The sequence below is a fragment of the Echeneis naucrates genome, chromosome 1, assembly GCF_900963305.1.
Source record: "Echeneis naucrates chromosome 1, fEcheNa1.1, whole genome shotgun sequence".
Lineage (NCBI taxonomy): Eukaryota > Metazoa > Chordata > Actinopteri > Carangiformes > Echeneidae > Echeneis > Echeneis naucrates.
Window position 1 is genome coordinate 18,492,613 of NC_042511.1, and position 144,179 is coordinate 18,636,791.

General features: G+C 39.9%; 6 protein-coding genes and 1 long non-coding RNA gene across 13 annotated transcripts; 4 read left to right on the forward strand and 3 right to left on the reverse strand.

Annotated features, from left to right (window-relative positions):
* The first annotated feature begins 13,023 nt into the window (after window positions 1–13,023).
* Window positions 13,024–54,944, forward strand: lef1 (lymphoid enhancer-binding factor 1). 4 transcript variants are annotated; one of them, XM_029505463.1, is made up of 11 exons: window positions 13,024–14,045; window positions 15,999–16,065; window positions 17,219–17,346; window positions 35,197–35,329; window positions 38,420–38,510; window positions 40,229–40,348; window positions 41,172–41,334; window positions 42,116–42,223; window positions 43,977–44,025; window positions 44,677–44,718; window positions 53,289–54,944. In XM_029505463.1, exons 1-10 carry the CDS (start codon window positions 13,845–13,847, stop codon window positions 44,709–44,711), a joined length of 1,095 nt encoding a protein of 364 aa, XP_029361323.1. In that variant the 5' UTR covers window positions 13,024–13,844; the 3' UTR covers window positions 44,712–44,718; window positions 53,289–54,944. The 4 variants fall into 4 exon arrangements, 3 of the variants coding, with proteins under 3 accessions (XP_029361323.1, XP_029361331.1, XP_029361312.1); XM_029505471.1 differs by having other exon boundaries at window positions 43,986–44,025; XR_003840898.1 differs by having other exon boundaries at window positions 42,116–44,025; window positions 53,289–53,344.
* Window positions 54,945–55,061: 117 nt separating this feature from the next.
* Window positions 55,062–58,973, reverse strand: hadh (hydroxyacyl-CoA dehydrogenase). 2 transcript variants are annotated; one of them, XM_029505509.1, is made up of 8 exons: window positions 58,753–58,973; window positions 57,637–57,765; window positions 57,396–57,553; window positions 57,042–57,168; window positions 56,801–56,890; window positions 56,633–56,707; window positions 56,359–56,500; window positions 55,062–56,202 (listed from the first exon to the last, which is right to left on the reverse strand). In XM_029505509.1, exons 1-8 carry the CDS (start codon window positions 58,879–58,881, stop codon window positions 56,084–56,086), a joined length of 969 nt encoding a protein of 322 aa, XP_029361369.1. In that variant the 5' UTR covers window positions 58,882–58,973; the 3' UTR covers window positions 55,062–56,083. The 2 variants fall into 2 exon arrangements, with proteins under 2 accessions (XP_029361369.1, XP_029361378.1); XM_029505518.1 differs by having other exon boundaries at window positions 56,359–56,475; window positions 56,635–56,707; window positions 58,753–58,971.
* Window positions 58,816–63,958, forward strand: LOC115045720 (uncharacterized). The gene is made up of 3 exons (XR_003840900.1): window positions 58,816–58,964; window positions 61,903–61,955; window positions 63,498–63,958. It is a non-coding gene; the product is annotated as an uncharacterized LOC115045720 (long non-coding RNA).
* On the reverse strand, window positions 59,467–63,974 carry cyp2u1 (cytochrome P450, family 2, subfamily U, polypeptide 1). The gene is made up of 5 exons (XM_029505440.1): window positions 63,482–63,974; window positions 61,665–62,315; window positions 60,965–61,126; window positions 60,622–60,789; window positions 59,467–60,535 (listed from the first exon to the last, which is right to left on the reverse strand). The coding sequence occupies exons 1-5, from the start codon at window positions 63,870–63,872 to the stop codon at window positions 60,354–60,356; spliced, it is 1,554 nt and encodes a 517-aa protein (XP_029361300.1). The 5' UTR covers window positions 63,873–63,974; the 3' UTR covers window positions 59,467–60,353.
* A 1,262-nt stretch (window positions 63,975–65,236) lies between these two features.
* On the reverse strand, window positions 65,237–76,283 carry sgms2a (sphingomyelin synthase 2a). 3 transcript variants are annotated; one of them, XM_029505484.1, is made up of 6 exons: window positions 76,182–76,283; window positions 71,824–72,327; window positions 71,261–71,378; window positions 70,493–70,646; window positions 69,477–69,643; window positions 65,237–66,105 (listed from the first exon to the last, which is right to left on the reverse strand). In XM_029505484.1, the coding sequence occupies exons 2-6, from the start codon at window positions 72,270–72,272 to the stop codon at window positions 65,920–65,922; spliced, it is 1,074 nt and encodes a 357-aa protein (XP_029361344.1). In that variant the 5' UTR covers window positions 72,273–72,327; window positions 76,182–76,283; the 3' UTR covers window positions 65,237–65,919. The 3 variants fall into 3 exon arrangements, with proteins under 3 accessions (XP_029361344.1, XP_029361351.1, XP_029361359.1); XM_029505491.1 differs by having other exon boundaries at window positions 71,824–72,324; window positions 76,182–76,271; XM_029505499.1 differs by having other exon boundaries at window positions 71,824–72,324; window positions 76,186–76,270.
* A 660-nt stretch (window positions 76,284–76,943) lies between these two features.
* Window positions 76,944–91,658, forward strand: papss1 (3'-phosphoadenosine 5'-phosphosulfate synthase 1). Its single transcript, XM_029505428.1, has 12 exons — window positions 76,944–77,167; window positions 77,891–78,005; window positions 78,097–78,332; window positions 78,961–79,099; window positions 79,551–79,669; window positions 79,989–80,102; window positions 80,314–80,425; window positions 83,502–83,707; window positions 86,901–87,036; window positions 87,190–87,458; window positions 88,707–88,936; window positions 90,365–91,658. Exons 1-12 carry the CDS (start codon window positions 77,108–77,110, stop codon window positions 90,501–90,503), a joined length of 1,875 nt encoding a protein of 624 aa, XP_029361288.1. The 5' UTR covers window positions 76,944–77,107; the 3' UTR covers window positions 90,504–91,658.
* A 22,580-nt stretch (window positions 91,659–114,238) lies between these two features.
* Window positions 114,239–126,888, forward strand: dkk2 (dickkopf WNT signaling pathway inhibitor 2). Its single transcript, XM_029506273.1, has 4 exons — window positions 114,239–114,818; window positions 123,104–123,254; window positions 123,647–123,778; window positions 124,925–126,888. The coding sequence occupies exons 1-4, from the start codon at window positions 114,588–114,590 to the stop codon at window positions 125,173–125,175; spliced, it is 765 nt and encodes a 254-aa protein (XP_029362133.1). The 5' UTR covers window positions 114,239–114,587; the 3' UTR covers window positions 125,176–126,888.
* The last annotated feature ends 17,291 nt before the right edge of the window (window positions 126,889–144,179 follow it).

Consider the following 144,179-nt stretch of genomic DNA (forward strand, 5'->3'; position numbering starts at 1 on the left):
ACTTTGCTGCTTGCCACTTTCTGACCGACATCTTTGTACCACTTATTGGGGTCTTTTATCTAAATTAGACATTATACATTATACATTATATACATATTCCCTCCTAAAATGATGATGAAATTTCATATTTAGAAAATCAGAAAAACATGAAATCATAGACTGCTCATTCTTGCTTTCCCTGACTAGCTTTTCCAACTACAACTACAAAGAAAGTGAGTCATCTCAGACGGTTTTGTAGAGCTTTTGATATTCTTAAATAAATTCTTTTTATTGTTAGAATTATTTCATCTGTTATGAGGCACTCAGCTGAATGACTCAATAAGCCTTTCTGAAGAGAAAATTCAAAGTTGTCAACTAAAATCTGGTGTTACTCATACTGATGTAACACAGAGAAACTGTCAAGTTTATATTGGCTCCAATGACTTACCTCCCCAAATCATCAATATTGCAATAGCATTATTTATGAAACAGTTTTTTTGTTTTTTGTTTTTTTTTACAATCCTATGTTAATAGAGACTAGGAGACAATGTGCATTACAATAAAAATAAAAATTTGTTTCTTAAGGTAAAACTGCCCAGTTTTTCAATGTCTACTGACAATTTGGAAAATCAATCAAATAATCAATCAATAAATCAAGTAAAGGATATGCAGATAAATCAATAATGAAAATAAATATAAGTTGCATTTGTTGGGATTATCCAAATATTGAATTTAACAAGGTTTCTAAGATGTAGTTTAATTCAACTTCTATTTAATTTTATTATCATATATTAATTAAATTTATTTGCAACAATGTTTCTGTCACAAAATGAGTTGGATCCCAATTTAATGTTGGATTTTATGTTTTCTTTGGTTTAAAAAAAAATCACCTCTGACACTTTTCTTATACAGTATATATGTTGCAGATATAGTTTTTATGTTAGCATGGCCATATATATGGACCAAGATATCATCCCAAACTGTCCATGAAAACCTTCATGCTGGTACTTGCTGGAGTCTGATGAAATTACACCTCTTGAGCATGATTCACAGAAGACAATGCTATGAACAGACTTACAGGAAATCACACAAAATTGTAATGTTTGTATGCTACATGTTTCCCTGTGACAGTAGAGACCCCTGATTCTTCGAGTGATTTCTTGTGACGTGTAGCAGGATGTGGTCGTGGCATCAGTCAAAAGTGTTACAGGAGCTTATTGTGCAAGCCTTTACTTATAACTTACGCATGTAAAGCCATGGAGAAAACCCACACGCCACACAGCCGACAGTAATGAGATGAGACAAACTCAAACCACAAACAGCGTCAGAAGAACTTTCAGTCATGTCAGATGCCACGAGATGGCCACTCAGTGTAAATAAACACAGAAAAAATGTGTGACAAAAAGGAGAAAGAGACACATGGTGTGTGTATTACTGTAATCATACATGACCAGATTTTAATCGTGCTGCACCCAGAGTGCCTCACAGAAGTCTGACTCCAGGACACTTCAGCTTGACCACAAAGGAACAAAAAAACAAATGCTGAGCAAACAAACTAGCCCTAAGCTGACGATATTGAGGACATGCATTCTACAGGACTGTCATGAGGTTTTCGTTAACAGACATAAATTGCTCTTTTCCCCATGTAATTTCCTCAACCTTTCCTTTCTCCCCTTCATTTTTGATCGAATCCTTTCCTTTCATTCCCTTTGACTTCCTTACTCCTTCTCTATCTGGATGGTTTCTGTCCCCCTCCCCTCCTTCTCTCCCTCCGTGTAATTCAGCCCATCTGGGCTGCCTGGTGGAGTTTGGAACATCGGTCCCTGTCAGGGGAGCTCAGTGGGGCCCCGTTGAAGACACAAAGGGCGGATTACTGCAGCTGCCAGTCACACTAAGACCCACACAGCAGCTCTTCGGAGTCTGTACCAGTGTCCTCAACCCTCACACCCAGCCCTATCACAAAGGGACATCATTAGCTCTGGCACAAAGGAGGCCCCTGCTCACCCCGTCTTAAGCAACACTGCAATTGGGCCCCAAAATAGCGTGATTAGTGAAGATAATATGCATGTGTAATGTATGCTAAAGCAGTGTCATCTGCTCAAAATAGCAAGGGTAGGTTGAGGGGCTTTGTTTTTACAGAGCATCTTTTACACAGTTTCAGTGCCATGTGTGCTCATAATTGGATGTATTCTTAGCAGTCGTCTCTCTTTTCTAAGATGGGCTTTGTCATTGTACCGGTAGACATCAAATCAAAAAACCCCAATTGATGAGTTTGAAATCAATTGCTTATTGGCCAGATGAATAATATAGCAGCTCATAAACAGGAAATACAAAAGCTATTACTTCACGTTTTTGTGATTCTCATCCTTTGAATAATCTAAAATAATCGTGAGTGTCAGAAGATTAAACATTGGCCTCATAAAACTGTAATGCTCAAGTGAAAGGTTATATGCTAACCAATTTTAATTATACATCAAAAAAGGTATGTTTTTAATTGGACCCTATTGGAGAATTTTATTCCTTGTCTTGATTACAACACTTGGCTCCTTTGGTTGGGGAAAGCATTACATTAATCTTGATTGAAAGAACAAACATTCATCACTCCATGATAATCAACAGTCATATCATATATAGGTTTTCCCTTTTTCTTCTAATTCATTCATTCTTCTACCATTGAAAATAAACAGTTGAGCCATGTCATTTCAGGCCAAAATCAATTTCGTTTTCACCCATGATCCATCCCCTTCCAGGTCTGACAAAGCATGCTGAGCATCTGGCCAGACTTGCTAATGCACTGGAGCTTGGCAGCACTTGGTGTGTAAAACACATATTCACCGCTTCGGCTCACATGCTGGGTCCCTTACACATAATTATAGTGCTGCCACTATACTAATTCAATTCAGGCAGTTTGACCAGTCAAAAACACACGCAACAGTAACTTGGTTAGATATTTCTCTTCCTCAAAGGAGCTTGAAAATATTTTGCTTTTCTTCTTGTCACCTCCCTGACTGGCTGTTTCACTTCCTCTAGCTGCAGATCAGTCCAATTTCTCTCTATAAAGACTGGAAACAGGAAAAACAGACACCTTGGGTCAGCCTAAAGGTATTAACAAATACTGATCAACACCAGTAATGTTTCCTATTTTCGACTTTATACCCACAGCAAGCCTGCTCTGTGACTTGCATGACTGATTTGCCACAGTTTTTACACGAGATTCCCTTCCTGTTGCAGCTCTCCCCACTGGTTTGCGTTGTGGCTGGGGTTTAAACCCAGGGCCTCTGCATACAGAGCATGTGCTCTGCCACTGAATGATATTACAAATTACAAACCTGAAGTGTAAAAATGCAGGTTCAGTTGTAGAGGAATACGTGTCATGCTAATGTTTCTCCTTTTTTTTTTAGATGTGTGACATGACAAATGTGCATACACAGACCATAACACAGAGTCTGTTATTCATGGTAGAGTTGACAAAAGGTGTTGTGGAAAAAGGGATGAGCTATTGTGAATAGCTTTGGGTTTAGTAAGGGTGACTTTGTGTATGCAGCCTTTTATTTAACAGACAAACATATGAGTTGGGCATTTTTGGACTGATCTGACTACAAAATCTATTTCTTTAAATACCAGAATAAATGCTATTTTGTGTTTAAGCATATGTGGTAGAAGTAGAATTATGTCTGCAGTGACTTTCATTTATTGTATGAAATTATGACAACTCTTCTGCATTTGCAGGTTTATTGATGAACCAGACATCAAATTTTTTATCATTGAACTCGGAAATTCTCATAACATGCGAGCGATCTTTATATTTATTTGATTAAGGAAAAGAATAACAAAAAAATTTTCCTCAAAGTCTCGGAAATAGAGGTTGGGACCCGGACCAATTGCATGCCACAAAGAGAGGAAACATTTGCATGTTTCATGTGTGGTGGGAGGGATTTCTGTCAATAGAAATGTGTGAACATTTTAAATGTAATCTCCGGAGGACTGGCCTCTCCCAAGTTATTATAAGACTTTTCCCTCTTGTTACCATCTGCCCCTTTGTTTTTGGGACTGACATTGCCTAAGATGGTGACCCCAACCACACTGACTCTCAGACATATCAAACACTTAGGCAGCAACAGAATTCGATGGTGATAAAAACAGAAATGATCAAGAGAAGCATGTTTTACAATGAGCATCATGTCAAAGCCAGGGCTGGGATTGACATTAACAGCAGTAGGAAGTTACAAACACTGAAAAAATCAGCCAGGCCAGTATGTCAACCACGGCCTTAATGAAATTCCCTCTGCACATCTATTTTAATTACACGAAAGGAAACTTGGGAAAATATTATAGATGTTTACAGAACATGGCCCTTTGGTCATGCTGTACTTAGTCAAATTTCTTAGAGGTGTGGTGGCACTAAATCTCCCTACTCTTTACAAAACAGATGGCAGGGCAAGGCAGGGCAACGAAGATTTTGGCACAGCTACTTTACTATGTGTCCTCAGGGATTTTACTGTTTCATATTTGGCTTAAATTGGGCTGTGACTTGGGTGAAACTGGGAACAAGTGATCAAACACTCTCCTGACTACATGTATTTATTTATTTGATAAATACATGCTATACATTTCACTTCAGAAATATTACCTGCAAGCATATGGCACGTGCTCCATGCAGGAGCAGGGAGGGGAAAATATGACAATATCAGTTTAGATTCAGCAGAGAAATAAAGGCCAGTTACTGAGAAACAAGGTCTGCATTTAATGTCCACATCCATACTGACAGGTATAATAAGACACTAATTTACAACCACATAGAGTCATGCATGCACACAAGCATAAACTTCACCACACATTTTACAAAAGCTTTTTCTGCAGACAAAATTACACAATGCCACGCAGAACTTTTAAACTGTTGTCTGATCACGTTTTGCCACAAACTATACAGGGTTCAAAAATACAATTGATGATATTGAAGAAAATAAATATCAGTATCAGTAATAACCACTTTTTATCAGAATTTATTCAAGCAGAGACAGGATAAGTAAATCGCTTTTGGCCACAAAGGAACATGGCCATTCTTTTTCTTTCTTTCGCCTGAGGCCTGCCAAGAAGAAATTACTCATTTGCAACAATTTCTTCATGTTAGGAGATGAGGGGGGGCTTAGACAATGGAAAGAAATGAGTTGTATACTCGCTCTGAAACAGATGAAGCATAACTTGCCTGAGAAAAAAATCACTTGTCTGATGCTTTATAAATACAACAGAAGAGAGGAGCCAAGGTGCCTAACTAAACCTGTCAAATTGGCAGCATGTGCCGCTGTCTGGAAAAGCTTTCCTCTCTGGTAACAACCTGGGAATTGGAGACATCTCCGCTCTGAGACTAAAAGAAATCAATCAGTACGAAAAGCTATCACACTCCAGTGGCTTTAACTGTTAATATCCTGATGGTGGAGGCTTGCGCACACAGGAAATCAGCCACCAAGCTGGTCAAGCATTGCTTGCTTGAGGTCTTTAAACGGTTCCTCTTCAACCTTCTTTTGTTTTCTCAAGTTGAACATAAAAAAACTAAGATTTTGCCAAGTAATCCCCTTTTAGCAAAAAAAAAAAAAAAAGACAACAGTTGATGACAACAATAGTGTTTATATTAACAATATGTCAAATGAGTGTCCATGCATATGTGTTCATAGTGACTGATCCATTCAAGATTCCTTCGTTTCAAGCTCAATGTGTAAAAACAAACTCTTCTCAGAACCAAAGATGAGTCAGTTATTAGTTATTAACAATCTGCTGAACATAGACACAGGCTTCGCATCCACAGTGTCTTCTTCAGTTAACAAAAACAAAACCACTTGATTGGTCATGATTGGGATTTTTCCTCAACGCTTTTTCCACATCCAGGTCATTGGGCAGCCAATCCCAGCCAACGTTCCAGATGAGGGGCAGGGTACACCTTGCCAACCCGTTGCCAACCCATCACAGGGCCAACACACACTTGCATCCACTTAACCTAAAGGTGAGGTCTTTGGATGGTGGGAGGAAACCAGAGTAAACCCACATAGGCACGGGGAGGAAACTCCGTACAGAAAGGAACCAGGCCGGGAACCGAACCCACAACCTTCTTATTGTGGGGCGACAGTGCTAACTACTACGTTGCCATGCTGCCCCAGTTGCAGTCATGTTGCCTAAAATGTGTATGGTCTTGCAGTCAAGCGGTACAACGTGACCACAACAAAATCTATTCAACTGTGATTAAACCAGAAGGCAGAGGACTCAACAGCATGACACAAAATATCAGAATCCTAGCTGGGAAACTAGCTGATACACAGGAAGGCAAATCCAGAGGTACGAGGCACAGGTGAGCTCAAAATACATTAAACCAGGAAGACTAAACATTTGAAGGGAGCACGGAGACTAAATGTACAAGGAGTGGTAGATTAGAGACAGGTACAACACACTAGGGTGGGACAGACAATTACAGCAGTTGGAAAGACATGAAGGCAGGATCAGAAACGGGAAGGAAAATCAGATACTGTGTCTCAAATTGGACTCATTCATGTACACACAGTGTACACACTGGGTGGTATTGCCATTTTGCATCATCCTGGTTCCAGCCTGGGCCTGTGATTGTAGCCCACCAGAATATCTGACGTCCATTTTGCTCACTTGACTTGAAAATAAATATTTCACTTTCCTGAATTTGCTCCATGTGTCATGCACTAGAAATTCAGCTGGCATTACACTCGACTTTTTGGCCACTTCATCACTGCATCATCTGGGTGCTCTGCATATTGCTATTCTTCTTAGTATAAATACATGCTGACATTAATAATTGTAGATACAGCAAGTGACACCAGAATAAAGCTTTTGAGATTAGGAAACATTGCATGTTCAATTTTCAATAATTTTGAACTTGGTTCTTTTAGTTTTATTCCTAAATGAAATTAACGTCCATAAATAGAATGATAATAACATTTATAATAAGAACACAAAAATTTTAACTTGGTGAGGTTATGAACAGACTTGAATGTTTTGTATAGAGTATTATATTTATATAAGGTAGCACATACACACACATGCACAAAGTGAGCAAAACCAGGCACCCAGACACCCAGGCTGATAACACAAGGCCAGAGGTACCGCCGCTTTGTGTTTGATCTCAGGCAGATGAGGTGAGCTGAGCATGGGCAATGGGCACTGGTGGAGGAGTGGAGTCAGCGAGGTGTGCTGTGTGCTTGATTACAGACTGGATGGGGGCCCAGCGACCTCTATGCAGGTCAGCTCTGACCCCTGACCCTGACACAGTAGGGTCTGACACAGCGCTCAATGTTTTCTCCAGTATCACAGTAGGATGAAAGAAGTAGCTCTGTTCACAGAGAGGACAGGACCACTTCCCCTTTGGACTTGGAGAATGTGGCACACAACTCAGCAGCACACAGTGCAGAACGGCTGGCCTCTCGACATATGTAGCTCTTGTGCAATCAAAAAGAGCCTTGTCATGCATCTCTAATCTGATCAATTACACCAACAGGGACCTTTCCCTTTCCTACAGAGAAACTGAAGGATATTCCTATAAACCTTTGCTCAGAAGACAATGAAAATGGCAGAACAGTTAAATATTTCAGTAGCCCTCATGCTCCATTGTGTGGGAATTAGTCACATAGCACACACAGTTAAATGTCCATATCAACAACAGAAACTCATGGTGCCAATAGGCTAGCTCAGCAGATTTCCATAAATTCCTGTCCACTCCAGAGAAGGCAGCCATTCCAGCTGGATGAAGTTTGTATGTAAACACCCTCACTATTTGTTTCCCTCGAGGCCCCTAAGTCAGCCAAGTGTTAATCTGCCCATTAGTCTTCGGGAGTGACAGGGACAGAGCTGCATGTACATACACAGAGAAGGACTGCCTCTCATGATATTATATGCTCCAGAGGATTGCTCTCTTGGCTGCCGTGAGACAACACCTGAGTATCACTGCATGATGTGGACTTTCTGCCCATGGCAATAGCGAGGGAAGTCTGCAATGAGATGGGAGACTGTGTCTGCGCATGTGGCTCCAACATTGTGCAGCAATGATGCTTGGAGAATGTCAGTTAATACTGCCTCGCCTGTGAATGCAAGCCAGGTCTCAGAGGAAAAGTGTCCAGTATTTTTGTCTATTTGTGTTTATATCTGCAAAGCCTATGCCATTCGTATCAGCTTCAAGTTTAGAGCTAATGTCAAATGTTAGTGTGCTAATAGTGAACATGGGAAACACGACAGCTTATACATGAGTGTGTTAGTATTTAACTCAAAAGTCCTTATTATGCTTTTTATTAAGATATTTGGTACCTTGCCGGAATTCTTGTATGTAATGCTGTCCTTTTCTATAACCAAGCCCCACTTGCCAAACTGAATACATCCACAACATATACATAGCACGACAAATTCCCCTCCTTTTCCATCGTGGAGATAATTTAATTTTAATGACAGTTTGTGTGAGACAGCCTCCTGACAGGGTTGTCATAAATCAACAGATCACATGTCTACCCCTCTCTTCCTTAACCTTAGCCTGAAGACATACACCCCCCTCTTCAAGAAGGTGACTCACCTTCTACCAATCAAAGAGCAGCACAAATAATCACTCACATTGGACCTCCCCTGTTTTTGATTTGCACGTTTGATAGATGGTGTCTTTTCTTGGCTTTAATTGCAAGCTCTTTTCATCATAATTTGATGTCTGTTTCCTGTCGTTTTCATAGAGATGGTTACAGGTGCCAAGGGCTATAATTTCTACACCAAGGAAGTTGTTATGAATGACTAGCAGGTGGAATAGACGGCGGGGGAGCAGGGATTTCACTACTGATCTCACCTGGTGAGTAAATTTAGGAACTGATATTGACAAATCATTACGCACTGTAGCAACTAATTTCACAAGACAGTGAAATGCACACATACGCAACACAATGAACGAACTGGAGATAATTAGGGTAATTTCTGTTTGAAGTATTATGCATTGCAATGAAAATAGAACAGATAAAAGATGAGACAATAATAGATCTAAAAAGGACCTTGACTGAATGTTGTTCCAACAAAAAAACATTTTGTTTGACTCATTTCATGTTGTCTGTTGACTGATATTGTCTCCCAACTTTATAAGAGGGGGAACAACATGTGGAACAAAATATGCTAAATATGCATTATTTTCATCAACACTCACATCAACACCCCACCACAATGTGTGGAGCATTCATATATTTATTTCCTACTTCAGATTGACTGCTGGTCTTTAAACAGCGAGATAAGGAACTGAAATGTGCCAGCGATAAATTATGCCCTGTGTATAGTTATAATCCTTCCTTATACGACATGCAAAATGTAGTATCTAAAGTGAGAGACAACTGAATTCAGGTCACAGCGCAGCAGGAAATCATCTTTTTCATGTGAGATCCAGTGGGGTCACTCTTATGAACTCATTAGGAGAGAAATGCTAATGTAGCTCTGTTTTTTTTTTTTTTTTGCTCCCCTCCTTCCTTCTTTTTTTTTGCCTCCACACCAACTTTCCTGGTTATTTTAATAACCAGAGCTGGGATACAGAGTCTCACTCAAGAATATAATGTATCTTGATGTCAAGGGAAATGCACAAGGTGGTTCTGAGAGTGGCTTCATTAGAAAGGCAGTCATTTGTTGCCTTGTCAAGTCGCTAAACTACAATCATTACACAGCAAACATAAGCTTCATCTTTATCTCTGCTGGCTTGTTAGTGATGCGCTTATTCTGCTGTAGAAAATCTTATTCATTAAATAACAGAAAATTTTGGAAAAATAAATAAAAATAAATAAAAATATCCATATTGCCCAGTCAAATGTTTATATCTTTGTTACATCCTGGTGAATAAATGACCTCTCTCACAGACCTTCAAATCAGGAAGATAGACTCCTCTGCAGTGGTTTCTCACTATGCAGGAAATAGCATTAAATAATGAATCCCTCACTTCCACAAACTGTGCTTCCACTTTAAAGACCAGAATATGAAATTTTAGTAAAATTCTTGGGAAATTTCCATGGGTAAAATAAAATAACACTGTTTGCTTGAGTGTTTTTTTACCACCACATGGCCTGTAAAACAACATTTTAACGTGTGCGTCAACAGAATTTATATGCTGCATTCTTTTGCCTTGCTTGATAACTCTTTGATATTTGCATCTTAAATGGTATCAGTTTTACAAATTTCTGGGATGTCTTTGGATGCTGTTTCACTTGTCTGCTTCTTAACAACGCATTTTCAAATTTTTCTTATTTAATTTTCCAGTTGTTTAGTTATTAGTTTCAATATTTCGTTGATCAGACATGAAACGTCAGCTTTGTTGTGCTAAGCTTAATATAGTTTTTAAGTGGGAAAACATGGATCCTGCTTTTGTATGTTTAAAATGAACAAAAGTCTTGATTCCCCCCTTAAATGCTGGAGGATTTTTCAATGACTGTTATTTTTGTATTAACTCAACCCATGACTTTGACGCAAACTGAGATTGCATCTCTCATGGAAATTACAAAACAGGCTAACTGGATTATTACACTAAAATAAGGAAACATTTCATGTTTTAGTGTTATAAGGGCTAAATACATTCTTAGGGGGCATTTATGGTTTTAACCTTGTGTCAGACCCTAAATAAAGAAATTTTTATAGAACTTCAACAACCGATATTGCATTGGACTTATTTATATACATGGGAAGTCAAAACTGTCAACAGCAAACACAAGCAGAAAACGATAAATGCATTGTATTTATGTTTAACGACTGTGTTTTCTGGGACCCCCTACCTGAGCTAATGCCATAATATTTGAAAGTGAATCTGTTCAAAATCAGGTTTATAATTAATCTTCATGGAAATAGAAATTATTGCAGTTAAGTAAAGAATATTTTACTTGGTAAAGATGGCCTGGTGTGTTCAAAAAGAACATTGGGACTAACGCAGATATTCCTATCACAAAATAATTTATATATATAAATAACGTCCAACATGTAGTTCTTAAAGTAATAGATACATGATGATATATTATGGTGCCAGTAAACCAAAACCAACCACTAATCATTTAGTCCTTTTTTATTTATTTGATCTGTGTTTTCATTGGATATCTTTAGCTCCCACCTCAGGCCCTGCAGGCCTCCACTGTCTCTTTTTAGTATTCTATTTAACAGGCTTTAAAGCCCCCCCCCCCTCCCCCTTTCATACTTTTATGATTTAAAAACATATTTAAGGTGAATGCTGAAAAATCCAAGAAAAACATGTTTACAGAGAAAGAGGTTCTTCCTATTAGCGTGGTTTAGGGTGGTGGCGGGTGTAGAAAATATCATTTCAAATTGTGCCAGAAAAAAAAGTGGCGGCTAATTAAATTAAAGAAACACTGTAATGAAGCTGAACCGACACTTCCCAGAATGGTAAGGAAAACAGCCAGAGTTCAGCCCTTGTGTGACATCACGTTTTTTTAGTTGCAAACATGAAATATAATGTTAAAAGCTTTTGTAAATGAAAAGGTTTTGGGTTGTTTGGGTCTGCCTGTGTGAAATCTTTTTAATTAACTCTCTCTATTGGAGCTGTGACTTATCGCGCGTGTTGCTGCCTGTGTCTGGCGTGCGTGCGTGCTCGTGCGCACACGGGTCTGAGGGCGCGTGAGGGTGCGCGCGCTTTCCGCTTTATACTCCGGAATGCAGCCAGTCTCGGCTCTTTTGAATCCACACTCCGCGTCCAAAACCTCAGAGCGTTTGATCTTTTCTCTTTTTTTTTCTCCGTCTCCTTACCCGGAAGAGAACCCCCTCTCTCTCTCTCATTCTCCCTGTCTATCTCTCTCTCGCTCTCTTTCAGCTGGGACGAACGCACACGTGGAAATGTTGGCCCGGCTCCACACTCGGACCAAATTTAGTCATACAAAGGCGGGGGGGGGGGGCAGGCTGAGGGAGTCGGGGATGAAAGAGCCAGCCGCCTCGAGATCAAAGGGAGCCGCTGCTCCGCCCCGTTTACCCCCCGCTTTATAAAGATCTGCCTCCCTATCCTGGTTTTGATTCTCACGCAATCTCTCACTGCTCAGACAGACGGAAAAAGCACGCTGCTTGCACTTTTTTTTTTAATTCATTTTTGTTTACTTGCCATTTTTCTTTTTCTTGCATTTCCCCTGAAATATTCCAGCCCTGTGTTCTTTTCTTTTAAATTGACTATTTCATTTTTAATTAATGACCTAATTTATTTATTCTATGTCTGTGGCCCCCCCACACCCAATATCCGTCGAAAACGTTTTTAATAATGTGAATCCTATGTGCTAATAATAAATGAATGTGATCTTTATTTATCCTCCATTTTAAATATGAAGAATAATGGATCACATGAGTGTAAAAATATTTTACATGCAAAGGTTTACTGACTGATTATTATTTCGTTAATCAACGCATTTGGATGAATCGTCATGGTGGTAAGTTTAGACTCAAATATTTAATTTTGTTGAATAGCATAATAGTTCTAAATTTAACATTCGCCCTAAATGAAAAGGAACTAGAAAAAGCTGAAGCATACATTCGATAGGCCTATATATCATATATATCAATTCCATGAGTAAAAAAACAGACACGCCCATATTGCCCCGAATTTTACTAAATAAATACACAAATAAGAGAATGAATTAAAGAGAAGGCCGGGCCCGTAGTGACCCTCTTTTGGGTAAAAATGTAAAATGTGAACTCTGGGTGTTTCGGAAAAAGCGGTACAGCCTTTTTCTCTCGTTTTGATTTACTTCTTCCAACTCGATCGTGGCTCAGTTTTTCAGATAACTTTTATTTATTGAGATAGTTTTCACCCATCACAAGCAGCGCGTGTGCCTGCCTCCCCTCTTCTTCTCCTGTCTACCCGTTCGCTGTGAGCTGTGTATAAATCTCTCTCAGGAGGAGTGTCAATCGGTGCGGTGTCAATCAGAGCTCGGCTTCCCTTTCATCTCTCCTTCCTCCCAGTGACTAAGAGGGAGAGAGAGAGAGAGAGGGAGGAGGGAGCACAGCTACATTACCAACACACACTGGTTAGTTTACACTGTGGAAGCGGTGCGGCAGCAGTGGGAAGTCGGTCCACGGCGTCTTTCCGCTCTACCTTCTCCTTTTTTTGGGTGATTGTTTTATGACTTTTTGTTTTAATCCGACCTGCAGAGAGGATGTATCTGTTCGCATGAAAGCGCCTCACCGCCCAGCCTGTTGTCTCTAAGAGTTCAAACTGTTTTCTTCCACTTGCACATCCATCAGTTGTTGTTTTTTACCTTTTCATCCCGGTGTGTGTGTGTGTGTGTATTTTTTATTTTATTTTTTTGTGAAGTTGTTTTCCTTCACATTCAAGGACGAGTCAAACCCTCTTCACTTGGATCCACCGAGGAAATATTTTCTCCCACGTTTTTAGGCTAAATGCACTTAAGTCATTTTGGGGTTTTTTTGCTGGACCGTATCCGCCGTCACTTGACTGAAAAACTAGTGATGAGATTTTAACTCGTGGTTTTAACTTCTCTCTTTTTTATTTTATTAATACATATTCATTTTTTTGCCCTCATGACACTGACGCGACCCTCAAGTTTTCCGGGTCTGAGTTTGACTCTGTTTTAGATAGAGGACGCCGACGAACAGACACATTCCATCTGCTGCTCCACCGGCAGCTCACCGGCAGCCCACCGGCAGCGTGTTCTGCTCCGCCGCTCCTTCCTTCCCGTCACTGTCGGTGAGACCGAGGGGGACGCTTTATCTGTTTCGAGGGATTTCGGTGGGAGTTTTCCCCCTTCCGTTCCGGACAGTTGTGGCGTGTATGCTAGAAACACAGTAAAGAATTTGACCAAACACAAACTTCAAAACAAACAAACAGCGTATATATATAAATCAAAATGCCACAGTTATCAGGCGGCGGCGGGGACCCGGAGCTGTGCGCTACGGACGAAATGATCCCGTTCAAAGACGAGGGGGACCCGCAGAAGGAGCAGATCTTCGCCGAGCTCAGCCACTCGGAGGAGGAGGGAGACCTGGCGGATATCAAGTCATCTCTGGTCAACGAGTCAGAGAGCAGCCCCAACAGCAACAGCCACGATGTGAGTAATCCGTGTTTTCACTCAGGTGCTGGCTGAGGAGGAAGGTGGGTATCTGCTGTGAACTCCATCAGAGGAAAAGAACCTGAGAACAGACTCGTTTTTATCCCCTTTCAGCTGTGGACAGACCTGGTTTTCATTTTGCTTGCACTTTGATATTGAATGTGTTTGCCATTCAAAAAGATGAATAGGCTACACTGAAGGGAAATTAACAACAGTGGCCAAATTTCCTTTTTGTCTTTGGAGGGCCTGCAGTTTTCTTAATTTTATATCGTTTATTTATGTTATTGCCAAACTGAGATCAGACAGATTTTTCATCCTCTGCCACAATGTTTTTTGTTTTTTTTAATTGAAAATCAGTATCTTCTAGTGATGCAATTAAAAGTCTACAGACCTTGGTCTGTCTTGCAGATGTTCCTTCAAAATCCCCCCATCCTAAAGACTCGGTGATCTGCCTGGAGATGTTAAAAAAACAAAATGTACTGACCCACTGTCACTTAAATTTCATGAATTCAAAGTGAAATTTGCATGTAAAAAATATGTATATATATTTAGTGGCAAGAATTGAGGCCTTGTGTGGTGCCTGTGAGAAGTAGGCTAGCAGCTGTGTTTGCTTTGGTGCACTGTCACCTTCAGCAGCTGTAAACACCAGCACACGAATCTGTTGAGCAAAAGCTATTGACAAACAAGATTATTAATTTATTTCAGGGATCAAAGCTTGCAAAATACAAGCTAAACAAAAGGACACCAACCAATTATTTTGCAATCGGGATTTGATCTTTGCATATTTTTTGTTGTCCGCATACTATATTATCAACATCACATTCATTCACTGGTGGCCATAAATTATTCTTGCAGGTTTTTCAAATAAAAAAATATATTAAAGGTATTTCGACTTGGAATTGTTTTTTGCTCATTCTCACAGATCCGATATTAATGAAGAATATTAAGATAAAAGAAAGTAATTCTTAAATGTATAAATGTGTTGAATTCATTGTCTATGTAAATGCATGTGAAATCTCAATAGAGGTATTTATAATGATGAATTTTTAATGTTTCTAAAATTATTACTCTCCTACTTTACATTTGGTATGTGCATTTTATTAACATACAAAAAGACACAGAGCATATATGCAACATCACATTTAAATATTCCTCATCATTATCATCCTGTCTACCCAGTGCACGAACCCTGTGATGCAGGCTGCAGCTTCTCTACTACAAAGTTAGTTGGCTGTTTTTGTCATTAACCGCAGTGTTAATGAAATTTTGGGTACATCTTCAACGAGACTGTACGCATTCACCACCAAATGTCCTAGAGACGCTTGAGACAGAGGCTGAATGTTAATTAGGAATCCAGTGAAGGTCCCTCGCTCAGCTTGAATCCATCCTGAGGGGTCTGAACTCACCAAAAAAATGTCCTCTTCGCCATTCAGATTCAAGAAGAGAGCGGAAATGGATGTGTGAAGTGCTGGAAATTTTTCTGTTTTGTTCTTTTCTTTGAAGTAAAAACTGTACGAGCCATTTTCTGTTTTTATGGATGGTTTTATTTAACTTTCCACAGAGGCATTTAGTTTATAACACAAATGTATTCTATTTATTTTAATTTAGAAGGTGACTTAAACTGGGAGATGAAAATGAAAGTGGACCTATAGAATTGAAAACAAGTTAATTTGTAAGCTCCTTAAGGACATGAAGCTTAATTAAGTGGTTCTTGTGAAGCTTTGATGTAGGCTGCTCCATCACCCCTCCTTAGATAGTAGTGTGTGTGAGCTTGTTCTGCTTTGGTGACAAGCAAAGGGACAGCATTTGTCCCAGTACTGTTTGTGAATGTCTGACTGTATCACCATGCCTGCCTGTGTAACTGCATTAGAAGGCCCCGCTAATTGATTTTAGCATCATTCTTCCTTTTTCAAATGTTTTTTTTTTTTTTTTCTTTTTTTTTTTTTATTCCAGGCAACTAGACAGTCCCAAATACCACAAGATTCGTATCATGAAAAACACAGAGACCATCCGGAAGATGGTAAGTGAAACAGCTTTCTGCAAGTGCTTGTTAAATCAATTTGTACACTATGTTAGGATCCTTGTGCCATTTGCTGTAATAAAACCCCAGATATTCAGAATAATGCGATGCAGCCTGTGAAGTTGAAGTAAGTGTTAAAGCGTACCTCCTTGCTTTCCCCGAAACAGAAGTGATCACACTGTTGCACTGCCGGTCCTTTTCTTATCAGAGCCTGTTTCTACTGCCCTCAGACAGATAATCTCTGATCCAAGTCTAGTCAGGTCTTGTCATGCTATACCCTCATGGACATAGTTACCTGCTACCTCCCTCCTAGATGAGGGTGTCTGCAGAAATGGCAAAACAAAGAATACCTAGTGAAAGGAAGATGGTTATACCTCCTTAATTTCCTCATGCTTTAATTCAGGAATGATCACTATGGTAAATGTGGCACAGGCTCACAATTACAAACGAAGATAAAAATTGGATCCTGTGCTTCTTATTATGCGTTTACTCCCACTAAGTTATTTCCCCACATGCAACATGCTGCTGTCGCTCTGGGCTTATTGCTCTCTGGCTATTGTAGTCTGACCCCACTGCTGCAGGTCATCATTAAAGTGCTTTGTGGAAGAGTGTGTCTCCTCTTTGTTCCCCTTTCACTCCAGAAAAGGATACCCTCAAACCAAACACTGGCTTTCTTCACAGTAAGATCCATGTTGCCATCAGTCTTTATACCCCAACCTCCCCCACCCCCGGCCTTATTACGCAGCTTGCAAGTTGAGTGGCGTTGTATTTAGGCCTCTTGTATAAAGCTCCCACTCACAGGTCAAAGGCATAGACAAGCAGTTGGGGCGTCTCCTGTTTTGACACAGTCTGTATGTTCTTCTAATTGGTGCTAATTGGCACAGAGGGGCTCCATTGTTCCTCTGTATAATGCAACCCTCCTCTCCAAGACAGGAAGAAAGGGCACATAGAAAAGGCTGAGGCGAAATAGGGCACGGGTTAAAGTGAATGACAGCGATACCATTACGGCATCAAAACAAGCAGAAGCAGAACTGTCTTTAAGATTTGCCTGAGTTTGAAGCCACACTGGGGGGGTGATAAATGCTGGTTGTGAATGTTCTCTATGCAAATGCACAACAAACTGACCCATATTTTTCCCCGCTGTTGTAACCAGGAAAGCATCAAGACATGTACAGCAAAGGCCATCCATACGCTGGCTACCCAGGTTACATCATGATGAGTAACATGAACAATGATTCCTACATGAACAATGGCTCCCTCTCACCACCAATGCCCAGAACGGTCAGTACCTGTCTTTCATAATTTTCCATGGCAATTATATAATATTTAGTGGAACCAAATTTTGACCAGTCATTGGTCTGAGAATAAATCACAGGCAATTTTATTTTGAGGTGACAAAAAAAGTCTCTGAAAGAGCATTCATTGATTCATGATATAAAGATAAGATGCTTTCTATTTAACTGTGGTCAAGGTAGAGAAGTGATGCTGCAACTCCTGGACTGAAACAACATGCATGCTTTGTTATCAACATGTGCTGGAGAGTTGGAAATCAGAAATCAGATCAAGTTAAATCCAATTTTTGGCAAACATCAGATAATAGAGTTTTACAAGATGGGTGTTGTTTGGAAACACTCTTACTAATCCCACGTACTGTAATCTCCCATATTGTAACATAGAGGATGTAAACTGAAGAGACAACCTGTTGCTTTACCAGCTCACTGGCTTGGACTGAGAACATGACTGTAGAATTGCACTGTCAAACTTTGAAAACATTACTTTAATAATAATTGTTATTGATGGTACTAGATTTTTTTCACAGTAAACAAAAATCAGAAAAGCAGATTAAATTTTTATCAAAGATTCATTCAATCTAGAAAGGTTTTATAAACCTAGCACCTGTACTGAGCTTCAATCTTCATTGTTCACAGTTTTACCAATTCAGTATAAATTGCAAAACAATTTGTTTTCTTCTCTCAATTACTATTATAAGATGAATAGTAAGTGCTGGTTAGGTCATTGAGCTTTAGAAACATTTTGGGCAGCAATTATTAAATAGTTGCGTTGATTTCACAAACATACCAACAATGTTTAAGATTCTATGAGCAAACTGTCCCTGTTAATAATTTGTTTAATTTTGATAGAGTCACAGCTAAATTTGTAAATTGGGTATTAAAATGAATTAAGGCATAGATGAACAAAGGAATCATGCATGCTGACATTTCTTGACTTTCTCACATCAAAGTTACATTTTATATAAACTAAACAACACAATCATTAAATGCTGTAGTTGTGTACATTTGTAATCATTATTTTTTTTACTTTGCATAGTATCTCTATACAGTTTTTGCACTTTGTTAGCGAGTCAACAGTGCTGACAACTATATGTGACAACTGTATGTGAATCAAATGCTGCAGATTAGCATGTGATATAAAGCATTTCTCATTGTGTTAAATTCTTGGCTGATGCATGTCTACACGATCCAAGTAAGCCCTCTAATTAGGCCAGCATGACTGAGGGAGGCCTGAAGGTAGTGTCATATCACTGAGGCTGCCTTACAGAGGAGTTTTTAGCTCTGGCCAGGGTTGGTGTGCATTGTTGGTGAAAACGTCCCTGTGACGGTATTAATTTCAGGCCAGCTGCAGGTCTCTCACTGGCGGCTTCCTGTGTCTGTCCCGTTTGTAAATTTCTCCTCTCAAGACAGACATAAAACCCAGGGCACACCAGCAGCTGTCTACTCTAATCCTGTTTTGTCCACATCTCTCTATCACACTAGGAAAAGACAACCAGTCTCAGTCTGGCTATGGTTTGGTGCCTCCATACAGGAAACTTTCACACATGTTACAGAGGAAGCAGAAGTCCTGGGTTGTTTGTACTTTTGCAGAGCCTATGAGTTAGTTTCATCAGGGTAAGGTTTTGAAATTTGAGTCCTGTGTTGCTATATGAATCAGCTTTGGGAGTCAGATGTGATTGTCGGGGGCAGATGCCACATGCTGTGTCTAAAGGAGGTTCATTCATACGCAACTCTATCATGAAATGATGTTGAAATTGCATCGCTTCTTGTCTGCCAACATTGTAGAGGGTGAAAGTAAATTTTGGAAAAAAACTTGATCACGATTACCTCATGATTCAGCCTCTTCTGTTCAATAGCTGTCTTGAGGATGTGATGCGTTCCAGAGTCTTTTTATGGCTTGTATTCTGGTCGATTTTATCATTTATTCCCATCGAAGTCACTCAAAAACCTGTAGAGACCAGCTGAGTGTATGAGTGGAAATTACCCCTCGCTGCAGATGAATTAGGCCAGGCAGTTAGGCCACCTACTCCGTGCCAAAAACTTTTAATGCCCGACTTTCATTTCATTTAACATGGCTGCTTTTTTTTTCACTCAATTTTGCCCCTCACCCTGTCTTCAATAAAACGGTAGTCATTTCATATACATTTCTCTCACTTATCCAATAAAAAGAGCCAAGTCTTGGTGGAAGGGTCACAGAACACAATTCCTCTGGCTTTTTCACTGATGTCAGATTGCTGCCTCTGCTGCTGGCCCTTGCAGCTACAGTATCTGCAGGCCTGGGATCGGTTTTCACTGAGATCAAAGGCACATTCTCTCTTTCATTCTCTTCCATCCCTAGCCCCACTGCCACCCCCAATCCCAGTAGTTTAGATTGATTTCCATTGACCATGACATTCCTGCAGATGCCGTCCAGTCATGATGGAGCTGTTGGGGAGTTGCTGATTGTCAGCAGATTTCAGTGCTTCCAGCCTGATGGGTTGCCTCTGCCACAAGAGCTGAGATTCTGATGTGAAGATTCCCTAATTGCGTTCAGTTTCGTTTACTGTATGGTTAAGGTGGATTTTAAACAATGCTGACCACTTCAAGACATCACCGATGTTTTTATAAATGTGCTGATATTTATGTAATGCTGTAGCTGTTTTTGGGGTGTATAGTCTGTCGGCGAAAAGTTCAGTCAAGACATTTCATTATTATGTGCCATTGGGCATCGTGTTAGTTGGAACTGGCACCTTATTGCGTGCCATTAAAAGAGACGATCATTTTGACTCAGTTCATTCAACCACATGCAGATTTACTAAAGGCCATGTTTAACATATATGGTTGAAAATAGACTCAGAAGAAATCATGTTGTGTTATTATTCTGTTAATTTATTTGGATTAAGGAAATACATATTCATAGGAAAACTGAGGAAAATGCAGACAATAACCTGGTCAATTGACTGCAATTGTGCTAGCTCCTCTGTCTCTCTCCATCATTGCCAGCCCTTAGGGTTTTAAGATGAATTAGATATTGTGAAGAGAAGTAGCAATTTTTACCTCCTTCTTTTATAAACATGGTTTTCTGATCTTGGTGAGAATCATCATAATATGTCCTGTAGTGGTTGTGAAGTATGATCTTCAAAGCATCTGGGATGTCATCACTCAAGGTTTGATGTGCAGAAGGATAAAAGTTCAGTACTTTGATGGGCTGTGTTGTATCTATCATTAAGTGGCCCTCCAGCCTCCCAAATTCAAGTCAGGATTTGGAGATGACAGTTTCTATATTAAGATCAACATGCATGTGATGAGCAGGACATATTTTTAAATGACCTGGAATCCATTCTTGGAGCACGTCACTGTTGTCTCATAAACACCCCTCCACCCCCCCTTGTTAAAACCACAAAACTCCTGTCTTACATGATCCTCCATGGGTTTAAAAATATCCTACAAGCCCTGAGCTAAAGACATCTGACCCAACCCCCCCCTGAATAAACTCTTGAAGCCATCGCTGACAAGATAAAAACGCGCTATTGTGTATTCCTGGCTCTAAAATGTTGATATTGCAGAGATAAATTTCAAGATTTCCACCTAAGTGTAATGATGTGTTAGTGATGTTCAGCTGTTTAAGAACAGTCTTACAATTGTGATCTTGAAGAGAGAAATGAATAGAATGTTTTTTTTTTTTTCACCCCCCAATTTTTTATTGATTTATTTTTTTTTTATTGATTTATTTATTTTTTTTCCTTTAAAGCTAATTTTTGCTACTGTGGTAGGAGGGAGTTTAGAGCGATAGCGCCGTCTCCTTTGCTTTGTGCTCTTTTTTCCCCTTTGGACCCTCAATTGCAGATCCTCATGGTGAAGAAGAGGGTGTCTGTCTCTGTTTTGTGTGTGTGTGTGTGTCTGTGTGTCTGTGTGTCTGTGTGTGTGTGTGTGTGTGGAGGAGGGGTGTAGTGCTGCATTTTCCTTTGATGTAGTGGGAACGTGACGGATCTGCTAGCCAGTGTCTCGCAGCGTGGAATCACTAACCCAGGCTTACCTAACGGGATTTGGTAGGACTGCTCTGGTGTCCCTCAGTGCCATGTTTGTCCTGAGCTCATGCCCCCAGCACTACCATGGAATATCCCTGTTAAAGAGAACACTCCATTTACCACAAGCCTTCCATGTACACACATAATTTACTAGATTGAAGCTTATGGCACCTTGTGTAGTTTTTATTTATTTTTTTTTTTATTTTTTTTTTTACTTGAGGTGTCACTACAGGGTGGATATGCTGTTTTAAGTTTATTAGACTTGAATTTAACATTTTCCTTGAAGCAGCTGAACTCTATATGATCATCTCACTGTCAGCTTATTTTCTTTAAGTTGTCTTTAGCAGAGTACAGGGTACGTGTACAATTGAATCAAAGAATACTTTAATTTAATACGGTAATACAGTAACTGTAAAAAAAAAAAAAAAAAAAAAAAAAAGGAGTAGTTGCATTGTTTTATGCCCTATGTATACACTAAATTCATAATTTCATCAGGCAGGCAATGTATGTATCAAAGAGCCATGCGGACATTGGTGACTGCTGCATCTGCTGTGCAGCTCTATCAAACAGTGAAGTGTCTGTGTACGTGTACACATGAAGGACAGCCCCATAGACCTCACAAAGAAGAAACACTTGACATCTCTGGCTCTTTGTAGTATTGCTGCGCCTCGTTATTTTATAAACAGAGCCATTAACGCCAAGGTTTCTTCTTGTCCTCCACTGTATGCTGATGCTGGTTGACACATTTGCTCCATATGCATGCCACTAATGACACCATGTGGTTGCAATCACCTTATCAGTGTGTTTCATCTTGTTTAATGGTGCTCAGCAGAGTGATTCTCCAACAGGACGAAAAGATATGCATTGTGGTGTAAGTTGAGAACCAATTATAACACAATCACAGTTAAGGTTTTGGGACAGCTTGCCAGAGGAAATGAATGTTGAGTGATTTGTGATTTGATTTGAGTGTAAAAAGGGGTTTCTTTGTTAAGATGACAAAATTGTTTTTTATTTGGATTTGAATTTCAAGCTATGCTTAATTCTGTCCTACAAATTAAAAGTACCAATTTTTAGCTGTGCCATATTATTGAAAAATAATCCAGAAGTCAGAAGTCCTCTTAACCAGTGTAGAAATGAATGACTTGGATGAAAAATTAAGAGATATAAAATTTTGAGATGTTTCTATAAGCCCAAGGAGAGCAATTGGGATGGTCATGTTTGAGCATGACATCCAGGCACATACTTCACCCATGTTGCTGTTTATTTTGGGCATGTTACTGCTTCAAGTTCAATACTCGTAGATGATGACAGTTTCTCTGCTCCCCATCCACCCACTGAATTGGATAAAGCTTAACGAATCAAGCAGTGCTGCCTGGAGCCAGTGAGTCAGGCTTCCATGGACTGGCTGCTGCTCAAGCCAAAAACACCTGCTCAGTGGGCTTCACTCTTCACCATCAGCCCGCCACTGATCTCCAGGCCTCAGTGAGAAGGCCTTACGAATGTTGTCCCTTATTTCCAGATCTGTTTGAATGGCCTGGGTGTGGACTTCCTGTAAGGGTGGATCAGAAATGGAGACGAGAGGGTGGTGTGTGCATGAGTCAAGTGGGTTTTTGTCATTTAGTTGTGTAACTGCCGTCACCCTTGGCATTGTTATGACGAAGTTGTTGTGGCAAAGATTGTATTAGCTGGCTTTTAGGACCCAGACCTGCACCTCATACAAAATATATTTTAAAAAGAGAAAGTCAAACCTAGTTTTATCATTGTTGTCATTGCGTGGTTGCCAGCTAAAAATCAACTCCAATTAATTCACCCGTTTCAGTCTTAAGACATGTTTGAAACGGGATGCAGTAGCCTTTAAAATCATGATCACAGTACTTTTCTGTTCCCCGATACAGCTGTAACATGAGTAAAATTATGAATAGCTTTATTGACCACATACTGATAGTTTGTAGGCCTATATAGCAGTGGTCTGCGGCAAGTGAACAATAGGACCACAGGAGTGAAACATGGGTGCAAATCCTGCCGGCTGTGTCCAGACTTCAGAGAAGCTCAAACAGGCCTCACTTTGTCCAACCCAAAATCTGAGCTATGATCAATAGTTGCTCTGTAGTATGAAGTTGGTCAGTCTGTGGTGCGCTCTCGCCCTCCCTCCTCCTCTTTTGCTTTTTCAGAAGCTCATTATTTCTTTCTGCTGTGGGTGTGAGTGCTAAAGTGGCTCACATGCAATGTGTATCTGACAGCGTTGAAATATTAATGGTCCCCAGTGTAGGAGGTTGGTATAGGGCCTACATAGTTACAGTACAAAGGGTGCCTTCTTGCTACCAGGCTTTATTAGCCAAGCTGTTAAATTAATAGATGGATATAGCTTGCACTCCTTCTTCATGCCTGTTTTTGTATTTTCACATGAAACATCAAACTACTTTCTATTCGTCAAACCGTTTCCAACACATACGCTGGGCCGATATTAGATGCAGACTCTCACATTTCTGCATACACGCATGCATGGCTGTACACAAGAACTATGCTGCCCTGGTGAATTTTCTGTGGGAGGACAAAGAGGAGGGCTTTGCTATCATTTCGTTTTGTGTGGTCTTGGCTATAAAAAACACCCTGTTCTTTGACTGTGAAAAAAGCTGCCTGTCTTTAATTTTTGGGAAACCCATAAAAGTTTGTCGCTCCTTTCATATCTGCTGCAGAATTGAAAACAAATGCTACATTCTCCCCTCCTCTCCTTTGAACTGGCCAATTATGGAGTTGTGAAAATAAAAATCAGTCTGTAGATCTCTTTACCCTCGCTCCTTTCTTTCCTTCCTCCCCCCTTCTCTCTTTCTCTCTCTCACGCCTTTCCTTTCTTCGTCGTTCACTTTCAGTTTTTTCTCCTCCCCCCTTGTTTTTGAAGAAACCGAAGGGGATCACTGATGTCAAAGTCAAAACCAAGAGCATTAAGAAAACTGGCGAAATGCAATACAGCTGCAATCCGACATGACGCTAGAAAATAGGGCTGAGGAGCAGAAAGCCTCTCTCCCGTATTCCCAGGGCACGCAACTGCTCCCGGCCTTGGCTTTGATCTCTTCAAAGCCTCCTGCCTCCTACTAGATGGAGAGTCTTGGCTGCCGCTCATGAGTGTTGGAGAGAGGCAGGGAGGGAGGCAGTGGTGGTGGTGGGGTGTTTTTGAGGGGAGCCGTCGTCTTTTCCTTTCCAGGGCTGAAATCAATCACGGTACTGAGGCAATTATGCGTAATTCAACCCCAGCCAGATTAGTGACTCTTGTTACCTGAGCGACCAGAGCTCTGTAATCTGTGGGACACACCAGCTTCACCAGCAAAGGAGTAGCCAGGAACAGGCGAGGGAAAGGAGGGGATTGGGGTGAGGGGGGGTGGGAGGTGCTGAAAAGCAGGCTGCCATGCTGCTGTCCAGCAGAGCAAAAAATCTGAGTACAATGGAGTGATTACACTTGCAGATGTAGCCATATTTATGACGGGGTGGATAGAGAGAACAGAAAGATTGAACAGTGCTGATTGCCATGGAGCTTGCTAGTTAGTGTGCTAACGAGCAAAGTCTCTATTGTGTTAAAACATATGCGTAACGTCACCTCCACTGTGCTTCCAGTCAGCCCTCCTCTCCCCGTCCACCTCCCTGTCCCCCCTCCAGTGCCATATCTCTATCCCTCATGCCCTCCACAGTCGGCTCCGAAATGCAAGCTTGGCCAATGCTCCTGCCCCAGGCGCCCAATTTACTATGGCTGGAGAAAAACTCAGTAGCCCCAAGTCACAGAGGGAAACGGCAGAGCTGAATGCTCCTCTTTCCCTGCTGCTGCAGTTCGTCTGATCTGTGTAAATGCTTCAGTGTCTTAACACACAGCAGTGTAACAATTTACACCCTTCTGCTTTTTTTCTGTGGTTTACTGAGGAGTTTTATTCCAATTATACCTACTCTGAGTTTAGTTTGAGTCTGATACTCATGACTAATACTGGATAGCATGTGTTATGATGTTATTTATTTCTGTGCCTTTTTTTGTGTGGGATTTAAAAAAAATTTACATTGAGGTTAGGTGGAGTGCTGTAGAAAAAAAAAAAAAAAAGAAAAAAAAAATTATAATAAAAAAATCAAATTATTGTATCAGTTAATTGGAAATATATGGTTGCCCCAGATTTGGTTCTTCCCCTGTGTCGTGTCTGTAAACGCTGATGTCACAGGGATGTGAACAAGCCTTTGTTTTTGTTTTGTTTTTTTCTCCTCAGCAGTCACTTGATGCAGGATGATGAAACCCACAAAGATATGTAGCAAGAATGTGTTTGTTCATTTGATGAGCTTGACTTGTGCTTCTTGTTTCTTTTGATCAGATGGCTTGGTTAGTAAAGGGAGGCACTTATTTTCCTCATAGAGTGTACACATTAAATAAATTTAATATACCATTCTGTTAGGATAGAATGTAGCTCATCAGCACCTTAATTTTTGTGATTGTTTAACTAGGCAGGCTAACAGAGTCAGCTCCACTTCCCTAACAGAAAATAAAGGTCACGCTGAATGGATTATGTTTCAACAATGGAGCCACCGTCCAGCTCAGCAGGCACCCTTAAATCCACTAGCAGCCATAACCCTCAGCTCAGGGACCAGGTGACGCTTTTCATTTCCTCCAATGGAGAGACATCACATAGGCATCCTCGACGTTGAGCTGCCCTTCATCAAACAATGCATCAAAACATCAAATCAGTCCACCCCAACTATACCCCCTTCTTTTGATATGATGGATAGGGAAGTCTGTCCACAATGGCCGCTTACCCTCATATCTACATTGTCTTTTGTTCTCTCATTGCAATCAATGACAAACCTTTCACACTGATGCAATGATGGAGTGGGAAAAAAGTTTGACTTTTACTTCTTTACTGGTTTGACCAGATACCTGACTGATTCTGCTGCTTATGACTGCAGAGATTCATGAACAAGATTGTCCACAACACAATTTAATATTAACCTAGGGGTAAAGGGAAAATATTTACTCTGTCCTACACGCACGTAAATGTAGAAACCTCTAGCAGTTATTTAAATAGTGAAATAAAACAAAATTTGAGTAAAGTTTAATTTGGTGAGGTAAGATTTCAAGCTAAAATGAATGGCATTTAAGATGTAAATTTATGGTCACTGGATACTGAAACCTACTTTTATTTTATCACAAATAATTTTTTATAAATTTCACTTTAGAAACAGTATATGTGTTTGGCTGTACATGTGAAATGAAAAGAAAGCATTACAACACAATATTTGAATATGACTGAAATTAATGGTTCAAGCAGTTGCCAGTTAATTTTCTGTCCAAATTGAAACCCTACAAACAAACTCAATTCAAATGAGAAAAGTTATTGCATATGTTGCAGTTTATTCAACTCTTATTCTCCTATTTGTGCTTGACAGATGAGATTCTATTCAAACATCGCAGCAGTTCACCATGAATAAATCCGGCTAAGAATTGAATTACAGCCATGGTGTGTTCATTATGTGGTTTATCATTGAAATTTGTGGCATCAGGTGCCTGAGTGTTCCCTATAATGTTGTTGTAACCATATGTCCTGAACCTAAGAAGGTCCTTTTGTGCTGCAGAAATTCATTATTACCATTTCTTTAGAGGTATCAAGGAATAAGCAGGCGTTGTCCGTTGCCATGTTGTACACAGTCATTGTTTTGTTTGTATTAAAGCCCATAAAACCCTGCCACAAAGCTAATTGATGGGGTGGAGTTTTCATGTGACCATTCAGATCATTGGAGAGGTTCTTGGAGTGTTCCCTTTTTCTCTGGAGATGGAGAAAAGCCATTTGTTCGGAGGGGATCAGATTTGAATAGCTTTGTGTTTTTCATTCAGATCTTAGCAGGGGCGTGTGCGTCCAGCTAGAAAGAAACCCTAAAATGTGTGGTTTGATTAATGACTAATTCCAGGCTGAAAGGCAGTTGTTGGTAATCTTTACCAGTTAATCCTTTAAAACGTGGAATCACACCCAAACAGTGGGCTACTGGTATTGTTGCACAGTCCATAATGTGAATGAGTCGAAAGGTTTGCAGGGTGATCCACAAACATGAATGCTTCTCAGCACTGAAACTTGAACCTAGTATGATTGAAACCACAGCACAAATGATGCTGTAATTTGTAACATAATGAAACAACTATTCTCTCTTTTTACACACACACACATATACATATGTATGTATGTATGTATGTATGTATGTATGTATGTATATATATATATATATATATATATATATATACATATACATACATATATATATATATATATATATATATATATATATATATATATATATATATATATATATATATATATATATATATATATATATATATATATGTGTGTGTGTGTGTGTGTGTGTGTGTGTGTGTAAGAGAACAGGTGTACTGAGTAGAAACAAGACAAGTGCTGATCATTTGTCTGGGGTCAAAAGTTCAGATCAAAGCAAAGACGCAGGTGATACAGCACCTGAGGCAAAAGCGCTTTTCATGAGCCGCAGTTCTCAAAATGTTACATAACCTACACAGATAACCAAATCACAAGAAAATTTATATAATTCATACATTTTCCTTTTTTTCCCCATGAAGTCATCAATGGTACAGACGTTCTAACCCATCAATGTTTTTAAGCTTTCCATTCTTACACATTATGTGGGTGTAAGTGTTGAGAAAAATACAGACAGAAAACTAGGTCAATACCGTACGGCTCACGCAGAAGCTTTCATTCAAATCACCTCCCTATCCACATTCTCCCAGTGTGTGTCATTGAAACCCTGCGCTGCAAACAAGGCTGCACCTCCATAGCCTGCTTCTGCTGCCTGCCTTCGTTAAGCTCTCACCGGCTAGCTCACAGTGCTAGTGTTTACCCCTTCTTTTCTGCAGATGTAATGTGCATTGTTGCATCAGAGCTAGCTTGATCTTAGTGAGAAGACTGCCATCTCTGGTTCTCGTCTCCACAGGTAGAGACACACAAAGACCCCCACCAGACTCAAACCCCCCCCCCCCCAACACTGAGCTCCCAAATCCAAACTGACAGCCATTCATACCCAGAATACCTGAGCAAAAGCTAGGGGATTGGGGGGGGGGCACTATCTAGGTATAGCAGGCAAATCCGCTCTAGTTCGACGGATATAAGGAGCTCCTGCATAAGGAAACTCATCAACACTTTTCCGATCATTCTGCAGTGCATTTTCCACCTTCTCTCTCTCTCTGTCTATGGTATTATATAGAGTACTCAGGTTTTCCTGCACTAGCCGCACAGAGTTAGCTTGTTCTGGCTTCTTATTTGTGTTTGTCTCTTGGGGACTTCATGTGTTGTTGTTGGTGAATGTGGATGTTGGCACCCCTGTGCTGCCTGGCATGAATGCAACTACTCAGCAGACCAGAGCTGGCTTCTAATGATAAATCATGCAGTGTGTTATTGCAGCAGAGGGGAGGCTATAAATAGCTGCTGGGGAGGGATGCCAATTGATTCAGGAAGAAGAATAAATGTGTCCACAAACATTTTCTGTTTGTGGACATTGGTAATGGTTGATTTTCAACATAAGGTATCAAGGTAATCAATTCCCCTCATGGCTCACAGCTCACAGCTGATCAGTCAGATGAAGCAATGATGCAACTCAATGCTCTTAACCCCCATATTAAGTCAATTAGACACACTGACATTGTCCACATATTCCAGGTGGCTGTCTCTGTATCTCTTTTGTGATACTGGTACTGATAAGTGATGACTGTGATAGTGTGGCAGAGAGCAGCCATTTCTTTGTGGGGGGATAGATGCCTAGTGGGTACTGAAGTGTGTGTGCGCGATCTGCCTTTTGTGAACGTGTGTGCGCTCGCAGGCCTGCTGACAGTGGCACTAAGGCAGAATGTTTGCCCTTTCCTCAGTCCTTTGATGTGACCAGGTCCCACTGTGATAATGAGCCTTGTGCCCTGCTGCAAGGTGAACATCCTGCGGTTTTGCCCAGGGCGCTGCCAGAGCAGAAGCCCCACCCCCCAGCACACCTCCACCACACAGACACTGTGCGTAAACTCAACAGTGGAGGAAGTGACCTCCACTCAGAGATGATCGCGTCCTACACAGTGGTCAGATCACAATGAAAGTGGAAATATTTCAATTTCCTCAAGCGCCATGCGTGCAGATACAGCATAGACAATGGTAACAGTGATGACTGGTGCTTTAAGTGTATTCCATTCCACCAACAACTACTCCTTTCACCAAGCTTCATTGTTGTTCACAACAAACTGTTGCACCAAGTGGCAAGTTCCTTCACTATCATGAACATATACATTCACACACAGTTTATTACACACACACACACACACACACACACTGTATGTTGTATAGCTGACTTAAATACTCAGCAACATACCCAATGCTTATTTTTACACAAATAACAGTTGCCAGCAAATGCTTTGTGCCTTTCAAGTAACACTTGTGGGAAAGACTACAGTGCTCAGCAGTTTTAGGAAATAAAAAGACCTTTTCTTCTTGGCAGACTTCAATATCAGAAAGTATTGAGAGAAGCAATAACACATTGCTGCTTTTTTGCCTTTTCATGGGATTTATTGACAGCAAAGCAGAAGAAATAAAAAAAAAAATTGATTTTATTAGACAAAACTTTTTACATTTGTGATACGAAAGCCTTCATAATGAATATCTTTTTACCTATAATTTCCATACAAACAAATGATTTGAGCAACAGTTACTTAAAAAAAGTGTGATACCACAATATAATTCCACCACTGATGTGCATTGATATTAAAGTCTTGCCAAATTTGTACTATAGGCTCTAAATCAAATCTTTTATTACCTCCTTCATGACGCGGTGATTGTAGCCATGCTTTTTCACTCCTCCTTTTTAACCATCAGTGTCTTAGCAGGAAAGAAAAATAGCAACAGATACATTTCTGGCGTTCTTTTCCTTTTCCCTCAGTTTTTAATAGCTCCGCGACATATAGAAATTAAGAGTTGAACACTTTAAAAAGCGGATAAAGTCTTTTCAGCTGGGGCAGGCATATTTCACAGAAATTATCTTCTTTGCACGTTCAGAATGTCAAGTGTTGGAGCTAGCATGATTGGTTTGCTCCGAGCACACACTTCATGCCAACTGAAGGGTGATGGGTAATCCACGTCGTCCTATTCACTGGTGCTCGGTGGTGCTGGGAAAGAGGAAACTTGGCTGTTAATAGCTCCTTTGTGTTCATACGTAGCATGTATGTGTTAAATTCATTAAATGCGTGGTTATTGCAGCCTGATCCCTTCACCGTGTACCATAACCACATTTTACAGCATACTGTGTGCCTTTTGAGTTTCTTGTTTGTGGATTCCATTTTTACACAGTGGTATGTGTTTGGTGATGTGTGTTGATGTCAAATGTTAATGTATGGATTGTGTCCAGGTGGGTGTAACTGTTGTATTGGGATGGTGTCACGAGTTTCCTTCCTGATAAATTAATGTTGCAATTAAGCCACTAAAACTATAATATTACACACTTGGCACATCATTATTTTTGATGCATGAGTAATTCAAATCATTCAGCCTTTTAACCAGCAGGCCTCAGCCTTCTGTGTCATTGCTTCTCTTCAGTGTTGGGATGCTGAGAAGTGAGCAGGATTTATGATTGAAATGTAAAGAATAGTGAAAAAGAGAGATTTTGGAAAAAGGGAGGCTTTGCTGATGTTAATTTCTCTCCAGGGCAGGCTTTTCCTGTTATTCGTAGCCTCCTCCACTTCTGTCCCTGTGGTTAGCTTCACTTGTTTGTCTCATTACCCCGGGCTCGTGGTGCTCCATTGCTTGCTTGCGGCCTGGCTTTCTTCTCCATTAATTGGGTTTCGTTACATGAAGCCCCCTGGCTAAGGGGCCATCCTGCCAATAAAACATTACATTTTTAGCACTTCACTTGGAGCTGGTGGGGTTCAATCGGCACTACGAATGGTAATTGGTTATTTACTTAAGCTTCCTCAGGTTGGTCTCCACTGGTTTTGGGAAAGAGGAGGGGAGCAGTATGGCACAGTCTCCTTTCTTTCCTGGGCTGTAAATGGGAGACTATGAGAGAATGTTTGCTCACTTTTTGTTGGGAAAAGGTTGGACAACTTGTGCACAAACACACCTGAGAGGGAACACCTGGTCTGAGGGTGACTCTGCATGATTTCAGCTTCGGGCACACCCTTGTCTCATACTTAAACTTTCTGCATTTACAGAGGCCCACAGTCTGTAATCTTGTTGTCTTTAAGAGCCATTGTCATTGGACACAGTAGCGAAAGACCGTATGAAACAATCACAAGAGGGTGTGTGCTCTCGGCCATTGAGTCACTTCTATTTTAAAAAAAATGTTTGGGTGGGACTCGTAAATTTTTTTGGGAAATTTACAGCAAACTACTGATGTTACTCTTTGCTGTGTAATCTTTTTTCCTTGTTAATATCTCAAGTCCTTCAATTACTTTTTTTTTTTTTCAGTGTATCATCTTCCCCCAGACTGCAGAAAATCCCCTGTGTAGGTGAGGTTGGGTTTTGGGGTGAGAAGGGCAACTAAGTGAAAAGATTTAGCTGCATTGGAATCCATAGACACCAACACTTGAGCTGCCATCTCCCCAGCTGTTTGTGAAACACCTCACATGGTTTCTACACACTTGATTGATGCTGCAGGCGCGAGGAGTCCTCATTGCATATAAATTACAGAAGTGGGAAGTGATTATTACAAAATTCCCGCTTTCCCTTTTTTCCACTCCACTCTGCAGAAGTGGTATAATTGAGTGGAGCACAAAAGCCGTGCTGTGCGGGAAGAGAGGGAGAGAAATGCTAAAAAGCCAATATTGCAGAGATAGTTATTCCGTATGCCACATAGACTCACATTTAAACACATTCAAACTCATACTCATGTTTCGGAGCTGTGGAAGGATGTTGGTGGAATTTGACAGAATACAAGCTCAGAGACACCGGTGTGCCATCGTAAAAATCCTTTCTCAGAAAAAAAAACAAAAAAGAAACAAAAGCCAAATGTCCCATTTCTCTTCCCCACCCCCAATGTTCGACAGCACGCCAAGTCACTGGCTCCCTGTGCTGAGGCACACTGGAGTGTCTCCTCCACAGAGGGCTCTGTGCCAGCTCCAGTTCCGCACAATGAATTTCTCTTAAAACCACATCTGAGGGGATCTTTAAAAGGGCCGGCCAAGCCTGAAGATGAAATTCCGAATTGGAACGTTTTCTTTTCAATCCTTGCCGCCTCTCCTCTTTTGCTCTCCCTGAAAAATATGAATAGAAAGATCCTAAGCCTATTATTTCTCCTATAAAATAAAAGGGACCTCCAATATGGCCAACCTCAATCGCATGGCCACTGCTGCTTCTGCTGTGGGCTTGTAGTGACACGGTAGTGATGAGAGGCGATCAAATTTCTGTGTTGTGATGTGACCCTCACTCTTGTGGTCATTTGAGTGTCTCCAATGACTTCCTCCAGGAAATTGGTCAAAGGGTGTTGTGCCTTTTTGTCTGTGATCTTGTGAAGAGCTGTGAAGTAAGTGCAGCAAGCCAACAAGTCCCTGCCTGAAAGTATTAAAATGGTGGCTTCATGACAGCAGTTGGCTCATGACATTGTAACACTTAAATGACAGTTGAAACATGTTCCCTAACCATTGTCACAATTACATTGTTTGTATCTATCCTGAAACATGAGGCCTAAATTACTATTTGCTTTTCTTCTTCAGGTAAACCATGGTTAGTTGGGGCATGCAGTTTGTGTAAATGTGCAGCCAAATAGCCATAGATTCTGAATCAGTCACACAGGCCCTCTGGTTTTTCCCTGGCAGATTTTACCACAATAGCTGCAGTTTATTAAGAAGTTGAGAAAAATAAGATATGACAGCTGCAACTAGGGGAAGCACAAAGGGTGACTTTTCTTTTTTATTATTATTATTTCATAGTTTATGTGTATGAAAAAGTAGGAGACTAACTTTTGATTCAACTTGCTTTTTCTTCCCATTCCATTTGCTACAAGTTCGAGAAGACTTCCACCTAAAGTGATACTCCCCAGGTTCTTATCTCATTTCAAAAGAAGAACAAATGGGATTGGAGAGCAGTAAAATAATATGGGTGAGAATGCTATCATTTAGCCTCTGGTGAAGGCAGGTCCCAGCTGCCCTGGTCCTGGTGAGCACCCCTTTAGGGTTAGCAGCCTTATTAATAAGCCCTCTCCTCTGTTAGATGAGGCCTCACACACCCGCACCTGCAGATTAGTTCATCACCTTTGACTCTTTCCAACCGGGGTCAAGGAACCAGACTCATCTGGACTAGCATGAAAAACTTGCATCATAGCTTCATTCGTTTTCAGACAGGATTTGTCTTGTCTTCTGAAATTGGGTATAGTCGTGAAAAGCTCAAAGGCAAAATGTGGTATTGATGATGGAGTTTCAGGCTCATTACAAACAAAAAAAGTTTTAAATCTGGGAGAGGAGATTTTCAGCCATCTTTAAGAGCTCCACATTCACGATGTTAACATGATTGGGGACACTGAGGTCTTTTTGAACACACATCACACATACTGCCGTTTGTGTTCCAGGTTAGGACATTCCCAAAAGGGTGGGGTGGGCTCTTAAATTGAGAGGTGTGCCAGTCTGTGATAGGTTCAGGGAAACTCGGACAATCCACCCAACCGAGTCGGTGTGTGTGTGTGTGTGGGGGGGGGGGTGGGGGCAATCACCAGCTAACACCACAGGAATGTCACCTTGGCATACATCTCACCAGGACAATGATGTGAGAGCCAAAAGAAAAGCCACTTGAATATATATGTACTGGATTTGGAGACTTGGACTATGCCCATGCTAAGCTTAGATGATTACCTTCAGCATTATTTATACAGTGACATTTTCATTTCATGAAGTTTTTCTCTTTGATTCAAAAGACTTAAGACACGTCTGAGCCAACAGTGAACTGATGTCTGTCCGATTAGCCATATTTCCTGTGGAGGTGATATTTTGACTTCGGTTCAGCTCTGGGCTCAGATTGTAAATAGTAGATTTAGCATGGCTAAGCATTACCATGTGTTCAGTGCTGCTGAAGCATGTAAGCGCTGTTGGTTGGGGGTTGGGTCTGGGGTTTTTTGGGTCTGGCTAGGTCTATTTTAGTTGTCAGGAGGCAGGTCTCTCTGAGTCAGCAGGGGATGGGGAGGCCTTATGTCCAGGCCACTGTTGACGTGATTACCCCTGCATTAAGTACCGCTACAGACATCTGTCTCACTCACTCTCTCTGTGTCTCTCCACAGCCAACCCCCCTTTCTCCTCTTCTTCCATCCCTCATCTCTCTTTCCCCTGGCTCTTGCTCTGTAATGAACTCTCCTTATTCACCAGCTAATGACTGCCTTTGATCTCCCGCCTAAGACCTCTGCTCTAACTCTACCCTCCGAGTCTCTTTTCTCTCCCTTCTCTTTGCTCTATTGCTTTCGTGCTCTTACTTGCTCGAGCTCCGCTTGCATCTTTCTCTCTTTTGCTGTCTCAAACATACTCCCGCACCTCTTTGACTTGTTTTTCCCTCCTTCCTTCAGGGAATAGGGTTTTTCGATCCTGCTGACCTAGGCTAAACAAAGTTTTTAGGTGCCTGTCTCAGGCTACTAAAAGAAAAGACATTTTAAGACTTTTTTTTTTTTTTAACTAACATTCTTGAACATACTAATAAGGTTCATCTACATCTATAAGCAGCCTCCAGCAGGGAGCAGGATTGTATTGGCACAGAATAATGCAATTTAATGTCGATGTATACTGTCAGCACTGTTTAACTGTTAAAATCTTTTTTCTTTTTTTTCTTTTTTTTTTTTATCAACAGTCCAACAAAGTCCCTGTGGTGCAGCCGTCCCATGCTGTCCACCCACTCACCCCACTGATCACGTACAGTGATGAACACTTTGCTCCAGGGTCTCATTCTGGCCATCATCCCCAGGATGCCAGCAACAAACAAGGTAGTGACCAGAACGTGACAGAAGACTAACAAGCCTGGACATCAACTGTGCGACAGATGGTTGAAATACAAAAAAACACGTCATAGCTTATTAGAATTTTACATTTTTTGCTTCAACAGAACTTGACAAATGATCTGTGTTCCCAAATATTGTCATTGTAATTGTCATACTTTTGCTTAAAAAGTTTGGTATTCAGACGCACTATGTTTCACAGTTTCACACGTGAGATGCTTTAGTAAGCTAGAACAGCGGAACATTTATTAGGTTCAATCAAATATTCTCTCAATGCGAGTTTTTTCAACTCTGTTTATTCAAAGTTACAAGAGGCAAGTTTTTCTGTTCGCTAAAACTTCAGCCTGCCTGTTACCTGTTCTGCTGAATATAGTCACTACACATGCTGATATTGAGCCGTAGTCTTCAACTGGCAATTCTTATATTTGGAACCAGTGGGAATATCAACTTTATAAGATTGGCAACTTTTAACTGCTGAAAGTCAATAAAGGAAGGTACTTACTCTGCTGGTGACTATCAACAGTGAGGTAAAATCAGCCTTAGATAAATAGGTCTAAACAGATTTGCAGCCTCTGAAACAAATGGTATTTTGTACAAATTATTTCAATAATGCTGATTTGTGTCTGTCTGCATTAAATTAAACCACTACCTATTTTTTCTAATCCCACTTCCCTATTTTCCAACACTGTCAGAAATCAATGGAAACACAGAAACCAAAATATGTCACAGCAAAGTCATCTCTTCTATCAGCTCCAAGCATGAACTCATTTGAAGCTGCCTGTGGGATGGTGCACTGAGCTCCACTGCCCTCTCCCTCTCCATTCTTTGCCTTTCAGTAACAACATCAAGTCATAGCTCTGACAGCTACAGAGGAGCTTCTCAGCAATTTGGACTAGCTCCTCAGCCCTTCACATCTGGAGAATTTGGCAGCTTCTCACAAATGTGAACAGATGTGATTGCTCTATAGTTTTGTCCCGCATCTTCGTCTCCCCTCCTGACTTTCTATTCCTGCCGCTGCGGGTTGAAAAGGAGGAGAGCAATCAGACAGGATGTAGGCAATGATGAAGACAATGACGATGCTGGGAGGTTCGAAGGGATCAGCTATAAATAACAAAATAGAACTGAGCGCAACTGAGTGCACAGCTGAGTGAGATGAAGGCAGTGAGGCATATAAAGAAATTGTGCTCCACATATGTCAAGGAATTGTGCACAAGAGACATTTTATAATTTTTTTTTTAAATTGAAGCAGTGAAGAATTGTGCTAACATGGAACTGAGCAGAGGATGTGCCAAGTGCACCCTTGACGCTTTACAAACTTGTTGTGTAATAGTTTATGAGGTATTACTCTCAGTTTTACTCCTCATGTTTACCCATAGAGATTCACAAAGTTTCTGAGGAACACTGAAGAGCAGATAGACACCCTGGAGATCTTCTTCCTACTATATTTGATCCCTGCACTTGACACCGAAAAGAAATCCATGTCCAAGCGATCCAGTTGCAGAATTAACTGCAAATGATTTCCCCAGGCGTATCCGTGTGTGTGTATACCAGCAGAGCTAAGCTGAAAATGCTCAAAATGAATCCTCTCTTATTCTCTTTCTTGCTGTCCCTCCCTCTTGCTTTCTTTCTCTATCGTATCGACCAGTTGATGCTCTTGCCTTCCTTTGAGGGCTCAGACTTTGATCTGCTCGTTAATTATGAAAAACAATCATGGATTTTTTCATTATGAGCTTTGATATGCGCAGGGCACTAATGCAGGATGGATGGTTGAGGGCGGGGGGGGGGGGCTACGAAGATGCATGAGAAATACAAATTTTTTCCAGGTTTTACAATGAGAGTCATGTTGGTGTTGCTTGTTTTGGGAGGAAATGCGAGTGCAGAGAGTTGCTGGGTGTCGACAAGAATGTGTGATATGGGAAAGGGGGGGTATTGGGGTGAGTAATTAGGCACCTTAGGGATGTGAGTGACAAGGTTAACACGCTGGGGCTCTTTCTCCTCCCCTGCTGCCTCACCCCTTGCCCTCCTTCCCTTCTGCCCCCAGGAGGGCCCTAAGGACTGTGCGGTGGTGGATTAGTGGGCAGGGGGTAATGCAATGCGGGCTGTGAATCCAGCACTGCAACATTGGCTTTGGAGATATAAGCCCCCCATTCGCCCTGTCTCTCAGGAGGGAGGCCCCTTCAGACCACAGCCTGGAGAGAGAAAGAGGAAGAGAACAGATAGAGGCAGGGAGAAAAAGGCTGGCTCCAGCAGGGATTAGAAGATGGTGCTAATCTGAAGGCATTTGCCCTCTTTTTGTGTGTGTGTGTGTGTGTGTGTGTGTATGTTTTTTTAGCACATGTCGGCACATTCCATTCGTCTGGATGAACAGTATTGCGTGATGCCAAAAGACTTCAAGTCATAATATTGTCACTTCCTTTGTGCCAATATGAAAAACAAATATGTATTAGACGAGAACAAATGAGCTGCTTCTCCTAGATTTTAGTCATCCTGCAGTCCCGTTCTCATTAAGTTGTCTTACAAAAGGAGACCCCTTGACTTTGAAACCCAGTAGGAGCAGGCGAGCTGGTGATGGAGCAGCTTAGTCCTGAAGATCCACAGACAGTACGTCCAAGTCAATCCCATGTCTACAGGGAAAACTGCAGCGTCCCCCACAAAGACAAGGCTTAAATTAACCAGCTTAAAGACGCTGTAATACACTGGAAAGAGTCTAGTTAAGCAGAGAAAATATGATCCTTTTCTCTTGGTTGATAATCTGAGGTCAAGAACCAAGTTCACACCCCTTCTTTCGATGAGATAGGAAAGGTGGGAGTAAGCAGTCGGGTTTGAACAATAGTTGTTTTGGTTTTTTTTTTGTTTTTTTTATTAAGCTTCAACTTAGGGTCCACTTACTAGTTTGTTGGTGAATTTGTTTTTGTCAAACTGTTGTTCCCAGGTAAGGAATGAACATTCAAAAACTGTTCATTATCGAAGTGGTGCACCTTTACAACTTTTTCCCTCTAAAAAAGAATCCATTTATTACTGCTTTCCTGTCCTTTTTAATATCTAATAGTATCTAATGTATCATTACTGTGTTTTTAGGAATGCCAAGACATCACCCCGGGCCAGACATGACCAATTTCTATTCCCTATCTCCTGGAGGAGTGGGACAGATCACACCACCCCTGGGATGGTGAGTCACAGACAAAAATAAAAGCAAGAACATGCACAACTGATTAATGTAAACAGGAAGCAATTACTATCCCGTCACTTCACATCAGGTGCACAGTGATACTGTAGTAGCTTTGTGTGCTGAATGAAGGGAAGCTGGCTTGCAGCAGCAACAGCCTTGACAGAGAGGTCTGCTGCTGGCTGTTTCCTGCTGCGTTGCTGTGGCTTCAGCCACACTGCTCCTCTGTGTGCCCAGCACATGTCAAACACATCACAGCATACGTGCCCCTGCATAACCATGTGGCTGCTTAACCTCCATCAAAGGTTTCTGGAAGCACTTCTTTGGCTGTGCCTCACTTCATGTTTGTGTTTAATTTTTTTAGGCTCTTTTACCACTTTCCTCTGTCTTCTTACACTGCATCTATGACACTTCCATTTCTTGTGTCTGTTCCCAACATGTCTTTCCTTCTTTCTCTGCTCCTCCTCAGAATCTCTTTCTGTCCGATCTCATAAAGGCAGAGCTTTCAGACATACACTGAGTGAAGACAGATGTAAAGCCCAAGACCAGGCAATGGTTGAAGACAGTCTCTCAATAGACCTCCTTAAAATCTGAATTATGCAGCAATATATTTTAGTCAATTTTGATTAGGAAGTTTTCCAAGACTTATTTTTTCCTTGAAGGACTTCACCACTTTTCTATGTGCAAACTCTTGTTCTGCTTTGTTCATGGTTTTATTTATATATGCATATATATTAAATTGAAACTAATACAATGCTGGGAGAAGTAGAGAAGTGGAACAAAATGTAAAATAAGTTGCAGACTCCTTGTACCCTGATCTGATGACAAGGTGAAGTTAAGATGTGACAAACGATGAGAAGCGCATCCAGAGATTCCCTCATGTGTATGTGCCCTCGTGAGCTGTGTAGTAAAAAGGAATTTTTAAAGAACCTTAAATGTCTTCAAACTGAACTTTTTTAAATAAATACATAAATAAATAAATACATGTAATGACATCAATATGTTCCCTTATCACTTACCCAACCTTCATTGGGTAAGCACAACTCATGGACGTTAGTTACTATTAGGTCCTTTGTGCTTAAGATGCACAATGACAACTCAATAATGAAATGAAATTCCAAGCCTTTTTTAAAGTTTTTATCTCACAGTTAGATGATGGGCCTGAAAGGATAATCCGACAATATTTTGTAATAAAGAGGCAAGGATTAAAGAAAGATCCAAATTAGGTTATAGAATTTAATTTTATGTCACAACCTACTAAATTTTTCTTATTGGGCTCAACATATAGAGTTTAACTGTTATTTTTGGATGTTTATGGTAATTATTCATCAACTAATTTGGGCATCACAACATTATTATAATTACTATTGACTGCTGTCTGTGAGCCTGTCTGCCCCTTAGGGACATTTAAGCTCTATTCCACTACTCCACTCAGGAGTAGTCAGTCAGTCAGGAAGAGCTTGATGAAAGCAGTGCTATAAAAAGATATAAAGCTAAAACTGCTGCACACACAAGAAATATAGCCAGTGTCCCCTTTGTTATCATCCTGTCTTTCAGTTGTCTGTCTAGATATTTAACGTCAAACAAATAAATATGAGGAGGTCGTTTTTTTTCTCCTGCCACTTTCTTTTCACACTTAGTGGCTCTTTCCGTGCTGTGCACCTCTACTGCTTTGGTCTTTTTAGTTAATGACAGTGCATGCTGTTATGCTGTGATTGCAGGTTCTCACACCACATGGTTCCTGGCCCTCCAGGACCCCATGCCACAGGGATCCCCCACCCAGCCATTGTCAACCCACAGGTCAAACATGAGCCACCGCATGAAACAGACATCATGCACATGTGAGTAGTGCAAACACCAAAGACCTTCATCAAACACTGTCTCACACTTTTTTAATAAACTTGAGCCTCTACTTATCTTTTCACCTCTCTATCAGCACATTTCTTGGATGACATACTTCCAGGTATTTGTGCACTCCACCACTACAGTAGGCCATAGCTAAACAAACTCTGTCAGGGGCCTGTTCTCTTCCCCTTGATGTGAGCAGATAGTCAGTGAGAGCCCATACTCTGATAACTGATAACAGGCCTATGCTTCATTTGGCCTCAGGGATCACAAGACACTTAGCCAGCAACAGATACAGGTCTTAGATTATTGCTCGGATGAAGTGAATTCACATCCCAAGTGTGTGCAATGGGAAGTGCTGTGAGCGCCCTGAAGTTGTTATCGCTGATATTTCCATTATTCATGGTCATCCTTATACCAAGACTGTATTGTTATCAAAAGATTGTTAGAAAGTAAATCAGGGGCGGGAGTCTTTTTTGAATGTGTGAGTTTGAGCATTTGCTTTTAAGTGATTGGCAATGTGCTGTGGACAAGAAAGGTTTGGTAGCCATTACTGGTGAAGTAATCTCTCTGCATGAAGGGCCACAACTGTACAACTACACATGATTAAAGAGGCAGGGGCCCATGGCGTGGAGAAACCCTCTCACCCTGTTTTACCATTCGCTAAGAGCAACCAGAACCTCGCTGCTTTTGTCGCCATTGCGGCACCACAATTTCCCTGCTCTGCTGCTTTGCTCTTTTTAATTCGCTCATTTTTCTTCCTCTTATTTACCTTCATTTGTGTTGTCAATGTGCCCCCCCCCACCACCCTTTCTGCAGGAAGCCCCAGCACGAACAGAGAAAGGAGCAGGAGCCCAAAAGACCACACATTAAGAAGCCGCTAAACGCCTTCATGCTGTACATGAAAGAGATGCGTGCAAATGTGGTCGCAGAGTGCACGCTGAAGGAGAGCGCTGCCATCAATCAGATACTGGGACGGAGGGTAGGTCACGTCATTAATGGACTCCGATCCAATGGATTCCCTGTTCCTCTTTCACTCTAATTTGTCTTTGTGGATTGGATTCAATCACTAAGACATCACAGTTCAAGCCCATGGCTCCAAAAAGGCTGCATGGTCGGACTTTCCAGGGCCAATTAGTTGAAAAAGGACAAAGATTCCTCTTTATTAACATACAGTCTTTTATGAACTAGTTGTGATTATTGTCATAATGCTTGCCCTGACCAATTACTTTGCTTTCAGTAGCACAGATACACACAGCTTATCTAAGTGACATTTAATCAAATTGGCCTTAATAAAATATGTATGGATAATGGCATGGTTGTAAATGACAAAATTTGTTCCTTTTGAGGATTGGGAAAAGAGTGGAACCACAGAACCATGTTAAAAGCCTTAACGAATAGGCCTAGTGGTTGAGGCAGCCAGCCACAGCAAAGCCTAGTTTGTGGCCTGCATTGGGTAATTGCTCGCTGACATAGTTTGAATAAAAAGTGCTGCTAAATTGGAACCAGTGTTTTGATATAAAATCAAAGTTTTTTCCTCGTCTCTTCTCTCTCTGTGTGACTCTTGTGCATGGTAATCTCTTCTCCATGTTTCCCTTTCTTTATATCTTTTTTACCTTCTCCTCGTGTTCTTTCTTCTTTTTAATTAATGTTTTTTCTTTTTACCAAAACACCAGCACACTTCTATGCAGGGAACATGCGAGTGCAGGCCAGTAATTGACTGTATGCTATTTTTTCCCCTAATCTCCTTTGTACTGAAACAGTGGCATGCTTTATCTCGGGAAGAGCAAGCTAAGTATTACGAGTTAGCCCGCAAGGAACGGCAGCTCCACATGCAGCTCTACCCAGGCTGGTCCGCTCGAGACAATTATGTAAGTATCAACAGAACAGATCTGCAGCGGTGCACTAATGTGTGTGTTTGTTGGTTTATGTTGTTTGTTTATGTCAGTGTTGCATGACATGGCACACAAAACATTTATTCACACTAGTATGCTACATGCTAATAAAGTCCATTTATGGACTCTTTGTTTAACGCTAATGTGTAATTCATAACACTGTGATTCACGGCTATATTATTGTCCACACTAAAATGGATTGTAGTACCATGGACATTATTATTGCCACAGTGACTGAAAATTGTCCAGTAATGGTTATGCTAGTCTTTGATGTTCCATATCAGCGCAGAGCTTTGGATGTAAAAAGCAAAAGTTAGTTTAGGAGGCTGGATCGCACGCACAGCATTCAGCAGCAGCAACCTTTGCTCTCCAGCTGCCCATTTTGCCTGTTATTGTGGGAGGTTCAGCTGGATTTAGGATGCAGTCTGCTTTTGGAGTGTGTGTGTGCGTGCTTGTTTGTGTGTGTATGCTCCTGTGTCTGTGTGCGCTTATGTGTCTGGAAGTTGTCAAAATTGGTCTCTGAGTATGTGGTGTGTATGAAATAGACAGCAAGGGCACCAGCCTTTATTAAAAAAGTGTGGCTCCGGCACTCACATTCACTCCACCACCCAAGTGCTTTGTGGTGTTTATCTGCCTCCCCTCGGACAACGGCAGCATCCTTCCTCCTTCTGCCTCCACTGCCTCACTGCCAAAATGCCTCGCTGAGGGGGAGACAGTTTCATAGCTCTGCTCCCAATGAAGCAAAGCACAGTTAAAGACACACTACCCTAGCTAATGACAGTTAGCCCACTTCCTGCTTCATTCCCAGCTTTGTTAGTACAAACATACTTGACAGGTATGTTTAAAAAAAAAAGTAATGAAACTGCTTTCCACTTGGCATACTAGAAAGAAAATAGGATATTATATGTTAAATGCAAATCATTTCTTACAAATAAATGTTGTATCCTTGCAAACACTACTCTGTGACCCTTCCCTCAGCTGTATACAGGCAGCACATCATGCCTGGAGACGCCCAAAATAGGTAACGCACTGGCATTGGGAGCGTGTAGCATTCATAGTTTTGCTGTGTACCCCCTCCCTCATCCTTTCTCTCACCCACTCTCACTTAGTCTTTCTTCTCCCCTGTCTGCCGCAGTAGTAGAAGGCAGATTAGCTCATGAATAAGTGGATTAGCAGACTTTGCAGCAGGAAACCAAAGTGCTGCTCATATTTGACTAGAACAACTCTACGCTGCTATCTATACCTATAGTGTCCCCCCTGGGGATTTAGCATAAGCTATAAATCCTTACAAACTCCCACCACCTCACTGGAAAAAGAGAGGCGCTCTTCACAATCATTGAGCTAGACTAGCCTAATTACAGTGAGCATTTTAATTGCACTTCATCTTAATGTTTGTCATTAGAGGGACATCAAAGCTTGTGAAAATCTGACACAGACTGGTCACAACAGCTACCATCAGAATAGTCATAACTCTAAAAAAAAAAAAATTATGCAAAGTAATCCATTAAAAACCAGTTGATAGCACTTAAGTCTTATATCACATTGGGATCTTGGTTGATCCATCCCTCTCAGCGTGGCAGTTTCTGGCTGAGTCCGGAGTCTGAGGGATGCTGGTTGGATGCCCAGCAGGGGATGAGTGAACATGGCAGTCAGCAGCAGGATATCAGAGTGGTCTAGTGAGCGTGAGTGCTGGAGCCACACTTTATGCGTTCCTCTGTATATTTTTTAGGGAAAGAAGAAGAAGCGGAAGAGGGAGAAGATGCAGGAATCAGCCACAGGTAAGCAGCAGTCCTTACACTTGTTTCTTGTTTTATTTATTTTGTTTTTTTATTTTTTGTCTGCTGCATCTTGAAGTTGTGAGATCTTCCCATATCGTCAACCCACAGAAACATCTTTTACAGTATATTGCTGCATTTTTGCTAATGCACACCCTGTAAAAAAAAAAAAACAACTAATCTCCCTGCAGACATGGACAGGTAGAGGGATACACTATTGTCAGACAAATGCCACCTGCTATCCTTATCCTGGAGTCGGTGGACTGTCTAGTGCAGACAGCATAGGCACTCTCACTTCACTTCCTAGGAAGTTTTTTTGTGCACATTACTCCATTCGTTTGTCCCTTACACCTTTCATGCCTCTCTTCACATATTACACCTACTTTGGGATTAGTCTGTCCATTCTATATGACTACTTACAGATTCTGGGCTTTGCACTATTTGTTTGCTTGCTGCATTTCGGTATGTCTTTCTGCTGACCTTGTTTAGCTGCGCTTTTGAGCTTCCCCTGAGCACTGAAAGTAAAATCCACAGAGGGATACATCTTTAGTAAAATGTCAATTTTTTTCTGTCAGCCTGTACACTGTGTAGGCCAAATGGACTGTGCCGTGCAGATACCTCAAATTATCTAAAAAAAGATGCAATTTTCTGCAGGTACAGGCCAGAGAATGAAAACGGCGTACATCTGAGAAAATGGTAAGACAACCCCTCTATCCCCTTCCTGTCTGGTCCAGTTCAGTATATGTCAAGTCTTTTTAAACTGCTCAACACTGAGTTGAGTATGTACTCACAGACTAATCCTAAAAAGGGCCGCCCTAACCTTTCCACGGTCATTGTATCAGCAGTGTTAAGGCCTGAAGAGGGATTATGCTTTGTGTGTCGAGTTTGCTCAATGGCCTCAGCACAATGGGCACTGGATTCTCTGCATGTCTGTGAATGTGTGCAAATGTGCAATTTTGGTTGTGTGTGTTGAACTGGTCAGTTAAATGTTTTTGTGTTGGATGAATGGTCAAATGTTCTTCAGCCATTTATGGCTTATTTTTCTGCCATTACGCATTGAAAAAATGTCCAAATCCAAACAACAAACAAAAAAACAAAAACAAAACAGTTTTGAAAAACAGTGCTTAATAAATCAGAAAGCTCATCCACTCAGTGTTTACTAAATAATACATCTGAAAGCAGTTTAGCAAGCCCACAGCAATCCTTTTTTTGTTCTGGTGGAGGTTAGGATGTCAGCTCAACTCAGCCCCATATGGACTACATGTGTTGTCTCCCTCTGCATCTCAGTGCAGCAGAACAGAACTCAGCAGCTTGTTTGGCAGGAACTTAATGAGATGCTATATACCTTAATGGGATTTCATGGTATCTGGGGTTTTCAGGGTGTCTATAATGTTTTAATAACAAAAGAACTCCTGTAGTCATTTTTTTTTAAAGATGTGTTGAGATATATTGATTAATGTGACATGTCTCCAAACTGTCACCTGCCTCTTTTTTTTTTTGGTTAAAAGGATTAACTATCCCAATGTGTGGCAAAGGCAAGTCTATTTTACCGTCTTTCAATCTTCTTTACCCTCTCTGGATAATTTCCCTTCTATCCATCTCCTTCCCTTCCCTCTCACTCCCAGTGAGTCTAGTAGTCTAGCATCCTGTTATTCCGCTCTCTTTCAGCAGCAGAAAAAGCCGAGCAGATGTGACAAATCTGGTCTTAAGTCAAAATCACTCCCAACCAGACAAAGGTTTTGACATGATCGATTCCTGACCTGGTGGTTCCCCCTAAAACCAGAATTGGGCAGCTTTTCTTTTCTCTTTTTTTTTTTGTTTTTTCTTTTTTGTTTTTTCTCACCACAGCCAGTTTTCAAAGCACACAGAGCTAGTGCTAAAAAGTACTTTATCTCTGATCCAATAATTAGCAGCGCCTAGCCACAGTGGGATGGACACCCTTGCTGATTCTCAGTGACAGCCTTAAACTAATATGCATAATACCAAGGATACTGCCACAACTCCCCAAGCCCTCAATTTATGCAGATCCCAAAGAGCTGGATTGAGGTTAGCTTGGCGTATTTGCCAAAAAACATCCTTAAATGAACTCATCTGTATGTTTCTTTTCATCTGCCCTGGCCTCTAACCCAAATGAAAACCAGGAAGAAAATTTGTTAATGAGTCAATTCCAAAGACACAATTTGAACACTTTCTTTTGTTTTTGTTTTGTGTTTTGTTTAAGTGCCCAATTAGATTTTATTTTTAGCACTTGTACAATCATAATGAAGAATAGTCAGCGTAACACAATTAAATGTGTCAGTCAAGGTAGATTTTATGGAGAGAAAAATATATATAATATTAACATATTTATGGCTTCAGAGTTTTTCTGCCCGTGAGGCAAACCAGGAGTTGAGTCGTCAAGCAGTGTTTTATGACTTGGCGTTGGCTCTCTATGTTATCACTAGCTTGTCAAAGACTGGGCCCACTGCACAGCAGTCTCTCACCGCTGTGCAACAGCACTCTGAGAAGTCATTACCCTGACATTGTGAAATTAGGGTTTCCATCTCTTTCCCTCATCACATACCGCAGCCTCCCTTTTCCTTACCCTCACTTAACATGTACACTTTTACTCCTTTCCTCACTTTCCTGCAACAATTTTCTTTCTTTGTCCCTTTTTCTGCTTCCTCTTGCACTGTTAGCCTTTTGTCTGACTAAGCCCACTGATTCAAAGCCTTTGAGATAGTTATCTGGCTGAGACACATACATGCCCTGGAGGTTTTCTTCCATTTTAGCCACTGCACATTTTTTTCACAAGGGGAAACACTCCTAACAAAGGTGGCTCTTTCATTTTGCTTGTCAGAGCCGATGATTTTCAACACTTGCAAACTACCATAAAACTGCGTGAGTTATCTTGCTCAGCCTTTTATAAAGCTGTCCTGCTGACATGCAAAATGGATGTCTTTACGATGCGCAAGAGGTGTGTTTTCGTGTTTTTTGTTTTTTTTTTTTATCACATGATCCATGTTTAAACAATGTTAAAAATGATACTCAGTAAGACCTTCATGGGTCTTTTCTGACCACATGTCCAGGAACATGTAAGAAAGTCTTGCTGAAGCAGGAGCTTTGGTGGATGTTGCTCTCCTCTCTATCTGAGTCGTGCCCCAGCTCTGCTCTTTCTGATGTGTGCAACCAAAAGTCAGCTGTCAAAAGACTGATGAGCGAGGAGGGGGGGAGCGCATTCGTGGAGAGGGAGAGCCAGGAAAAGGGCAAGAAGAAAATCCCTCATTCTCGAGGGTTCTGAGTTTACCCAATCTCACTCAACTGCCAGTCATCCTTCACTCTCTATCCCTCATTTCTTTCCCTTTTCTCTCTCTATATGTGATGCCTCTCATCCTCTCTCTCTTTCAGACCCTCATCACTTTTCTCACATCCCTCTTTTTTCCAGACACATCTGAGCAGCTTGCCACACACTCTTGGTGCAATTAGGTGAGATTCAGCGTCTGCCTCTATTTCCCGAGTCGTTTCAATTTGGCACCGAGCCTCTAGGCCACTGTGGCACAGCCCAGTGCCTCCACACCCCGCCTTATTAGTGACCTGGGATAATTGGGTAAGGAATCCGGATCTTAAAACTAACTCTGGGTATTGCTCTTAGCAGCAGTGTTTTTAAAACTGTACTTTACAAAAAAAAATGTTCTGGGTGGAGAGATAGAAAAGCAAGTTTTGGGCTCAAATCAGAGCAACGCCCAAGCTAATGTTTCCATGCTGAGGATATAGAATCAGAAATGTTCTCCTCTGACCTCTACAAGGCCTTGTCTGTCTCTCAGCTTCCAGAGGGTGGCATCATATCAAACTCTCAGGACACCCACTGAGAGCAGGGTATAACCCCCTTTAGGATCGGTTTACATGTGAGAAAATGCAGCTATTGTGCTCCCATTGTTTAGAATGGGGCTGGAGATTTGTTTGGATTGAGTCATGGCCCTGTTTTGTTGTGGTTTGGCCAGCTGCAGTAACAGTATGAGGGTCCAGTCTCTCAGCTTTTTTTTTTTTTTTTCTCAATGTCTTCTTTCCTTCCTCCCTTTCTCTCCTCATCTGCCCACCTCCACCTAGCCCCAGTGGCCCCTTGAGGCACTGCAACGTCTTTTTGAAAGATGCAGAGATTTATGGCTGTACACAATACTCCCCTCATGACACACTTATCTCTGAATCAAAGGCCTCCAGGTAGCATGGGGGCACAGACAGGAAGAGAGCAGCGGGGCTGAAGGAAGCTGTGCTTATTTGTGTTTCACTCAAGTCAGTCTGGCAATTTTTAAAGCAGGCAAACCTCATCTCTAACTCCCCCCCCCCCCATCTTTCACTCATCATTTTGTTCTGCGCTCCTCCTCTTCCTGTTCATTATTCAGTGTCTTGATGGAGAATATGAGCAGCGGTGCAAGTCTTTGAAGCAACCGCAGCAGAGGGAGCAGTCATTGTGTAGGCCCTTTGAATGTGCTGCAACCCCCCCAACCCACCCAATGCTGCCCCCCTCATCAGCCTGCAGCAGCTCAGACTGAGCGTAGCAGGGGGCACACGGCCAGGCTTCAGCTGCCCGGGCCCCCAGTGATGCCGCCTCAGATGTGGCCAACGCCCTCCACTATTCCCCCCCCCCGACCACCACCACTACCACCACCACCCTCCTTTGCTCTCTGAGTCTCACCCACACATGCCTGAGGTTTGGGGTTTTGGTGACTTCCCCATCCCCCTTTTCCCTTTTCAACCACAGTCAGTCCCCACCCTACCCTGCTCTCCAATATTTAACAGTCTTTCCTCGTCTTTCTCTTCACCATTTTTATTTCATCCCCTTCTGACTGACTTGGTAGTGATAGCCCGGGTGGTAAAGGTCCCCCCCCAAAAGAAAAACGTTAAAGCTTTTAAGTGGCGTCTTCTTTTATGTTGAACTTCTCAGAGCTGGAGAAAATGCAGACAGTGCAGAGCATTTTGTTTAAGACGCTACCTTCTCTCCCAGGTTTTTTTTTAATTTTATTATTATTTTTTTTATTGTTTTGCCTGTTTTATTTTTCCCTTGTCTTTGAGAGGCACTGCTACAATTTTATAGAGCAGTGGCTTCTTTCAAACGGTGTCATATGGTCAAGGTTACTGCCAACACCCTAAGATACAGTTGTGGTCAGAGGTTTACATACACTTATCATGGGCATGAATGTCAAAATAATTTTGTGATTTTAATTATTATGTGAATTATGTTATTGATTATACAACATACATCTGAAACTATAAAAAAAATTATTGGGTGCACACAAATTACACTTACACAGGCTCAAATATTTGTATACAGCCACCACTAATATTTGGTTAAATGTCCCTTAGCAAGTTTCACCTCGACTAGACACTTTTTGTATCCAGCAACAAGCTTCTGTTGTAACTGGCTGGATATTTGACCACTCATTTTAGCAGAATTGGTAGAAATAAATGGCTTGGTTTCCTGGTAAGGACTTGGTTTTTAAGTATTGTCCACAAATGTTCTATAGGGTTGAGGTTAGGGCATGGGCATTCCATATGCTTAATGTTAGTCTGCTTTATCTGTTCCAAAACAAATTTTGATGTATGTTTGGGATAATTTTCCTGTCAGAACACACAATTCTGTCCAACTTTCAGTCATCCAGCTGTTGATTTGAGGTGAATTTGAAGAACTGGGAGGTAGTCCTTCTTAATTATTCCATCTACTTTGTGCAGTGCACCAGTACAACTGGCAGCAAAACAGCCTCAGAGCATGATGCTACTGCCACTATGATTGACAGTTGGTAGTGTTCTTGTGTTCAAAAAGCCTCACATTGACTCCTCCAAACATACTTCTGTCATTGTGGCCAAATAGCTCAGTCTTTGTCCCATCTGACCATAAAACTTCTCTCCAGAAGGCATGTGGTTTGACCATGTGGGCCGCTGCAAATTTCAGTCAATCTTGAAGGTGTCGATTTCAGAGCTGGGGTTTCTTTTTGGTCGGCACCCTCTCAGTCCATGGCAATGTAAAGCTCTCTTCAATGTGGACAGTAACACTGGTGTTCCAGCAGTTTCCAGTTTCCAGTATGCTTGAACCTTGTTCCTGAACATCCTAACCAATTTTCTTTCATCTGATGGTGACAGTTTGGGTCTTTTTCCAGACCTTGGCAAAGTGGTGACGCATCCAAATAACTTGTACTTGCATGCAATTGTTTGAACTGATGTTCTTGGAATCTGCAATTGTTTAAAAAGTGGTTCCAAATTACTTTCCCAACTTGTGTAAATCTACAATTCTCCTTCTTAGATCTTCACTGAGGTCCTTCGACTTTCCCTTTGTTCTGAGTATTGGTCAATACAATAAGTGGCATCATGACCTTCTTTGAAGGGGCACAAGTTCCAACTTTCATCCTCATTTAAAGATGAATTCTTTCACATTGTTCTTTATTTATTTCTTTATTTATCAACTGATTGATGGCCAAAAAATGATTTGTCAATAAGTTGTGTGGTTTATTCATTTTCTGGGTCATTTACAAACAAAACTGCTTAGCGTGAATATATTCATTATTTAAAAAAAGGCCTTTCAGGCCTTCCTGCTTATACACACAAACATAATCAATTTATGCATATCAGAATTTCTTTTAGTTACCATTTGTTGCAGAACTCTGACAAGACCTGACTAAAATTATCATTCCAGTTTATTAATTCTCAGTTGTTGCCGTTTTGTTTGTTGGCCCTACAATTTATTAGATCACTAAAAGGAAATCTGTGGTGCAAGAAATAAGTCCTGTGTGATGCTGGGCAGGTTGTGTATAAACCCCCAGGCAACTTTTTTAACATGTCATTTTCCTACTTTATTATCTTGGTGAGTACAATCTTTTCATAACTGATACTGAACATAAAAACCAGTCACAATTACATAAACCATAAGAGATGGACCCAAACAATACAGCATCACAATACAGGAAACCCACAACAACAGATTGAGACTAAGACTGAAATTGTAATAAACAGGAATCAGCCTTGGGAATTGGAGCCTACGTCACATTCATGGTTCCCCCTCTCCCATCACTTTTTCCCTTTCTTCTCTCCCCCAAATCTCCCATCCTCTCTTTGCCATGGTAAAGTCTGCATCGCAGCCTGTGCTGGAGACACCTCTCTCCACTTGGCTTAGTTTTAGAGTAATTTGTCGGCAGTGTTTTCCTTTTTAATGGCACCAAAAGAAACCCCAGAGCTCTCCGTGTAAAGAAGGAGGGAGGGTGGTTTGGAGGTGGGTGGGTCGGTGGGTTTGGAGGATAAGGGGCTATAAGGCGAGTGGGCCCCAGCTGCGGGCGCTTTGATTTGGCCTGGGAGGTGAAAGCGGCGATTGAGACATGAGGCTGTGCCAGTTATCTTAACCTCCCACACTTCAAAAGCTGGGTGAGAGCTTGTCCAACTCCCTCTCCCTTCCTCCCACCCTCCGTCTCATAGAGGGAAAGAAATTGGGGGAGAGAGAAAGGGAAAGACTAGACCTTTGCTTGCCGTCTGAACAGAGGAGCATTTCATTTCCTGCAAAAAAAAAAAGAACTCCAGCCGGCATTCCTGAGCACTAATGTGGACGGGAAGGAGGGAGGTGAGGGTGAGGAGAGAGGAGGAGGGGTCAAGCTGCTCCTGAATCCCAGTGTTTGTGTCGGCTGGACCTTGTGAAGCTCTGGCCTGCTGCCCCCTACAACCAACCACCATGCAAGCACACATCCCTGCTGTTGCTACCAACCCCTTTTTTGGGGAAACCACCCCCAACACACACTCACACACACACACCCTCTTCACCCGCAGCCCCTGAGGCCTCTTCCCCAGGCAGGAAGGCCAACGCTTTTCATGTCTGTGGTGGGGGAAGGAAAAATGCTCCTGAGGAAACAGGGTGCAGTACCGGGCATGCGGGCCTGTTTTGAGATCCTGGGATGAAAAGAGTGAGGGCGGCGGAGGTAAATAAAAGCGACAGGGGCTCTTTCTTTCTCTCTGAGCGCTGTGTTCCTTTCAGTTTCTGCTCTGTGTGGCTCAGGGTCAGCTCTCCTCAGGAAAGGTGGCCTCTGTCCTGTTCCCTTTAATCCACATGAGGTATAGCAGTCTGCAGGATTTTGTGTGTGTGCCTGTGTGTCTACGCATGCGCTTAGACTTTTGAGTGTTAAGATGCAGGGAGCAGCAGGGCTCAGCTGACTTCTCTCCTACAAAAATATACTCTTGGCTTTGCCACAAGGGAGAAGCAAACTAATACCGTTTCTATTCCTTTTTTTTTCAACTTCACAAAACATCCATCTTTTTAGATGCAGGAGGCATCCATCCACCTCTGTCTCTACCTCTCCACTTTGATCACAGATTCTATTTGATGCTGCTCCGGTCTAAAATAAGTCTCCTTGGCGTGTCAATAACTGTAGCTAACTCTGTTATGTTAGCTCAAAACCAGATCATGAGAGGGAAAAGAACACTTTTGCAGCTTGACAAACAATTTTCCTGTTATAGAGAAAAGGCCGATTTCATGAGGAGTGGATTGAGCAGTCAGGTAACGTTTTTGCACCTCAGCATCAAACTGCACCTGGATTGCTTTGGTTCATGATAATTGCTGACTAGAGCTCCACAAACTCTGCTGGTTTTACCCAACTGGGTCAATGCAATGATCCTCCTGTGTGGAGAATATTTCCTCTTCTTGTTTTCCCATCGCCCACCTGCAGAGGCAGCCTAAATGTCAACCAGAAGCTACACAATTGGGTGCTTGCCTTGAGAGTGAGAGGAGGAATGAGTGAGTCAGGGGAGGGCACAGCAGAGTGTAGCATTGCCAGCTGGGTCACGGCAACCCCCATATTGGACTAGATCAAAGCCAGACCGGCCCACATCCTGTCACTGACCTATAACCCCTCTGTAGTTCAGTGTCTGTCTCACCACTGTGGCCTTTATTCAATCAGCAACAATAAGAAAAAAAAGACAACTAATAATTGATTTTGTAGATTATGATGATGGTAATCGGTCGCTCTCTGAAGTGGGGAAACATGCCTGCATGCTGAGACACCATTGAGTCATTCTGATTCATCTCGATGAGTCTGGTTTTGGTTAATGTGACGTGAACGCAACCCATGTTTTGTGTGGTGTGGGTTGGTGATGTGTTTCAATTTAGTTTTTTCCCCTGAAGAATGATGGGGAAAATGAGCCGGTTTTCTTTGTATACAAATGCAGTGACTTCATACTTTTTTGCAGTTGATTGATCATCTTTTCTTTTGTTCTCATCTGTTTTTTCTTTTTTCATTTTGTTTTGTTTTTTTCTTCAGGAGCAAAACGGAACAGTTTCTCCACATACAAAGCAAAGGCAGCAGCTACTGGCCCTCTGCTAGAGATGGAGGCCTGTTAGATTCCATGAAGACCCTTAAATCTCCAAACTGAAGCCTCCACTTCTCAGAGGACCCCCCCCTCCCCAACACACACACACACACACACTCCCACCTGCCCCCTCCCCACAACCACAAAGACCACCACCATCACCACCCTTCCTTTTCTTCCCTCCACACTTCACCCCACTCCCTTTTCCTTCAACAGTCACATGCCACCGCCACCAAAAACACATGATTCTACTCCCTTCCTGAAGGCGCCTGCTGCAGACACTGAACTTGAACAAGACAATCATGATTACTAGGAGCACCCTCACAAGAAAAAGAAAAGAGAAAAAAAAAAGAAACACACATTCTTGCACCAAAACTCCAGAAAACATGAATTTTGATGTCCCTGCTTTGTTTTTTCCGTTTCCATTTACAAGTCAGCTTTACTGCAATCCCAGGCACTGCACTGAAAAACTGCAGCAATTTTTGATGTGCGCACAAACTTCCCCCTGCACCACCCAAACTCTCAAAACACCTGTTTCTAAGTTATTGTAAGTTATTTGTCACCTCTGTTCCATTGTATAGTTTATTAGGCTGACATTCACTCCCTGAAGACCCCCTCCCTCCCCCATCTCTCTCTCTCTCACTGGATTTTTGAGACCATTTGGGGTTTCACCCGACTGACCAAACACCTCTTTTTAGACTGCACTAAGGACGATGGAGGGAACTCATCTTGTCTAAGAAACGTCCTCAAGATGCCATTTTAGTATGTTGATGACCAGTTGGTGCAAAAAAGGATCAACAATTTGATTTGCTTTTTATTTGACTGAATTTTATTTTGAATGCTTTTTTGTATCTTGAACCCTTGTTTCAATTTCTCGGTGTATATTTTTTGTGATTTTTTTTTCTTTTGTTTTTTAATATTGTTTCCTGTTTTGTTTTTTTGTTTTTTTTATATAGTGGTCTATATGAAAATAAGCTTTGGACACAGGAAAGCCATTTTTGTTGAAGCATCTTGCAGAAAATTAAAACTTAAGGCTTTTTTTGATAACTATTTGTAACAAATAGTGACCTCGAGTCTTGCTCAGATGTAAAATAATGCTCAGTATGTGTACTTTTTAAAAACTGTCAGGATATGTCAATTTTCTTGGTATTTTTGCAGGCAACATTAGGACAAAGGCGAGAGTGATAGCTCAGAGGCCTATATTTTATTGTTCTAAAACATGACAAATGAAGCAGATATATATATATTTACCCCAGCACTTGGCAGTCTTTCTTTTATTGCAATGGACCTGTCTTTTCTCTCTGGTAACTGATAGTGTGGTCTTTAGCCATGTTTATTCCATGCAAGCATCTCTGTAACATTTTGATTTTAATGCTCTATTTTAGTATTACTTGAGAATTCCTTTTTTTATTACCATATTTTGGGTCACTGTCATCTTGGTAGAGCACTTTGCTTCCCAAGTGGTCATATTTGAATTGTTCCAACATGTGTTTTGTTTGTTTTTTGTTTTTTTTGTTCTTTTTTTAAGGAAAAATAAAAAGGCACCATTGGCTCATGTGATCAATTGTGTGGTGGAAAGACCAGAGCTAGGAGTGCCAGATGTAACAGCCTGTGTGTCCTCTTTGGAGATTAAGCGTATCCAAAGGCAGTAAGTGTTACTTGTTGGTGCAAATACAGTCAATTCACCCAAAAAAAACAACAACAACAAAAAAAAAAACTTTCAATCAGGGAACCAGGTGATTTTATTTTTAGGAATATATTGAGAAACAAACTTAAGGTAACTTTTTTTTTTTTAATCCTTAAAGAGCCAAGATCAAAGGAAATTTTAGCTTTTTGACTAATTGAAATCTGATCCCTTGATTTTCTCCATTTCAAGCAAAACAGTGCCCCTTAGTGTTCATATTGGGCTGACAGGACATTTTGAGGAAAGCAGGAGGGCAACGATAGACATTTGAGTTTCAGATGCTTTCTGAGACACAAGTCAGTTTGCAGAGTACAGAATGACAACATGTAATAGATTACACTATAGACTACATAATAAATAGCATATTTAAGGTGCCTTCAGTCAAATTCGGGTCAGCATGGATGAGTCATTGTACGGAGTTGTTTTCACATCCATTCATCTGCTGAAGTGGGAAACGTTTCTCTACACTTCCTTTAAATCTCTTCCTCCATGATTTTAGAAAATCTATTCAGACTGGGATTCACCTTCTATGCTAATGTTGAACTTGTTGCTTGCTGAGTTTCACTCATATTCTATTACAGCCCTGTCTTAAGTCTCTACTAAATCCTGGCTCATTTGTCAAAACTAATGTTTAACACCTCAACTCTGATGTTGTCACTGGGCTGTCCGGAGTTGCACGACTGGAAAAATTAGATCTCCCAAATTGTGGACAACTGAGAGGAGTTCAGGGCTGCTGGAGATATTTCATGTGGATATGTATTATAACTTCGATTTTAGCTGCTCTTAAGTGATTGGTTTGTTTTCATTAAACTGCTTAAGTTACTCACAGCTTTGACCTGTGCATGTTCAATTAAAGCAAAAAGAAAAGCCTCAGGAAGATTAATGCCATTCAATCTTATTGCACATGAAGATGTCATTCAATGATAAGTGAATCAGAAAGTTGACTTTCAGGGAGTATCCAAAGGTAAATTTTTTATTATTAGTCCTTTCTGGGTGGTTTATTTTACAACAAGTTTCAGATTGATGTCTTCCACCCAAAACTACAAACACAGCAAAACTGAACTATTTGTACTTGTAGAATCCCTCTCCTGTCTTTTTGCCAAATTTTCCCTCTGCAACCAACTTGTTCAGCAGTTTGCTTGGGGCAAACAGTGGGTTGTCAGGATCCATTGCGTACCAACCTGAAAATATGCCACAATATAACAGAAGCCAGTTTTTACATTTAATAAAATCAGCTTGTTCTAATTAGGGTTTCCTTCCAGCAGTTTTATCACCAGCTGTCATAGTTTAAATTAAAGCCATATCTGTATCTTTTTTTTTTAATGATTTAAACTCACCGTCCATAATGAATTTCATTGTGTCTAGTCCAACATAGTCTGAGAGCTCAAAGGGTCCCATAGGATAACCAGCACCAAGTTTCATAGCAATATCAATGTCCTCTTTGGATCCATGACCTGAGGAAGGAAACGCACAGAAAAACTATAAATTAACATTAAATAATAATGAAATCTGAGCACTTCTTATACTTACTATTACTCACTTAATCTGTACCTCCCTCTGACAATTGGCGATGTCACTGTTGAGTTAACTAGTGGTCATGCACACATACACACCTCTTTCATGCAACCGAATGGCCTCCAGGGTGTAAGGAACAAGCAGGCGGTTTACAATAAATCCTGGTGTGTCCTGAGTGGAGAGATGTGGATCTCTGTTAGGTGGGCTGTTTGATAAATCTGTCAGAGACAACATTTGTAATAAAAACAAGGCAGAAATTGTTACCTTGCATGACACAGGTGTCTTTCCAAGTACTTTGCTGAAATTCAGGAGGGAATCAAAAGTCTTTTGGCTTGTTGCTGATGTTCCAATGACCTGTAGGAGAGTGAGACCGAAATGCTTCTGAAACTGGACATCTAGACATTTCAGTCCTTATAACTATTAAATCTTCTGCGCAGCATATGCTTCCTCATGATTGTGACCATGTGCAATAAACAAATGTGAAAAGGCTGCAGCAATATCAGACCTCTACAAGCTTCATCATTGGAACCGGGTTGAAAAAGTGGAGGCCACCAAATCTGTCCAGCCTGTTGGTGGAGCTGGCGATGTCAGAGATTGACAGGGACGATGTGTTGCTGGCAAAGATGGTGTGTCTGAAATGAAAAGACATAATCGCATGATCTGGACAGAGGTTTATAAGAAACACACATCTGCTCATGCTTTAAATTACAACACACACCGAAAAGTATTAAATCTTGAACATGGTATGGTTGGTATGAAATCTGCTTGGCATTTTGTGCACAATCATCACGCTACACTTTCTTTGAAACTTTAGGTTAGAGCTGATTTTAAAAGAAAGCGAGAATGGGACATGGCTCACGCAGGTGCCAGCTTGTCTAGGTGGCCAAAGAGATCCTGCTTGATTTTAAGATTTTCCACAATGGCCTCCAACACAAGATCCGAACTCTGGATGGAGGCTCCAGCATCTGTGGAGGTTGTTACATTCTGCAGGACTTTCTGAATGAACTCTTCGCCTGCCTGAAACAAACCAAAGAAAATATGAACAAAAGCAAAAATTTCATTTTGGAATGAGGACGTTGATTTTTGATTTTGTCTGTCACCTCGGGCTTATCAGCAAACTTCTTCTTGACCACTCTTATAAGGCTCGCTTCAATTCCTTTGATCGACTTTTTCAGGATATCCTCATTTGTGTCTACCAGCATCACTGTGTGGCCAGTTGATGCAGCAACCTGCCGGAAAGAAACGAGTTCAGGTCAGCAGCAGATACAGCCACCACCGCTGGAGACCAGGGGTCACCATCTCCGGCCCTGGAGGGCTACTGTCCTGCATGTTTTCGATGTTTCACTGCTCACACACACTTGATTCCGATAAGCGGCTCCTGATCAGACCTCAGCATATCCGGGAAGGGCAGCAGCCCTCCAGGGCCGGAGATGGTGACCCCTGCTGTAGACCATTGAACAACCCAAACCAAACAATAAACATTGTCCTAATATAAACGTATGCCATCTTTTAGTATGGGACAGGAAAACAGAACATGACCATGTTTCCTGTCCGGACTGTCGGTGTGGAGCAAATACATGCTCACATTCACATTCACAGTCAGTCACCGAATACCAAATACAGAGCGACACCTTGTGGTAAAATCTGGATATTGTAAAATTCTCTGTGGTGCATCTGAAATTAATCCTTTCAGTGTCTTGTCTTATTTTTAATCACAACACAGGGAAACGACTGCGGTCAAAACACACCCAATGTATTTCATAATGCAACTTCCTGATGAAAACAACTGGGGACTGTACTGAAAGAATCGTCTGCAGTTAAATCACATAGGATACCAGGCACACATATATATCTTAATTTATAATTAACTACACATAACTTTTTTACCATTTCTGTACAGCTTTTCAGTCATTCTGGTGATAATTGTTTGACAACGTTTGCCTTCGGGGACTCGGTGGTCTGAACTGATGGAGTCTCTTGGACCTCCGTCCAAATTTCTCCATGACTCTACACCCAAAGTCTGGCTTTCGTGTATTTCAGTAAATCGGGAGTTCTTTTAGCAGCGATGTTTCAGTGGACAGCCCCTACAGTCAGACACCAACAGCCATCTTATTTTACGCGTGCACGGTCAGATTATCTGTTGTTTGAACAGAAACAGCGTTAAATCGGAGAGCATGTCAAGGGTGAGGGCGGCACGGAGCGGTTTGTCCGCCTACCTGTGCGATGCCGGCTCCCATCTGACCGCCACCGATGATCGTCACGTGTTTGATGGCTACATGAGTGGCGGCGGAGCTGGACAGACTTCTGCGGATCTGCCTAGGCAGCTGCTGAGTCAGGAAGGACATGGCTCAGACAGTTCAGGTGGTTCAGGACAGACCTGACTGAAGGATCCGGACCCGGAAACGCTGCAGAAGACTGGGACTGAAAGGTCGGTGGTCACGTGATCATGGAAACGTTTCCTTGACCTTTCACACACATTTCAGTTACATATCGACTAACAACAGAGATCATGTGTTACAGTACACAAATCTGTATTTACTTCATTATTGAGACTTTCCACATGTATTTCCACGAAATCTTTAAACTCTCAGCCCATTCACAGATGTTTTTTTATTTGCGCTTTATATATTTATCTTAGATTTTTACACTTTGCTTATAACTCTCGTCTGTATATATTTCTGTTGATTCTGACATCTTCACATTCGCCCAGAGTTGTATTTGAACACTTTTATATTTACTAATAATTTATCATAAAAGTGTCAACTATATAAAATGAATAAATGTTCAATTAGTAGTCACTTTCTTTTTAATTGTTGGTGTTAAAACAAACAGCAGCTAGTTTTATCCTGATTATGTTTAATGCTCGGCTTAATTTCCTTACATTCGCAGCTAATTTTTCTGTCAATGCGAAGCTTTGTAAGCTTTGTAGCTTTGTAACTGAAACAGTTACAAAAGTTAGATAGAGTACAGCATCAGGACTTGAGGCTCTGCTTTGGTATGAATGGGTTCAGAGCTACACACATCAATCCACACTCCATTTCAGAAGGTGGCAGTAATGCCTAAAATTTGTTTTCAATCATCCTTAAACAAAATTAGAAGAAGAAAAAAGCAGCAGCAGCAGCAGCAGCAGCAGCAGCAGCAGCAGCAGAGAAAAGGATGCCTGAGCAGCTGAGAGCTTCATGAAGGTTATGTGAAGATGGCACTTTGACTTTTCATGACTGTGACACCCAATATTCAGCAGCTAAAGTTTAGTTGAAAATGTTTATTTTACTAGTCAATGTATCTTCACTGGCCAAACTCATGATATTAAACTGATGCAAAGAAATACTTCCTTCTCTTATGACTGATATAGTTGGATTGTCATACACGGTACTCACCTTCAAACAAATGATAGAATTCAAATACAGTAAATCAGTAGGCATCTTAAAATCAAGCACATCCAACACAATACTGACATTATTAATCAATATTCAAGACATTAAATAACTTCATATAGACTTAATAATAGTAATTATTACCTGAACATCATTCATCATGATGAATCTCCCAAAAAATTTACTGTTTACTGGTTTTCAGTAAAAAACAAAAAACACGCCCCAACTATTCAGCATCACAGCCATGTATTTAATAATTTTAATCTAAAAAATGATCATTAAATTCCTTACACATTAAGACTCCATTTAAAAAATATAATCCTGTATATACATGTAAATACATTAGATTGTCTTTCCAAAAGATATTTACCAACATCTCTGGGCTTTTTTCTTTTCCAAGGTCTTTGGCATGACAGTACATGCCAGTAAAAAATGTGTACGTGTCATCTCCGAGAGCTCACACACACAGTGAATGGGCAGGGTGACAGTGTCAGGCCAAAGCGTCCATGTAGGGGAGGGGGGGGCATTCCCTCTGGCAGTCTGAATTTGAAGGCCTGCAATAAGCTGGTAATAGTCAGGAACAGCTCCATCTTTGCCAGCTGTTCACCCATGCACACCCTTCGGCCTGAGGGACATGAGAGAGAAATCATCAGATCCTGTGAACACAGTTAAGATGAATTTAATGATGATTATTATTAAGGAATGCCATACCAATCCCAAACGGTATAAAGCACTCTTTTCTGAGCAACTTTCCATCATCGTCTAAAAAGCGTGTTGGATCAAAATTTTCTGGGTTTTCCCAGACACTGGGATCTCTGTGGACTGACCACAGGTTGGGCAAAATCACAGTTCCTTGAGGAATAGTGTAGCCTCTGAACACTGGAAAAGGGGAGGAGACTATTACAACACCATCATCTCAGTTAATCAGTTCAGGAAATTATGAGAATTCCTTATCATCTCCGAAAGAGAATTATTGTCTGACAGATTGGACCAGTTGAGAATTGACCAACCATGTAGTGACAAACGGGTCATTGTTGTTGAGGAGTTGAATCACCTGTTGTTTTGGAGGCCATGTGTGGAATACCCAGAGGAACTACTACAGTTAGTCTCTGCACCTCCATGATGGTGGCTTCAGTAAAGGGCAAACTTCCCTTATCAGCCATCGATGGGTTCCTGTGTCTCCCCACAACTTCATCAATCTCTGCCGCAACCTTGTCTAAAAGAGAAGCAAAGTAATTCTACCACATTATTTCAGCGTGATTAATGAAGTGTTAATCTCAATAAATCACTTCAATCCAATTCAGGAGCACCTTTTAGACCAATCATGAATCTAATATCTGCACTGCTTGTCTGTCCAAGGTCTGAGGTTCATACAACTTTAAATATTTCATTTGAATTAGATTTTATATAATTAATTACTTATTCTGGTTGAAATTTAAAATGTGTTGCATCATTGATTTCAATGTGGTTATGTGTTCATTTGTGATCCTGTTGCAAAAATGGGACATGTTCATCTTTCATTGTGTCTACGCTCAGTCTTTCTGCACTTCATTTTCCTTATTCATCAATACATCTGGGTGACTCTGCGTAGACAACCAATAACAAGATACATTTCTTACTATGTCATCATTACACAGCTTTTGAATTGAGATTTTTGCAGGCACTTCAGTACATTTTTCAAAGCTGATTTGCATAAGTATTTGTATGCAGAAGTATTTCTGATGGCACAGGATGGATTGAATTGTTTAATTTACCTTGGATATCAGGGAATAACATCATGTAGAGCAGAATCCACAAAATTGAATTAGTGGTAGTGTCTGTGCCAGCGATGAAGAGATCTCCTACTATATAGAAGAGATAATCATCTGTAAAGCTGCTGTCCTTCTCTCCAGCATCCTCCTGAGCCAGCACCTGAATTAAGTACATGTCTACCAGATCCCTTGGTTTTTGACGATCTAACGTTTCCTTGTGGTTTGCAATAATCATTTTCAGAAACACTGTGATGTCTCTTTCCACCAGCCTCAACTCCTTGAAGACCCCAAAAGGTAAATAGTAGAACAGTGGAAAGATGTTGATGAGGACTGCAGGACTGTTCACGCAGATCTCCAATCCGCGGTCCATCAGGTCCAGCAATGTGCAGAACTGACGGTCTTGGTGATGGAAGCTTTGACCCAGGGTCATTGAGCAGATTACATTTGACACAGCATTGCTGATCAGCGGGGCAAGGTTCACAGCGGCACCATCAGACTCCTCATTGTATCTTTGCAGCTCTGATTTGACAGTGTCCAGGCCCTTCAGGATGCATGGCTCAAAGGACAACTTCCCCAGGCCAAAACTTCGAAGTATTGTGTGGCAGAATTTGCGTTGCTGTTTCCATACGGGCCCATACGGTGCAAAGACAATTCCTTAAGTTTAAGTAAACCAGAAAAGATACAGGTCAAAAACCTTGATATGGACAGCATTTAGGTTGGGTTCAGTGGTGTCTGTTATCATCCTGAGCATTTTGGACTTGATAGACGTGAACACACTTGGAAACTGTTATGCTTAAATTCCTCCAACTGACAACCTCATGAACATTTGCACATTACTGCACTGTTGCACTATTTCATCATATCCCACTTCTAATATTTCTCTATATGTATATCTTTTTATATATTTATATTTCTTTTTAAATTTTTTATTTCTTTAGCTTGTCCAAGATTGAAAAACCAGAGTCAAATTCCTAGTATGTTTACACATACCTGGCAATAAAATCTGATTCTGATTCTTTTGTTCAAAGCTTTTCATAGTGGTGTAAGTTCAACTAAATGATCTCCATCTATATAATTTATATCCTGGAATGAATATTCGACAGGCAAGCAACTCCCCTGGGCCCCCTACAGACCTTCAGGACTCCATCAATTTGGAAACATGTCCTAAAACACAACACAAACTGAAATTGTTAAGGTTTTAACTTCTGCATTTTTAACATTTTAAATTTATGTGCAACCCATCATTGCTTGCTAGACAAAATAACAGCACCAACAACCACAACCACCGTGACAGACCATTATGTCCACTTCCACAAATTCAGAAAGGAACATTTTACATATGTCATAATGTGCATTAAACTATACTGTTGGAGCTTGCTGCCATAACATTTACTAGACATATCAGCAAAACAAAACTATGCCACTTATAGACTTAACTCAACATACTACCATATTATAAATGCATTGTATAGACCCATCCTGGGCCAAAAAGCCCCTTAAAAAAAGGGTCTAATCAGGAAATGAAGCCATGGTTAAAATATAACAGTACTGCCGTATGAAGTCTGATGTGTGTTATATGTGATGGAACGTAAAGGAAATAAGACTTGAGGCCAGTATGCACCTTTTATCCTTAAAATCTGAATGCTGTTTATTACATGAACAATAGAAAGGAAATCTGCTTTTGATGACAAACTTCAACATGACAGATAAGTCAAGTCTCAGTTAAAACAAAAACAGATCAATTTCAGAAATCGAAACGTAGACTGTAACTTTAAAACGGAATGAGCTCATCATAAATGTAACATGTTCCTGTTTCTTACCTTTGCGTTTGGTCAGGATGGAGATGGAGGGGATGTCCGGCCGGTCAGAGAACACCTCCGGCTGGAGGGACAGAGCCTCCTTCACCGCCTCAAACCCGGTCAGGACAACCACCAGCTGGCTGCCCACGAACAGGCTGTAAACCGGGCCGTAGAGCTCGGCCTGCTCAGTCAGGAGGACCAGAGCCGACTTCTGGGTGTCGAGGGTCCGGCCGAACCTCCTCCAGAGGACCGGAGGGATGAAGTAGCCGCCAAAGTTTCCGACCACAGGCCAAGGTTTGGGACCAGGCGGGATATTCACGAGGCTCCGCTGTTTCTGATAAAAGTGAGCTAAATAACAGCCCAGCAGTACAACGATCAAAGCTGCCATGTCCGTGCATGACAGCGGAAACATGGCGGTAGTATTTTAAATAAAGTCTCCCTTGAAGTCCTGCTGGTTCACTTGTTTACTCTTCATGCGCCGCCTGGAGGACACTGGGCCTAAACTCACCACCGCGCGCTCTTCCTGTGTTGTTGAGACTATGACAGCAGGGGGCCAACGTGGTACCGTTACCGGCTCCTGATTGGCTGACGGAGCCTGCTGTCATTGGTGGGCCTTTGTTTGTTATTTACTCCGCCCTCCGTCATGTCTCACAGGCAGCACAGTTAATCATTTCAAAGTGGGGCTGTATTGGCTAAAAAAAACTGTATGATTTTTAAATTTTTACTTGCACAAAATAAAAGCAAATAAATCAATTTAATGTGGGAGACAGCGTGTATTACGTTGCAAATACAAACTGGCTCTGGACGTTTGATTCAGACTTGCAGACCAACATCTAAAGTACTTTTGGCACTTCACTCTATATAAACAATATGAGGAATTCCATCCACAACATCTACAAACGCAATAATTTCTCTTTTGTTGTCAGTTAGATGAGTTTCACTTTTTGTGTGCATGGGTTTATTTTGAACCCTGACAGCCTCCATTTCCAATGGCTGTCAGTCAAAGGGAGTAAGAGCTACCATCTACTCCAGAGCGGTCAGTCTGAGGTTTCTGAAGGCCCAAAACCATGTGTTACTGCTGCTGCAAAATCTAAATCACTGAATACTCAGCTCCTTTCTCTTGTCAGAAGGATCCTCAGTGCTGAGAGCACACATAAGGTTTCAGTCCAGTAAATTAACAGGACACACATTAGAGATATTTATCTGTAATCTCCAAAACATAGTTAGTGGATCAGATTAGGGAGTTAAGAACATCAGGAGCGGAAAGAGAACCATGCTTCTTAAGAATCACTGTTTCTCCCAATTCTAAGTATTTGTAACCATGTTCTGCCTGGTTCTGATCGAAGATTTTGCCTCTTAAAGGAAGTTTTTCTTTGCCACTGTCACCAAGTGCTTGCTCATCAGGGGATCTGTTGGGTCTCTTTAAATAAATTTATAAAGAGTCTGGTCTAGATCTGCTCTATATGTAAAGTGCCTTAATGTAATTTTGTTATGATTTGGCGCTATACAAATAAATTTGATTTGATTTGAATGAAACATGCAACATATTTAATCCAAATGGAGCTACAGAATCTTAACACTTACTTTCATAAGATATATGATAAATTGGTGGAGTCTTAAGCTGTACAAGTTCAGAAATATACAGCCTTATTACTTGCATTAATGTGGATAGTTTTATTTAAATACATAAGCATTACTTAATTTTCTTGTATGATACAAATTATTTTATAAAACACATATTTCTTGTAATTTACAAAAAAATATAACTGTTGCATGTTTGAAGAGCATTAAACTGTTGAACTGTATGAACTGTTAAAAATTTGCAGTTTCACTTTAGTGTATAGACTAATGGTTACTCATTAAACCAGTAAATACAATGAAGCTTTAGTATAGTTCAATTTTAATACAATAGAACAATTTTGAGACTACAACTAGGCTACACACTGAAGGCTGCTAAAATTAATACAAAATTATAATAACAACAACAACAACAATAAAAACAAATAAACCAGGACTCATAATGGCAGTTTTGGTACACCTACTAACATTTAACATACTAAGGCACCTTGTGACAGGAGCACACTGATCATAATGAGGTAAACCCCATCACTACATTAAGGAAGAGTTATGATAGCGGATCCAAAATCAAATATGGAAAATATTGCAACAAACCTTTGAGTCAATTGCAACAAACTGCTTGTTCATGCCTGATATTCACCAGGAGCTGATACAAGTATCTTTTACAAAAAAAAAAAGAAAAAAACTTTGTTTATCCCACAACTAAATTACAGTGGCAAAGGACCTAGAAAACGTGATCATTCTAGGCACATTTTTATTTCTTTCATACAGTAATTATGCATTTGGTACCATTACGTTCCTGTGCATTTGACAATACTGAATGAATGAATGCCACTTCATTGGATCAACAGGCATTGTTTGCTGGCGATATCAAGGCCATGTCACTCCTCTCTTGTGCTTTGCACCTTGGCGTACTTCTTGCAAGGGTTCTTAAGGCAGGCAGGAGGCCAGGTAATAGGCCAGCTATACGAGCATGGCACTGAGGTTTGGACGTTCCTCTCCAGGAAGTTAAACAGCGGGTTCCACCAGGTGTTGGTGAGGTAGTTGTTGGGTGAACATTTCAAAGTCTGTATGGACAAAAGATACTTGAAATCATATAGTAAAAGTAATAAACTACTTTTCAGCCAAGTTATCCATTATTTTAAAAGATCAAGTAAATACTCATCAAGTACTGTTAATCTTTTAGGTTAACCTGAAAAATTATTTAATAGTTCTGTAATAATACCTATGATAATAAGGTACAAAAACAACTTCCTTTAACATTAACAGTAATAATTAGTTTTTTTAATTAGTAAGCCTTGTGAGCACACACATTTCACCAGACTGACAGTAAAACAGTGAAATTGACAAGCTAACAAATCTTCCCCAAAACTCTCTCCTGACTGACCATTACCTTATTACATTTGAGTTTACTTTAATGGGCTCCAAAGCATTGAGGAATAAATTCAGCTATAGAGGATGTTTATCTGAAGCTGCTGTGGCAACATTTGAAGAGAACATTCGGTCATCATTCCCAACAATGCCAAATCTAAATTCAAATGAGGATTTCTCCCATATGCAGGATGACGACCTTGTGACTAGCACTATGGCCACACTGCGTTCGAATCTCGACAATGCCGCCCCTCTCAAAAAGAAAGTATTCAATCTGAGGAGGCTGGCTCCCTGGTATAATTACCAAATCCGTGCCTTAAAGCAGACATCAAGGAAATTAGAAAGAAATTGGCGTTCCAGTAAGTCAGAAGAGTCTCACAGAGCCTGGAAAGATAGCCTAAAAACATATAAAAAAGCTCTCCGCAGTGCTAGAAGTTCATACTACTCAGCACTCATAGAAGAAAACAAGAACAACCCCAGGTTTCTCTTCAGCACTGTAGCCAGGCTGACAGAGAGCCATAGCTCAGTTGAACCAGTGATCCCCTTAGCTCCAAGCAGTGATGATTTTATTAACTTTTTTACAGATAAAATTCTCACGATCAGAGAGAGAAAGAATTTATCAGTGCTTGCCTACATTAGATAAAAATCTCCTACTGAATACGCTGAATCAGCTGCAACGCCTCTTTTACATCTGGAATCATTCTCACCTCTGAATATCTCAGAGCTAGCTTCTATAGTTTCATCATCCAGACCGTCAACCTGTCTATTAGACCCAGTACCAACTAGCCTCTTTAAAGATATCTTTTATTTAATTGAGCTGTTCATTCTAGATTTGATTAATCTGACTTTATTTCTGGGTTATGTAACTCAGGCACTTAAGACCGCGGCCATCAAACCCCAGCTTGATCCAGATGTTTTGGCAAACTATAGACCCATATCAAACCTTCCATTTATTTCTTAAAATCATTGAGAAAGCTGTAGCAAAACAACTACACGACCATCTGGATTGGAACAGTTTGTTTGAAGAGTTTCAGTCAGGATTTAGAGCCCATCATAGCACAGAAACAGCACTGGTTAAAGTCTCCAATGACATTCTAATGGCTTCAGACAATGGATCAGCCTCCATACTTCTCCTTCTAGATCTCAGTGCTGCATTCGACACCATAGATCATATTTTACTAAAGAGACTGGAACATGAAATTGGAATTAAAGGAACTGCACTAAGGTGGTTCAAATCCTACTTATCAGATAGACATCAGTTTGGTCATGTTAACAACAGCTCCTCCTCATGTACTGTAGTCAGTCATGGAGTCCCGCAGGGTTCAGTACTTGGACCAATCCTCTTTACGCTTTATCTGCTTCCTCGAGGCAACATTATCAGGAAACACAGCATCAACTTCCACTGCTATGCAGACGATACTCAGCTGCACCTATCAATGAAGCCAAATGAAGTCACTCAGATATTCAGACTGCAGGCATGTCTTGAAGACATAAAAGTCTGGATGACTGGAAATTTTTTACTTCTCAACTCTGACAAAACAGAAGTTATTGTACTTGGCCCTATGCACCTCAGAAAAATACTATCTAATCATCTCATCAGTCTGGACGGCATCACTTTGGCTTCCAGCTCCACTGTAAGAAATCTTGGAGTAAATTTTGACCAGGACATGTCCTTTGTCCCTCACATAAAACAAGTTAGTCAGGCAGCTTTCTTCCACCTGAGAAACATTAGGAAAATCAGAAACATCCTTACTCAGGATGATGCTGAAAAACTAGTCCACGCATTTGTAACTTCTAGGCTGGACTACTGTAACTCATTACTATCTGGATGTCCAAACAAATCTCTAAAAGGCCTTCAGTTGATTCAGAATGCTGCTGCACGAATATTAACAGGGACTAGGAAAAGAGATCATATCGCTCCTGTATTAGCTGATCTGCATTGGCTGCCAGTAAAATATAGAGTAGAATTCAAAATCCTTCTTTTAACATATAAAGCTCTTAATGGCCAAGCTCCATCATATCTCAGAGAGCTCATAGTTCCTTACTGTCCTAGTAGGCCACTCCGCTCTCTTGATGGAGGTTTACTTGTGGTTCCTAGAGTCTCCAAGAGTAAATCTGGAGGCAGATCATTCAGTTACCAGGCTCCTCTTCTATGGAACCAACTTCCAGTTGGAAGTAATTTTCAAGGCCAGGCTTAAAACTTTCCTGTATGACAGAGCTTATATTTTAAAAGTTTAAGTCTACTACTCTACTCTTTAGCTATGCTGCTGGGGGAAGGACTGAGCTTCTCTCTCTCTCTCACTCTCTCTCTCGCTGTCTGTCTCTCCATGTCACCCTCTCACCCCTCTCCCTCTTTCTCTCTCCCTCCCTCTCGCCCGCTCTCCTTTCCTCCCCCCTTGCATGCGCTGATAAGAACCATCCTTCTTAAAAAACACAGTTTCACCCAGTTCTAAGCATTTATACTGCATTTACTAACCATGTTCTGCCAAAGTCTCTGTCTCTCCCAGTTCCTCTCCTCTCTCTCCCTGTCCTCATCCTGCAGGTGGTGACTCATCGCCATCCCATGTTCCTGCAACACCTGCTGGTCCCATATTTCATGAATTCTGTACTACAGCTCAACTCCATGAACTTCATGCAGCAACATGTTCCTGCCTATACCCTCCCCCCAATGCCTATCTCACTCTCTCTCTCTCTTTCCCACTCTCAACCCAACCGGTCGAGGCAGATGGCCACCCCCCCTGAGCCTGGTTCTGCTAGCGGTTTCTGCCTCTTAAAGGAAGTTTTTCCTTGCCACTGTCGCCAAGTGCTTGCTCATCGGGGGATCTGTTGGGTCTCTTTAAATAATTTTATAAAGAGTTTGGTCTAGACCTGCTCAATATGTAAAGTGCCTTGATGTAACTTTGTTATGATTTGGCACTATACAAATAAATCTGATTTGATTTGATTTGATTTAAAACTCTGCATGCATAATGATTCATTTAACAAGGTTCAATGAAAGGGAAGCCTTCAGCTATGAAAGCTCTTATTTACTCCAAAGCAAACACACGACAACCCCACAATTTCAGACCTGTAAATTGGCCATGGTGTGGTACCACCAGAACAGGCGGGAAGTGATAAAATAGGCCACGACCACATCCACGCTGTAGTGTTCATGTGCCACCAAGATGCACACCACACCCACAGCACTCAGCAGCCAGCACATCAGATGGTACCACCAAAATGACCGTGGGGAGTCTGGAAGACAGAAGGAAGAGGAGACAAGAGCATAAGCAATATGTATGACAACATCTATTTGTGGTCTGTTCCTCCATGTCAAAAACTGTCAAAAAAGCCAGACTAACATTTCAGTGAAATATGTCAAGATCAAAAGGATTTCTTGCCACATTAAAATGTCTGTACTGGTGAAAAACTGCAACTCCAGATTGTAAATTTCAAACGAACAACTTTGTTTTGATTGTTTCTGACTGTTTCTTTTAAATATATTTTGTGTTTTTTTCAATCCAGCTTTACCATAAAAACAAAACAAAAAAGCACTCACCCTACTGTCAATTTATTAAGTACACCTGGTTTAAACTAATGCAGTCAAATACAAAATCCCTCCAAAGAAACACCATAAAGGTAAAAAGTTACAAGTTAAAACCAGGTGTACTTAATAAATTGTTAAATAAATAACAAATAAGTAATGCAACAAATTTGTTAGGTTCTTTAAAAAGTTTACTGCATTGGCATATACCAAGAAGTGTTGTTAACATTTTGTCTAGCCTACGTCCAAAGCAAACTCATTCATAATGATGACAAAATCTAATCAATGCTTCTACAAAACCGGTTCAATTAAAACTGCATACCTTTAATTTTATTGCACCATTACATTCGATAGTTTTGAATTGGTGCAAGTAATAAACAGAGTGCTTTATAAAAAATTAAATTTGTATCCTCTTACCTCCAAAAAAATTTATTTCTAGCTGATTGATAAAATACTGTGACCCATTCAATTTAAAAAACGTAAACAGACAATATCGTTTTCTGCATGTTATTAATTCACATATTACAAGCAGATAAACAAGCAGTGCTTTGAGTACGCACATTCCTTGATGAACAGGTAAGTGAGGGTGAGCATCACAGTATGTCCACTGTACAGGAAATCTCCACACAGCAGATGGGAGTTTGTAATGGAGAGACCTCCACCAGAAATCAGCCGCAGAATTCGCTGGAGTTTTGCTTGAGAGTCTCCGTGGAGCTGATGGAGAACAGAAAGTGGATGTGAGGAGAAAGGAATTGAGAGACAGAACAACACTCAGTGACTCAGTCTTGGGGACTATGATGTAGCTATTTCATTGTTCTAGTTCTTATATTAAGCTAATCCTACTAGCCGAAGCCTGTTAATTCATCATGAAGACATAATATGGGAACAATATCCTCACCTCACTGGTGGCAAGAGAGCAAAAAGTGCATTTAGAAGTTTTGTTGAATTGCTTGTCTAGTTTTCTTACACTTTAGGCAACTTATTGCAAGCTGAAGTGGTAATTAACAGGCTTGTTACTGCTCAAATTACTCAACGTTACTCATTTATGACAAGAAACATAAGTAAAGCAATCCCTATCAAATTTGTAGAGGGGAAAAAAATACAACTCCTAGACTAATCCTAATCTTTGACCATTTTGTGATACACAGCTCAGCAAAGACAGCCAAGAGCCCAAATTGATCAAACACTGTTTAACCTCAAAATTATTTGTACCTTGAGGCAGTGAAAAGTCAAAGGTGTATGTAGTGTGGCAGCCCAAAAAGGGTGCCAGAGGTTCAGAGGACCAGAGTAACAGCTGATTTTTGCTCTGATCACTGCATCCGACTCACCTTAGGGGCACAAGTCATATGCATGCCAGGTACAGGCAGGGTGGTGATGTACATAGTCACACAGCGGTACAAGTACAGGGTGCCAATGAGGAAGAAGAACCGCCTGCTTGCTATCGACCTGTAAATGGAAACAGTGAGAGCTACAATTGAACAACTGCCAAAACATTTGCAAATATCAACTTAAATGATTCAAAATTAGAAACAATCTTGCAAAGTGTATCAAAACATGTAAAATTGGAGGGCTCCATCTCTGAGGAGGAAAGTATTCCTTTTGACCAGTTAAAAAGGGAACATTTCACTGCTGAAAAGACAGAGATTGGATTAAATGAATGAGGACTGCCTCTAGATTACAGTACACATTTCCTGACAATGAGATGCAAAGAACATTGACAAGTTAGTGGACATTAAAAGAGTGCAGTTAATTATGTCACTGTTCAATGAAAAAACTGCTGTTTTCATTGCTAGATTGAATTGTCACCAAATACCGTTGCGAGAAAGAAGTTAAATAAAATATAGAATATTGCTACATTTTTTCTTTAAGAAGAAAAAGACAAGTGTCTTACTTGTATCTGAAGAAGAACAACTGGATCATCCAAATGACCAGCAGCACCATGCCATTGATCTCTGTCACTGTAAATGCCCAGTTAACCCTGTCGATATAGTCAAAGAATTTATCCGGAAGAGGTGGGCTGCTTTCCTTGGGTGGGACCCTCTCATGGACAACAGTGATAACGACTGTGGTCAGGACCAAGTTGAAACCAGCATAAAAGAAGGCAATAAATGTCTTCCACCACTCCATAGGCAAGCGATTGACCTTGGAGTCTGGCACAGAGATTTTCACATAGTCGTTGTGCCTCCCTATGCCTTTCCGAAAGCCCCTCTTTGTGTCCTCCCCGCCAGAAGTGTGGACAGGACAAGTTTTACCACTGCTGGCCACAGACTCACTCTCCATTGCTGGGTTCATACTATCAGTAGCAGAGTCTCTTGAATCCACAAGCTCCTGTGATGCCATGGGTGCCTACACCGTCCATCCACGGGCACGACTCCACGGGGTTGAGACTTTTCTGCTGCCATGAAAGAAAATAGAAAGTTAAGAGCTTTTTAGTTTGGACAGGACAAGCTCTCTACTTTCAGTGAGACCACCATGCTCATCATGCCAAGTCAGGGAGGAGATGGTTTACACTGCATTACTCTTGTTTATGCTCTTCTTTATCCAAAGGATTAGCAAAATAACTGATGGAGCTTTCACTGATACAAAGTTGTTGACTCCACTTGCTGAAATGTCCACTTTAGACTTGAAGGCTATATTTTGAGATGTGGTTTTCTGAGTTAGCACTGCAAGTTATATTTTCCGTTTGCTGGACATTCACCAGAACCACTCAGACAGTCTTCCCATTGGATGTTCAGGAAGACTTTTATTTTGGGCCTTCCAAAGTTTTTGTGCCAAAGTACTTAGGTTTTCCTTATTTTGTCCTCAACAAGCAGATACTGTCAATGGTTCAATTTCCTTCTGTTTAATGATCAAGCACTATCTGTTGCAACACTGAAGTTTGCATGCTCAACACAAATGCTCCAGAACAGCTGTTAAAAGAGCCTTGCAACAAAAAACAAACACACAAAAACATACTAACAAGAAAATCTAAAAAATATAAAATAAACTATGAATCTATGGACATGAGCTTATGTGATGTTTGCTTTTGAGCTCTATCAGTAAATGACTTGAGAAGCACTACAGCAATGCCTCTTTTTTCTCTCTCACATCTAAAAGGCTCTAACAGCCCCTTTAATGGATGTGAGAATGTTGCTTCCAGCCCTGACATGCATCATAATAAGTGTCATCAAGGATACATACAGAATGGCATGTAAGAGAGAAGCCCAGTACATCGACGAATGAAGAGATCGAGGCAGATTATGTTCAGCTTGAGGAGAGCTGATAAAAGCATCAGTTTCCTTGCGATAAATTTTTGGGAAAATATTATTACATTGGTGAAAGGCCTGTGTGAGAATGCCCTCTGACTCACCCACAGCCTTCAGCCTGTGTTATCCATCTGATGGATGAATACAGAACACAAATTCTAACAGACTGTAAGGGCTCATAATGCATAATAATATGCCCAAAATGGCAAATAAAATCAACAGGGGCAGACAAACAGTATAACTTAATTACAACGCCCCCTGTGTTATTAGTTAAAATGTATTGCATCTCAGTGGTAAGTTGTGCTGCAGGTTGCTACTACATGTTGACATTTGAGGATAATTCCCTAGTTTGCTGGTGGACCATACTATTTATATATCATGAGTGAGAGATGGTCAATGTATTCCTTTGGTTAATATGATAAAACATAACTGATTCTTTGTTTAACCTTTATAATGGAGGCCTCCATTTCCTCCAAGACCTCCAAGTCTGTACTTGCAGGAAGAAGGACTGTGGTGACATCGGCAGATACATCCATAGATTCCATAGGAGGACATGAACATAGCATCATTCATTGACATTGCAACACATGATAATTTTTTTAGGATAACATTATTTTAAACACCTTTTTAGATGTTAAATGAATTATGTAAGTCTTTTGTAAGCATTTGTCTAATCTGCTCGAAACAATGCAATTGACCTGAAAGGACAGCATTCTTGTGACCTCAGTAGTTGATGTTCGATTCATTCTAACTTACAACTAGATTAAGGCTAAAAGGTTGTGGTCATGGTGAAAACCATATGTCAAGGCCAAGGTTTATGCACACTCCCAACAAGGGGTCAATTTAAAGCTTTTCATAGTGCAACAGTACAACAGAGTCTTAATCAGGAGATTTTGTTTACCTGGAACTTCTGTTTATTGTAAATATTAACTTTATAGTCCAGAATTTTAAAAGAGGGACAAGGCTAATTCTGTGTTTTAGTTTATCTTTCCTATGTCAGGGTGACACCCAGTGCAAAAAAGGATGGGAAACATTTATTTTCCAGTATTCACAATGAAACTGCTCTCCATGTACTGTACATGGGAGATTAGCAGAGAGTCTGCATTAGACCACTTTTCCACTGGTGGCCTCCTCCCCAGTGTACAGTACACTGTGCTTTCCCACCAGCTGGAGCACCGAGAGCTCTAAAAGGATGGGAGGTGATGGAAAACTGGCAGAAAAACCTATTCCACATGGTCACAGGCTATAATGGATAACTTGGCTGCCTCTGCTCACCCAGGCTATTTCAAGAGAAGCCACCCAGTTGCCTTGAAGGCTATATTTTACTCCAGGGGAACCATGAATTCTAGCTCCTGTTTGGGGCCGTCATAATAACATGCTGCTATTGCTGTCCACTCATTTTCTTCTTCAGATCATGTAGACTGTCTTCATCAAAGAGAGGGTTTAAAATAAATCTAGCAGTACTTCATCCACTGAGGAGAATCTGACTTAAGTATTTGATACAAGTGTGTAAAGCACTATGCATTTTGTGTTTGAAGCTCAATAATCATAGATGAAAAAACCTCATTTATACCTTTGTGATTAAAAAAAAGATTTGTGCTTGAGTATATGACAAGTGCTCCTTTACCCTGGAATAAAAAACTATAACAAATAACAGTGTAATTAGACTCTATTGTATGGAGGTGCATGAGTATTCAGGAGTGCAAAAATAAAGAAATGACTGAAGTAAAAATTACCTCCAAATAATTATTCTCTATAATAATATTGTTACTGCTCTTAACCTACATGAAGTATGGTTCAGTCTAGTCTATATCAAACTGTACTTGGCCTTTTACTTTTGTTGCCATTGATTAGTAGTAGAAGTAGATACAGTTATTGTGAAAGAAGTAGCTCAGGGAAACAGAACATATCAGTTTCCTAGTAGCAGTAACATTAGTGAAATTTTTCATATTCTTTTACCAGGTGTCATGACTGTCAGAGAGTAGATGTGTAATAAATTTGGATTTACACCAACACTGTCCTACTGCTCTGTTGGATCCCACAGCTACTGTATAATACTCACTGTAACTGTCCAAAGCTGTTTATCAAAACATGCAAATGTAATAAATTTTGTAGTACTTTTCTTTTGAACACACAGTAGCTTTTACAACATACAAGTCAAAATGGTCACAGTGTGCAAAAAGCCATCCCAACTCTTCTGGCTGCCTTAACCACATGTGGAGTAAGCGCTGGAAGTAATGTCAGGTTTAGTGCTGGGTGTTGCCTCCTATGCATCACTTATATTACAGGGTAGCAGCCTGTCACATGGGATGTACAGGGTGAAGCTGATTTTGAAGTTTACTTTTGGGGGTGTAGGACAGTGGCCCCCCACAAACATTCACAGTTGCTCAACTTCATGTTTCATATGATAGGAGACTACTGGGTGGGGAAACAGGTCATTACAAGCCCTGTAAATAGCCTCTCTGCTTTTCAGTCAAAGCTATTGCATCTGGGAGCTGAAAACTAAATGATTATAGCACAACTATATCACAAGCAATCACAGTTGATGTGCTGAGAATGATTCAGAAATATTGCTCTTGGCCTGCACACATGGGACAACTTGCCTCTTTATATCTGTATCTGTAGATACAGATAAATATAAACGCTGTGTATAAATGACATCATAGCACCATTAACACGTAGCCCAGCCTGATGTTTCAGCGCATGCCCATTGATCACCCTAATAAAACTTTTTTTAACATCGTTTTCTGTAAATACGAAGGTTTTGCCACAAGTGATAATTCATTTTATGAATAACGGAAGTCTTTCGTATCTACAGTAAACACGAATGATAACAGGAAGAAAAAAAAAGTTAAATGTCATCAGGTAGTATGAAATCCAGTCCTTTAACAGATGGCACGTTTAGGGTTAGGGTTAATCTTCTCATTAAACACAAAACGTAGCGAAGAGAGGACGAGGATCCGTATTTAGATTCACATGTTGCTCAGCTTATGTAGCATCCTACCTGCCTTGGCTCGGGCCTCCTAGCGCCTCTACCCGTAGTTGCAGTTCCTTGGATCGGGGATGCTGCGCCCTGTTTGATCTCTTCTCTGCCCAGACTGCTCTGCTACACCACACAGCCGCTGGCTTTTGAGGGAGCGCTCCTCCCCGTAGCCCCATTCATCCATCCATCCACCCATCCTCTATATCCAGCCTCCTGCCATGCATCCCCCCTTTAATTCACATCCTGTCCTACAATCAGCACCGGCTTCACCCTGCAAATTGTTTAAAATAGGTGCTCGACAAGAATTGCGTCTGAAACATGTTAGGTGGAGTAGCGTGACATTTTACCATTTGTGGGCAACAGAGCATTTTTTGTCAAGGAGTCACAAAATATTAACTGTTTTTGTCCATTAAATAAAATGGAACCAATACTATTTAAAAAAAATAGGTTTCATTGTATTTGCGTATGAATGATCACAAAAACTATCTATCCATGTGATGCAGATTTCAATGACGCATAATACATTCTATAAACATCAATATTATTACAAGTGATAATTAATCTATCCTACATGTTAATACGAAGGGAAGTCTCCCTCGCAACTAGGAACTATATTCTTTAAAAGTGCTGGCATCAGATCAGTTGAGTCACCGACACCATGACTGAGCTGAGCGAAGGATCAACAGAGAACAGACCGCGGACCAGCTTTTATTTTCTTAAATGACGCCACTCTCAGGAAACGCGCCATCGCGTCGCTGGTGACGTGGCTTTAGAGGAAAGCTCTTCCCGGTTGTTGTGCCAGGCTCCACCCGATCCTGTGCCAAAAAGAGAAATTTAAATTAATCAAAGGGAAACCGGATCCAGCGAACAAAAGAGTCGACCGGCTTCTCGATTTGACTGTTTGTACAGAGGTAGCCGGCTAAACCAGCCGTTGACTGCTGTCAATCATGGAGACTTTTGGCAACTCGCACAAGAAGCAGAAGCTGAGCAACGCTGCGGAGAGCTGGGTGAGATTTCTTTGGCCAACTCGTGTTAAATCAAAAGCCAAACCGTCCGCCTCCAGCCAAAACAGCTGCTCCGTGTTTACCGAGCCCGCTGAACGGACAGCTGGCTAAATAGCATAGTAGCGTACTCACCGTTACACCGGTGTACAGTGACGCTAGCTCTGCGTTGCTAGCCACACCGAGAGCCAACGGCGGCTAAATCAGTGAAATACCACGTAAAGAAAAGGGTAATCAGTTGTTTGTTTAAAGCTCCTGCAGCTTTGTTAACCCCCCCATCCTCCATAGACCAAGAACCTAGAACATAAACATACGTTAGAACTAGTAAATACAAATCCATGAATGCAATTGATATGTTCTTATTTTAAAAAGGTTGTTCTGAAAAGTTCCTTTGTTTTGTTTTGTTGTTTTTTATGTGACAACAGGAAAAGGCTAAAGGATCATTGTGGTCTTCGACTGTTGTCTGGATGAAACAAAGTTTTGTTTTGCATATTTCCTCAAATCTCCCTTAAACAATAACGTGCCATTTTCAGTTTTACTTGGCATTTTTAAGAGACTCATCCATCAGTGAATAATGGAATTGTTTGCGTCACAGCTCATTGAGCCTACAAATTTCTGAATAACATTCCCTTGATGGTTTAAATTATTTTAGGGTATCTGCTGTCTGAAATGCCATGATCTGTTCTTGTGAATTTATGGTCTGAATTGACAGTACATCTGTATTTGCAGGGAATGCAACGTGCAACGAATGTCACCTATCAGGCTCATCATGTCAGCAGAAACAAGCGTGGGCAGGTTGTGGGTACAAGAGGAGGGTTCAGAGGATGCACTGTTTGGTTGACTGGTAGATTATAAAATTATTACCAGAATCACATTTCTCATTATAATGAATAGAAAGCCTTATGCAATTGGATGTTGTTCTCTTCAATTTAAAGGCTTGTCCGGTGCAGGGAAGACCACAGTGAGCATGGCTCTAGAGGAGTACCTGGTGTGTCATGGCATTCCCTGCTACACCCTTGATGGGGATAATATCCGCCAAGGGCTGAACAAGAACCTGGGTTTCAGCCCAGAAGATCGGGAAGAAAATATTAGACGCATTGCTGAGGTTGCCCGGCTTTTTGCTGATGCGGGGCTGGTCTGCATCGCCAGCTTCATCTCTCCCTACAGCATAGTGAGTGACTTTCCAAAAAGTGACTGTCATTACTGATGTTTTTGTTTTATCCAAAGTTAAAAGGAAATTGGATTTAGCAGGCTAATAAATGACAGTGCTGTAAAATGTTGATCTATTTCTTTATTGTTTTTTTTTTAATACTTAAGTTGTCATTGATGACATTGCTGATTATGTCACTGTCATCATCCCTTTTTGCCTTAAATTGAAAATGCTGCCACAAACAAGTCGAAGAAGAAACATTATAAAGGAAAGAAGAGCATCTGAAGATGAGATTTTTCACTACTTTCAAAAGGCTTGATCTTAACAGTTCCTTTATAATTTTTAATAATAAATAATCAAATTCATTACAAACTCTAGATTATACCATTTGCATTGCAACACTCATTGATATTTCCGTAATTGTAAGACTTGTGAATGATTTGCTGTGTAATTATGTTTCAACTTCTCTTTTCTTTATCTTTGACTGGAAATCAGATCTGAAATGTGTTTGCTGAATTAAAACTTAATTTATTACACACAGCAGTAAATTATGTCCTCTTGCAGTAGGACGTAATAACATAATGTACTTAACTTCCACTAACTTTTCTTCATTCCTCCTCACGCAGTATATTTGGTTTTTGTGTGTCAGGATCGCCTCAATGCTCGGAAGATACATGAGGCTGCAGGTCTGCCTTTCTTTGAGGTGTTTGTGGACGCTCCACTTGATGTATGTGAGCAAAGGGACGTGAAAGGACTGTACAAAAGAGCCAGAGCAGGGGAAATAAGAGGTGGAGTATGGCTTAATGCTGTTTATGTGAAGTGCACCATTTCGGCCAAAACATGGACTATTTTATTCGGGTTTCTTCTTGGACTGATACACTGGTTTCTATAACATATTAATATCATTCTATAGACAGTGGGTCATTATCATAATATGACAGTGAAAGGGAAAGACAGAAATGGTAATAGAGGAAATGTCAAAGTATACCATCATTTCACAGGCTTTGCTTTCCATTTTTACTCATGCATTGCATTTAAAGTTTCAAGAAATTACTTCAATGGGTGTGTGTGTATGTGTGTGTGTGTGTGTGTGTATGTATATGTATGCATATGTATATGTGTGTGTATATATATAGTGGTCGAATACCTACTCCCCTATAATTTTTTGTTTTTTATATGTACTATAATAGAAATACAAAAATAAACACACTGCTTTCTGTTGTCTGTCTACTTTATCAGGGTTCACTGGAATTGACTCTGAGTATGAAAAGCCAGAGGCTCCTGAGCTGGTGCTAAAGACTGACTCCTGCAGTGTCAATGAATGCATACAACAGCTGATTGACCTGCTTCAGGAGAGGGTGAGGGGACTGGCTACCCTGCCTACACATGCATTAAAAATGAGCATATCATACTTTATTAGCTGTTTTTCTGATGATTACAGAGGCTTGAAGTTCAGGATTCATGCACAAAATGGTGCCACTATCCCTCTTCTGGCCAACACTTGGCAGAGAAACCCCATGATTATGTGGATGTTAATTTCACTTGTGTTTCGACTCTGATAACATGAAAGTAGATAGACCTCTAGTGATTAGGAATTCCCAACAAATTCTTACTGTGCAGGATGCTTGCAAATGTTTTATACAGAGAAATTTGACTCACCTTGTTTTGATTTTGCAGGATATTGTTCCTGTTGATGCATCTTATGAAGTGAAAGAGCTGTATGTACAGGAGAACAAACTGGACCTGGCTAAAGCTGATGCGGACACCCTACCTGCTGTACAGATTGGAAAGGTGTGACAGATTTTTAAAAGATTTGAATGTGATCTTCAAATTAAGTAAAACATTGTTGGTAGTTTTCATTTGTGTGGAATATACAGTATTTGAATAATTTTTTAACCCACCATTATAATTTTGGATATAATATAGTGATTGAAAGAGCATGTATGATCACTTCATCCCCCTTGTGTGACCTGCTTTATGTGATTGTATATATGATCCACAGGTGGACATGCAGTGGGTGCAGGTTCTGGCTGAAGGCTGGGCCACCCCCCTTAATGGTTTTATGCGAGAGAGAGAGTTCTTACAGTGTCTCCATTTTGACTGTCTGCTGGATGGTAAGATATCCAGAAAGAAAATCTTAATATTGCTCATCTCATTTCACATTGCTATACTTACAAATTAACACTAGGTGGTGATGAGTGCTCACAAAATGATTTGCAGAGGACACGGGTGGATTTGTGTTGGGACATACGGCAGTATTAAGTGATAGACTAGCTTATTGACAGCACTATTGCTGTATTGTTCTCCAAATATATAATAAATTTAGTGATTCCCTGTTTTTATTTAAACACTGAGCCCCAAGATAGGTTCGCTGTCAGCCTGTGCTTAGCTTTCCTCTTAACCCAAGGTTTAACATTATTGCGTTCACTGTCTGTGAAATGTCTGTCAGCTGTAGCTGTAACATTTTTCATTCAATTCAAATAAAAATTGAGCACTCTTGATTAAATGGAGTGTAAAATTAAATGTGCAATTATTCCCAGCATGTGTCCCTACAAGCTGCAGTGTGCATTTCTGTGCTGTTGGGTCCGCAGAGAGGCTTAAATAAGCCTTTCTTTTCACTGACATGTTGAAGTAGTGCTCCATTATTCAGCCGTGACGCACAACTTTGCCAAGGTGGAAGACAGAAATATTGATATAATCAGTAATGAAGTTGATTTACCTGTGGATTTTCAAGAGTAATGTCCTGTACAGTGTTAATGATTAATGATTAATGATTTGATTTGCACTGACGGAGCAGGAATACTTAATTTTCTTTCCTGGTAATTTTTGGAAAACTAAATATCATTTTTGGGCGTACAGTGTCTTGGAGTAATTACAACAATTTTTCATGTGTTGTTTGAAATTCCAAGAAAAAGTCAATTTACTTTTATTGCCCATATGAACACTGAATCCTCAGTTCTGTGTTGTGGTGCCAAATATTTGGATACATACACACACACTAAAATGAAAAATACATAAAATAAATTGAAAGTTAACAACCCATATTTCAGTTTCAGACTTTGACAGGAATATATTACAAACACTATCCTCACTGAGGGATAAAACTGTCAAATTATTACAAATGAAATCACAGATTATTTAAATTCTTTCGCAAAAGAAGGGTAGTCAGAGAAACTCAACTGGCTGAACAGAGGTCAAAATACATACTGATGTGCAAAAGTCTTGATTCCACTATCCTATTAGTTGTGGGTAAGAGGGACTCAGAGGAAGAGGCCTCTTATTGATTGATACCATACGCCACCATTTGTCCATTTTCCTTTTTTTTCCAGGGATTTGACAGTGAAACAAAGATACCACAATGAATGGATCGATTGCTGTTGCACCAAAACTTGTTAAGAAGCAGAAAACTGCATGTTTGACTAATCAAATAGTCTGTAAAAACAAACAAATTCAAGGTTGTGTCTCTGTTGGTTGGGCATTTGGTAGTCTTGTGTGCGAGCATTTTATTGGAACCAGCTGTGAGTCCTACACAGTGACACAGGGGACCAGTAGAAGGGAAGGGGGGAATGGGGGCAGCAGCAGTCAATGTCACCTCCTGTCTCCACGGTATTTGATCTGACATGATGTGAAAAGCGTGTTGTTCCCGACATTTTCATCAAACTGGATGGCAAAATGTACCCAATAACAGTACACTTTCACCACACAGATAAAACCTGAAACGAGAAAAGGTCAAGCTCTGGCTTAGCTTAAGAGATTTCTCTTCTAGCTTTTTAAATTGCAGCTTTGAACTCCCATTGTAGCCTGCGGTCTAGCTGTATATTCCACATTTAGCCTAAAGGGGTACAACACGGACATTTTACTAGACTGGTTGAGCTGTTTTTCTAATCCTTGACTATTTTAAGATGCCCTTTGTAGAACATTCTCTTGGAGCTTTTTAGCCGAATTCTTTACTTTCCTGTTTTTCTTGGAGAGTTGTCTGTAATATTTAAAGACCCCCTAACCAAAAAATTTTAAATGTGTAAAAATGGTCTATGACTATCTTTTTGATTGAAATTGCTTTCCCACAAAAAATGTGTTTCAAAAAAAAAAAGCTCTCAAAGAAGCTAAAAACATGTCCACTATTTCTCCCTCATTGAAAAATCCAGGTTTTATGAATATTCATGAGTATGCAAATGCATCACACTTGCGCCGCCCACTGCCACTGCCTGATCTGGGTTGCTCGGTAACAGTGGTGCACTATGTCAGCTCTCAACCGCTTTCGCAACCCCAGGAAAAACGCTCGGAAAAGCATCATGCTTCAAGATGAGCTTTGTGGCCAAACCCATAAGTTTTTGCGCCAGGTTCAAGAAGCAGCTGTCCTCAAAATGCTTGCTGTAGACCCGCATTTTAGCTGGAATGTTTTCGGGGACATTATCATTCCAAATAAATTGCAACCATTTCTCCCGCGTGGTTTGATCCTTTGGTAAAAGATGAAGGCTGGTGTCACGATTATCCTCTCCACACCCAAACACAGAGCGAGCATTCGCCATCGCTGTCTGTTTTATGTTGCTTCCGCATTTCAGTCATTGCATATATCATATAAATGAACTGGGGAAAGAAAATTCACATGATTGGTTGCTAGGATTTGTGACGTATGAAATCCAACTGAGGAGCTGAAAAACTCAATCCAACTTTTTCAGATCTGGTTTTGAAACTGCATTTTTAAATCTAAAATGCTCAGTTATGGCGTGCACTAGAGACTTCGCAGCTGAAATGTCTTGTAGCAGAACCCAAACACTACATAGACATGTTAATTTGAAAAACTAAATTTTTGGGTTAGGGGGTCTTTAATGCTCCATATGGTGTAATATGCACACTGAAGACATTTCATTTTCATATAACCTTTTGCAAAGCCATTTAAAAAAACAAGACAGCAACAATTTCAACATGTACGTTACTTTATGTTAGTGTTCACTAGCTTTTGGTGCACTAATGGAATAGCTATCGCCTGCATCGGTTTAGGGTTGGTATCAGTGCTGATATTGGTCAAATGTCCACAAGGATTGTTGCTTGCACTAGAAGACCAGGTTTTTTTGGTCCATGTCAAATCAGAGATGAAGTAAGATATCCAAGTACATCTTTAAGAACATTTTTGTGCATAAATATATCTTTTCTTGCCACAAAAATTGTTTTGTTTCTCTTACATCCTAGGTGGTGTCATCAATCTGTCAGTGCCTGTGGTGCTGCCAGTGTCTACTGCAGACAAAGAGCGTTTAGATGGTGTGACTGCCATGGCTCTAATCTACGAGGGCAGGCGTGTTGCCATCCTTCGTAACCCTGAGTTTTACGAACACCGCAAAGAAGAGCGCTGCGCTCGGCAGTGGGGCACCACTTGCAAGGATCACCCCTACATCAAGGTAAAGATCTGATATGTTCATAGTTTTGTCTTAGCCGTCTGGAAACCAAATTTACAGTACAGGTCAATGTTTTGAAAGATATAAAGAAAAACCAAAAGCTAAAGAAAATGTTGAACAGCATCTGTGGAGCTTCAGACAGCCTGTCCTAGCCCACTCAGAGGTTGCGCTAGACTTTTTCATTGTCTGGCATTTTGACGGACAGGTTAAAAAAAATCTGCCATAATCTATTTTTGTCAGTATAATTTTCGTTTTTTAATTATAATAAAGTCATAGTCAATAGCATTTAATTTTCATTCATTCGTTTTTAATGCAAATTCCATTAGAACAAACTAAATGATGCACATAAAGGCATGAGAGAAAACATTCATCATGTCAACAACACATTTCAACAGGAGTGACTGTTGAACTGTGGCCATATGCATAAACGAACAACACAGTTTAATTAAATCAATTTAATTAAATACTTGCAATTAAAATATGAGCAAACTTCACAAGAAATCTGCCGAATTTAACTCAGCTCAAATGCTGCAGCCTGAACTCAGTCTCTTTCACACCTTCCTCCTATTCCGCACCTCACTTTACTCATTTGTAATCTATGAGTGAAGTGAGGTGGCTGCAGAGGTGATTGTCATTAATTTTTGTACCTTTACCTCGAACAGACGGCTTCTCATGGCTGTTTTGATATTGTTCTGAAGTAAATGCAACCAGTCAAAATGACAGATGGCCTTCAGATTTGCCCGTCAAATCTTAAAATCTGTCAATGATGGAGAATTCTCAGTTAACGCAACCCCTGAGTCCACTCTGCGATAAACACTCCCTGGACTCTGCCTTGATAGAAAACAGATCTGAGCTGGTAGTTTCACACTGCTCATGGAAAGACTGACTAGATTGAGGAGTGGAGCTTTTCTCACAGTCTGTCAAGACGTGCAGTGTAATCACATGATCTTTTTGGTCCACCCTCATTTTGCAGGTGTTATATTTGGATGCTGCATTTTTCTCTCGGTCTCCACCAAATGCATTTGAGATTGTTCTGCTCAGCTGAACAGGCTGTAAAATTCCTGCCAGTTTCTACCTTTCCGCTCACCCAACCCTTCTTCAAATATACCAAGGAATTGTTTCCATCTGTCTTCTATCAACTGCTTTGATGCTCAGGTAGTATCCTGAAATGATCCTGCACACCCTGTGGAAAGAGGCACCAGCTTGGAGCTGGAAAAGAACGGAACTGTCTGGTGTTGCTGACATAAATAGCTGTCAGATTTACTTTTTATAACTTCATCTGTCTGTGAACTAACAGTGCAAGGTTACCTTTAAAAGTTTCTTGTCTGGCTAATTTTAACTCTCATTGTTTCCAGGATTAGCCTCTTGGATATTTGCAAAGATGTTAGACAAAACTAACACTAACATCTGCAGCATCTAATGATCTCACCCCCTGAGACCACACTTACTGTAAACCTTACTGGCTCATTTTAAAGCCCTTTGCTGCAACAAATGCTGGACAGAGATTAATTTAAACATCAGCAAACAGCTGTCGCAATACTTCACCTGTCTTGGCAGTCATTTTTCATTTCAGAAGATGTTTTGCTTTTCTCATTATTTTAATCTCATCTAGTTTATGATCAGATATGGCTCTGTAATGTCTTTTTAGAGGCATTAGAGGGTTGCCAGTTTCATAAATTGGTACTAAGACTCTCCAGTGTCAACACCAGATGCCTCAGTGCTTGTTTTAAACACAGTCAGTACTCTGTATTTCCACAACTGCCATTCCTTATGTGCCACTCTAACCTGTCACAGCTGAATATGTGTTTTCAGCTTGCTGTGATTAAGATGTCACTCATTAAAAGAGTGTGTGTATGTATACATAAGTGTATGTTTAACTCTCCAAGCCGGAGCCAGTCTGTCAACACACCTTGGAGCTGGTAGCTAACATTTTTTTTTCTTTTTTTTCTTTTTAAGCCATCTCCTTCTAGCCAGTGACAACCGGCTCCATATTACATGCAGTTAATCCTCTTTTTCCTGTTTACCTGTCAGTCAGACAGGAGCCCCCTTCATCGGAAACCATCCTGTAGTGGCTGTTTATTTGGCTATGGCCATGTTAAGCTACAGGGCATTTTAATGGTTAAACAGAGCATATGTGTATGTGTAGGCCTGCTCCGTTGATTTATCCACACACACATTATATTTTCCATTCATTTATGTTGGAACTATAAATTGCTACTTGTCAATGCTGCTCTTTCCAAAGAATAAGACTGTAAAGCATTGTTCATAGCCCACCTGTCTCAGCCAGCGGCGAACAGGTTGGATTGATTAGAGTGTGGAGAACAAATCACAACATGAACCTGAAAACTTCATAAAAAGCAGCCAAGTTGTTATTTATCACATTTCATAGTAACTCAGCTGCTGACAACCTTCTGACATTTATGTATAAGTTGGCAGATGAAACTGCAACAGGCATGTTTGTAAAGAGTAAAGAGTTTTTTGTTTGTTTATTTAGTTTTTTTCTTTAACAAGATAAATTACATGTCAGCAAAATAAGTGACATGGATGGACTTTTCTTTTTTTATCAACCTCCATATCAGCTTTTTTCAATACCGACACACTTCAGGTTTTACTTGTCATCTCTGTTTTGAGTTCCCACCATCTCAGTGCTAGAGTTGTGCTTCTTTTATTGCAGTGTCTGTAGAAAATTTTCACTTTGTATCACATTATCGTCCCACGGGCCACTGTTTTTAGTAACTCTACCTACGTTCTTATAAATGCTACAGGAGCCAGAGGAAAGATATTGTCTGAAACAATAGACATTTGCCTGGCTCCTCAACACTTTGGTGATAATGTTGGATTAATCTTGTGAGAGGAAAAACATTATCTCCAATGAGGTCATGAGCTCATCAACAGGTTTTTACTGTGGAATACAATCTGACTTTGTCTCTTCTCTGTTATTGAAATTAAGGCAATGGATGTGGCCAAATGCAGAAGCAGGGGGATGCCAGAGTTTTTTGAATGTTTAACGACGCACTGGGACACTGATTTATGCTACTCTGTCCCTGTTGCAACTGGGTAATAACTCAGGAGTTTTTTTTAGAATTCATGCTGGCCTGGTTCCAGCACAGTAAAGTTTTTATGGATCACAGTGTCTTAAGTCTCGATTACGTTTGAGTTGTGCTCACTGTCATGATCAGTGTGACTTCTATTTCAGATGGTGATGGAAAGTGGAGACTGGCTGGTGGGTGGAGACCTGCAGGTTCTGGACAGGATCTACTGGAATGATGGACTTGACAAGTATAGACTGACACCCACTGAGCTCAAACAGAAGTTTAAAGAAATGAATGCAGGTATAATGGACAAGCCATGTTTGTTCTCGTCTAACTTTCTCAACTTTTAGCTGTTTGATTATTTCACAGTACACTGGGACCATTTGTTTGTCTCCTCCAGATGTGTTTTATCGAATTATAACACCCCCTTGCTTCTCCTTTCTCTCCATCCAGATGCTGTTTTTGCCTTCCAGCTCCGCAACCCAGTCCACAATGGCCACGCACTTCTGATGCAGGACACCCACAAGCGTCTCATTGAGCGGGGCTACCGCCGACCCGTGTTGCTGCTCCACCCACTGGGAGGATGGACTAAGGATGATGATGTGCCACTGCCTTGGAGAATGAAGCAGCATGCTGCTGTGCTAGAGGAAGGTGTTCTGAATCCAGACTCTACCATTGTCGCCATCTTTCCGTCACCCATGATGTATGCAGGGCCAACTGAGGTAATCATTATCACATAGATTGTATTTTCATTTACATGTTTGAGGTGTCTTACAAAAAAAGCATTATATTTTCCTCCAAATTTCCAAGACTTGTTGTCTGAACATTTTTGAGTTTGATAAATTGCAGGAAAGGGGATTTACAGCCGCTCTGTTTAGTGTTTCCATGCCATACGCCAATGCAAAATACTCTCTGTGGGACTGAGCATAGCTGTGTTGCTGGGAATCTTTTAATCATTCACTTATGATAATGAGAAAACTATGGAGAAAATTATTGAGAGCAGATTGGAAGCTGGTGGATGTCGGGCTGTGAATTTCCTTAGTTTGTATTTCTGAATGGGCTCTTCAGAGAGCAAGACTTAACTCCAGCCTTGGTGTGATTATTTTTACCTTGTTTAACAACATATACCATTGTTGTCCCTGTCACTCAAAAACTAAAACACTTTTTTACTTCCAGCAATGTCCACATATACCAGAATGTTCTTGTGCTTCCACCATGACCTGAAATCACATATTTTGCAAGCCTAATCTAAAAAGGCTCACATCCTAAAATATACAAATTGCAATGGCAAGAACATTAATGGCATCTAATGGCAATAGTATTTGTAATTATCATTAAGTAATGTGGAGTTTTAGCAATTATTGATAATGAGAAACAGGAAGAGAACTTCAGTGTTTACAGTGAATGCAAATTCCTAAGGAGAGCAATTGCTAGAGGCCGGCTGGCTGAAGTTGAGGAAGTAGTGTAGGTTGGCCTGAATAGCCAATAAAGGTAGCTGTGAGTTTTACCTAATCTTTGAATTTGCAAAATAAAGTTGATTCTAAAATGAAGTTCATCTGTGTAATCAGCACAAAAGGGAAGCTGATCGTTAAGCACAGTACATCTTGCTTGACTTTCAGGTTGGACTAATGGTAGCATGGTTCCCCCAGAATTAGTCATAAAGATGCCCTAGACACCTTTGACATATTTCCCAACCAAAGCAATACAGTAGGGTAGAGAGTGAGACCAAACAAAACAAAACCAAAGCAGCTCTGCAAAAAATAACAATGTTCATCAGGAACTTTTTTCCCAACAGCCAGACAGCCACATAGTTTGAAAACTGAGATGTTATCTAACTGTGTGTATAATAAATTTTTTTTCTTGTAGCCTTTCAAAGAAGAAAATAAATACTTGCTCATTTTTTCCTAGGTAGTCTCTCTCCGCGATGTCTCCTCAGTGTCTACAGTTTCTCGCTTTCTTCACATCTGCAGGTTCAATGGCATTGCAGAGCTCGCATGGTGGCTGGTGCCAACTTCTACATAGTCGGTCGCGATCCAGCAGGCATGCCACACCCTGACACAGGAAAGGACCTGTACGAACCCACTCACGGAGCCAAGGTCCTCACAATGGCTCCCGGCCTCATCACCCTGGAGATTGTACCCTTTAAGGTTGCTGCTTACAACAAAGTCAAGAGGGCAATGGATTTTTATGACCCCAAAAAGTGAGTACTTGACATTTTATAATTGAATTCATTAAAACCTGCTTCCCAGTTTGTTTCCCACACTCTCTCTGTTTGTTAGGGTTATGGAAAACAGATATAATTTGAGTCTAAAACAGCAGTGTTCACTCACTATAAATTAAATAGCCAATTTGCAGATTTAGTCCAGAGAACTACCTCACATGTATTCCAATTAGAACCAGTGGCCTAAACAGAAATTACATTCTCTCTATTAAATTAATTACTAATTAGGATGTCTTGTTTTCTTTTTTCATTTATTTAATTTTTTTTGAGACCCTTTCATCCATTTTCTTTCTCTTGCTGCTCTGTCAGTATAGTAAATGCCAAGCCAAGAAAAACAGGTTGTTTTTCTTTCTTACACAGTTAAAAGGTTTTGTGGATTAGAATGAGCTTTGAAGTTGCTCAAAAATTACAGAGATCTGCTATTAATTAAAGTTTGTATATGGACATTGCACATGATGACGTGCACTCGCTCTCCTCAAGATTTTGATGCTGCCTCCAACATCAGGTTATGCAGCTGTAGCTGGGTTTGGCCAGGAATGTTAAAATTAAATATGACTGGGCTGATCAGAAGATTTGCTTTGTTTTCCATGATGCGTTTATATGACTTTAAATCTGAACCAAAATGTTGATGAAGAGCATTAAGCCTTTCTGTGAATAGAACTAACAGTGCATCTAAAAACAATTATATGTTTTAAAATGTTAACACATTTTGAAATTATAGCACAACCAGGCCAGTAAAAAAAACTTATTTCCAGCACAATGTTTGAAAGACTTCGATCACATAGCCACAGAATTTCTTTAACTCATTGTTACTTATTGTTGTGAAATTTGGATCAAAAGCGTTTTATTTAGAGTGCATTAAATTTCTGAAGTCCACACTTGTCTAAAGTCTGGTGAAAAGCAATATGATAGTTTCATGAAATCTATTGGGAATAACGGAGGGTTAGGGTAATGCTACACGTAAAAGCTCTATATGTAAAGTGCCTTGATGTAACTTTGTTATGATTTGGCACTATACAAATAAATCTGATTTGATTTGATTTGAAAAGCGTGTGAACAGAGGAATATATTTACATATCAATAATATGCTCGGTGGTAGTTTTAAAACACTGAAAAAAAATCAGCATTGACACAGGAATGGTCAGTATTTGAAATAGAGAATTTCAAAGAAAAATATTCCAAAATGGTGATTTGTATTTTCATTGGGTCGGATGTGAAATGCTACAAAAGCTTTGTTTTTGCTTTGTAGAAATGCTAACTGGCCTGCCGCCTCGATGTGCTTTATTCCAGTGCACCACGCAGTTATTGTTGGCTCGTATGTGCTGCTCTCTCGATAAGCGTCTTTGTATTGATTTGAAATATGCCTGCTACTAAAATCTAAAATCTTTCTGCTTTTTTAAATTGCAGCCATCAAGACTATGACTTCATCTCAGGTACGCGCATGCGCAAGATGGCTCGCGAGGGAGAGAGTCCTCCTGATGGCTTCATGGCGCCAAAGGCCTGGGTTGTGCTGAAAGAATACTATAAATCACTGGAGAAGGCCTAAAGGTTAAGTCTGGGATTTAAAAAAAAAAAAAAAACAACCCCAAAGCAGAACAGGGGAGCACAGTGGTTTCTGCTGATGTTTTAAATGATGAATGTGGGGACCACTCAGTTACTATCAGAAACCTTGCTCCAGCTTACGTCTGTGTCACTTTTCACACTCAACTGTCACTCATTAAACTGGTCTCAGTTTTCAGTCTCACCACATTTGTGTTTTAACTATGTGCTTTATTTAACTAAACTTACTCTGACTGTGAAATGTAGTAGAAGAGGTCCTCTTGATGTTCTGAGAGAACAAACTAAAACTAAAACTAAAATTTCATAGCAGATGTGTGTGTTTTCACCAACTTTATAATTGTATATTCAGATGACTGCTTTCAAAAATATTGTGTTAAAAAAGAAAATAAAATAAAAAAAACTTTTAAAGGTCAAGACTTGTGATGAACTGTGTAGAAAGTACTGTTGACCAGTACTTAATACTGTTGGGAGGGAATGTTGAGTATTCGTGATGTCCAACTTGAAGATGTTACTGCACCTGCTAGAGTTCATGTAACTCACTGTTAAAACTCCCAACATGTTGCTTTGTATTGTGTGTTTGCAAGTGGCAGCAGCAATGGCTCAAAATCTGGTGTACACAAGTATTTGATGTAAAAGTTGAGTGCCTTGGTCTTCAGAAAAGTAAATTCACATGATGTCTTGTTTGAATTAGGACATATAGACATATGTGCGCACATAGACACACACTTGCTTCTTGTCTCACTTCCTGTTAGACTGTATGGCCCAACAGTTAAGGAAATGGTCTGCAAAACAGATCAGCTTTAAAGGTGTTTCTATTGGGATATGCAACTGTAACCTTCCCAAACTTCCCAAACCTTTTTTTTTGTTCATATTAAGTGTATTTATTCTGCCCCACAACATAGTTTTCTCTTTGTAACTGTGTTGTGCACGTTTTGTCCTTGAAGCTTTTTTGTCTACAGTCTCGATATTTTGTTAAATTTTCGTCCTTTATGTTTCTTCTCCCTCTGTCATGGGTCACTAATATTTTCCATGTGGTAATTCATTTGTAAGGGCTGGCTTGCATAATCATATGTTTGATGGTTACCATCAAGGGATCAGGTTTGTAATCTTAGTTATTCAATAAACCATTTTTAGCAAAAAAGAGCAATTTGTTTTCTTTTGATTTCTTTAATCTTTGGATTTGTTACACATACAGCATGTTAGGTGTATGCATTTATAAATACATAGCACACTCTTAAAGAATTCCACTTGATTTGAAATGACAGCCCTAAATTTAATGTATTTCAGAAACTAAACTTACATTGATGAGATGTCTTCAGATTTTAGCTGCTTGTGATCTCTCCGTAACACAGTTCACATTCTGACATCGGAATAGCTTTAAATCTCTTCTTGTCACACCAATAGTGCACTATTCAAAATGAAACCTCTCTAGAATCGTATAGGCGCCGACTGTTGGACCTTTTGTAAGCTCCCAGTTGGTCCATTAGCTGCATATTGAATGAGACAGACACTCTGGTGACCCCAATCAGACTCAGACACACTTGAACGCTTCATACAAAGAGCTGCAGCTGGCTCCCAGATGCAGTGAAAGCGGGACATATGGGGTTAAAGGAGGATGTGAAGTGTGGCTCTGTTAGAAATACCCTGGATACTTCATCTAATCCAGCTCCAACATAGAAAGAAGAGACCTGCCAGCAGCAATTTTTTTCTGACCTTTTGCCAGATTGTGTTCGATCTCAACTGGTAATCAAGCTGGGACCTTGGTATAACTTCAAAAGAAGAGCTTCTTTTTGTAACACAGAAAATGATCAAATTATTTTGTAGAGGTTGCCTTATGATCTCTGTTGTTTTTAAACCGTCTGGAGGAGATCAGTGTTCTCTGTGTAATGCAGGTGTCTGTTACTATGTTACTATGTTACTGGTTTGGCCCCAAATATCAGATCGTGCTTCGAAACTTTTCTTCCCTGTGAATGTGTTATTACATTATGGCATGCTGCCTGAGAAGAAGGGTGAAAGTGCCAGAAGAACATATTGTGTTCTGACTACTGTTTACACAACTTACGCCTCCACTCACCTGCACCAGCTCATTTCTGCAGGAGCGGTTGTAGTAAAGAATATACACATAAACATTCATCATAAGCACTGAAGCCAAAGGATGTTTAGGTGTTGTGCGTTTGAGAACATGTCAAAGAAAATGAATGTCATTCAGTTATATGGCTGTTCATTTGTACCGATCAGTGGAACAAGTGATTTCTAAATTAACATTTCATTATAATATTGTACAACAGCAATTGGTTTACCCTCCTGATAGCTTAATCACCAGGTGTTACCATCACTTCACTTTATGACACATTAAATGCTCTAACAAGTGGATATATTTTACAGGAGCTGTAGTTTTCAAGTTATTTCCAAGAAAAGAGTCGATTGATCACAGTTACACATTTCAGCTTCACAAATTAAATGGAAGTGTAAGCTTTTTGTCACCACACCAGGTGAAATATTGAATGTATAATAAAATTACAGGCAAAAACCCTCCAATTCACCATATAGAAAGAATTGAGTAATCATTAATAATTATTTATATTTGTGATTAATTCAATAAAATGTAATTTTGAACTGCTAAAATGAATTGCCAGTTTGTCTACTATTACTATTACTAATAATAATGAGAAGAAGAAAACAAAGAAATTTAATCTCAAATCTGTAAATACTTTTTAATCTCCCTGTAATTATAATAAATTATGTCTTTCTTTGCATGATGAAGAATAAAGAGGTGCAAAAAAATAGAAGGTAGAAGGAACAAATATATGAAGAGAGAGTAGTACCAGAAATACAAGCACATGTGAAGATGTAGTTCACTCAACCCCCTCCCCCCTCCAAATAACAAACAAACAACAAAACAACAACAAAAAAAAAAAAACAGCTACTGTACTTTGCTGAAAAAAAGGAGCATCTAAATATGAAGAATTCCTACTTTTAAATGTTATTGAAGTAATGTTTCTGTCAGAATAAACAACCATTAAACACATTTTGAAGGCTGTGACAGCTGAATGGGTTATTTTTGACTATTTTACCATCTAATTGATTAATTGATTAATTGGGAATATATTCACATGATTAAATCACAACAAAATGAATGGTTAGTACCTAAGAAAATCAAAAACATCTGTGAAGAAATGTAGTAGAAGCCTACTAAGAGAAATCTGAAGTTGTGTCTCTATTGCAAAAGCCATTAAGTGCAATTGCCTCCAGTGTAGTCTTTCTCTTCTCTGTACACACAGCTCATGCCTGTTTACTCTTACTTGCATGCAGCGTGGTACACGCAGTGACATTATCAGCATCTCATCCCATACCACTGATAGGTTTCGCCTCTGCATGGACTCCAGATGCATTTATCTCCAATTTCCTTCCATCTGGTTCGAGTTCATTTCAAAGCCAGTCATGATAAAAACAGGCTCTACTTTGCAAAATGCAGTACTACAGTGATGCAGGACATGGTTCAAATTCAAGGAAAGCAGTGTTCCTCAGTGATGCCTCTGAGGTGTGTGCTGGCTAAGGTCAGCGCTCATCAGCAGTGATGATTTTCTATGATCATCTAGATTCTTATGATGGCTGCGGAAAGAGAGTTGTCTTGCAAATTGTTTTATATGATCATGCAAAAATGATTTGGAGTTCCTAAGGAGGTTCTGACATGTGCTTAACATACTGTATTGTTATTATTTAAGGGGGAGTTTTGGTCCTAGAATACTCTCCTCCTATAACATGTGTGCTTATGGAACAAATTAAGCCACTGTCTGAGTATGTCAACTTAGAAAAATTAAGATTTATTGTATTTGTTTTTTGATCTGATCAAACGAATTCTAGACTAATGCAAATATCAGCTCACTTCACTCAAGGATTCTTTAATCTTCATTATACCCAATCCATGCAGTCTTGACTAAAATGTGCAATGTATGGTCTGCATTTGTTAATTGGAAACATCAAAGTCTTCACACATATCAAGATTTTTTGTAGGGTGTTCTTAGGTATATGATAGTTATCATAAATACAACAGGATAGGCATGGCATGATTCTGATTTAACTTTAATGATCTAATATCATAATGGTCTGACAACCAACAGTACACAGAGGTACAGACGTGTGAATATCCACCAGCAATATATATAAACCCATTATATGTGTTGTACTTCTTTACGACAGGGAATTTATATCTCAAATGATGATATGTATGCCTTTCACAACCTCTGAGGGTTTCGACAGCCACTCAGTTCGACAGAGGTTACAGTACTTGAGAGACATTATTACCTGCCACCAATAGAGAGATACTACAGATATGTACAGATATGTACAATCTCAATGGACTGCAAGTAATTTAAGAGACTTTAAAATGTTTTATAATAACGTGGATGTGGGAAGTAAATCAAGAAATCAATCATCGATCTTTGCACATTATAGGATTAGTCCACAGAGTCTCCAGAACTGAGATGATGTGAATAAGTCGCATAAAATAGCAGAATAGCAAAATCTAACAAGAGGGTCAGTTACATATTGTGGCAAGGATTTGGAAAACTAAGCATTTGATCTGTCCGTGTTTTTAAAAATTTAGATTTTAGGGTTAAAATAAACTTCTATGTGTGAATTTTAGAAAATCTAATTCTTGAAAAGAGGCCGCTTGTGTTTTATTTGATGAGGTTGAATTGCCGAGAGACTGAGGAAGCCCTAAAAAGTAACTAAGAGATCTCTTAATTATTTATAACAACATTAGGCTCAAGTCAACATCAGTCAAACATCATGTAGGTTTTCATTCATGAAACTGTCTTTATTGTTGGATGTGTTGTATTTATATTGCACCATTAAGGCACAAGTGAAGTGCATCAGAGGGATGGAAATACATAGAAAAATAACATTATTAAAATAGCACCGATAAAGAAAACTAATCTGAATAGATCGAAACATGTTTGAATACCCTATCATATTTCATGGGGAGTTGGGAAACTTAAAATAAATTGCTGGTAAAAGACATTACAAACAAGGAAATATAGTAATGATTGGCAGAGGTTTGAACAGCGTGCAACGGGAGCAAAGGTTACTGTTTGCCACACTGTGTCGCCTCTCACACAAAACTGATGAACTCTGCATCCAAATAGCCTCCCTCTCAGTTTATTGAGGTGAGACTGAAAAACTGCCCCGCAGCAGAAGAACTGTCAGGTTAATTGCTGCCAAGCCTTACAGTGTGTGAACGCAACATTTGAAGTACAAAAATTACAGATGACTAAATGAATAACTCTTTCTCAAAATATGTGTCATTATAGCATCCAGATCGTCCATTTCCTGTGACAGAGCAGGCACTTACTGTGAAGGATTGCAAACACTTGGATACACATTAGCACATAAGACATCTGTTGCTTCTTGGTTGATACACAGCAGACTGACTTTGAAAACTTTGTGATGACCTAGCAACAGATTTTTTATTGTATCATAATTTCTCCGAAGAATTATAGATTATCTCTCAATTTCTGTATTTAGACATTTCAGATGGGCTAAAAGGTTTTGTCATCTCAGTTAGTCTGGATTCTGTCTTTGTGACACAATGTTTAAACTTGACCAAACATTGTATCAGACTTGATCGAACAGAATATTGGAGTAACTTTCAGTTGCGTGCTGTTCAGGATATGTTCTTAATTGAATCACTCTCGCCAATTCCTGTTTGGAATTTAATGGTTTTATTAAACCTGAAAAGTTAGAATCTGCTATATGCTAACATCCTTTCTGCCAATAAAAATTCGACAATATGCGTGTTCACATGCAACTAAATAGGAGACGGACAGCAATACTGGTATAAAACACTTTGAGATTGTTTGACGACAGAAGAAAATTTCCCAATATGAGACAGCTAAGCCAGTGAGTAATAACCTTGAACACTGCCAGAGATTTAAGATAGCAGAGCCAGCAGATAGCTTTGTATAACCAAAATGAGGGGAAAGCATCTTGACATAGAAATCGCCCCACAACGGTTAACTACTTTAATTATTGTGGAAAATCCAACTGTTTGTTCCATGCTTCTGAAACAAGTAGATGAGTTTGCATTTGTTGAATCCAATTGAGTCTGTAGGGGAGCAGATCAAAGGTCAGTAACAAGCAGTCCTTCAGGCAACCCCCCCCCCCCCCCGCTTTCTCTTGCTTATGCTGTAAAAAAAGGTAAAAATGGCCAAACTTAAGAAAAAATTACAATGACAGCTCTGAATAAATGGACAAATCATATCTTCTACTCTGGTCTCCAACTACTTTTGTCATCCTCAGCAGCATAAAATTTGGACAGTTTTTATTAAATCTTTTTTTATAAATGCTCTGTGTTGTTTAGGATTTGAATGTGTATTTTACATTGCATTTTATACTATATATGCAGAAAACTGATCATCCCTGAGGGGTGAAACCTACCACAGAATCAAAATATACTCCATTTTGGGAACATATTCACTTGACTGTAAAAGACGTTTCACCATCTTTTGCATGAAACAACTTTTACTGTGACACAAGGACCAAACCACTGTCTGCTGTAAATTATAGTTTTGAAGCAGTATTGCTTTTAATCATCATTAGGAGGAGATACAATAATTTTACTGATAGGAGCTGAGGATGCCACAGGTGATGACCCCTAAAATTTACCACAAAACATGCTTTAAGTTTTACTTTGACATTAACCGCTGCATTGTCTGTGATTTAGCTTTGTTTTTACACTTACACTAAATGTATATGCTGGGTTATATACAATAAATCTGATACTTTTACAGCTGGGAAGCTAAAAAAGGATTTACTTGTCATTTTGAGCTTCGATGATACAACCAGCTTCAATAAATCACATTTTTTATGATATTTGAATTATGGATGATTTGGGGAAACACACCTGGCTTGAGAAAACAGATCAGTACCACAGTTATTTCCTTTACTCGTCCACTATATGACAGCTGGCTCACACAAACTAAAATCCATATGCTGTTGACCCCTATCATATTCTGTGAATCATAAATCATGTGCTGCAGTTCATCCTGAGTTCGTAAGGACTCACATGTGAAGACATAATGAGTACCTGTGATTGACTTGCAGCCGCTTTTGCTCGCAAACAAGTGCGGTGATGTGGTTTCAGCCTCTCCCTGGCACAGCTCACTTAGGCAATCTCAAGTTCCTCCATATCATCAGATGTACTGCTATCCGATGCCATGATTCTGTTTGCCTTGGACATTGTTCTAGCTTTGATCATAAATTGCAGTAATTACTTTGGGCCTTATCCTTCCCTCTGGAAACAATGCGTGGAACAAGAGAAGCCAGTGCGTACACAAGCACTGTAACACAAGCTGACAATACTTGGGTGCACCAAAGAGAGGACAAATGGCCTGATTAAATGGAGCCTTTATGTTTTTCATCCACAATGCACTTTGCAGCTCAGCTAGTGTGCAGCCACTTAGCAGTGGATCACTTAAGTCCGGATATACTAATGAAACAGCGGGGATCTGTAATTGAACCAGATTGCTTTGTACCTCTTCCTCCCTCTCCCTTGATTCTTAAGTCCCTAAGTAGAAATTAATAAATGAGAGGAACCTGGGACATGACAACAGTGAATTTTTCATCATGGTCTCTGGAAAACAGCAGCAGTCAGGACTAACAACAGGTTATGTGACTCATTTTGGTTCCTGAACAGTGCAGACCACGCATTTAACCCCGCTTTTTCCACATTGCCTTTCATCTGTTTCATGCAAAAATGGGGTCTTTTGTTGTCTCCCCTCAGAAGGGAACAAACATGTTTGACTTCCAAGCACTGCATGCATACTGTGACAAAATTTTATAATTGGAATTCCTGCTATATTACACTGTAACTTCCTGGAAGATTGCGAACCTCTGTCACAAAGAATGAAATAGCAGGCCACAGTGGAACCTCAGTGTGGTTATCCAAAAATATGGTGACAAAAATTCCCCAAATTCTCCATCTATGACCATAAAACATTTAATCACATGAGCTATAACCCTTCCATTGGTGTTTGAGAGCTTATCTTTCTCAGTTTACCAGTTTTCTCTTTGAAAAAAAAAAAAAAAAAAAACAGAGAGCAGAGCATATGATGTGGAACTTTTTAACTTCTGAACTTATTTTTTGTCCCTAATGTTAAAAGCATATTTGCTCTGTGCACCATAGCTTATGCCTTTAAAGGTGCCTCATGTGAGACTCTCTCACTCATCTTCATCCGCTTTATCCGTATCGCGGGGCTGCTGGAACCAATCCCAGCTCACATCTGGCGAGGGGCGGAGTACACCCTGGACAGTCACCAGTCCATCGCAGGGCCAACACATAAGGACAAACAGAGACAAACAACCACTCACGCTCGCATTCACACCTACAGTCAATTTAGATTCTCCAGTTAACCTATACATGCATGTCTTTGGACGGTGGGAGGAAACGGTCGGAGTACTCAGAGGAAACCCACGCAGACAACCCGCGAGAACCCGCGACTTTCTTATTGTGGGGCGACAGTGAGACTCATGTGAGAGCGTTGCCTTTATTTAAACTCAACAAAATCCTGCTATCACTATGAAAAGTCACAAAATGACTGAGTGAAGGCCCTACAGGAAGGATGAGGGGCATCAAATAATCTACAAACCATTGAACTTAAGTGAAAATAAGACAATCATTTATGCAGGACTTTTATTTTGAAAGGACTTTGGCACAGATTCAAGAGGACAAGGGAGTAGAAATACCACAAGTAATGACAAAGGTTAAAAAAAACTTCCAATGATTTAATTTAATTTAACATAATTTAATCAGCAGCCTCCCTGAAGAAGTAAGAGATTAGTTTTGGTTGTCCCACCGCAGGATTATGCAATGGAAATGTTCATTTAAAACTTGAAAAACTCTCTTATTTGTTCAAGATTGTTTTGATGTCATTACATAAAAGGTGGTGATTACCTGGCACAAAAAAGTGGTACATACATGACATGAAAATCATTTTGTGCACTTTTTCCCATTTGGTTAAAATACAAAAACAAAGCAGCAATTTGAGACACAATCTAATTAGAAATTACTTCAATTTGACCATTGCCTATGAGCCAAAAGTCAGAAATTGTGCTTAAGGGAATGACCTCCCAGAGCTTAAACCAACATTGATAGCTAAAGTGGCCATGTGTATTCACCGCTACAATGCAATTTTCTATTAATGTATTTCTATTTCTATTAATGTATCTGGTAAAGTTTATGGGAAGTCTAAACCCTGCCCAAAAGCAGCGCTCCTAATTAAAACCACTGTTGACAGAATAACTCTTTTCCAGCACCTCTAAAAGAGTTCATTTCAACCAAATATGAAGCTGAATGTGATTTAAGAATACACCCCAGTCTTGCAGGAAAATATGCAACACATGGCCTCTGATGATTTTCACATCATCTCTTATTTGAAGACATCCTCGGTGCACAGTGAGGGAAAACTCACCCACCAACAGTATCAAATGTGTATCCTGAGGGAGGTCATTACTTTATGATGTGGTACATTCAGATGCCAACTCTGCAATGATCCGCCTCAAGATGGTGTGCTCACTGTCGTGTGGAAGTGAATGCTGTTGTTCAGCACGAACACTCTTGACATTTGCAGAGCCAGTATATAACGTTGTTAATGCAGATCAGTTTTGCCTTTGCCTGTTAGCACATGAGCACCGAAGAGGAAAATCCTGCTCGCATTTCACAGTCGTACTGAGCAGAGTTTTGTCAGCAACTTTGAATTTTCTTCCAAAAGGTATTATTACACAGAAAGCAATATCAAAATATCGAAATGAGAATATATTCTAGTCTGTCTGTATAAAAAAGATGCTAATCAAAATTCAGGCTAACCATATTGAAATATTTTAATTTATTATTTTATACGGCCACTTACAAATGAATGAAATAAGGTAAATGTCATCAGACAATAAAGGACACCCAATTAACACTGATGATGATTTTAAATATTACCCTATACAGCTGATATGTTGTACTTACATGGAAGGAAACTGTATTATTCTTTTGGCTTTTAGGAACACCTGAAAATACACTATTTATTCTTATTATCTACTTTTTAAATCTCCAATTTGGTCTCCACCAAATACCTGGCTCATTTGCTGCTAAATGATCCAGTATGTTTACAAGCTAATTGCTGCATTCGTCTGTCCTTTTTCACTGAAAACAGCTGCCTAATGCAGGAAAAGCAAAACAATGAGCTGAATAACATTACATAGTCCATTGAAATGTGGGGGAAAAACCCCTTTCCACATTAAACATCAGTACACCAATTACTAAAATTGAAAAAATATTGATAAGTGCAGCTTTAAAACTTGGCCAAATATAAAATGTCTGAAAAATCTAACCACCTTAATCTATAGCACCTGCATTTAATGACAACATTTTTCCATATTCACTGTGGTTTCTGGAAATCAAACAAACTCTCTTGTAATAAACTGTCCTAAAATTCAGGTAGGTAAGAGATAATGCCCCGAACTGTGATCTTGTTTACTATTCGCTGTAGAGTCAAGCGTTTCTCCAGCTCCGTGTGGTTTGAGCTTTTTGCCTGGAGCTCAGTTTGTCTCAGTTATCTGTTGTGTCATCGACTGAACCTCAACATTATAATATTATCTGGCATTAGCCCGGGGATAAAGACCTCCAGCAGATGAACACTGTGTCTGCTGGTGTACATATACTGTAAATACATATCAACAGTACCATCACACAAAGTGTAAACAGATACAAAAAAAACCATTGTTGGGAATCTGTAAGTCTTTCCCAGAAGTAACTACCTATTCAAAACCATTCTCGTCATGCCACCACTGTTTTCACTATACCACCATTTGGCCGATTTTCTGGCACAATTCTGAAGCAGTGTTCAGTCTTGCCTAAGATTCAGCTCAAGAAATTCACATGAAGCCTCATGATATTATATCTGGGTAAGAAGGGGGTTTAACTGTAATAGAGAACGTTCTTGACATAGTCTTCAAAATCACTGCATGACTCACTGAGAGCAACACAATGAACTTATAGTGCACTAAAAACTGCTGAGAAGGTATTTGTACTGCTATTATTAAATCTAAAATATTCATGTAAATGTTGTAAATGAAACTACAGCTCCAACTTTAGGGTGCCGAGAAATAGTAGAAAGCACAGACACCTTTAAAACGTAGAAATTTTATTTTATTTTATTTTATTTTTTGGCAGTTAATCAAAGTGAAAAGTAATTGTTGGAAGGTTTTATTACATTTTGAATAACTGTTTCAGTCCTATTGGTAACTTAACCTCGATCTGGCCACAGCTTCAATCTGGCTAGTATTATTCATTTTCCCACATTTATTTCCAGTAAGTTGCATTGCGGCTGTGATCTTAAGATGTTTGTGTGATTTATTTGCCAACAGAACAAGTTTCTACAATGTTTTAAAATGTTAAGACTGCTTTTTCTGTCAAATAATATCAAGTATAATGCAGGAACTTTCAAAACATGGTTTCAGTGCTAATAGAGTTGGAGAAAAACATAGAAAATAAACCAAACCACAGGGATAGAATTGTGAATATTTTTGATAGATTATGGGCTGAAAGACAGTTAGCAGAGTAACCAAACACTAGTGACGAAATCTGAGTTATTTCAATGTTTTACTGACAAGTTAAGACAGAGATTGCCCAAAACGTCAGCTCTTTACAAATTCATGCTCAGAGCTTTCTTTTTAATTTCATAAAAATACATCTTTGAGTTCTCCATGTAGGTTTTGTGAGGACTTTTGAAGTGAAAAATCTCAGATGGTCTGTCCTATCAAGACGTATGAACCTCCAGAATCATGAGTTATGAGGTCATAGCAGGACAGCAGTAATGCAATAACACAAACATTTAAAGAAACTTATGATCATGGATTGAAATATTTAAATTATAAACATTTATTTTTTGAAGAATAATCCAAAAACGTCTGACCGTCATCAGGATTAAACAAGTTGAATTTTACATCAAAAAATTTTTTGAATGGGTAAAGATTTATGTGCAATTCAGGTCAGGTTAAGTCAGACATAATAATAAAAGACATAATAATTTTTAAGATATATATAAAAGTGTTTGTGTGGAAAACAAATGCCCATTTTTTTATTATTTAAAAAATTCTGAGGAATGTTTACATTTACATGGAAGAAAGGGGACATTTTGTTCTTTGCTTTTGCTTGAGGAGAGGATCATCTCTGTGGTGTTCCCTGCTGACCACAGACACTTTGTTCACTTTCTCAAGGCACCCAAAGTCCAGAGAGTCCAGAGTGCAGAGGCTGAGGAACAAAAACATGCCCAATATGCATCACATCTGCCCCTCAACAACTCCCTGTGGGGGTGGAGGGTCAACCCCTCCCAGAAATTCCCAAGAAATGCAAGTGTTGTCAACCACTGTGACAAATGCGGTTCTAGACCACAATTGGGTCCAACTGAAATCCAACAAAATATTGCCGACTGAAGTGCGTTCATGACATGCTTTCTGAGAATGAAAATTTCATCTCCCTTTATTCGACTGTGTTGTGTCGGCTGTTTAACTTGGTTTGACTCAGTCTCTATAATGTTTTTGAGACAGTCAGGACAAATCATAGGTCTTTTCAAGTAGCAGACCACCACGGAGCCTAACATCTGTTATGTAAATATACTTACCCCACACAGCACCACTTCACATCACTTATCATGTTGTGGTGTCATTCAATGAAGTCACAGAAGCTGTCTCATATCACTCTAACCAACATCAACCGCATCACGGCAGCACGGCTGGGCCAGAGCCTTTTCACATTTCTGACGAGATCAGCTATCAGCTTTTTACAATTGATTGCTTTTCTACGTGAGAGTGCCGAAACAGCTGGCATCTATTAAAGCACACACTGCATTCACACATGTACAAGAGACGCTGAGATAAACACACTGAATCAAAGCGTTTGTAAAATCATAGTTGTCATAGCTCTGCTGCTTGCACTTGGCTCTTATTTGTAAAGCTAGAGTCAACAGCCCTTTTCGTCTTTTATCTTAGGTTTAATTGTTTCATAAATTTTTTTTTCTCAGTGACTCGTTGTTTGAACCCAGTGGTGTTGCTGGAAGCAACAAGTGCTTTGTCTTTGTCTTTCACAAGTAAAACAGAAACCCCATTTCACATAGTTTACGCACAGAATCAAAAAGAGACTTAGAGCAATATTGGTGTCTTTTTCAACCAACGTTTTGCTCTCATAATTATAGCCATGCTTACAATGCTAACTATTCAGGTACTCCATTGTGCATACAGATTAAACCAAAACAAATTAGCCGAAGAATAATCCTTTTTGTGGACGTAGTGGTTTATTTTATTTTTTATCTAATTATATATTTTTTTTTGTGAGGGAATAGTGGTTGCTATGGATTTAGCATTTATCTGCAAAAGCAGCAGCAAAGGAGAAGGTGGTTTTTATATTTAATTGTGTACAAGGAAAATGAAAGAAGCTAAGTACAGGGGGTCATTCTCCAGTACACAATTACCGTGCACTAATTTGTTTTCATTATTGGAGTGTTTTCATAAATTAATGACAATCTATTTAGAGTCAGGGCACATATCATATTATTAGAACTGACTATTTTGGAGGAAAACAATAAAATAGAATGGCAGGTAACATTTTACTGATATTGTTCAATGTCTGACAATGGCTACCGTGTTAAATTAGAAATGTTTCTTCATGGCAGTGTGGGTGGTTGAGTGATTAACGCACATGCAATGTGTTCGCAGGGTCCCAGGTTCAAATCAAGCCACTTATGCGGCAGGTATTTCCCCTCCATCTCTCCCTGTTTCCTATCGGCATCTCTGCCCCTAACTGTCTGAAAAATAGGCATAAAAAACACATAAATAGATCTAGCTGGTCCAGTTATTTCCATCTTAAGGCAAAAGAGAAGAAAGGACTGGTGAATAGTCACAATCATATAAAAGTATCCATGGGAGCCTGTAATCTTTTACAGCAACTGGGCAGTTGTGCAAATGTGAATGGCTGTGAATGTTGCTTGATCAAATATGGTTGATACTGAAAACTTCAGAAAGTATTTTCAGCTGTCCACCATGAATACAAAAGGCCTTTCTGTTGGGCCTTTGCGGCTTGTTTGGGTATTAGCCGAGTTCCTTGTTGTTGGAGTTTCAACTTTCTGTAAACAACAGCTTTGGCTGGCGCAGCAGCAAAAAGGGGTTAGTGATAATAAATTGTAAGAGGACAGAGCATACCTTGCCACACGGTCATAAAGCATCATGTCTGAGTGATGAGATCATGCACAGCTCAGATAAGCCCTCAGCTAATTGAATGGTTGCTTAGAAAGAAGACTATTGTCCTCTATTTTCTTGTTGACCAGGAAATGTTTTGGAGTGCTTAGTCTACAGCAGTTGACTGAGGACACATGAAAGGAAGCTTTCCTTCAAAGATGCTTTGCCAAATGTCCCCAGGTTTTATTTATCACTGTTAGCACACATAAATTGCTTTAGTTTAGCTTTGCAAAAGAGAAACTAAAAACATACTAGAGGGAAATACTTCTTTGCTCCATCTTTTGCGTTTTTTACCTTTTCTTCTGCAAGACAAAGGCAGAACAGCAAAGTTTTTAACAGCCAGGTCAAAGTTAAGCGCCTGAAACATCTGATCCATCAGGTAAAAGCAATGACCATGGCTGGATGACAGTAATAAAAAACACTCATTTTCACATTTTTTTTCTCAGTTGCTCTGTGATGTATAGATCTCTGACACGTTGCTGCAGCTATGAAGGTGTCCAGAGATTGTTCCGGGGGTAAAGTCTTCATCCTCAGTGATATTGCTGATGCTGTAAAGGTGAAAGGTTGTCAGAGATTCAGAGGCCCAGTGCAGGAGTAGCATTCCAATAGGATTCTTTTATTAAGAGAAGTGGGAGTAAAGAGAGAGAAGTCCTTCAGGTGGCCCATAATTCATGGCTATGCCACTGCACATATGTGACTCCGCTCACCAGGCCACGAACACAACAGATTTATCTCCTTTTTTCTCACTTGCACTCACATCCAAAGTGGAAACAGTAAAAACGAGCAGACTTCAGACTTCTCTTCTTCTTCTCTCCTCTAATTGGAGGATGTATCTGATTATATCAGTCTTCTTCTGTCTTATTCCCACTTTCTTCTAAAAAATATCATTAATCAGGTTATTACATTTCTAGTCAAACTCTAATCATCCTTTAACAATGTTAAGTGACAGTCGCGTAAAATGAATACATCTCCAGTTTGTGCTGAGTTATCAGGGCTGCAGTGATTTAGGATCAACACGTGAATATGCCACTGAAAAAACAGGACACTGTGGTTGACATAAATATGTGTAAAACAATTTTCTCGCTTGAATGGCTGACTTGTTGCTGTTGACTAAATGCTGGCACAGTTTTTCCATCCCTGAACAAGAATGCCTGAAGAGATGAGTGATCTCTTTATGATGGCGAGGTCAGAGAGTTTGGCCTCTGACTTGACAATATCACACTTGTCCAAACCAGAAATATTCCAATGCAAAACAACACATCGCAGTGACCTATGACTGAACTGGAAAGGTTTGAAATTAAAGGAAGTCACAGATGTCTGTGGTATGATAAGGAATGGTGGTGTTGGGAACATTGCTTTGCAGAGTCTCTAGTATCTTTTCTTTTCCGAGACCTCCAGGGTCCTCTGGAATTCATTTGTGCATCTTTACATTGTCAGCACTCTTCACTGTGGAAAAGTCCATTAGAAAAATAGCAGATAAATACGACATACTTTCATTTGTTATTTCTATGCACTTGTATAATTTAAAGATCGCTGATCCTCTAGTGCTTGCCTCTCCTTGATTAGCACCACTGTGGAGCCTTTGGGGCAATAATGTCAACCTCCCACTGCTGTACAGGAGCTGCTCTGTATTTTTCCTCAAAAGAAATCACTGTGATTGTACCGGGCAGTCCCTGTTTCATTACCATTTGTGAAATTGTGGTTTTCAAGCAAATAAATAGCAAATCTGGAATGTTAAAGCTTTCAGAAAAAATCTAAGTTAGCCAATTTTCATTTCAAACTAAAATGGAAAATCCCTGTGACCTTGACATGGGTTAATCATTTGGACAATATTTCCTGGGAAGCCAAAATTATACACACTTAATGGAAGCTTGAGAGAAATTCAAGCTCTTACTTTAACACCTCAGCACACTCCATACTAATTACCATAAAGTGGCTGTGTTGCTTGGATTGTCAGTTTCAGAAAATTGTTGGATAGAGCTCACGCTCAATTTCAGAAATATGGAAAATAACAAAGTAACGGGATGATGAAAAAACAATTAGAGAGCAGCCTTTGTGGGAAAAAAAGGGGCAAAAGCTAGGCTCGTTATTATTCCTGAAATGTCTTGAAAAGAAACAATTTTCTTTGACCCGTTATTTGATGCTGCTAGTAGCATATCTGCTTAGATCTACACACATCTACTGGGGCAATGAAAGGGAGCCCTACTGGATCCAAACAGACTGACTCTAACCTGGGTTGTGTCCAGGTTAGAAGAGGCTGGAAGAGTAACAAAACACATCACTAAATCAGAGCTATGTATCACTTTTGAAATCCCAAAGTTGTATTTATTACAGAGGAAATAAAACTTGCTAACGTGTTACTTTCTGATATGCTGTTAATAAAACTGGATGTATTTGTGAATCCATGGGTTTTTATTTAAAACAAACTAGACAGTGGGTGCCCTGGATTTTTATAGCAATTTTTTATAGACTGACTGAGTGGTCACAAATGTGCAGGGATTAAAAGATTAGAGGGAATTACACTGCTAGATGCCAATGCTTGAAATATACTTGACTTTCCTGTGCACCAACATCACAGGTTAGGGGACAATGGAGCATTGTGTGGCAGTCATTCAATCCAGTACTACACAGTAACACTGATAGCAAGTGATCACATAAAAAATGATGTCACCACAGCTGTTTGAAGGAACAACAAAGAAGTACCTTTTAGGATGGGCAGATCTGAAGTCAGATTAAAGCCAGAGGGAACCCAGAGTTTGAAGAGCCCCAAATACCATGCACGCGCGCGCACACACACACACACACAACACTGACAATATGGCATTGTGTGAGTTTCTCAGAAGAGGTGAACCTCACCCCAACCCCAGTCAGGATTCAAAAACATTTTGAACATTCAAATATGATTATAGTATCAAATCTCCATAATCCACAAATCTCTTACTGAACATAAATATTTTAGTTTAACTTTCAATAATTTCAAAATAGAATCACACATATAAAATCACTTACAGTGTCACCTCTTGTGTAAACGTGAGAGTTGTTAAACTGAACAAAGTTGCAGCTTTTTTAGTTTTTTAGCTCCAGTGTGTAAATGTCTGGCTTTGGTTTTTGCTGCATAATTTCAGGTGCATGAATCTGTTGCTTTCAAACGACGTGGCAGACATAGTTGGGACATTTTAGTTTTGGCAGATGAATATGCAAGATTCTGTCTCTCTTCTTCTCTCTTTAAATGATAAAGTAAGAATGTGATGAAATATTTTCTGGACTTATGGTCTCATAATTCCTTTTAGCAACTTGGATAACAATCAAGTATTTCTGTGTTTGAAATACATGGCAAGGAGAAAAAAAATATGATAGTTAAATACAGGAATTGTAAAGTTTTAGCTCCCAAATTTGGAGGCTCTTTTCCACCTCTGGAACTCATAGTTCTTTCAAATGGCTCTGAAAGTATTTTTACAGAGCAAACTATGGAGAAAAAACCGTATGTTAATGAAATTATTGCAGGCTTTTAAAGCAGCACTTTAAGGTAAACCGATGTGTGCATGCGTGAGCCAGACATAGCATGTATACCACCAGACTCAAATACATGTGGCCGAGGCTGGCTTCAATTAAAACACCATTACTGTCAAAATTAATCAACACTCCTCAGGTCAATCTCAGCAGCAATAATTAAGCTTACATTTATCTGCACTGTCTATACTCTGCTGGGCTCTAAGTATGCTATTAAAATCCCACAGATGGTATTATCTTATTTTCTGGTTCACCATATTGATTCAATGGAATATTTGGAAAATCACAGTTTATCATGTGGACATGGTATTTATAGCCCATATTGGTCAGGCATGCCATAAATCTCATTTAGGGAATTGGCCACAAGCTGCCAGACTCTGACCCCAGTGCTCTGCTCTGGTGGGTGAATGCATACCTGGTGCCTGTTACTCCTGTTTTATGCTAGTCTGAACCAGAGGCTGAAATTTTCTTTTCAAATATGTCAACCTCAGCATAGGCAACAATATTTAATTCAACCTCCAGCCACATAATATTTCTCTCCTGGTGTTAAAGAATGAAGAAAAGCCTTGCATATCTACACTATAGTTCTGTGCAGTACCTGTTTTCCAATATTTTTTTCTATGTCGTTGTAATACTCTGACTTTACTCATGAGACATGCTCATTGCAGATTTTAGATGATGGAATCTAAAATTTGCCTCTTGTCTCATATCAACTGTCTATCCACCTTATTTTCAAACACCTTACGCCTTACATCCACATTCAGCTCTTATACGCGGCCGATGTTCAAAACACTCCCTCTCTAGGTAAACTTTGCATTTATACCAGTTATTATTGTAGCCCCTAACTGCACAAGAGACCCCAGTCTTCCTTAAAGCCATTAATTAACCAAAAAACAAAACAAAACACAAATATCTCTCTGTAGCTGCGGTAGACACAAGTTAGCTAATTGCTACACAGTGGTGAAGAGTGCTGGACTGGATGTGTTGCACGAAAAATCGGAAGCTGGCTGCATTCTGTCTTGCCTCTGTGCTTCTGTGAAAAATAAGGTGAATAGTGACAGACCAGGAGGACTGGAGGACTAGAAATAACAGCAGGAGCAGTGACAGTGTGTCTTTATGTGTCACCGCTTCCCATCGCCCCAAGGCAAAAAAGCATTTTTTGATATAGAGGCAGGAGTGGCCCTTTGGACCCTTGATTACCTTTCATATGGTCAGCAATTTGACAGAGAAGGGTCACTGTTATCGATTAAATAATCTGAGTCAGTTGGGCAGAAACAGGGTGCATTCATGCTTCCGACTGAAGGACTGACTTTTCAGAAGTGGCCTAATCCATCTTCCTGGGAAATGAGAATAGGAACAATTATCCGCCAGGCATCATGTCCTGTTGTAAACAGAGCCATACCCACTACTCTCTGCAGGCTCAACTCAAGTTCATCCTCCTGGAATGTGCAACTGAAAGAAGTTATGAAAGATCTGTGGGATTTCTGATTAAAGTGATTTTACTAACGATCAGAGCTGCAAGACGTGCACAGCACGTAGAGTTGGTAAAGCGCATGGCTGGAACAATGAATTAGTTGATTTCAGAGGAAGTAATTCAGTTGGCTCCAAACTACTGTAGTCACAGGAATGAACATCTAGAGATCCTGTGCTAATGTATGCTGGATTCAGTCTTACAAATGACATTCAGTCCTTGACTAATGAACACACACATATGGCAGAGATTACCTAATCAGAATTTTATACAGCACTAATGACAAAATAATTGCTTTCCCCAAAATACCATCAGCATAATGAAAGACTGAATGTTTTTTGTGTCAGTGAGGTTACAAATGTTAGAAAAACCAAACTGTGTTTAATATATCGTATATGCGTACTAATTCAACTAATAGTATTTAAAGCCTGAATGATTTGGCTCCTGGTAGATGTTTAAACTTTCTATGCATTTTCAATTACATTTTCTTATATTTTATATCTTTTCTGAATCACTTCTGCTCTAAATGTTCATTAAATGAAATGTGGCATTTGAATAAAGCGAACCTGGGAATGGGTAACATTATCTAAATATGATCAAGCAACCAATAAGATATGCATTATTTTAATATATTTTGGAAGAGAGTTGAAAGACTTTTGCAAGTGTCATCTTTCTAAATGAAAATGTCTTAAATTTTAATCAAGAGGGCATTAAGCATCAAAATGAACAAAGAAAAACATCCTTCCCAGAAACGACTGAAAATTCCCGCTAATCCATCATCAAAACCATCCTTAAAAAAATTCCCATTATAAAAATTGAAAGAGACAGCTGCATTTAAAATCAAAACAACTCCTGAAAAATTTGTTTTTCTTTGGCTTTCAAATTATTTCATTTTCTGGAACTAGACCTTCCTGTTCTTGGCGCATTGCTCTACTGGTTAGCCACCTGCTGTATGAGTCGCGTCATGGTGCTTCTTACTCACATCTGCCGGACATGGAAGTTGTGATCTATTAAATAACGGTGAGATAGTCTCTTGGATCATTTGTTTACCATCTAGCGTAGGTGTGGTCCATATGCATGTTTCGTGTGAGTCACGTCAAAGCCATCGAGACTGCCTGAGCTCCACTGCAGTAACAAAGCATGATTTACAGACATGGTTCTGTTTTTAAAATGTGGGGAAGCCCATAGCCTGCACAAAATATAAACACCCATGTTTCTGAGCGACCCCGAATCAAAGGCAGAGTCAGGGTGGGCCGACGGATGTGTTGTGCTGATGCGTAACTGCGGGTGGTCAACCAGGAGGGTGAAACCCGTCCTGGACTATGTAATCCATTAATATGAACCAGTCTCACAGTGAGTCAGTGAACCTGGTTTAGGCTGTTTCCAGTTACACACATCAAACCAAAAACACTTTAATTCCAGTCCAAGAATTTTACTTTCGAATACATCATTGGAACATGATGCATCCACCTACTTCTGGTCTCATGGATACCACAGTATTGTAAGCTATTTAAAGCTTCATTGTATATTACACTATATAAACCAGCGAATGCCAGGAAAAAAAGACAATAGCACAACTATTAACTAAAGAGCAAGGTGTATGAAGACAAAATTCTTGGGCTCAAATTTAGCTTCGCATTCAAATTAGTCAAATCATGAACATATACTGTAGATGAGCACTGAACATCAAAACAAGCTGTTGTAATGCATGTCTTCATCTGCTGAGCTTTGAACTGATAGTGTTTGTAAGGTGCCATACAAATAAACTAGCTTTGCCTACATCTACAACACTCACAAACAGAGAGGAGGAAAAACAGGATGATAAAACACATTCAGCCTTGTCTCTTCTGAAAATTGAACCTCAATGAAATTCGGAAAATTTTTACTTTTTTTCACTCACTAAAGAATATTCTGTGTTTGATGGGACAAACATTTGAGCTACCAAATCTTTCAGTTACCAGCAGACAACTTGGTTAATTTGGAATTATGCTTGTGTCCCACACACATAAACATCTCTGTCAGCATTAACATCAGGGTACTATTATTCCACCGGAGAAGATCTTTTGCAGTTATGAATCATCTGGTAGTGATGCCAGAGATATCCTCTGTGGCATCAAGGGAGGCTACCTGTCAGGATATGGCTTTAATCTTCCCTCAGAACAGATTGCACCTTTGGATTTTGCGACATTCAAGACTCCACAGCAGTTGTGTTGCTAGAGTATTAAAGTTGGATTATAGTGGTCAGAATGTAATTACCGTGTGGAAGTTGGGATGATGATGGCATAGCAGAACACAAGATAATCCCACGGTGAACTCTGTCCCACTGAGTGAGCCTGGAAAACTATCATAGCTCTTGGCCCAGGTGCCCATGGTTCACTTTGTAATTTAAAGATCACATTTTTGATAGGAATTATTGACATCCTCAAGGTTTCTCTGTAAATCAGTATGAAAAAGGAGCATCAAAGCACCAAGGGATTCATTCACCTTGCCATCCCTGAAGAGTTACCACACGCGGAACCTGCTTGTAACACCAGGAGCTTCGCGGTCAGACAAATATTCACAGCACCTTCCCTCCACACTTTATCATCTGTTACTTAGGCCTGTCATGTCTTATTTGCCATGGCTCCTCCGGACATCTCTGCACTTACCAGAGCCGGTGTATCAACATGCTAGTTTTTGGCCTCCAGAGTTTCAGCAGTATGTCATTTTAAGTGTCTCCTCTTTACTGCTAGCAATTATTAAAGTGATGAATGTTCTTAAAATGCAAAACCTCTCTGCTCTGGTGCTCGGGTACTCGAGGAGCCACTTTGGCCCAGTCCTCAGGGACTTCTTTGGGTGTTTAATCATCAGTAATGCAGGCAGACAAAATCCAGATGGGCATCACCCATCGTTGAAGAGATAAATCAAATCAAAGATTTTACAGAGAACTTTTGTTTCAGCATTTCTGTCTTATTTTCAACATGATCTTAAACTTTATCACACTGAACGCATAATTCAGATCTTTCCATTGATCACTTAACTTATTTGTCTCACTCTGTAGTAAAATATCCAAACTTTACATTCAGCTATTGCTAAAAGCAGAGGATGTTTTTATGAACACATTTCCACAAAAAGCAACTGTCTGCTACCAGTCTTTCAAGGTAAATTGCTGTGAACTCAGGTGACAAAGGTAGTATCACCTCTAAGCATCTACAGTTACATCAAACAAGCCCAATACTTCCTCCCACTCCCCAGTTCAGATGGTTGTCCATTGTCTCAAACAAAAGAACTTGACACTTTGAATTGGAGCCTGTGATGGATCGCTTTTGAGGTCAGAAGCCTTTACCGGTATATTGGTTTCATCCCAGCCCAGCTGAGCTTCCAGCCTTGAATAGATGGTTCCAACTTGTGTGAAGACTAAAGCATTAATAGGTGTGTAGTCATAAAGCCATTGTGGGAACGATGGTTTTGGTGACTCGCTGCTTATTTGTTTAATAAAATTCTTTTCCACTGATAACACAGATTCAGCTAATGTTTTACACACACTGTGGTATGTATTTGTACCATATATATATATATATATATATATATATATATATATATATATATATATACAGTCAAGAAAGCAGCAAAACAATGTGCATACATGGTCAATGACAGGAAGAGGCTTACATTTATACAGATTCAGAATTGCAATATCGATAGCATCAGTCAAATGAGTAATCTCCATGCAGGACTTATGTCCCTGCACTGAACACATATAATTCTTCCAAAATCATGGGCTTTACCTGTCGGAAACTGAAAGAGTTCATTGCATCTCCAAATGTTCAGTCTAATCATCTAGCCAACATGAATAAAACTTATTCTGATGCAGGACTCACAACACTCACACAATGGAGCCTCTATAATACTTATATCACAGACTTTATCACCATTTGCATTCCTTGCATTATGAGGGATGTCTTTCCCACACGGGGAAAACAATGGTTATCAGATAGATTTTTATTCTAAAATATTCCGGAATGCTGCTTAAATTGGACCCTTAAACCACTTTTTACATCGGTCAGAACATCATTTCACTAACAAACACGTCCTCAGGCACACGATTCAATAACAACGTATTTCCAATGTGAATATTATCTCAGATATGAGTTTTTTTTATTATTATTATTATTTTACATTTAACCGTGATCATGGAAATCGTTCCGCCCTGGTCTAAAAAATCTCTTAGGGCCAGATTTTTTCCATTTCCAAAGCGGAGTAAAAAGGGGTGAACTACCCAGTTAAAACACAGTGTATAATTTTATTGCGTTTCCCCCAACGGAGCTCCTGGTGCTGGTGTCGCGACGACAATGGGAAGACAGAAGAGCCGCACACAGATCAGTTTCATTCTTTGCCAGTTGTGAATATGGGCGGAGGAAGCAAACTCATTACAAACCTATAAAAAGAAAGTATCGGAGATCATTAAACACCCGGCTATAGAGCCAAGTGTTCACTCCCAGTCCGTGAAAGAGGGGAGCGCTCTTCAGCTCATCATCCGCATTTTGAACCGATCTTATTTTCACTGTTTCACCGCCACACTGGGCGCTCTGTTTCCACACGCCTGCGTCGATGGCACTTATTATTCTGAACATCTGATTATCAGGAACAAAAACTTGACCTCTTCACTATTGTTTTATTTTGCAGTCGGCCAAACGTGACACATGGACACTGCCAGGGCGCACGTTTCTCACTGAGAAGCAGTCTTTTTTTTTGCGCTCAGAGTTCGCGTTTTTTTCCCAAGTGATATATACATATACATATACATATATATGTATATATATACATATATATATGCCAGTATTTAATTTTTGTTTAAGGATGATCGTCTCTACATGGAATAGATGCTGTGTTTTGATGTTTCTCGTCGCTACACTTCGGACGGGGACATCCCAAGTATCAGAGGCGCGCCCGAAAGCGAACTCCATCAAACCGGCTGTTCTGGAGGAGGCACCGACACCCACAACTAACCGGTCCGCCACAGTGCAGAGCTGGATCCCGAAGAAACATAACATCCTTGTACAGGTAATTTGAACCTTCCGATAACAATCCAAAGCTTCAGAGAGATACATCCGATCAAATCAACTTTATTTATATAGTAAGGTTGCCAAAAAAGATCGACCAGATCAACTTTTACGCACAACTTGAAAGTGGATAACTGTTCATATGAGCGGAATCATTTACTATATGTGGCGTCTTATAGTGCTAACTTATGATAATAAGTTTGTAAATTAAAATGTTTAAATATGAGTGTCCTTTTAATACATTTAAGTGTGCGTCAGGTCTATAAAACGGTGCCCATGGAGTTGAGGTGAACAAGTAAAATCCGCTGGCCTCTGGCCTGTGCCATTAGAGATAGAAAAGAAAAGGGGAAAAAAGTCTTTCACGTGTGAATCGTTATTAAATTGAAGGGATTGGACCCCTCATAAACCCTAATTGCCGTTCAGACCTGACGCCACAGTCTGGTGCAGCGCACTTTCACAGTAAATCATTAATCGCAACAGAAATGTGAGAAAAAGTTAACACTTGGTGTAATTTTCTGTCTGGGTATTAGTGTCATTAAGGTGGTCCAGACGCTTGCTGGGATTATGACATTCTTACTGCGGGGCCTCTGAGGGATAATGTTACCCACCAGTTAATACCCACTCAAAAGAATGATCAGTTCCTGCTGTTTCAACAAAGTGCCTTATTACTGTAGCCTGACAGCAAACCTAGACTCAGAACAAAAAACAACAAACAAACCAAAAAGATTTGGCATAAAAACGATGTTAACATTATGAGTATTAATTGGTGAGGAAATGGGAATGGACGAAATGAAGTTCTCAATTTTAAGCCATTTCTTCAAAAAGAGGATTGGTATCAGTGACAAACAGAGAGAAACTGCGAAAACCTCCCTAAAATCATCACTAACCGTGTCAGTCCAAGTCAAACTTTTTTGGCCCAAGAGATGATGGCGATGTCTCGCTGAGCAGTAGATGGCACTGCCACATCTCAATCACAGCCTCCTCAGCAGGCAGCCAGTCAACCAGCTCAGGGAGATAGCTGACTCCCATTTCTCCTCCAAATCTAGCCTTTGCTTACTGCACACTGGTAGACCTGACCTCTAGATTTAACACTGATTTATAATGTCACTGTAAATGTCACTTGCAGCACTGATAGTGTTGGATATCAGCGCAGTTTGCTGTGCTGAGAGCAGCTCCCTGACATCCAGCTCAGACAGAAGAAAATTATGGAAAAGCCACATTCTGCTCTCCTCGGAGTGTGGAGATCCAACCTCAGGTAGCACTGCCAGACCTCAATTTGAACGGCTGCTTACATCTTTGCCATTCCAATAATCTGAAGCGGTTTGGAAGGGTGCACTGAGGGGAAGCAATATATGTGTGCAGAGACCATCACACTGTTATTAAAGTAAAATGTCATTGTGTGCGGTTAGCGTGTGAAAGTGAAGATGGCACAAAGCATTTGTGGAAAGTGTGGGTATATATATATATATATATATATATAAAGTATATATAATATATAAAGTATATGTAGATAAGTATATGTGCATGTGTGTGTTCTGGTCACCAGGAGGTTTTCCAGCATTGTGCAGTCAGAGCCACAGCTCTGCCACAGCCAGATCGTGGCTTGATGCCTGGCAGGCAAACTACACTGACCCTCTGTATCTCATCATATGGTGGCCTTTTCAAAAGCAGAATAAATCAAAAGTAGCAAGTCTGCCCTTTTTGTGAGGTTGTAGCGGTGTAGATTTGGCTCAGGGATGATCCCAAAGATTCTGATCACCTTTTCTGAAGCATTCTCAGCTCTAATTGCTGCATTGAAACAATAACAAAATACACTATTAGGGAATCGTCCTCTTTTTAAAGTGCTTCAGGGCAGGTACCCAAAGATGGTTTCATGCTCATCTGCGTTTGTGAAGTGAATTACTGCTGATTACGGTATGGGTATGAGTTTGGATAAAGGTCATGTGCCACCTTCAATTTCTTTGCATCTGCTTTATGGGAAACCTCAGTGCCAATATCCTGCAGGTAGATTTATGGACATGTCATGCTGTTGAGTTTGTTAGATTAGCACAACTCTGGAGAGTTCCCACTGAGCTCCAGGAGGATGTGACTGTGAGTTTGCCATTTATGTAAGTGAGAACCTCAATAATCAATCACCGTGCTAATTTTTCCCTCTAAGTCCCCCACCCTTTTTTTACCCCTTGCCCTCTTTTCAAACACAATCAAACACAAGAATAGACTTCGTTTTTATGTTGTGCTTAGGGACCTGAAAAACTCCTGACATTTAGAGGAAAGTGCAGAAAATTAGCAAAATCTTCCAATAATCCTCATTCTCTTATTTTCAGTTGTAGCAAATTATTGAGGAAAAGAGTCCAACCGCCCTACAGAGACAAGCCACTGCAACAGGAAGTAAGGGTGTAATTTGGTGTTTTATCCATCAGATTAGAAACGCTGGTTGAAGCCTTCATTTATGGAAGAATTTGACAGCTTAATGTGCTTTTATTTCCTGCAGCTGCTGACATTGTCTGGCGATAAGGGTTATATTAATCAGGCAGAAACCAGGGTCAGGTTCTGGCTATCCATTTGCACTGAGTCAGAGCAAACTGCTGAGTGTTTTCCCGTTGTCTCCAACCTTTTCACATTAGTGACCAACAAAACCAAAAACCTCTAAGACCTTGACAGCCAGCACTTGTGGGTGGCACTGTTGACACTTTGGAAGGGAACCAGCAGAAATGGATAGCATAGGCAGGCAGCGCTTGACGCTGTAACCTCTGAACCCACAAGGGAAAACACAGCGTGGCTGCATTCATGCAGTACATGTCTGTAAAACATCAGCAGCCTTAACTAGTTGCTTTATTTAATTAAATGCAGAGATCTCTTTAACAAGCAATTTCTAAGGGCTTGGCCTACACAAGTCCAGCCACATCTTTTTTCTCTCCCAACCCAGCCCACCTTCTTCTCCTCCCTAACCAAAAATGACTGTTTAAACAGAGAGAAAAGGAATTGGGAGGTGTAACTACGTCTTAGCACTCAACTCAGTTTGGACTTCGGTCTTCTGTCCTATGGCCTCTCCAGTCTGTGGGACCCTTGGGCACCGCAACACCCCCACATTGGAGCCATTAGGGGCCTTCCATTGCAACCTCTTGTGCTGTAATTGGACGTGTTAATGAGAGAGGAGACCCATGCATGTCTCATTCCACAGGATAACACCTTTTTCACCAAAGCACCTACTAGATTTACCATTAAAAGCCTTTCCCCTTACCTCTGAGTCTTTGCTGACAGTGGTCTTCAAAGACAAAAGCTTGACTCTGTGTGATTCTTCATGATGAATAACATCAACTCACAATGTGTAGTTAACTTAAGGAAGGTTTAGTTTTCAGAGACTCTGGGTTCATGCATTCAAATGAGACATGCCCATAAACACATGTGTTTTCAGTGATGAAAGATGCCGAGCTGTGTTTGAAGACAAGGTTTGTAAGAATGACTTGTGCATAACCATCCCTATGTTATCTGATACTGGCTGTCTCTGCTTTCAGGGCATATGAAGTTTGTTTTTTCAGTGACAATGTTTATTTGACTCTGGCCCCTACCAGAGGCCCCCGCCACTCATTAACACCATTCACAGTTTCAGGTTGCATGCTTGATCTCTGAAGGTCAAGTGCAATCACAGCACAAAACACTGAAAGTGCGGATTTGAACTGAACGTGCAAAGTCGTTTGGCTTTAGGTTTATTGAAGGTTTTTTTCCCCCTGTTTTCAGACCAAACCAGCGGAAGTAGTTTCAGCAGACACGAACAGATCTATGTTATTACTGCTAAAGAAAAGGTAAAGGACTATAAAGGGGGTAGGGCTCAGGAGGACAACAGAGATCCGTCTATGAAGTTGTTGTTTTTTTTTTTTTATCCTGGCTTTTCTTTTCTTCAAGCTTCGTCTATGATTATATAAAAAGATAGAATTTTCATGTCATCAAAGAAATAGCTTTAATAGGGACATTTCAGGGTTTTCATTGGATGGTAGATGATTCCTCTGGGTGGGTATCACCCTACCAGGCCCACACACACTTGCTGGGACGGATTAGAGAGAATGTGTTTTTCTGGACTTGGGTTAAAATTTTTCCTTTTTGATTATGGTCTTTTTAATTATAGTTTGAATAATCCACTTTGTTAGGGGGAATACTTTTGATGAGAACAATGTGAGGTTGTGATGGTTGGAAAATTCTCCTGTGTGAAAGTCTGTTGTTTTGTTGATCATGTACGTCGACTTGATCGCATGCAGACCAGCAGATGCAGTTTTGGGGCACATACAGAGCCAACTGATGCTGTTTTTCTTGGGATGTCTTTATGTGGGATACATGTTTCAATAATTTAATACTCTAAGTTATTTTAACATTAGTGGGAATGGTCAGTGAGATGAGTCACAAAGCCCACGAATAACGCTGGGAAAAGGTCTTTGTTTACAAAGTGTAAAAGTATAACATGAGATTCAACCTAGTTTTTTCCAACTGTTTTCATAATGTTTTCAAATTTGAAAGGATTCCACTCAAATCAAACAGAGGAAACTATTTTTATCCATTATAATGCACTTCCATCAAATTCTATCAACATCTTTACAAGACTATAAAGGGATCCTTTGATCTGGGGGGAGGGTTCAAAATCCTCTATGTCCCGTAGTAAATCCCTGGTAGATTGTTACTCCCGCACATTTAAGTTTCTGCTTCAAAGTCTCAGTGCTTTACCAGCACGAAAGCAGCAAGATACAGGACCAGGCCAGGAGCTTCCCTTATGGCTCTCTGTCTGTCTCTGCCTTTATCGTCTCACCAGCATACCAGAAGAAGCTGCAGAGTACACAGTTCTCAGCCCACTTCCTGCACATGATCCAAGGCTGCGCTTTTATGTGCAAAATAAGAGAGCAACAGAAAGAAAGATGTTAGATGAATGAGATGCATCCAAATGAAGCCCTGTCTTTCAGAAGTTGCGAATAAGGCATTTTAAAACACGACAAGATAAGGCAAGATTATCTGCCTTGATTTGGAGGCCGGTCTTGTATCATTGGGTTTCAAAGGGCTGTTTTGTGGTTTAAGTCATGATGGAAGAGGTGCGCCCTTTTCTTGTTCTTCTAACCCCTATCCCCACCCACCACCATCACCATATGCTTGATGCACAGCAAGTGATTCGAGTCTGCTGGCCAGAAACACAGACAGAAATCAGAGCAGGTAGTATGAAGTACTACTACATGTGGCCGGGCCCATTCGTCATCATATTTAGATATCAGCACTGTTTTTTTCATGTGAGGATAAAAACTCCCACTGCACTTTCTTGAACTTCTCTTCAGCATATATTCCCCCCCCTCCCATCATTACACCAATAGTTCATGAGAATATTTCTCTGAGCGGCTGACACTAAAACCATTGAGCATGAAAGTTAATTCTTGACTTTGAGTTAAAGCCGCCATTTAACATTTAGGGGGAAATGCTTATTGCCTTAGGTCTACATCCAAGGATCAATGTAATTCTAAACTACATGCAATAAGTCTGGAGATGAAACCAGGAGACGATTAGCTCATCCTAACAGTTAGTCTTTTTGAAAATGTCATAAATACACTCATCGCCACATTTTTTCATATATCACACACAAAGAAAAGAGTAAGGATCATTTTCAGGGAACTGTAACATTTGTTGTGTGAGATTTCTGTATAAAAGTGCTGGAAAAATTCATGTTACATTTCTATTTATTTACTGATTAGCCACATAGGAAAGACTTTCTTAATTATTTACCTGTAGAGATGTTGGACACAGAAGTTTTTTGAATTTGGAGAGGCCAAGGCTAACTTCTCAATGCCGTTTGATACTACACTTCCCATAAAGCTTAGACGCTCCATGCCCATAGGAAAGGGAAATGCCTATCAGAAACTATGCATAACTTTGTCAGTAGCTCAAGAGTTATTTCCTCACTCTTGATGAATCCTCCCATGAACCACAGAAGACAATTGTCAACAATTGTCTGTACAGGCTCCCCTCTACTCCTGATAGGGATTAAACTGATTAGTAAGAACCAGCATGTTTTACATCAAAAACAAGGCCTTTGAATATTCTGAGAACAGTCTTGACATTGTACTAATTTAGAAATATTTGGACTCCATCAAACATGAGGGCTTTGTTACTTTCATCAACACATTAAGCATCTGCTTGATGGGAATATGTCATTATGATAGATAAGCATTTAGCTGAATATTCCTGTTCATTTTTCTATGGCTGTATCATTGCGTCCATGTGTTTTCAGCCTGAGAAAGTCAGCATGGCATCCATCCAACAAGTCTAATCTTGTACATGTTCCGAAGTACAAGTACATCAGGCAAAAAACGTCAGTGCTGAAAATTTCGTGTATTTGAGAGCTGATTGAAACATGTGGTGTACATTCATGTTTGGAGCAATGCCTGTTCTTTTGGGCACAGCCTCTCTTCTCTGCTGACCTTTGTACTCCAAATTGTGTTTACTATTTACTGTGGCTATAACGATTTTACTTATTTAAATGTTTTTCATGATTATTCAGATGTTTATTGTTTCAAGTTTGTCAGTGGTAAGCCATACTAAATCAGATCTGTCAGTGCCAGCTGAATGTGGTCAGCCAACTAAACATGTTGCTCTAATGTCAATCGACACCAAACATAATTTACATGGTCAGAATAATATTCCGCAGTTTTTTTTTTTTCTTTAACTGACCTGCATTTGAAAAGGTGTAATGTTGAACAAACGTCTATCAACTTATCAACACTTTTGTTGTAAAAAATTATACCCTGCAATCAAACTGAATGGCTGGAAATGAGATAAAGATGTTGAGCCATTGGAGGAACATTTTTGCCTGACCTTCATGGAGACCTGAGCCAAAGTATTAATGCAGCTGTTCAAATCGTCCTCTCTTGCTGAGTTCAGTGCACTTTCATGACAGTATTTTATTTGTCTGAAGAGATCATTCGATTGGTGATACAATTTGTTTGAGCTTCTTTGCTCCTGCTCCAAGTCTAATGGTGACAGGACATGCATGTGTAAGGAATTATACCAAGACCATGGTTCCAGTAAACATTCCCATTGTTATTAGACAACTGTGATGGAAAAAGTAAGCTTGGCCTATGTTGTGCTTTGTGCTGTTTGGCACAGGGGTTGTTATATTTGTAAGCTTGGTGGTTTATAGTGAGGCTGTTTCTGTGCATTTAGAGAAAGGACCGAAACGTTTCTTGTTTGCTTTGCTTTAATTGCTACCACCGCTGTTGCAGTGGTAGCAAAATCTGCAGCAATGTCTCTTTGAAGAACCAAAAATACTAACCTGGCTGGAAACTTTTGATTGCAAACAAACGTTATGTGATGCTGCGTGACTTTCCTCAGCATCACCTAACCTTTCTGTCAACATTTCACACAGATAAACAGTAAAATGCCTGTGATAGAATTGATTTCCAAAACAACAAATTGTAATGCAGGTTATGTCTCATGTACAATTTCTGAAACCATTTCAATGTAGTGCTTCCCTGATTTTGATTCTGGTCCATCCAAAATTCGCAAAGCACTTCAAGCCAGCAAAGCTGCACATCAATTCATGTACTGTTGTGGACTGTAAGGAATATATCAAGCACAACGCTGTTGGAGTCATGTCCAAAGACCCATAAGCAGGAACACTTAGATGTTTGCCAATACTGTGTGTGTAGGTGTTTACTGGCTGTTTCACTGCTGTCATACTACAACAAGAAATCCATCTTCACATAGGGCCAGCTAAAACTCTGTCCTGCCCATTAATATGACAGACAGAGATATGTTAACAGTGAACTGCACAATTGATCTGTCTTTTGCAGTGGTATATCCATGAGCCAGTCCAAAACACGTTTCTAGAAAACAATGTCACAGATGCAAGTAGGAAAGTTAATCACATTTACATCACAGCTGCATGCGTGCGTGTTTTTTTTATGCTTTTGAAAGCACATAAAAGCACATTTTATGCTTTTGAAAGCTTTTGAAAGTTGTCCTGCTCATGCCTATCAATGTAAACCTTTAAGACACTGAACAATACATTTTTGCAAATTATGTTATGCACAAAGTTTGTGCAGGTGGGTGATGCAACTGCAGCCACACAGTCACCAACAGTGCATATCACAATCTCACAAAGTAAACAGCTACCTCAGCAATATGACCTTATGTCAGGATATAATGTTACCACAAAGATTACAGTCCCTAGATGTGGGAAGAGCTTCATACTGCTGATTTTAAATGTGATGTAGTTTGTAGTTTTATGGAGAGTAAGTAAAGGCAAAATTTCGTCCGCAGGTATATCCATGCAGCAATGATAAGGAGTGCAGCGTAGGCAGCTACTGTCACAGCCCTCAGCAGGCTCCCTCCCGCTGCCTCACCTGTCGTAGGAGGAAGAAGCGCTGTCATCGGGATGCCATGTGCTGCCCTGGTAACCGCTGCAGCAACTGTATGTACCTGACCCACACACATACACACACACATATTTCAGCACATGTCAGTCTCATTTACTGCAGGTCGCAGCTCTTTGATTTCTTGTTTTTGGCAAATAATCTGGAAAAAGTGACTCTTCTAGGTTGGTAAACAAATAGTACCACAGTATCCCACCCAGAGTGTCAAAGAAGGAGCCTGTACATTTAAATAACGGCGAACACACCTTCATACAGAAACCTGAACTATAGTTGAATTGCATTAAATTCATGCCCACAGGCTCAATTACAATGTGCTTCTTCTCTGATATGGTTGATATAGCTGCACAGTGACAGAGGATACCCTCCTTCATAGTCACTTCTCCTAAAAAGTCCTGCTTCTCTGTCTCTCTTTTTTTTTTTTAAACTCCAGTTATTTGCGTCCCAATCTCTGAGAGCGTGCTGTCGCCTCACATCTCAGCATTAGATGAGCATAACAAACTGTCCACCAAAGACCACAACTGGAGGAAGGGTGGCAAAGCGCACACTAAACATTCTCGTAAAGGTAAGATTTAAATGCGCATCTCACTGTTGTGTTCAAAAATGTTTACCTGAAGCCCCTCGCCGCTCCAAACACCACTGTTTTTTCTCCCATGTTTTATTAGCTGTCATCCCTTTTTAACCTGATCAGGATGGCTGAGCCTTTCTGTTGTTCAATGTCTGCATGTCCAATGCAGTTCACAGGTGACGCCAGTCAGCCAACTATGTTGATAATTACCCCTCTGCTCATATGTCAGAGTCTGGGAGCCCTACACACAGCATGGGGAGTCTAGCAGAAACCACAATGCCCCTGCTGTTTCTGAAACTCATACAGACGCTTTCCCTGACAGCACATATAGTGTGGTACAGGACTAAGAACCCCATATTACAGCTAATAACTCACCATACATTAGTTTAAAACTAAACAAATAGCACAAGCACGTAAAGTTACTATAAATAAAGGCATTTAACCTCATTTGTGCTTGACTAACTCCCCCTCTTTCAACATTATTACTTTATAATGGCCTTACATTAGAATCAGTTAAAGCAAAATTAGAGCAGTCAGGCCTCACAGGCCGACATGCTGATGGTTGGAACTTTGTATTGAAATAACTAAACAGCAATGTGTGGTTTTATCGTAGATAGGGTGACTAATTTGAATTATAAATCAGCCTTTGGCAAGAGGTGACATACATTTAAATGTGTTCCGCGCAAAACCTGCATGACTAAATTACGTTAATTACGCATTCATCGGAATATAACTGACCACTTTCCAAGAACATCAGACTCACACCAGATGGGAGTAAATGGTTAATATACAGAATAAACAAATTGTTTGCTTGATCTACGTCACAAGCTTCATGCGTTTCTCATGTTGGTCTCTGACATGGCCACACATAATGTAATCTGAACTGAAACATAAAGAAAGGGCTCCTTAAACCCAAAAGCCGTATGGAAAACATACCTGCCTGATTAACAGTGATTGTACATTTCCTTTTTTTTCTTAATTGTGGGACTGCACAGCATCTCCGAGATGCTGGAATGGTTTATAATTTTGTGCCTGTCTTTTATGTCTCTGATTAAGCATTTGTTTCTCTTTTTCAAAATGTCAGCTTGATATGCAGACTAAAGGTCATCGTTCACCACTGATCAGTGCTGTTTCTTCTGTTAGGACACGATGGCGATCCTTGCCTACGCTCATCTGACTGTGCGGAGGGCTACTGCTGCGCCCGCCATTTCTGGACCAAAATCTGCAAGCCGGTGCTGAGGCTGGGAGAGGTCTGCACCAAACAGAGGAAGAAAGGTTCTCATGGCTTGGAAATCTTCCAGCGCTGTGACTGCGCCAAGGGCCTCTCCTGCAAGGTGTGGAAAGATGCCACCTCCTCATCCAAGTCCAGGCTCCACATGTGCCAGAAGATCTGAAGTGGAGGCAGCTGCTGTCGGCATAGAAGCCTCTGTCTCCATCTGCAAGGGAACGTTATTTTAAAAGGATGGGTTGTGGCTGTATTGAGAAGAAGTAAAAGACAGAGACTAACAAGAGACAGAACAGTCTGTGTGGGTTCAAGCTCGCTATTCAATGAGTGAATGGGGAATGCTTTAATCTGTTTGCCGTGAGTCGTCCATCCCCGCACCCACATACAAACCTGTACCACCACAACCACACACACACACACACACACACACACACACGTACACACACACACACACACACACACACACACACACACACACACTCACACATACGTACACTTCCCACCTCATGTTGTGAAGTCAATGAGCTCATGCTGTGTTCATGCTCACAAACACAGCAAACATTTTATACATTCTCAGCGACATTCAGGGAGCCACAGAGTCAGCCAGTACTGTGATGTAGTGATGAGTGTGGACCTTTTCTAGATGGAGCAGAATTGGAAGTCTTTCATCAAACTTCAACTTATAATGATAAGAACAGTAGATTATTTCCATAGAAGCCATATTTTTTACTGCACAGCACATTCTTTACCAAAGTCTAAAATCAGATGTGTAATGTTGTGTGTCTCACTACTGGATCTGAAGTTTGCTATGATACCATGTGTTTTGTTCAATTTCAGTATCATGTTGCTTGTTTTGAGTCTTGATGAATTCAGCTTTTGTTATCCAAGACATTTGCAGCCAGTAGCTAAGGCCATGTGAACACTGGTCATATCATATTAGAAACAAATTGCATAAACTATTCACTCCAGAGCTCGACTTGTGTAAAAAATGAAAGAAAATTTACACGACAGTGATGATTTTCATCTGGGGCATTAGCTCCTCGCTCAATATTTAGCCACAAGAAGAGGGGTAAAGCATTGTGTCCATTATGGGAGCCTTGTTTGATCTATTACATACAGCTGCAATCTATTGTGATACAACTGTGTGGGTTAAAATAGTTTGCACCAAGGTAGAGCGCTGATGCAGACTTAATGGTTCCGATACTAAACTGAGGATGGTTCTGCTTTTCTAATCACATGCACAGGATTCAAGGGTACCATGGAAGTGCAATTTTTTCCGTTTACGAAGCCAGTAGGAATGGAGACGTGAGGAGATTGATTAAAGTTACATAAACACTCCATAAACCTTTTGTTTTCAAAGAGAAATGTCGTTTGTATCAACATTTTGTTGATGGCAGACAGCTTCTTTTTTTCTAGATATGACTGCATAATCAAATACACAAATTTCGTAACCATTTAAGCTCTTATATTGTAAATAGATTGGAAACAATGAAAGTGTATTTAAGAATCAATGTATATCATGTACATATAATTAAAGTATGACTCTTAAACATTAGAGCAAAATTATCTAGGTGAGAAGAGAAAAAGGAATGAGACTGAACAGGGCCAGTTGGAGAAAAGAAAAATAATGTAGGAAGGGTAGAAGCTGTGTTCATAGAGAAGAGAAGAAAGGCATAAATGGCTTTGACTGATACTACAGAGGAGATGCATCAAAAGGATAGTTCTTAAAAGAAAGAGCACATTAATTTCCAAAACCGTTTGTAAATGGTGTGTAAATGGTTTCAAGATGGAAATCCCATTAAATATTTTTTTGTGTGAATACTTTCCATCAATTTCTTTTGCGTATTCACAATAATGAATGAATTAAAGAATGTATTTTGTACCACTGTTTAAACTGGACTCATTATTGCTCATTGTGTTGCTTCTTGTGTTCACAAATAAAATAAAATAAAGATAAAAATCCAGGTCTGATTAATAGGAGAGAGATTTACATAGATTGCAAATTCAAATTTATATGTCTTTATACGTGTGCATGTGGCTCTAATAGTGGTCGAAAACTCCACAGGAAATTTTGGAAACTTCACTTGAGTGACTGAGACCATAAAGAAACAGTCCCAAAACCCCAAATTCAAAATGGTAAATCTCCTTTATATGGATTATATGGAGATCACTCTTTCAGGAGATTCTGTTTTTAGTCAAGCCCCATCCTCCTCCCAAAAAAAAAATGAAAATATAAAAACAGAATAATGTCTTTCATGTGAAATTTGTTGCAACTGTCTTATCGTCAATTTCATTTGATAAATTTCTCACAATGCTCTCTGCTTGAATAAAATTGAGTAAATTGAAAAAATATGTAGCGACTGCAACGATTAGAGACACAGGTCAGCTCTATTGGAGGGTTAGCACCTCCAGCATCATCCAAAAATTTCCATATTTTTTAAGTTATACTAAAGTCCCATCAAGATATTGTCTGCATGCAGCGCTTGAGCTAGACAGAACTGAGAAAATATTTACAGGGTTATATAGTTACATTTAAATTAACCATCTAATCCAATCTGAAATTATAATAATTTAAAATGTATAATGGAGAAGGACTGCGTTCATAAATTCTGAAACAATTCAAGGGTCATTAAAATCTCAGACTAACTGTGTCTGCATATGAGATTTTCATGAGTACTAATAAGACTTTTTGTCAGAGCCACTTGAGCCTGATGCACTGCAGATGTGACATATAGACAAAATTCTTTGATGGCCTTCTTTTACAGCAAATGTGCAGGAAATGTTTCTTTGGTTTAGACCAGTTCAGTTTTTTAGTACAATATGATCATATATAAGTCATTGAAGTTTTAAAGGCATAGCTCACTGAAGTCCTTGTCCTCGCCATTTAAGAGTACGTGACAACGTGTCCTGAGGTCACTTCATATCCTGATGTCACACAACAAAAGATACACATTTTGTAAAAACGTAAGATGCAGCAGCATCACTGTGGGGCTGTTATTGTTCTCCTCAGTATGCATTATTAAGTTCAAAATAGGTTTAATGTATTGGCCAAGAGAACTTTTCTTCTACAGTTCAGCTTTAGCTTTCATGCCATTTGCTGTAAATCAGATACATGTTAAATAGTATTAAAGCTGTTGAACTATTGTAGCTATATTTCCACGCCGGCAGTGCCATGCCAGCAGTGCCATGCCAGCAGTTTGAAGCCTATCTCAGGTTGTTGTAAAGAAAGTTTGAACCAGATGTTTAATTTATATGGTCCTAGAACTGTTATAGTGTTACAACTTATTGACTGCAATATTATTTGTGATTTACAAGCATTGGGCAGTAAATTTCTCAAACTTTTTTTTGTCAGTACACATTTACTTTATGACGTTTCCAGCATTCCAAGACAAGCTCTACTCACTTCAAACAATAAGCAAAAAGTTAAGTTTAAACATCTGGTGCTACTACAAAATGTCTAAGAGACAATGTTAAAGTAATTTTAGGCATTTGAAGTGTGTTGGTGTTGAATACTTTCTTTAAATAATGACTTCTGAGTTTCGTTTGTTTTTCTCTCTCTAAGTCCTCTGTAATTGTTAAATAATACATATTCAGTTGTTCTCAGCCATTAGCTTGTTTTACAGACTATGTGGAACCGTCTGGGAGTGACTTCTTGTGTAAATGTCTTCACCAGATGTTCAATATTTTTCATTTCAAAAAAAGGTTAAAAAAATAAATAAATATATAAATTACCTATTCTTGAAGGTACAAACATTTACTCCTTCCCCTTCTGTTTTTCCTCTTGGATAACAACAATAAAAGCCATATCATCTAAAATACATGTTTTAATAACCCTGCTTTGACGGATATTTCAATGCCTTTTCAATATGAGTTAGTGGGGAACACAATAAATCATTTTCTCACATTCCTTGACAGTAAAAAGCAGAAACCTGCAGTAATTATTCAGCACCACGCTTTACAAGGTTGTGTTTTCAATCCAGCAAATATCCATTCTTTTTTTTCACATGTGCTTTTGATTGAAAGTAATGACTCTACCCTACCTTTGTTTGAATAAGGTTTCTATTTCTGAAATATTGGATGCCTTTTTATCTCCACAGACACGGGAAATGGTATAGTCAGGGTGATTGGAGACTTCAGGTCGCCATGGAAAGAAGAGGTAGAGACAGAAAGTATGCACTTTTTTCTCCAGCCTCAGGCCACCCACCGGTTTTGAAGTCTCCACCGAAAACCTGCTAATGAGAAAGTGACTGTCACCGACTTGGCACTTTCCAACATGTGTCAGCAGAAAATTTTAAATGAAGGAGTTTGCATAGGCATGTCTGACTGCCCATGAAGCTGCCAGCTAAATAAATATGCTAAACGATTCAGTGGGAGGCTTTGATTTTGTGCCTGTGTTGGCACCGTGTAAATCATAAATGTAATTTGGGCTTGTATGGCTTCCCTGTGGCACAGAAGGAAAGTCCTCCCAGGCAGGCAGGCTGTGTGGCTTCATCACATGCTCTTCTGCATCTGTGCGTGATGTGATGTGTGCAAGTCAAAGGTCGGGAAAATGATGATGGCCATCTTTTTCAGAATAATCATGACACAGAAGGGGCTTTTTTTTTTATTTAATTTTCCTTTTATCAGTTTTTATGCCCTCATTCATCAAGAAAACACATTTGAGGCAAAACTAGACTAAATTCTTAAACATGTGAAGTTGACCACAGGAAACATGTGGTTGGATGCCTGGCGGCATTTTATTCCTCTGTCATAGAGTATGTTGGTTTTTTGTGTGTGTGCGTGCATGGGAAAGCTCAGGAATGCACTTTTGTTCTGCAATTATAAGTGAATTACAGCAGTAATACTGTTCTGCACAAACTGGTAGGTGACCTGTGTAAAATAAATTAATTTACACAGTGTCACACTGTATCCAAAGACAACAGCTAGTTTTCAGTATTTGGTGCAGCTATTTGGTGGATGTTGTATCAATCAGGTCCAGTTGAGAGGTGTTCTCATTGTTAACTACATGTTAATCACATTTGTAGTATCTTGATGAACTAAGATTAGGTGACTCGAATTCATTCCAATTGAAAACCCTCCATTCAAGGTATTACTTACATGTATTTTTGTTATTGTAGCTGTCCAGGTTTTCATCAGCTTTAATTATAGTATTTAAGCTCAAGAACTTCCAACGGAAGGTTGTACCCCCTCCACTGGGTTATAAGAGAAATTTGGAGGTAGTGAGTTGATTAATATGGCAGGAAAAAAGAAAACAATGTTCTGCTACATAAATGTTTAATTGTTTGCAATTTTCTTTTCTCTGATATTTTTTTGGTGTTTCAATGGGTCATTTTATCTCCTTTGGGCACCAAACTGTTATTTAAATGAAGCCATCTGAGACGTGTGAGAAGTGCGTCAACTGACAGATTTGAATTTTGTGTTCATGAGCAAGGGGACACAGGTTTTTTCTTTCTTTCTTTCTTTCTTTTTCATTTCATATGGAGTTACAAAACAAAAGCCGAAGTGAATCTCTGGTTTGATTTACAATTAATTGTATTTCACTAAATTAGATCATTTTCTCTTTTTTAAAATGTAAGCTATTGATCTGAAAAGAAGATAGTTGCTATAGGTGTGTTCCAATTGGATGGAACTGGGGGCATTTGAGACACGAGGCAGATCCAAAATAGATCTAGCCTACGTAGGATTTGCACTTAGCTCGATTTCCATCAAACTGTGCCCATTTTCAGTTGTGGTCCAGTTGCCTGACAACCTTAACCTTTAAACAAAACCTTGAGGTTTTATGGCCTTTGATACTTTCACAGTTGCACAGTTCAGTGTTGAACTGAGATGTTGAACTGACTGCAGATATATTTACAACTGCAGTCGTCTGTCAGCATTGTTTACTTCTACACGACTATTGTTACAGAAGCACGAAGAATCTTGAAATAGGTTTCCATCAGTCAGTAGCCTTTCAAATAAGACAGCCTCTCAAGGATGCCCCTGAATTTAGTAAAAGTTGAGTTGTCAATGGGGGTAGCAGGTGTTCTGGCTAAATGTGTCAGTGAAAGTACTTTCAGATATTGTGGCAGAATTCACAACAGAAAGTCAACAAAAAAATCCAAAGTGCATATCAGGTCATGACTCCTTCTTATCATCCACAGAAAACATACTTTATAGTGAGGGCTAAATGTAAAGAGATGGCCAAAGCTATATCAGATATACAATAATGTTTGTGTCCAGAGGCTCCTTGTTGCATACTTATCTTCTTTATCTAAACCTCCAGTCTGCTGTGACTGAAGCAGTCATTACAGCTGGCAAAGTTTCGGTTTTGTCATTCCAGCAAGGTTCATGGTTATTATTTTCCATGACCTCCCTTTGCAGCAGCACATGATCCAAGAAAAGAACCGTTTTTACATCAAAGGTTATCCAAATAGATGAAATCTCTCTGCCAGTTCTCAGTCCCTGGACCCGTGCCTCGTCAACCACTGCTTTTTGTCAGTTCTCAGTATCTCTGCTCTACTGTTATTAAACAGTTGCATTAGTGCTCAATGGAAATACCGCAACGTGTGTAAAATTAGTCTGGCATCCCAGTATGACACAATAGTAAGTGAGACATAGGGAAATGGTGTCAGGTTATGCTGATCAGCTATAGCTGACGAATAAATTGTGTCTTGTCTCCTGAAAAGGTCACAGCATTTCACCAATCTGTAGGATTAATGTAACAGTCAATTCAGATATGTATTTATAACATATTCTTATGATGCCTCTCCCTCCGTCTGCACCAATATTAGAATTCAATACATCCAGTCACTCGCTTTTGCAGTGAACATTAACTTTTTCGATCAGATCTCATGGAAAACAGATGATGGCACTGAGATACCTCTCACTGAGGGCTGGTTGAGATAATGCAAAGAGCAACTCTTTAATTCTTCCTGTTCTAAGTCTATGAAATCACTTTCCAATTAAGTGGTGGATGATTAATTTCTGTCAGGCTTTTGAACCTGCAGTCACACGAAACTTGATTTGACTATATCTCAAAATTAAGCCACCTATGCTCATTTTGGGAAAATGTATTTCAGTTATGTCAGTTATTTCTGCCTTGAAGATAAACCTAATGTGTCACATTGCAACCTTTGGGCTCCCCCAAGATCCTGGAAATGATTCAACCAACACTGAAGCCTGCGGAGGAGCTGCATTGGTAGTTTTCATACATACCACCTGGTGCTTGATTACAGATTGGTGATGCTGACATTTATTTTTTCTGGAGCATGGTTGGAACCAGGATCACCATTTTAATCTTCTTTCTTTGTTTTTTGTTTTTATAAAAGTTACATTTTCTGATCTAGACAGCCTGATATAAACATTACATTAAAAAGGACTTTACATTTAATTTAGCCATGTGTGTATCATGCTTTCCCAACATGTTTTGTTATGCCATTTCAAAATGAAGAAAAAAAGGGCAAAGTTCTCCAAAGATCTCCTTCAGACATATGTAGAAGAGATATCGTGCTTTGAATGAGAATTTGTCTGATATCTTATTTCTCATACAGAGGTTAATAATTATATTTCATCTCCATCATTGAAAAATGAACCAAGCTGGCATTGGGCTATAGTGGGTCCACTCTCGACTGGCCACCAGTCTATAAAGACATGTAACCACTAACATTCAGGCTTATTGGTTTTGCAGAGTGAACAATAAACCGTGAATGTTTTTGGACTGTGGGAGTAAAGAAAGCCACACAATCACTGAAAGAACAGGCACAGATGTTTGCGGACACTGATTTGTATCATCACTGTTAACTGACATAGATTGTTTTTTGTGGCTGAAAAATCATGCTGTTGAAATGGAACTTCGTGTGACGCAACCTAGTTGTAGTGGCTGTCAGTTAGTTTGTAAGTGAGTTAAGATCTTGTTAAATTATTTTATCTCCCACTTGTGTATCTGAGAAGACAGGCTGGGTAGTAGTCAACATCCTCAGAGGAGAAAAAAAAGGGCAAGTTTTCCATTATTGGCAGGTTGAGATGCAGTGACAAAAGAATGCTGGTGGATGAGCCAAACCTCAAACATTCCCTCTCTCTCCGTATTGTCTGTATTTGTATTTACTGATTTCTGTTTTTATACTTGGGAAGTTTAGATTTAGTAAACTCTCTTTTTATACACCAGGGCAGGGACACATTAGAACAAATGCAAGTGGCCTACTGCCAAAGAGTTTTTAGCCATACACTTCTGCTAAAAAGTTTCAGATGGACGGTTCATCTGGACATTAAGCAGGACATCCAAATAATAGATCCAATTGCTACATGCACAAGTTATGAATCAGACAACATGTGCTCAAACAGTTTCTGTTGTTCAAGGTCTCACATCTGCATAACAGCCTTCATATATGATGGGTATGTATTTAAGTGTGTGTAGTCTCATTTATATTTATGTATGTACAGTATATGTATCAAGACTTTTAAGCTGAAGTGCTTTCACTTTGTTTCGATATTATTGTGCATGTTTTTGTAAATGTGTTTCTAGCGGAACACATTTGTTGTTATAATAAACCTAGGTCCACCTGCTTGAGGCTGATCTCCAACACAGTCACGGGGTCATGAGACTTTTTTCACTTTATTTATTTATTTATTTATTTTAAATCCCGGAACATGTGTTTTGGCTTCCTTGAGTTTGGGCTCTGCCAGACTATGGGGAGTTGAAATTAATTAGAGCCCCAAAGGGAACTTGTTGTTTGTTGGTTTACACATTGGTTTTCTTTTCAGGAAACAGCACAAGGACTGAGGCCAGCTGAAAAAGAGAAATAATTACAAGCGAAAAGCCACCCTGACGAGTGCAGGTCTCAACAGCTGATGTTAAGACAATGGAGGAAAAACATGTCAGGCCAGGGTGATTTAGGTAAAAAAAAAAAAAAAAAAATGTTAGAATGCTCGCACCAACAAACAACCTGCTGTTAGTAATCATTGCTTAATTTTCATGCCAAACACATGTTTTTGCATGACCAATTGGGCCTCTGTTACATTTTGCAGGAAAGTAAAACAGACTTTTAAGAGCAAACTAACAAAGACCTACAGTATGATTATTCCAAGACACACTAAAGTCAGGTTCTCCACGTAGATTATATGAAAATACAATGCACTTTTGTTTGGAAAAATGCAACACTATTTTCTATGGTGGTGTTGTCTAAAAGGTAAGCTTAATTCTGCCAAACATCAACTCTTAAAAAACAGGTGGTTGCAATGTAGCAGCGGGTGGGGGAATTAACAACAAGGCAAAGCCAGCAAGTGCCTTAGCGCACCAAACCCTCAAGAGACAAAAGCAACAGGATCACTATGTGCTCTGAATAATTTTTAAATCTAATAGTTTGGTGATTACCCTAAGAAGAAGAGGTAATTTTCAAAATTTCTAGTCCTCACAGCAGTTGCTGCGTAAAACTGTTTCCATGAGTTGGTAGAGAGCACAGTGTGGCTAACTTTTGAATTACTACAAACCAAAGATAAAATGATGAAACAATGGGATGTAATACTACATCATTTCCATGGAAAAAGTGAACATAAAACTAGGATTGCTAATCCAGCCAGAAAACAATTAAATTAAATTAAGAAACTCATCTGTTTCGGCATATCTGTGTAAAGTTAGTTATTCCACATAGCCTCCTTAGAAAAATGTGATTTGGGACTGGTATTTAGTTTAATATCCCCATTTCACTGCCCAGTTCACTTAGACATACACACATTTCACACCCTTTTTAATTTTTCATTGAAAGTGGAAGTGATTTGGAGCAACAGGTGAGTTCGGGAAAGTGGCAAAACTATCTCAGGAATTTCTGGCTGTGATTGTGGGAATCTAGACTTTGGTATATCAGATAACAGAGCAGCACAGAGCTGCTGACATTAACCTGAAACATGCTAGACTTGAACTGGGCTTAGGGTTAGGGTTAACCTTTAATCTTAGCCCTAACAAACTAATTTAGTAATTAATGAAGTGCTCTGTGGTCTGGCCTTATGACTGTAATAATGTACAGCCGGCACAGTGGGACATTCCTTACAAATTTTCAGTTGTGGTTTTGGGTTTGGAAAGACCAAAAAAAAATCTATCCAGTATATGGGATATTTGTCTAATTATAGCTCCACAGCACTGCTGTTGCTGTTGGATACTACATTTCTGGGAGGACTTCTTTGAACTACTTTTCAGTAATTTGATTGAATGGTCAATTAGTCATTTATTAATTAAAAAAATTAATAAATATTAATTTATTAATAAAAAAAAAAGTCTTGCTTAATCCTGAGGCCCTGTTGTGCAAATTCAATTTCAGAAGACTTAACGAACCAGGGAACATGTAATATTTCAGCATAATAATATAATATGAGAAATATGCAGGGAGAGATGACGAATCAAGGTTTTTCCTGGCCGGTACACCAGCCATGGACATGGAAGCCAAGAAATGTGCTCAAGCATCAGTTTCCTGTGATCTCGACAATGCAAACAGCTTCAAACTATTTGATTCATCTGAAGTTATCAAGGACAAAATGATAGGACACAGGCATGAAATGAACTGAGAGATGCTACTGCAGTTGGTTACTGTTATCATACACACTCCACACTATTGTATCCATAAGTGATGGTTAAAGAAAAGTCTGCTAGAGAACATACGCATACGAACATACAAGTGTGACTAATCTTCGTTTCTGCTGAGAGAAGGCTTCATGCTGTTTACTCGTGGAATGGGCCAATGAATTGAACTTCAAATAAAAATGAATGCTCAGTGCTTGGAATGGATGAGGGGCCAGAAAACAAGTGCTGTGCTTTAGAGTGCAGCATGTGAATGTGTTTAGCATGGAATGCAGGATATGCCATGTAAGATTCACAGCCCTGCTTTGATCAGCATTCTCCCTTTTACAGGGTCTGGATCGAAGATTTGTGTGTGGTTTTATTGGTGAGAGTAAGTCAAGGACAGCATTCTCTGAGATCAAAGGCTGATTTTTTTTGTACGTAGGTGAGGGTCACACTGACTTTGTGGCCAGATATGTCAGAACCATTTAGCAATTAGGTAAGAAAGCGTATGCAGCGGGGGGCTATCTTGCAGTCAAGCTTAGGAGCAGTCGATGCTGACCTGCTTAAATCCCTCCTTAGCGCCTGTGTGTGTGCTTCTTATCTCATCTCCTGAATAAAAACAGAAAGAAGCATAATGTGAGGTCCAAAGAAATTATTGGGCTTCTCAGTTATATTGTACACATCTAGTGAAAAGTTGTCTCTCCATGCAGGTTCAAACAGGTTCAATACACATTTTGTTGTAGGACCCGGCAAAAATAATTTGATATTCTACCCAAATTTGTCCCACTTTTAAACTTTACTCTGACCCCCTAAACCATGCCTGCTGTGTTTCTGTTGTTATATATAGCAGTTACTGTCATTAACACAGGTCATTCTTTTGAAGAGGTGGATAAGAACCTGTGTTTCAATTTTGTTGGGACATCTGAGTGTGACCAATTGCAAACAAACTCAGCTTGTGTTTATTTTAGTATGGCTCCTTGGAAGTCAAGAGTAATGAGGATGTTGGTTTTGCGGAGTCAGTTGTGGCTACCATTTTTTTGTTGCTCAGTGAACATTACCACAGAGAAGTAGTTGCTTTATGTGGTGGGACGCCAATGCAACCATCTGTTTAGTCCCTCTCCAGGTGAAAAACAAAGTTAAATAGGATGCTTTGTATATATCTCCATCCTCTGTTGTTGTTAACAGATAAGAGCTCTTGCACTCGCCACGATCACAGCAGGAGATCCATTTGTCAAACAGGCAAACTTGATACCGGGTATCATTGTGCTCCTTTCAACAGCTCCAAATGGTGACACTGCCCCTCCTACTCCCAGGGGACAAGCTTTAGCCCCCACCCCGTCCCCATCTCACTGTCATCCCTCATCTCTAAAAGGAGGCTTTGTCACAGCGTCTCACTTTGGCAGTTTAACTTGATAGTTACCATTGAGTGTTTGTGGGTGGCAAAGGGTACAATTTCCTCTGGCTAGATAATAAACTCCAACAATTACTGGAACCTTCCCATGGTGGACCCAAAGATCCTTTCTCTATTTGCCTGTCCTTCTTCCTTGATCCTGTGGTTCTCTGTCCATTTCTATTATTCAAACCTTAAAGGAATCAATCTTTGGTTCCCTCCCAGTACTTGCAAGTGAAGATCCTGGAATATTTCATACAGGTCGAGTAGCTATGATTTAGTTCTACAGCTCTGCAAAAAGTGGGAGCCAACTGACTGACTCTGTAAGCGATCGAGACAATGAGACCAGCACATGCACCATCTCAAAGTCATGTGAGCTGATACTTGCTATTTATTTATACCTCAAGATGTCCTGGCCTTTGCTAATTGCCTTCTTCACACCATCTACACCTAATTGAGTGGCCTGTTAACATGACTTTTCAGACCCTAGTGTTTAGCAGTACCAGAAGCTATCCTAAGGACATTTCTGTAGCACGAAATGCACTGGCCAGAAGAGATTGTTGCTGAATGCTGAAATTGTTTTGGGGCAGTTCCTGCAGGAGATTTTGTCTACCACAGCCAAGTTTGTACTGCATTTACTGAAGGCTGCTTGATGGGTGGCTTGGAGTCCAAAAGGTTTCACGGATCTTGCTCTCTTAACTGGCCAAAAAAAAAAAAAAAGCAACTTGATCTGATCATGTATTACAGTTAAACGAGTGTATTAATAGAACTGACCTCCCGCCAAATAACCGTTTCTTGTGGTTGAGTGGCCACCCGAGTGTTTAAGAACATGCACTGTGTGAATGTGCTTGGATTCAGTTTACATTTGTGCAGTGTCACTAATCAAACTTGGAAGTTTCCGATAAAATCACAGCAGGAGTTGGGCGATTATGAAAGAAGAAATAGCACAGAAAAAGAGAAAAAGAGCCCCAAAAAGCCAAGAACACAAAGTGCAATCCAAGATCTTCTGGTTAATCACTTCGCTTTGAATTTTACAACTTTCGACTTTTCTTGAGAGTGTTACAGAACGTTGGTCAATATTGTGAGGAGTGATGGGGAAACATTTTTGTCTTGAGTGTAAAATGATGATGTGATGCTGGTTGTAGCTGGTGTAATCAGGCATTTACTTTAGTTCATGACTCACCACACATTTTTCTAGTATTCAATATATAGGTGAAGAAACGCTGTAATTGGGTCAGAATTACTAAATAAGTTTGATAGTTTTAATGCAAAATTTAGCACAATTTCTGCAATAAATTTGTTAACTTCACAAGGCAACCTTCTCAAATAGAAAACCTTTCAAAATTTTTGAATAAAACAGAAGTTAAAACTATCCCAATCATCTATTTTTTTTAACCTTTTGAAATATTTTCATGCTTTTATGACATTTTACTGACAAATACAATCAGTTGATCAGTAGATAAAGCAATGCCAGTAATTGTCCAATGAATAAGTGTAAAATAACAAATACACTGCGATCCAAACTTTAGCTGGATTTAACTTTAGGCTGACTGGCTGAGTGTGATTCACATTGAGGCCATTTATATCAGCGTTCTTTCACCAACGGTTTTCCTCCTTCCCTCACGCAGCATGCTCAGTGGGGACTGGGCCATGAATGAACAACCTGGAAATCTCACTGTTTCAAATGGAGGCTGTGCGGAAGTAGAGCTGCAAGCCTGGCCCATTAAGCTTCCTAAAGTTCATTCACAAAATAAATAAATAAATAAAAAATAGAGAGAAAAAAGAAGAGAGGCACATGGGGAGAGGAACGACAGAGGTATGGCCCCACCCAGGCCTCGTCCTCCCACCCCCACACTAGGGACATGACATCATGTCTCTGTCACAGAGCAGACTGTATTGTTGTCAGTGACTGGCTATCCCTCTCCCTCCCTCTATCCCTCCCTCCTCTCTTCCGCTCCCTCACACTCTTTTTTTCTTTCTTTCTCTTGCTCACCCTCTCTCTCTCCTCTTGTCCTCTGCTCTTTTTGTTTTGTTTCCACAAACAATAAAGGGACGTCAGAGTCTAGGCTGGAGACATCCTTCCTCTCTGGCTATTTAAAAAAGACATCCCCCCTCCCACCCATTACTCCCCCTTGAATAGACAGCACACACACACACACACACACACACATTCAAGCTTGCACATACACACATAAAGGACCATGGGGTGCACCCACAGCTTTACATTGGCCTCTAATTTCCTCTTACAGAAGTCCATATGTGCAGAGTCCACCATGGCTCCCTCCTGTCTAACACACACAAATGCATGCATATAATAACACAAACACGCACACCCACTCATATGCCACAGAACTGGAAAAGTTTTCTTACACACACTGGAGTTGATATCTTACTCGCTTCTTGATTAAATGCTACCACCCAGCTTTTGCCATCACTGATTGGGAGTCAACTCATGAGTGGACTAGTACAGAGCATAAAACTTAATCTATAGCGTTCAGATTACAATTTTTACATTTTGCAACATTTGGTTTTTATTTTTCACTATCCATAACCCTTCAGAAGACTTAGCCATCAAAGGTACTTTGGAACTGAGATCAACAGCACAATACACAGGCACCATGGTGTGTTCATGGTCCCAGATATTTCATTGTTCTTCCTGGTGTGTTTTATGTGTTGCATATTTCTTCTTTTGTTCTCAGTCTGTCTGCAGTCAAAGCAAGTGTCGTCATGTATCATCAGAGGTACATGTCAAAGGGAGTGATTTATATTTATCTAAAACATTTCTCCCTGTAGGGGTCTGACTTTGTTTGAACTCAGCTCAATAAGCAGTTAGTTTCCTGATATGCCTTGGTGCTTGCATAAAGGACAGCTGTTTGAAATATTTAGGCTTTATTTGAACTGTGACATATTGATTCAATCAGTTGTACTGCGTGATCAGTACCATACTCATTATCAAGTAGGTGAAATTAATGTTCCTCTGCTTCAGTAAATGTTTTCTCTCTTCTCAAACTCAACTCCTCTGCCTCTGTTGATCTGTGCAGGAAAGAAGAGACATAAAGTTTATGACTCTTGAGCTCATATGGGTCATTTACTCTCTTTTGGAAATCAACCATTTCAGTTTAACAATACATAAAGTTTCCCCAAGTTCAGGTTTTTTGACACTTTGTGATACAGTAACAGAAATTACAAAATGTGTTTATCTAGTGCAGCCAAGTAGGAATTTTTTGTCTTGCTGCGGGTATGATGTCGTCTTTGGCTGGTAAACCCTCTATCAGAAACTTTATTCTCCACTGTCAAAACAAATTAACAACTCTGCATCCCCCAGAACACTTGAGGTCTATCTAACTGTTGATGGTGTCAGCAGTGACTATAGTGACTATAGTAAGATTTTCTGAAACAAATGGGTACATGAGCAGAAGTGTGCATCTGCTGGACCATTAAGAAAACTCCTTGAAGATAAGCAGACTGAACACGTTCCTTTCCTTTCTTTTCCTTTGGCACATTTTACCTGACAGCCTTGATTACTGTTGAGTCATAGGTTGCAAAATTATCCTGTTCATGTCTTCAGATATCTGTTTCACGGTCCAGATAAAACCCAAGGGGGATTTGAAGTCAGCCTTTACATTAAATGGAATCATGTTTGGTACAATTGAAAGTACCCCAGTGTAGAACAAGTGTCTTGGCTGTTGTTGCAAACTTTGCAAAAACAGCCCTGACAAATTGCCCTGCGACTGTCACAATATCAAGAAGTTTCTTCATTATCATCGTCAATGCTCATCAATGACCAAATGCCTATCTTTGTTTTACTCCAGTTCTTTGTTTTGATGGATCAAATCAGTGTATAATATGGCATTGATGACTGTATAATTAATCAGAACACTCGGCAATTTTGCCAAAAAAATTTTTTGGATTGGACATGAGGGTGCATCATTGTTGTGATAGATTTCAGAAACCAAAGCTGCCATCAGTGTTTTTGGATAATGCACAAATTATGCTCAAAAAATAAATACATAAATTAAAAGAACGATGTTCCCAAAAGCCTGATGTAATATCATACTTGCTTTGTTGGTCTTCCACAAAGCTCATCACATATGGGCAAATATCAAAGCGCTCATATTTGCCTTCAGCACATTTATTTTTTCACTGTCACATACTGATTACAATCTTGAACATCTGCATTAAAGAATCTATAATCACACAATTGTATATTTGAATTAAGAGTTATTGCTTTCATTATATCCAAGCTCCACATTTGTGCTTCCCAAAATATGTCAAAATATGTCTTTCTAAATATCTCCGGTAGAGGATATGAAAGAACTAATTCTTTAATGACAGGCTACAGTTAGTCTGACTCCGGTTTCCAAATAGGAAAGTGATTTATTAGGGGAATTTCACTTTGGCCTGGGTGTTTTCAAAAGTTTTTTACATTTTTACATTAGGAGGAGCATGATCAAAACCATTTCGCTTCCTGCTTCTTAGTTTTGCTTTGCTAAACATCTCAGGAACACAATAGATAACTCATGGGTAAATCAAAGTTTGAACGGCAATTACTTGGCAGTCGGTTAAAAAAAAAAAAAAAAATACAGCCCAGATGTTGAATGCTGCAAAGTAAATCTCCTCTGTGACTCAACTATCAGTCAGTGGGAATCTCACTATGTCCTGAGGTGAAATGGCTAATGTTAAGTGATGACAGTGTTGTTCAGTCATGACCCTGTTGACCATCAACTGATACACTTGGCCAAAGGTGCCTTCCAACAGTTTCCTTGGTCCAGCTGTCTCCTCAGGGCATGAATGACTCCTGAGACAAACCCAGTATGTTGAACCAACTGCAATTATTATATCAGGTCTCCATGCTTTTGTTTTGATGCTTTGAAGGAAGTTATTTTGTGTTTGTTTGAGAAGTTATGGGTGTCTGGTCTGCAAAGAGGGAGAAAAAATTGCCTGGGATAGAAAATAGAGCGACTACAATGCTTTCACAATGCTTTTTCCTTCTCTTTTCTCTTACCAATGCCTCATGGTGCAACCTGACACCCCTTCTATTTTAGCTGTGCGTTTATCCAAGCGTCTCAATGGAACAGGCTGATGTGACTCTTTAGTGGACATCCTTTCAATGTTCTACAATGAGGAAAAAAGCTAAATTCCCACACAATCTATTCTTCTCTCACAACCAATAACTGGCCAATACACACAAACAGTAATGTACCTATTCCCTCAATATACACGGTATGGAGGATAGATATCTCTTTAAAAAATTTAATAAAAAACATAAATAAGGTGAATGTCATCACACACTCAAGAAACCTAATAATAATAATAATAATAATAATAATAAAATGAAAACCCACTAACAGCAATCTTTAGAAAGTCATACAAAAATGTTTTCATGTTTTCATTTATCTTTATGAAGGGTGTGTGGTGGTACATTGTAGTAGTTTTTACCCCCTGTATCTTCCTTCTCTTGGGATTCAGCACATTGGACAGCTCATTTTTTAGTGCCTGGCTTTGCTTCAGAAACATAATCCTTGACATTTGTTCACACATGCACGGGCCTTAAATCACATGCAAATAATTTCAGTCAAAATGGCATGAATTTTTCTTTTTCTTTTTTTTTTTTTTTTTATCTCCTTTTAAAGGTTCTAAAGAATAACATTTGTGAAAACTGTTCCTCATTCTCTGTGCAGGCAAAAGAGCTACAACTGTGGTCATTGTGTGTAAGTGGTTCAGAACTGATTTCATGAATGTATTTAATCTACCTCTGATGGAGGAAAACCACTAATAGTTTGTTTACCAGGATAAATGGTTTGCGTTGCTTTGTTTTATTTGCAGGAATGAATATATATCTAGCTTCATTTATCTCTGATTTTTTTTTTTTTTTTTGATTACTCCTGTAACACAATCTGAGTTCTCCTGTGAGATAATATCAGTGAAGGAGATGGCTTTATACTCCTACGTGACACTGTGCATATCTCTCAGTCAGCTGCTGGATGATAAGACAGACATGATTGACAGGGTTTAAACTGAGGGGTAACTGCACAACTATTCAGAATTCAGGATTTATCATGGTTAACTGGTAATTTCATGGTTGGACTTTAAACTTTCTGGCTGAGGCACCAAGGCAGTTTGGCGTGCCACTCTGTGAGCATTACAAGTTTGCAGTCATGCTGTAGCGGCTGTGTGGGGCTGGATTTAGACAATGTGCCTCATTGGACTGAATGCTAATGTTAATATGCTAACTACCGTGGTTTTAGCACATTAACATACTAACTTTTGCTAATCAGCATTAACAGCTGATGAACTGAGGTTCCAAAAAAAAAAAAAAAAAAGGACAAAAATACAAACAAACAAACAAAAAAAGAAACCCAAACTTTGACCTACAAGTTAGCACACTAAATTTTGGATGTTCTTGTGACATTCTATGAAAAATACATTTGTCATCCTGTGATCACTGAAACGCTGGGAAGCCAATAAAATATGTACCATCTTGAAGATGTTTCACAAGTGAAATGAAAAATGTGACCTCATGTTGGCACTAGATAAAAAGTCAGAGAATCACCAAAGTTATAAAGACTCATCCTCATGGAAACATGCCCTGTACTAAATTTCATAACAATCCATCCCCGAGTTGTTTAGAAAATTCAGTCTGAAAGTGGAGTAGTGCCTGACAGGCTGCTGAGAGTCCCTTCCCCCATATAGACAGCATGGCTGAAAAAAAAATTAAGAGATTATTCACTAACTGCAAGTGCTTCACAACTGAGCAAGAAATCTGTCAGGTACAGTCATGGCTCATGTTTTTACACACAGGGGTGTCATCAAAGGGCCTCAACTTTTATAACCAGGAGACAGACACAAACAGATACACACACACATACTGTGGTGAGTCAGCAGTATGTTTCAGGTGTGTTTTTTTGGGGTCTGGAATTCAGGAGTTCAGCCTGGTATGACTACTAGGAAACAAAGTCTCCTAATAGTCATTACACTCATTATTTCCATTGTATCATGTTGTGTTGCTGGACAGATCCAGCGTTTGTTGAGTCCAAATACTCTTTGCATCAGTCACAGCTGCTGAGCTGTATGCAGCTGAAAAGCAGCGAATCCTTAAAAGGAATCACGTGTTTCACATTTGAACAGATTATTGGGATGATTATCTCAATATTGAAATACTATATGGGCTAATATTACAGTGAAACATAACAGTGAATAATGATATGAAACCCTTGTCTTCTTTGTCAAAAAGCTGAAAAACTGTGATCAGTTT

Excerpts from the sequence above, each read along its gene's own strand:
- lef1 (XM_029505452.1), top strand. The coding sequence starts at position 13,845 with ATGCCACAGTTATCAGGCGGCGGCGGGGACCCGGAGCTGTGCGCTACG. Across the intron at positions 17,347-35,196 it reads CACCACCAATGCCCAGAACG|TCCAACAAAGTCCCTGTGGT; the intron begins GTCAGTACCTGT and ends TTTTATCAACAG. Across the intron at positions 38,511-40,228 it reads ATCACACCACCCCTGGGATG|GTTCTCACACCACATGGTTC; the intron begins GTGAGTCACAGA and ends CTGTGATTGCAG.
- hadh (XM_029505509.1), bottom strand. The coding sequence starts at position 58,881 with ATGTCCTTCCTGACTCAGCAGCTGCCTAGGCAGATCCGCAGAAGTCTG. Across the intron at positions 57,766-58,752 it reads TGGGAGCCGGCATCGCACAG|GTTGCTGCATCAACTGGCCA; the intron begins GTAGGCGGACAA and ends TCTTTCCGGCAG. Across the intron at positions 56,708-56,800 it reads AGACACCTGTGTCATGCAAG|GACACACCAGGATTTATTGT; the intron begins GTAACAATTTCT and ends CTCTCCACTCAG.
- cyp2u1 (XM_029505440.1), bottom strand. The coding sequence starts at position 63,872 with ATGTTTCCGCTGTCATGCACGGACATGGCAGCTTTGATCGTTGTACTG. Across the intron at positions 62,316-63,481 it reads CATCCTGACCAAACGCAAAG|GAATTGTCTTTGCACCGTAT; the intron begins GTAAGAAACAGG and ends CTTAAACTTAAG. Across the intron at positions 60,536-60,621 it reads CTTTATACCGTTTGGGATTG|GCCGAAGGGTGTGCATGGGT; the intron begins GTATGGCATTCC and ends CATGTCCCTCAG.
- sgms2a (XM_029505484.1), bottom strand. The coding sequence starts at position 72,272 with ATGGCATCACAGGAGCTTGTGGATTCAAGAGACTCTGCTACTGATAGT. Across the intron at positions 70,647-71,260 it reads ATATGACTTGTGCCCCTAAG|CTCCACGGAGACTCTCAAGC; the intron begins GTGAGTCGGATG and ends GTTCTCCATCAG. Across the intron at positions 69,644-70,492 it reads TTACCTGTTCATCAAGGAAT|ACTCCCCACGGTCATTTTGG; the intron begins GTGCGTACTCAA and ends TCTGTCTTCCAG.
- papss1 (XM_029505428.1), top strand. The coding sequence starts at position 77,108 with ATGGAGACTTTTGGCAACTCGCACAAGAAGCAGAAGCTGAGCAACGCT. Across the intron at positions 77,168-77,890 it reads GCAACGCTGCGGAGAGCTGG|GGAATGCAACGTGCAACGAA; the intron begins GTGAGATTTCTT and ends CTGTATTTGCAG. Across the intron at positions 78,333-78,960 it reads TCATCTCTCCCTACAGCATA|GATCGCCTCAATGCTCGGAA; the intron begins GTGAGTGACTTT and ends TTTGTGTGTCAG.
- dkk2 (XM_029506273.1), top strand. The coding sequence starts at position 114,588 with ATGCCAGTATTTAATTTTTGTTTAAGGATGATCGTCTCTACATGGAAT. Across the intron at positions 123,255-123,646 it reads TGGTAACCGCTGCAGCAACT|TTATTTGCGTCCCAATCTCT; the intron begins GTATGTACCTGA and ends TTTAAACTCCAG. Across the intron at positions 123,779-124,924 it reads CACTAAACATTCTCGTAAAG|GACACGATGGCGATCCTTGC; the intron begins GTAAGATTTAAA and ends TTCTTCTGTTAG.